General features: G+C 45.6%; 3 protein-coding genes across 3 annotated transcripts; 1 reads left to right on the forward strand and 2 right to left on the reverse strand.

The window, feature by feature from the left end:
* The first annotated feature begins 28,894 nt into the window (after positions 1-28,894).
* LOC147971575 (uncharacterized) lies at positions 28,895-91,243 on the forward strand. Its single transcript, XM_087524024.1, has 2 exons — positions 28,895-29,113; positions 90,515-91,243. The coding sequence occupies exons 1-2, from the start codon at positions 28,895-28,897 to the stop codon at positions 91,241-91,243; spliced, it is 948 nt and encodes a 315-aa protein (XP_087380150.1).
* A 7,421-nt stretch (positions 91,244-98,664) lies between these two features.
* LOC147971576 (protein FAR1-RELATED SEQUENCE 5-like) lies at positions 98,665-102,036 on the reverse strand. The gene is made up of 4 exons (XM_087524025.1): positions 101,919-102,036; positions 100,919-101,373; positions 100,103-100,784; positions 98,665-99,794 (listed from the first exon to the last, which is right to left on the reverse strand). Exons 1-4 carry the CDS (start codon positions 102,034-102,036, stop codon positions 98,665-98,667), a joined length of 2,385 nt encoding a protein of 794 aa, XP_087380151.1.
* Positions 102,037-104,261: 2,225 nt separating this feature from the next.
* Positions 104,262-104,933, reverse strand: LOC125556063 (transcription factor bHLH150). Its single transcript, XM_048718865.2, has one exon. The coding sequence runs from the start codon at positions 104,794-104,796 to the stop codon at positions 104,560-104,562; it is 237 nt and encodes a 78-aa protein (XP_048574822.1). The 5' UTR covers positions 104,797-104,933; the 3' UTR covers positions 104,262-104,559.
* Positions 104,934-144,179: the final 39,246 nt, after the last annotated feature.

Raw genomic sequence — 144,179 nt, forward strand, 5'->3', positions numbered from 1 at the left:
ATTTAAACATTTTTAACATGGCTGAAAGTTACATATTATTAATCTACACAAAATTCTAAGCAAGTTTCATATATTAAGTTTTTACATGTGATGCACGGTTGTTGAGTTTTAATATGCATGGAGCTTGGGGGGTTTTCTGTAAAACTGTAGTTTCCGGATAAACACTAAAATGTTCAGAACTGGAAAAAATGATGCGGGCCGAATCTGGCTGGCCCAATAGGAGCGTGGGCGCTGGAGGCTCACCCAGTGGGCCTGGCCCAGTTGATAGGAGAGGAGGCCGGCTGAGGCAGCGGCTGGGCCGGCTTGCCTGAGGCCCACGCGGGCGCTGGATCTGGGCCGCGAGGATCCATCCCACACGGACGCGGTCAACGCGAGCGACAACGACGAAGTCCGAGCGCGGCCATGGCGATGGCGAGACCTTCGGCGTGGTGGCGTCGCGGGGAGCCACCGGATCCGAAGAGGAGGTGGCTGGGACGAGCAGCTCCGGTCGCCGGGGCGCCGGATCCGACCTGGACGGTGTGCTCCAGCGCCAAGCGGGTGGCGACGGAGGTGGAACGAGGCGTCGTGGGTCGGCGCGATGTCGAGCAGGTGAGGTCGCCGGCGGAGAGGCGCTAGGTAGAGGAGGCAGGCGCTCGTGGGGGGAGACTCCGGCGGGGAGGCGCAGCACCGGCGAGAGGCGCGAGGAGCGGGGTTCAGTGCGGCGGCGGGGAAGGAGCTGGAGCACGGGTTCAGTGCGGCCGGCCTCGGGCCCAGACCGGCCCTGGGTGGGCTCACGATGGGCCTCTAGGGCCGCGGTGGCGGGGAACGGTAGGGGGGACGCGTGGCATCGCGGGAGTGGGCGAGGCTAGTGGCTTTGGCGGCGCAGGGGCAATCGGGAGGTGCCAAGTGGCGGGAGTGAGGTGGCGGCGCCGAATCCGAGGAAGGGGAGGGTTTGGCTGCGGCTATGAGGTAGGGGAAGGGCTAGGGATGCCCAAAAATGGCAAGGGGGCTGCTTAAATAGGGTAGGGGGTCTAGGGTTAGGGGAACTAGTCCGTTTTCGAACCATTAGATCTTGATCAGACGACTTTGGACATGAGGAGGGGTAGGTGGGCTGTGCAGAAGGGAAATGGCTGAGAAGAGAGGAGAGAGAGAGGCCCGACAAGGTTTCCGGAGACCGAAAACGTCCGATGATAGACCGACTATAATGCCGCTATATGTTTAATGGTTGGGCTATCAAACGAGCTCCGAATGCGACGAAAATTGATAGGCGGCCTACTGACAACATAACAACCCCGCATGCCAACTTTCAACCCATTCCGAGAACATTTTCTGGCCACTAATAAAATAATATTTCGGACGTGCCGCGGGCGCGTGCAAGTGAGTCTGGGCTCAGAACGGACAACGGAAAGAACTGGGAGATCCGGACGGATGCAAGTTTCAAAAACATGCAGATGCAATGCAGATGATGACATGGCAAGATGCAGCACACAAGCAAATGACAAGACAACAACAGCGAATAACTGGAAGACACCTGGTGCATCGGTCTCGGGGCGTCACAACACTCCACCACTACGAGAGGATCTCGTCCCGAGATCTAGAATGGCACCGGAGAGAAACAGAAGAGGAAGAGAAGAGGTAAAACTAAGTTGCTTCTTTGACAAATGAGTGAAACCAAAGAACCTTGAGAGGTTGAAAACTCGAAAGAAAGAATACAACGGAGATGAACGAAGTTGAAAACACTCCGTTAGAAAAGAGGAACAAGGAACATTACTAGAACCTTGTAGGTTGAAAGACATAAGAAAAAGGGTTGCAATGGACAAGAAATACATGCAAGCACTCCGGATCAAACATGATGTACAAGGAACGATAAAGATAAATTACGACAACACTCCGGTTGGAAATGGAAGGTGAAGAATATGAGCTTGGCAAAATAAAAGCACTTGGATGAGACTCCGGTTAGAAGAGGAATGATGGCCACAACACTCCGGTTAAACAAGATAGAGAAGGAATAAGAATGATAAAATTTGGACAGCACTCTGACTGTACATGGAAGGAATTAGAATCATGAACTTGACAAAATGAGAAGATACTTGATGAAATCAACAACACACTACCTCCGGAACTATTGAAAGAATGGCACAAGGGGTAAGAACGATTTCAAACAGCACTCCGGTTGAGAAGGGATGGAAAACTTGATAAGATGAGAGGACTCGAATGAAAACACAACACTCCGGTTAAATGGATAAGAAAAGGAAAAAACATGATCCTCACAATTCGAGATGTAGAGTGAACAGAGCAACATCACAATGTTTCCGGAACAAAAGAATAGAAGCTAGATTGTTGGAATAAAGGGACGGAGAAGAAAATGACAACTTCTGCCACAAATGATCTTGAAAAAGCATCTTTAGGAGAAGGGTCGAAGGGAGTTGTTGGAAAACCAATCAATGAAAATAGTAAGCTTGTTGTGGGCTTATGGAGAACATCTCAAAATAATGAGGTGACAACCTGCCACTCACGGGAATTTTTTTTTGATTGAGAGCTAGAAAGGATAGAAAGCTTCTTCCACCGAGGTGATAGAGATAACTTGGATCATTGATAAGCACCACAATAGAAACATTCCTTAGGGAAGGCTTTAGGTGAAATATAACCCAAGATAACTCCAATGAAAAGATTGATGGGTTGCAAAAATTCTCATGACCGAATTGAAAATGATGGGTTTAAAATATGTCATTCCGGACAACTTTTGAATCATAAAAACAAGAAGGAAATTGCCACAAATGACATAACACCACCTCAAAAGATAAGGTAGAAAGAATTGCACTTCGGAATGCAAGATGAAGAAAGCTTGAAATATAGCTTGGCGGATCTTAGCTCCGAGAGAAAACCTGAAGAACAAAAGAAGAATGAAAAGAATCCTTGACGAACCACGATGTAGAGCCTCCATGAAGAACTCTTGTAACAAAAGAATGATAGAAAGAAAGAGAAGTTGAAAACACAAGGTGAAACCTTGCAATGATTTAGATAAATCTTCGTGGTGATATAATTGAGAGATCTTGGAACTCCGAGAAAGTATGAAGCACTTGAACCGAGAATTTACTCATCATGAACAAACTCCGGAAGAAAGAATCCATCATTTGGATGAAGAAAGAATAAGAATTATGTTATGCGTATCCTTCCCCAATTTAAATTGATGACAAGCAATGTATTTGGCATACTACTTATTCTCGTAGGAAGGTTTAAGAGAGATATAGCGTAAACTTGAGAAGGACTTCAACGAACCACCGGTAGGATTTGGAAAGAACGAATGAATTGATACAATAACAACAGAGTAGAATTCTTGAACGAACCACCATAAGAATTGAAAATGAAAGTAGCAAAGGCACAATTCACCGGGAAGAATTAGCAAAAAAAATGATGATGCTTGAGAGAATTTAGATACAAGTGAACGAAGAGATCATGAACTTATTAGAGGATGTTTGAGCGATGCACCAGTAAGATTTGAGAACGAGAGCTGGAATGAATAATCCCACAATGATGGTCTTCAGAGAATCAAACTGAAAAGACTCTTGAAATGCTCCGGATGGATGAAAAGAATTCACACAATCGAACACAATAATGAGAGGATGGCATCAAGCTAGAACCATGAATCTTCAGGAGAACAGATATGATTGAAGAGAAACTCTTCTTCCGTCTTCAAAATCCGAGAATGACGACGAGAAACACCACCATGAATTGTTGAGATACTCCAGGAGAATGAAAAGAGAAGAGGTTGAGCCAACAATGAAAAGAATTTGAAAGATCTTGGATAAAGACATTTGACTGATGATAATTCATTCTCACGTCAAACTTGGAAAATAATTTGAGAGTAACTCTGGGAAGATTAGAAGAGTCAGGTAAGATCCTGGGAAAAGACCTGTGGGTTAGGGCCCACTCAAAAGATACACCGTTAAACGATTTAAAGGAAGATTGCGCCAGTTGAATTAAATGGCTTGAATGAGATAACAACCTCGAAATAGGTTGAACGGATCTTGAATGACAAGACGAGCCTTCTGAGACATCTTCAGCACTCCCGAACAAATGACTAGCGAGAGGTGAAAGATTAAAAGGTGCAATGGCATGGGAAAACATTTGAAACGAGGAAAGGATAAGATCAACACCGAAAGCTTAATTTGAATCCACCAGAGAAGATAAAAGAAATGAAGAATGTTGAACTTGAAGCTCCGTTAGTACCTTCATGAGAATCACCAGATAAGAACATTGACGGAAAAGAATGGAGAGGCTTCCCATAAATAAAAGAATACTTGATTAAGAAATCTGAGTCCTTGAAGAAAAAGGGTGGGAGGGCGGGAAAAAAATGACAACTTGGGACGAATGACACAAACACCGATGAGAATACTTAGAGTTGAACTTGCTGATGTTGAAAATGATCGGATCCACTTGAAGAGGAGCACACTGGTTGAGAAGAAATTGAAATGACAAATTCGATGATCAAGAAGGATTAGTATCCACATAGAAATATGAGAACACCACTTAGGAAAGGTATGAAATCAACATTTGACTTCGAAGCAACTCGAATACCACAAACCAAAACAAAACAAAGGATTGGCTTACAGAATAAGCCGAAAACAAACATATGATAGATCCCATATCGTATCATGTGTCTATTGGAAAGATATCCTATGATATACTTGAATTCCCACTTATAAACTCCCGAACTTTCTGGTTATGCAATCAGATGTTGGGGGTACAGGGGAATGCTACGTCTTGAGCTTGCGTTGGTTTTCCCAGAAGAGGAAGGGATGATGCAGCAGAGTAGCGTAAGTATTTCCCTCAGTTTTTGAGAACCAAGGTATCAATCCAGTAGGAGGCCACGCTCAAGTCCCTCGTACCTGCACAAAACGATAGCTACTCGCAACCAACGTGATTAGGGGTTGTCAATCCCTTCACGGTCACTTACGAGAGTGAGATCTGATAGATATAATATTTTTGGTATTTTTGATATAAAGATGCAAAGTAGAAAGTAAAGGCAAAGTAAAAAAGCAGAACAATATTAAAGTGATGGAGATTGATATGATGAGAATAGACCCGGGGGCCATAGGTTTCACTAGTGGCTTCTCTGAAGAGCATAAGTATTCTACGGTGGGTGAACAAATTACTGTTGAGCAATTGACAGAATTGAGCATTATTATGAGAATATCTAGGCATGATCATGTATATAGGCATCACGTCCGTGACAAGTAGACCAAAATGATTCTGCATCTACTACTATTACTCCACTCATCGACTGCTATCCAGCATGCATCTAGAGTATTAAGTTAAAAACAGAGTAACGCCTTAAGCAAGATGACATGATGTAGAGAGATAAATTCATGCAATATGAAATAAACCCCATCTTGTTATCCTCGATGGCAACGATGCAATACGTGCCTTGCTGCCCCTTCGGTCACTGGGAAAGGACACCGCAAGATCGAACCCAAAGCTAAGCACTTCTCCCATGGCAAGAACTACCAATCTAGTTGGCCAAACCAAACGGATAATTCAAAGAGACTTGCAAAGATAACAAACCATACATAAAAGAATTCAGAGAAGATTCAAATATTATTCATAGATAGACTTGATCATAAACCCACAATTCATCGGTCTCAACAAACACACTGCAAAAAGAAGATTACATCGAATAGATCTCCACGAGAGAGGGGGAGAACTTTGTATTGAGATTCAAAGAGATAGAAGAAGCCATCTAGCTACTAACTATGGAACCGAAGGTCTGAGGTAAACTACTCACACTTCATCGGAGGGGCTAGGATGATGTAGAAGCCCTCCATGATGACGGCCCTCTTCCGGCAGAGCTCCGGAACAGGCCCCAAGATGGGATCTCGTGGATACAGAAAGTTGCGGCGGTGGAATTAGGTTTTTGGCTCTTGTTCTGATCGCTTGGGGGTACGTGTGTATATATAGGAGGAAGGAGTACGTCGGTGGAGCACCGAGGGGCCCACGAGGCAGGGGGCGCGCCCTAGGGGGGACCCCCCCCACCCTCGCGACCACCTCTTTGATCCCTTGCAGTAGGGTCCAAGTCTCCTAGATCACGTTCGGTGAGAAAATCACGTTCCCAAAGATTTTATTCCGTATGGACTCTGTTTGATATTCTGTTTCTCCGAAACACTGAAATAGGCAAAAAACAACAATTCTGGGCTCGGCCTCCGGTTAATAGGTTAGTCCCAAAAATAATATAAAAGTGGAAAATAAAGCCCAATATAGTCCAAAACAGTAGATAATATAGCATGGAGCAATCAAAAATTATAGATACGTTGGAGACGTATCAGGCATCCCCAAGCTTAATTCCCGCTCGTCCTCGAGTAGGTAAATGATAAAAAGAGAATTTTTGATGCGGAGTGCTACTTGGCATAATTTCAATGCAAATCTTCTTAATTGTGGTATGAATATTCAAATTAGAAAGATTCAAGAAAAAAGTTTATATTGACATAAAAAATAATAATACTTCAAGCATACTAACAAAGCAATTATGTCTTCTCAAAATAACATGGCCAAAGAAAGTTATCCCTACAAAATCATATAGTCTAGCTATGCTCCATCTTCACCACACAAAGTATTTAAATCATGCACAACCCCGATGACAAGCCAAGCAATTGTTTCATACTCTAACTTTTTCAAAACTTTTTCAATCTTCACGCAATGCATGAGCGTGAGCCATGGACATAGCACTATAGGTGGAATAGAATGGTGGTTGTGGAGAAGACAAAAAGGAGAAGATAGTCTCATATCAACTAGGCGTATCAACGGGCTATGGAGATGCCCATCAATAGATATCAATGTGATTGAGTAGGGATTGCCATGCAACGGATGCACTAGAGCTATAAATGTATGAAAGCTCAACAAAAGATACTAGTGGGCGTGCATCCAACTTGCTTGCTCACGAAGACCTAGGGCAATTTGAGGAAGCCCATCATTGAAATATACAAGCCAAGTTCTATAATGTAAAATTCCCACTAGTATATGAAAGTGACAACATATGAGACTCTCTATATGAAGAACATGGTGCTACTTTGAAGCACAATATATGAGACTCGCTATATCAAGGTGCTACTTTGAAGCACAAGTGTGGAAAAAAGATAGTAGCATTTCCCCTTTTTATTTTTTATTTTTTTGGGCCTTCTTTTTTTTCTTTGGCCTTTCTCTCTCTTTTTTATTTTATTTTATTGGGACAATGCTCTATTGAATTATGCTCATCACACTTCTATTTATTTACAACTCAATGATTACAACTCGATACTTAGAACAAAGTATGACTCTATATGGATGCCTCCGGCGGTGCACCGGGATATGCAATGAATCAAGAGTGACAAGTATGAAAATTATGAACGGTGGCTTTGCCACAAATACTATGTCAACTACATGATCATGCTAAGCAATATGACAATGATGGATGTGTCATGATGAACTAGATGGTGGAAAGTTGCATGGCAATATATCTCGGAATGGCTATGGAAATGCCATAATAGGTAGGTATGGTGGCTGTTTTGAGGAAGGTATATGGTAGGTGTATGATACCGGTGAAAGTTGCGCGGTATTAGAGAGGCTAGCAAAGGTGGAAGGGTGAGAGTGTGTATGATCCATGGACTCAACATTAGTCATAAAGAACTCATATACTTATTGCAAAAATCTAGAAGTTGTCAAAGCAAAGTACTACGCACATGCTCCTAGGGGGATAGATTGGTAGGAAAAGACCATCGCTCGTCCCCGACCGCCACTCATAAGGAAGACAATCAATAAATAAATCATGCTCCGACTTCATCACATAACGGTTCACCATACGTGCATGATACGGGAATCACAAACTTCAACACAAGTATTCTTTAAATTCACAACTACTCAACTAGCATGACTTTAATATTATCACCTCCATATCTCAAAACAATTATCATGCTTCAATATTTTCTTAGTATTCAACACACTCAAAAGAAAGTTTCACAAATCTTGAATACCAAGCATATTATTATTAAGCAAATTACCATGCTATTAAGAGACTCTCAAAATAATTTAAGTGAAGCATGAGAGATCAATAGTTTCTTTAAAACAAATCCACCACCGTGCTCTAAAATATCTAAGTGAAGAACATAGAGCAAAATTATAATGCTCAAAAGATATAAGTGAAGCACATAGAGCAAAACTACTTAGCTCAAAAGATATAAGTGAAGCACATAGAGCAAAACTACTTAGCTCAAAAGATATAAGTGAAGCACATAGAGTATTCTATCAAATTTTAATTCATGTATGGCTCTATAAAAAGGTGTGTACAGAAAGGATGATTGTGGCATACTAACAAACAAAGACGCAAATAATACAAGACGCTCCAAGCAAAACACATATCATGTTGGTGAATAAAAATATAGCTCCAAGTAAATTACCGATGGAAGTGGACGAAAAGAGGGGATGCCTTCCGGGGCATCCCCAAGCTTTGACTTTTTGGTGTCCTTGGATTATCTTGGGGGTGCCATGGGCATCCCCAAGCTTAGGCTCTTGCCACTCCTTGTTCCATAATCCATCACAAGAATTCACCCAAAACTTGAAAACTTCACAACACAAAACTCAAAATAGAAAACTCGTGAGCTCCGTTAGCGAAAGAAAACAAAAGACCACTTCAAGGTACTGTAATGAACTCATTCTTTATTTATATTGGTGTTAAACCTAATGTATTCCAACTTCTCTATGGATTATAAACTATTTTACTAACCATAGATTCATCAAAATAAGCAAACAACACACGAAAAACAGAATCTGTCAAAAACAGAATAGTCTGTAGTAATCTGTAGCTAGTGCAAGATCTGGAACCCCCAAAATTCTAAAATAAATTGCTGGACGTGAGGAATTTATCTATTAATCATCTGAAAAAATAATTAACTAAATATCACTCTTTAAATAAAAATAACAGCAGTTCTCATGAGCGCTAAAGTTTCTGTTTTTTACAGCAAGTTCAACAAGACTTTCCCCAAGTCTTCCCAACGGTTCTACTTGGCACAAACACTAATTAAACACAAAATACACAACCAAAACAAAGGCTAGATAATTTATTTATTGAATAACATCAAGGAAAAATATTGGTTTGTCTCCCAACAAGCGCTTTTCTTTAAATCCTTAAAGCTAGGCATTTGATAATTTTAATGATGCTCACATGAAAGACAAGAATTGAAGCACAAAGAGAGCATCACAAAACACGTGACAAACACATCTAAGTCTAACATACTTCCTATGCATAGGCATCTTATAGGCAAACAAATTATAAAGATAAGCAAAAACTAGCATATGCAAGGAAACGGAAAGAAACAATAGCAATCTCAACATAACGAGAGGTAATTTAGTAACATGAAAATTTCTACAACCATATTTTCCTCTCTCATAGTAATTACATGTAGGATCATAAGAAAATTCAACAATATAGCTATCACATAAAATATTTTCAACATGATCCACATGCATGCAAAGTTGGCACTTTTCCAAAATAGTGGGATTAACATTAACTAAGGTCATGACCTTTCCAAACACACTTATCAAAAACTTCATAAGATTGAAAGTTCTCCAAATATGCGGGATCTAAAGTTGACATTCTTCCAAACCCACTTTCAATATTATTGCAAACATTATAATCAATCTCATATTCATCATGGGGCTTGAATAAATTTTCAAGATCATAAGAAGAATCACCCCAATCATGATCATTGCAACAAGTAGAGGACATAGCAAAACTAGCATCCCCAAGCTTAGGGTTTTGCATATTATTAGCACAATTTACATTAATACTATCATCATTGCAATCATGCTTTTTATTCAAAGATCTATCGTGAATCACTTCATAAAGTACTTCATCACACTTTTCAGATTCATGAATTTCAAGCAAAACCTCATAAAGATAATCTAGTGCACAAAACTCACTAGCAATTGACTCAACATAACTGGATCTCTTAAAAAGATTAGCAAGAGGGTGAGGATCCATAGATCTTTAGGTTCTCTGTTTAGTAATAAATAAATGACTATTCCAACCATACAAGCAAACAAAAGGCAAGCGGGCAAGAAGGCAAACAGAAAAGAGAGGCGGAGAAGGAGAAGGAGATTGGGAAAGAGAGGGCGAATAAAACGGCAAGGGTGAAGTGGGGGAGAGGAAAACGAGAGGCAAATGGCAAATAATGTAATGCGAGATATAGGGATTGCGATGGGTACTTGGTATGTTGACTTTTTGCGTAGACTCCCCGGCAACGGCGCCAGAAATCCTTCTTGCTACGTCTTGAGCTTGCGTTAGTTTTCCCCGAAGAGGAAGGGATGATGCAGCAGAGTAGTGTAAGTATTTGCCTCAGTTTTTGAGAACCAAGGTATCAATCCAGTAGGAGGCCACGCTCAAGTCCCTCGTACCTGCACAAAACGATAGCTACTCGCAACCAACGCGATTAGGGGTTGTCAATCCCTTCACGGTCACTTACGAGAGTGAGATCTGATAGATATAATATTTTTGGTATTTTTGATATAAAGATGCAAAGTAAAAAGTAAAGGCAAAGTAAAAAGCAAAACAATATTAAAGTGATGGAGATTGATATGATGAGAATAGACCCGGGGGCCATAGGTTTCACTAGTGGCTTCTCTGAAGAGCATAAGCATTCTACGGTGGGTGAACAAATTACTGTTGAGCAATTGACAGAATTGAGCATAATTATGAGAATATCTAGGCATGATCATGTATATAGGCATCACGTCCGTGACAAGTAGACCGAAACGATTCTTCATCTACTACTATTACTCCACTCATCGACCGCTATCCAGCATGCATCTAGAGTATTAAGTTAAAAACAGAGTAACGCCTTAAGCAAGATGACATGATGTAGAGAGATAAATTCATGCAATATGAAATAAACCCCATCTTGTTATCCTCGATGGCAACGATGCAATACGTGCCTTGCTGCCCCTTTTGTCACTGGGAAAGGACACCGCAAGATCGAACCCAAAGCTAAGCACTTCTCCCATGGCAAGAACTACCAATCTAGTTGGCCAAACCAAACGGATAATTCGAAGAGACTTGCAAAGATAACCAATCATACATAAAAGAATTCAGAGAAGATTCAAATATTATTCATAGATAGACTTGATCATAAACCCACAATTCATCGGTCTCAACAAACACACCGCAAAAGAAGATTACATCGAATAGATCTCCACGAGAGAGGGGGAGAACTTTGTATTGAGATTCAAAGAGAGAGAAGAAGCCATCTAGCTACTAACTATGGACCCGAAGTTCTGAGGTAAACTACTCACACTTCATCGGAGGGGCTAGGATGATGTAGAAGCCCTCCGTGATAACGGCCCTCTTCCGGCGGAGCTCCCGAACAGGCCCCAAGATGGGATCTCGTGGATACAGAAAGTTGCGGTGGTGGAATTAGCTTTTTGGCTCCTGTTCTGATCGTTTGGGGGTACGTGTGTATATATAGGAGGAAGGAGTACGTCGGCGGAGCACCGAGGGGCCCACAAGGCAGGGGGCGCGCCCTAGGGGGAGCGCCCCCACCCTCATGACCTCCTCTTTGATCCCTTGCAGTAGGGTCCAAGTCTCCTGGATCACGTTCGGTGAGAAAATCATGTTCCCGAAGATTTTATTCTGTTTGGACTCCGTTTGATATTCTGTTTCTCCGAAACACTGAAATAGGCAAAAAACAACAATTCTGGGCTGGGCCTCCGGTTAATAGGTTAGTTCCTAAAATAATATAGAAGTGGAAAATAAAGCCCAATATAGTCCAAAATAGTAGATAATATAGCATGGAGCAATAAAAAATTATAGATACGTTGGAGACGTATCAGGGAAGCATAATATCTCACCCAAACTAACAATTCCTACATCCAGCTGTATCCATCCTTCAACACATAACCAAGAAACCTTCGGAAATCATTTACCTCAACCTTCGAAAAGCATCTGTTATACGAGTTATGGCAATACCCCCGAACTCCCGCCCTAGTACTGGGTGGCGTCGAGGTTATCTCACCAACAACTGCATAAAAGAGATTTTCGATGTCGGCGAACTCAGGTATTCCAGAACTGCAACGATAAAATTGTGACGACAACACCTCGGAGCTGAACTCCCCGGGACACTGCCACAACTCCTAAATGTCAGGAGGCACCAAGAACAATGTTCTCGTCACAAAACCATCGGAACAATTCCAAGATACCCGCGTGATCCTAAAAAAAATTCGTGAAATTTGAGGAGAGAAGAGTCAAAACTCTACGTCAGGAGGCCTCACCAGAGCGACGAAGGGACCGAGGAGTAAAAAGAATCCTACTCTCCGATATATATAATCCTAAGACTCAAAACATTTTGTTCTAGACTCAACAACGTCAGCGATTTGATCAAGCAGGGGGCTCCTAAGTCGGGGATGGCTCTAATTACCAACTTGTAACACCCACGATGCGGCTATATCTCCCAAGTGTCGGGGCACGACTTAGAGGCATAACCGCATGGTAGGCATGTCGCAAGAGGGGTAATCTTTACACATCCCATGTACTGAAAAAGAAAGGGATAAAGAGTTGGCTTAAAATCGCCACTTCACACAATACAAATATATATCATACATCATCCAGAATACAATCAAGGTCCGACTACGGAACCAAAAGAAAGACAACCCCAAATGCTAGATCCCCGATCGTCCCAACTGGGCTCCACTACTGATCAACGGGAAACGAAACAACACAACGAACAAGATCTTCATCGAGCTCCCACTTGAGCTCGGTTGCGTCATCTGCACTGGTATCATCGGCACCTGCAACTGTTTGGAAGTTTCTGTGAGCCACGAGGACTCAGCAATCTCATACCCGTGAGATCAAGACTATTTAAGCTTATGGGTAGGAAAAAGGTAGTGAGGTGGAGCTGCAGCAAGCACTAGCATATATGGTGGCTAACATACGCAAAATAGAGCGAGAAGAGAAGCAAAGCACGGGCGTGAAGCTAGAAGTGATTAAGAAGTGATCCTGAAGCTACTTACATTCAAGCATAACACAAGAACCGTGTTCACTTCCCAGACTCCGCCGGAAAGAGACCATCACGGCTACACACACGGTTGATTCATTTTAAATTAAGTTAAGTGTCAAGTTCTCTACAACCGGATATTAACAAATTCCCATCTTCCCATAACCGTAGGCACGGCTTTCGAAAGTTCAAAACCCTGCAGGGGTGTCCCAACTTAGCCCATCACAAGCTCTCATGGTCAATGAAGGATATTCCTTCTCCCGGAAAGACCCGATCAGACTCGGAATCCCGGTTACAAGACATTTCGACAATGGTAAAACAAGACCAGCAAAGCCGCCCGATGTGCCGACAATCCCGATAGGAGCTGCACATATCTCATTCTCAGGGCAACACCGGATAGGTCAAGCTACGAGTAAAACCAGCACTCGAGTTGCCCCGAGGTGGCCCCGCAGGCTGCCCGATTCGAGCCAACACTTAGCACTGGCCCGGGGGGGGGTTAAAATAAAGATGACCCTTGGGTTGGCCGACCCAAGGGAAGGGTAATTGGTTGTTAGGCAAATGTAATAACAAGGTTGGGCCTTGCTGGAGGAGTTTTATTCAAAGCGAACTGTCAAGGGGCTCCCATAACACCCAACCGCATAAGGAACGCAAAATCAAGGAACATAACACTGGTATGACGTAAACTAGGGCGGCAAGAGTGGAACAAAACACCAGGCATAAGGCCGAGCCTTCCACCCTTTACCAAGTGTATAGATGCATTAATTAAAATAATAGATATTGTGATATCCCAACATATCCATGTTCCAACATGGAACAAACTTCATCTTCACCTTCAACTAGCAACGCTATAAGAGGGGCTGAGCAAAAGCGGTAACATAGCCAACCAATGGTTTGCTAGGAAAAGGTGGGTTAGAGGCTTGACATGGCAATATGGGAGGCATGATATAGCAAGTGGTAGGTACCGCGGCATAGCAAAAGAGCGAACAACTAGCAAGCAAAGATAGAAGTGATTTCGAGGGTATGGTCATCTTGCCTGAGATCCCGCAAGGAAGAAGAACGATTCCATGAAGAAGACAAACGGACGTAGTCGAACAGATCCTCACAAACGCGACGTTATCGGAACTAACCCAAAGAAGCAACACCGGAAAGAAGCAAACAACATGGTAAACAACCACCACATGAACATGGCATGATGCACAATCAAGTATGATGCATGTCCGGTTTAATGAGGCATGGCATGGCAAAGTGCACAAACAACACTACAAGTTAAGTGGAGCTCAATATGCATCGGGATTCATATTCACAAAACACCACATTCCATTATTTAGTTCGATCTCGTTATGTACCCAACAACATTAAATGTTCTTAACATGGCAAGGGGTGAAGCAAATGAAAACTACCTATCTAGGCAAGTTTAAATGAGGCCGGAACAACAAGCAACAAGTCCGAAAAAATCCTCATGAGCATATTATAGATTTGGTACTGTTCTGCCCTAAACCCAATTTTAGAGTTATTAAACATGCAAAGTAAAGCCACCATGTTAAACTAGGCATTTTTCTACCCCATTTACATATAAAGTTTGTTAAGTTTGGAGCTACGGTTGTTTAGTTATGAAATAAATCATTTTAGCATGGCATTTAAACAAAATAAAGCAAACAACAATTTAAACAGTTTTAACATGGTTGAAAATTGCACATTATTAATCTACACAAAATTCTAAGCAAGTTTCATATATTAAGTTTTTACATGTGATGCACGATTGTTGATTTTTAATATGCATGGAGCTTGGGGGGTTTTCTGTAAAAGTGCTACCTCTGGATAAATACTAAAACATTCAGAACTGGAAAAAAATGACGCGGGCCGAATTTGGCTGGCCCGATAGGAGCGTGGGCGCTGGAGGCTCACCCAGCGGGCCTGGCCCAGTTGAAAGCAGAGGTGACCGGCTGAGGCAGCGGCTGGGCCGGCCTGCCTGAGGCCCACGCGGGCGCTGGATCTGGGCCGCGGGGATCCAGCCCACGTGGACGCGGTCAACGCGAGTGCCAACGATGAAGGCCGAGTGCGGCCATGGCGACGGCGAGACCTCCGGCACGGTGGCGTCGCGGGGAGCCACCGGATCCGAAGAGGAGGTGGCTGGGATGAGCAGGTCCGGTCGTCGGGGCGCCGGATCCGGCCTGGGCGGCGTGCTCCAGCGCTAGGCGGGCGGCGACGGAGGTGGAACGAGGCGGCATGGATCGGCGCGACGTCGAGCAGGCGAGGTCGCCGGCGGAGAGGCGCTAGGCGGAGGAGGCAGGTGCTCGCGGGGGGAGACTTCGGCCGGGAGGCGCGGCACCGGCGAGAGGCGCGAGGAGCGGGTTTCAGTGCGGCGGCGAGGAAGGAGCTGGAGCGCGGGTTCAGTGCGGGCGGCCTCAGGCCCAGACCGGCCCTGGGCGGGCTCGCGATGGACCTCTAGGTCCGCGGCGGTGGGGAGCGGCAGGGGGGACGCGTGGCATCGCGGGAGTGGGCGAGGCTGGCGGGTGCGGCAGCGCAGGGGCAATCGGGAGGCGCCAAGTGGCGGGAGCGAGGTGGCGGCGCCGGATCCGAGGAAGGGGAGGGTTTGGTTGCGGCTATGAGGTAGGGGAAGGGCTGGGGATGCCCAAAAATGGCAAGGGGGGCTGCTTAAATAGGGTAGGGGGTCTAGGGTTAGGGGAACAAGTCCGTTTTCGGACCATTAGATCTCGATCGGACGACTTCGGACACGAGGAGGGGTAGGTGGGCTGTGCAGAAGGGAAATGGCTGAGAAGGGAGGAGAGAGAGAGAGGCCCGACAAGGTTTCCGGAGACCGAAAACGTCCGACGATAGACCGGCTATAATGCCTCTATATGTTTAACGGTTGGGCTATCAAACGAGCTCCAAATGCGACGAAAATTGACAGGCGGCCTACTGACAACATAACAACACCGCATGCCAACTTTCAACCCATTCTGAGAACATTTTCCAGCCACTAATAAAATAATATTTCGGACATGCTGCGGGCGCGTGCAAGTGAGTCTGTGCTTAGAACAGACAACGGAAAGAACTAGGAGATCCGGACGAATGCAAGTTTCGAAAACATGCAGATGCAATGCGGATGATGACATGGCAAGATGCAGCATGCAAGCAAATGACAAGACAACAACACCGAATAATTGGAAGACACCTGGCGCATCAGTCTCGGGGCGTCACAGCCTCCCACTGCCTTAAGAACAATCCCCATCACTTGGCCTTTCACAGTCTGGGGGCTAGATATAACACCCTCGATGTGGCTATATCTCCTATGTGTCGAAGCATGACTTAGAGGCATAACCGCATTGAAAGCAATGTCGCAAGTAAGGTAATCTTCACAATAACCCATGTAAATAAATAAAAGAGGAAAAGATGCATAGTTGGCTTACACTCTCCACGTCACACAAATACATGAATAGCATTACAATTATCCAATACACTCATGGTCCGACTACGGTACCAAAATAAAGATCAACCCCCACATGCGACAAAGTCCCTGATCGCCCCAACTGGGCACCACTACTGATCATCTGGGAAAGACACATAGTAACGGCGAGAGTCTTCGTCGAACTCCAACTTGAGCTCGGTCATGTCATCTGGAACGTTATTGTCGGTCCCTGCATCTGGTTTTGGAAGTAAACTGTGAGTCACGGGGACTCAGCAATCTCGCACCCTCACGATCAAGACTATTTAAGCTTATAGGTAAGACAAGGTATGATGTGGAGCTGCAGCAAGCGACTAGCATATATGGTGGCTAACCTATTCGCAAAAGAGAGCGAGAAGAGAAGGCAAAAGCACGGTCGAACAACTATGATCAAGAAGTGATCCTAGAACAACCTACGTCAAGCATTACTCCAACACCGTGTTCACTTACCGGACTCCGCCGAGAAGAGACCATCACGGTTACACACGCGTTTGATTCATTTTAATGAAGTTAAGTTTGGGTTATCTACAACCGGACATTAACAAATTCCCATCTGCCCATAACCGCGGGCACGACTTTCGAAAGTTCAAATCCCTGCAGGGGAGTCCCAACTTAGCCCATCACAAGCTCTCACGGTCAAAGAATGATATTCCTTCTCCCAAGACAATCCGATCAGACTCGGCATCCTGGTTACAAGACATCCTCGACAATGGTAAAACAAGTCCAGCAACACCGGCCGAATGTGCCGACAAATCCCGATAGGAGCATCACATATCTCGTTCTCAGGGCACACTCAGATGAGACATCCTACGAGTAAAACCAACCCTCAAGTTGCCCCGAGGTGGCCCCGCAGTCTACTCGGTCGGACCAACACTCAGAGGAGCACTGGCCCGGGGGGGGGGGGGGTGGTTAAATAAAGATGACCCTTGGGCTCCGGAAACCCAAGGGAAAAAGAGGCTAGGTGGCAAATGGTAAAACCAAGGTTGGGCATTGCTGGAGGAGTTTTATTCAAGGCGAACTTTCAAGGGGTTCCCATTATAACCCAACCGTGTAAGGAACGCAAAATCCGGGAACATAACACCGATATAACGGAAACTAGGGCAGCAAGAGTGGAACAAAACACTAGGAAAAAGGCCGAGCCTTCCACCCTTCACCAAGTATATAGATGCATTAATATAAACAAGATAATATTGTGATATCCCAACAATAAACAATGTTCCAACAAGGAACGATCTCCAATCTTCACCTGCAACTACCAACGCTACAAGAGGGGCTGAGCAAAGCGGTAACATAGCCAAACACCGGTTTGCTAGGACATGGTGGGTTAGAGGTTTGACATGGCAATATGGGAGGCATGATAAGCAAGTGGTAGGTATCGTAGCATAGGCATAGCAAAAGAGCGAGCATCTAGCAAGCAAAGATAGAAGTGATTTCGAGGGTATGGTCATCTTGCCTACAAAGTTGTCAGAGTTGACTTGATCCTCGTAAGCGAACTCAACGGGCTCCTCGTTCACGAACTCGTCTCCCGGCTATACCCAAACAAGAACAACAAGCAAACGGAACACAATCAACCACGTGCAATGCTCAAACAACATGATGCAAACATGGTATGATATTCGGGATGCGGTATGGGATGCATATGCAAGATTTGACAATGAATGATTGAACCTGGCCACAACTTGGAAATCCAAGAGTTCCACTAGAAAGGTGAGGTGATTTCGGTTGAAATCGATATAAAGATCACCGGAATCGGATGCACGGTTTGGAAATGGCAAGCAAAACAAATATGGCACCTGTCCGCGATAATCAGCAAGTGACCAACTAAATACATCAAGATAAATATGCTACAACACTCAATCATGCCAACAAAATACATGGCAGGGATCCACTCATGAAGCTTGACAAAAGATGAACACTGAGCTACGACTAATTCATCCATTAACAGGTTCAAACAAGCATGGCAAAAGAGCAAATGATAACAGGTTTCAGACTTGGTGAAATCAACACAAGTCTGGAATTTATCATCAGGAAGCACACTATAGAGCATGAAAACTACATGCTACAGGAACTTAACATGGCAACTCAAGGAATGGCATGAAGCTACTCAAAGCACTTAACAAAAGTCCTTTAGTGACCTTGAGCCAAAAGGGATCAGAAAATACAATTGCAAGCATGTGAACATGGCAAAATCATAAACAGATTCAGACTTAGTGAAAAACTGGAGAGTGCAAAACAGTTAACGAGTAGGCATGTTTACGAGCTCGATGCACTCACTACATAGCATTGCATGACAAACTAAGCATACACCCATCAAGAAGACATGGCATAGGAGCTAGACATGGCAAGAAAAACATCATAGCATGCATGGATCAATAGCAACATCCTCGATAAAATCGCTAAACATGTCAACAATCTGCCAGGATCATTTTATAGCAAAAGTAGAGCTCGATTGACTCAAGCTAGGGTGATCCATAAATGCAAACAAATACATGGATGGATAGAGCACCACATTGTTAACAAAACATCCTTACTGATCATCCTCAAAAGAGGCACGGATCACTAGGAAACAACATGAACATATGGCATAACAACAAAATCAGGACAAGGACTTGGTGAAATTCTAAGTCCCTGAAATCGGCCGAAGATGGGGGCGACGGCGGCCGGAGCTCGGGGACGCGGTGGCCGTCCGGGAGGAGCTCGTCGGCGCGAGGGGGGCGACCGGATCCGGCCAGACGAGGGACTCTAGCGACGCGGGATGGAGCCGGACGACGAGGCGGCGGTGGTGAGGGGCTTGCCACGGCGGAGCTTGCTCCGGCCGGCAATGGCGTGGCAGTGGCGTTCCGGCGAGAGGAGGCGAGCGTGGTCGCTGTCGGCGGCGGCGCGGTGGAAGATGGCGGCGGGGCGCGCGGTAGGTGGCGGCGCCCGACGTGGGCCGCGGGGGCCGGCGCTGGGCCTGGCGGCGGAGGAGGGCGGTGGTGCCATGTGGCAGCTTGCCACTGGCGCGGAGCGGCGGCGCGGTGTGTCCGTTGCGCCCAGACACGTCCGGCGCGGCGAGGAGCGGGGAGCTAGGGTTTCGGGGGAAGAAGACCCGGGATTTTCGGGAGGGGATCTATTTATAGGCGTAGATGGAGCTAGGAAGCTCCAAATGGAGTGCGGTTTTGGGCCACGCGATCGTGATCGAACGCTCTAGATGATAGGAGAGGTTTAGGTGGGTTTTGGGCCAAAATGGAAGGGTGTTGGGCTGCAACACACATGAGGCCTTTTTGGTCCCTCGGTTAACCGTTGGAGTATCAAACAAAGTCCAAATGGCACGAAACTTGACAGGCGGTCTACCGGTAGTAAACCAAGGCTGTATGGCAAGTCTCGGTCCAATCCGGAAACATTTAACACCCACGCACGAAAAGAGGTAGAAAGGACCACCGGAGGACATAGGAGCGCCGGAATGCAAAACGGACAACGGGGAAAATGCTCGAATGCATGAGACGAACACGTATGCGAATGCAATGCACGTGATGACATGATATGAGATGCATGACAAAGACAACAACACACGGAGACAAAAACCCGATAGCGGAGAAATAAATAACTTAGCGCCGGAAACGGCAAGAGTTGGAATACATATAAGGTCAATTACATCCGGGGTGTTACAACACTCCACCACTACGAAAGGATCTTGTCCTGAGATCTAGGACTGGAAAAACTCTGGGTACTCAAAACGGAGGTGATCCTCGCGTTCCCAGGTGGCTTCACGGTCGGAATGGTGTGGCCACTTGACTTTGAGGAATTTGATTGACTTGTTGCGAGTCTTGCGCTCAGTTTCTTCAAGAATAGCAACTAGGTGCGCACGATAAGAAAGGTCTTCTGGGAGTTCAATGTCTTCGAAGTTGACGGTGCGGTCAGGGGTCTTGAAGCACTTGCGGAGCTGAGAGACATGGAACACGTCGTGCACGTTTGCAAAGTTGGAGGGAAGCTCGAGTTGATAGGCGAGATCACCTCTCTTGCTGACGATCTTGAAAGGACCCACGTATCTAGGGGCAAGCTTCCCTTTGATACCGAAGCGACGAGTACCTTTCATTGGAGAGACGCGGAGGTAAACATGGTCTCTGATCTCGAAAGCCAAATCACGATGCTTACTATCGTAGTAGCTCTTCTGGCGCGATTGCGCTGCTTTGAGGTTATCACGAATGACTTTGCACATCTCTTCTGCCTCTGTGATCAAGTCATTTCCAAGAAGTTGATGTTCACCAGTCTCTGACCAGTTAAGAGGAGTACGCCACTTCCTGCCATAGAGAATTTCAAATGGGGCCTTCCCGAACTCGCTTGAAAGCTGTTGTTGTAGGAAAACTCGGCATATGGAAGACAATCTTCCCATTTCATACCGAAAGAGATAACACAAGCCCTGAGCATATCTTCAGGAATCTGATTGACACGCTCGACTTGGCCGCTAGTTTGGGGATGAAAAGCTGTGCTGAAATGGATGTTGGTGCCCATGGCCTTCTGAAAAGAATCCCAAAACTTTGAGGTGAAGATGCTGCCACGATCTGAAGATATCAACTGTGGAATGCCGTGCAGAGAGACAATCCAAGAGGTATATAGCTCCGCCAATTGAGCTGCTGTGATAGACTCTTTGATAGGAAGGAAATGAGCCACTTTAGTGAGTTTGTCGATGACAACGTATATAGCATCATTACCACGCTTAGACTTTGGAAATCCCGTCACGAAGTCCATCTCAATGTGGTCAAACTTCCATTCTGGAATGGCAAGAGGTTGGAGGAGACCAGCTGGTCGTTGGTGTTCTGCCGTCACTCTTCTGCAGACATCACATTCATTCACGAACTGAGCAATCTCACGCTTCATTCGAGTCCACCAATATGCCTGCTTGAGGTCATGGTACATTTTTGTACTTCTAGGGTGGATGGAGAGGAGTGAATTGTGAGCCTCGTTCATAATGATTTTACGAAGGTCACCTTTAGGCACAACAATGCGATCCTCGAAGAATAGAGTATCCTTGTCATCAAGGCGATAGCACTTGTACTTGGGTAGACTCTTGGCAATCCCAATCTTCACCTTCTTCACCATAGCATCAAGAAGTTGAGCCTCACGAATCTGATCTTCCAGAGTAGGAGAGACTTGGAGGTTTGCGAGAAATCCTAGAGGAACAACTTGCAGTTTGAGTTTGCGGAAAGCTTCACAAGCTCAGGTTGGTAAGGCTTGATAATCAAACTGTTGAAGTAAGCCTTCCTGCTCAATGCGTCAGCAATTACATTGGCCTTGCCTGGAGTATATTCGATACTCGGATTATACTCTTGAATCATTTAGACCCAACGAGTATTCTTGAGGTTGAGATTACGCTGAGTGAAGATGTACTTGAGACTCTTGCGGTCAGTGAAGATGTCCACTTTTCTTCCCAATAAGAGATGTCTCCAAGTCAAAAGAGCATGCACAACTGCCGCCAACTCGAGGTCGTGAGTGGGGTAGTTCTTTTCATTGGGCTTCAACTGGCGAGAAGTATATGCCACAACTTTCTTCTCTTGCATCAACACTGCACCAAGACCTTGAAGAGAGGCATCGCAGAAGACCTCGAACGGTTTGGATTCATCAGGAGGAGTCAGAACTGGAGCAGTGACTAACTTCTCTTTCAAGGTGTTGAAAGCGATGTCACATTCAGGAGACCAAACATACTTCACGTGCTTCTGGAGAAGGTTGGAAAGAGGCTTCGTGATCTTTGAAAAGTTCTCAACGAACCTTCGACAATAGCTTGCGAGATCAAGGAAGCTGCAGAGTTGCTTTATGTTCTGAGGTGGTTCCCAATTCACAATTGCAGACACCTTCTCAGGATTCATCGCTATGCCCTTGGCAGAGATGATATGCCCACGGTAGAGAACCTCATCGAGCCAAAACTTGCACTTTGAAAACTTGGCATAGAACTAATGTTCTCTAAGCTTATCCAGCACCAAACGCAAGTGCTTGGCATGATCCTCCTTGTTCTTGGAAAAGACCAAAATGTCATCGAGGTATACCAAGACGAAGTCATTTGTGTAGGGGTTGAAGATGAAGTTCATCATGCGAGAGAAAGTTGGAGGAGCGTTGACGAGGCCAAAAGACATGACAGTGTATTCATATGAACCATAGCTTGTTCTGAATGCTGTCTTGGGAACATCTTGCTCACGAATTCGAATCTTGTGATAGCCCATACGAAGATCAAGCTTGGAGAATACTTGAGCACCTTTGAGTTGTTCAAACAGCTCGTTGATGTTGGGAAGTGGGTACTTGTTCTTTATAGTCTTCTTGTTCAATGGACGGTAGTTGACACAAAGTCGGCCCGTTCCATCCTTCTTCACAAAAAGAACTCCACAACCCCACGGAGAAGAACTAGGTCGGATGAGACCCATTCGCTCTTGAATATCGAGTTGCTTCTTCAGCTCCTTCAACTCTTCAGGTCCAAGCTTGTAAGGACGTTTGCAAACAGGTTCCGTGCCAGGCTCAAGATCAATGACGAATTCAACTGGCCGGTGCGGAGGCATTCCTGGAAGTTCTTCTGGAAAGACGTCTTGATATTCGCAAACGACTAGAATTTGAGAGATGGCATCCATTTCATCCTTCTCATTGAGAGAAAACAGATGGATGGTATCATCACGAGCGGCAAAGACAATTACATCCTCAGATGAATGAGTCAATTGAATCTTCCTGGCAGCACAATCAAGATGAGCCTTGTGCTTAGAAAGCCAATCCATTCCGAGAATAAGATCAATATCCGAGTTACCAAGGACCACTGGAGAGGACAAAAACTTGTAGTCGCCCAACGTGATAGAGACCTCGGGAGCAACCAAACTAGAAGTCAAAAGCTTGCTGGGAGAAAAAACTTGCATGACTTTGGGCATAACCTCAGTATCAACATTGTGCTTTGATGCAAATGGGAATGACAAGAAAGAATGCGATGCACCAGTGTCAAAAAGTACTTTTGCAGGAACATCGTTAACAGGAAGGTTACCCATGATGACATCTGACGAGTCCTCTACCTGAGCTGCATTCATCAAATTGACCTTGGCGTGCTTGGGGTTATGCTTGACCACTGCGGTACTTGCCGATCTCACAGGAGGAGGAGGAGTGAGACGCCTCTGATTGAAGCATTTGTTGGCATAGTGACCCTTCTGTTGGCACTTGTTGCACGTGACCTCTGAGAGCGGACGGTGATAGGGAGCACTTGATCTTGGAGCTTGAGACGAAGTCTTGTTCTGAAATCCTGGGTTGGGTGGGTGGGAAGATCCACTGCCACCTTTGCTCTTCTGCTGATAAGGCTGACGAAACAGAGGAGGAGGCAGCCAATACTTTTGCTGCTTAGCCACTTGAGTTGAGGAAGAAGGAGTTGCATCTCTGACTCGCTTCTTGGAAGCATCGCACTTCAGTTGAGCAGTCCCTTGCTTCATTGCCATATTTAGAACTCATCGTACTTCTTGGGCTCAAAGAGGACGAGAGCTAGCTGGAGTTCTTCTCTGAGACCACCCCTAAACTGGTATATCATGCTCTTCTCGTCAGGGACGTCTTTCTTAGCAAAAAGGGCGAGCTTCTGAAACATGATGTTGTACTGGTAAACAGACATAGTGCCTTGCTCCAGGTTGCGGAATTCCTCATGCTTTCTCTCAACCACACTGTGAGGAATATGATGAGCTTTGAAGTCTTGACGGAATTCATCCCAGGTAACCACACGGCCTCCTCTGGAATCTTTGTACTGCTGAAACCATTCTGCAGCTTGGTCTTTGAGTTGGAAGGAGGCGAACTTGACAAAGTCCTCAGGCCTGACGTTACTGCACTTGAAATGCTTGCATATGTCCACGAGCCAATCATCAGCGTCTGTTGCCTCAACACAATTGCTGAAGGTCTTTGGCTGGTTAGCAAGGAACTGGTTGAGTCTAGCAAATTGATTCTGATTGTTGCCATGGCCATGGTTCCCTTGGTTGCACTCTTGAAGAAGTTGCATGATCAGCTGCGTGTTTGCATTGGTAGCGGCCATCACAGCTTGCCATGCCTCCGGAGGTGGAGGTGGTGGTGGCGGATCAGGATTCGGAGTCGTGCGCGTTGGAGGAGCCATCCTGAATAGGGTGACATCCGTTAGCATCTTGACAGGCAAATATTTAAGCTGAATCAAACGGGTTGAAATTGCAACATAAAGTCTTCACATCCGAACAAAATGAACGAATGCATTCCAATTGAAATGGTCACATTTCCATAAATTGAGAAGCCACTTAGAATTGAGGTAGAAGAATAAAACCAACAAGGTACGGACAAGAATGAATACTTGGTGAGGATTACCCAATCCCAATCCAAATATCCGCGGAAGAAGAACTAGAGCTACAAGAATTCCCACCTATGAAACTCCAGAACCTTTCCGGTTATGCAATCAGGTGTTGGGGATACAGGGGAAGCATAATATCTCACCCAAATCTAGCAAATCCTACATCCAGCTGTATCCATCCTTCAACACATAACCGAGAAACCTTCGGAAATCATTTACCTCAACCTTCGAAAAGCATCCTTTATACAAGTTATGGCAATACTCCCGAACTCCCGCCCCAGTACTGGGTGGCGTCGAGGTTATCTCACCAACAACTGCATAAAAGAGATTTTCGATGTCGGCGAAACTCAGGTATTCCAGAATCTCAATGATAAAATTGTGACGACAACACCTCGGAGCTCAACTCCCCGGGACACTGCCACAACCCCTAAATGACAGGAGGCACCAAGAACAATGTTCTCGTCACAAAACCATCGGAACGATTCCAAGATACCCGCATGATCCTAATTTTTTTAGTGAAATTTGAGAAGAGAAGAGTCAAAACTCTACGGCAGGATGCCTTACCAGAGCGATGAAGGGACTGGGAAGTAAAAAGAATTCCTAGCTCTCCGATATATAATTCCTAAATGACTCAAAACATTTTTCTAGACTCAACAACGCCAACGATTCGATCAAGCAGGGTGCTCCTAAGGTCGGGGAAGGCTCTGATTACCAACTTATAATGCCCTCGATGTGGCTATATCTCCTACGTGTCGAAGCATGACTTAGAGGCATAACCGCATTGAAAGCAATGTCGCAAGTAAGGTAATCTTCACAACAACCCATGTAAATAAATAAAAGGGGAAAAGATACATAGTTGGCTTACACTCGCCACGTCACACAAATACATGAATAGCACTACAATCATCCAATACACTCATGGTCCGACTACGGTACCAAAATAAAGATCAACCCCCACATGCGACAAAGTCCCCGATCGCCCCAACTGGGCACCACTACTGATCATCTGGGAAAGACACATAGTAACGGCGAGAGTCTTCGTCAAACTCCCACTTGAGCTCGGTCATGTCATCTGGAACGTTATCGTCGGTCCCTGCATCTGGTTTTGGAAGTAAACTGTGAGTCACGGGGACTCAGCAATCTCGCACCCTCGCGATCAAGACTATTTAAGCTTATAGGTAAGACAAGGTATGATGTGGAGCTGCAGCAAGCGACTAGCATATATGGTGGCTAACCAATTCGCAAAGGAGAGCGAGAAGAGAAGGCAAAAGCACGGTCGAACAACTATGATCAAGAAGTGATCCTAGAACAACCTACGTCAAGCATTACTCCAACACCGTGTTCACTTACCGGACTCCGCCGAGAATAGACCATCACGGTTACACACGCGGTTGATTCATTTTAATTAGTTAAGTTCGGGTTATCTACAACCGGACATTAACAAATTCCCGTCTGCCCATAACCGCGGGCATGGCTTTCGAAAGTTCAAATCCCTGCAGGGGAGTCCCAACTTAGCCCATCACAAGCTCTCACGGTCAACCAAGGATATTCCTTCTCCCAAGACAACCCGATCAGACTCGGCATCCCGGTTAGAAGACATCCTCGACAATGGTAAAACAAGTCCAGCAACACCGCCCGAATGTGCCGACAAATCCTGATAGGAGCTGCACATATCTCATTCTCAGGGAACACTCAGATGAGACATCCTACGAGTAAAACCAACCCTCAAGTTACCCCGAGGTGGCCCCGCAGTCTACTCGGTCGGACCAACACTCAGAGGAGCACTGGCCCGGGGGGGGGGGGGGGGTTAAATAAAGATGACCCTTGGGCTCCGGAAACCCAAGGGAAAAAGAGGCTAGGTGGAAAATGGTAAAACCAAGGTTGGGCATTGCTGGAGGAGTTTTATTCAAGGCGAACTGACAAGGGGTTCCCATTATAACCCAAACGTGTAAGGAACGCAAAATCCGGGAACATAACACCGATATGACGGAAACTAGGGCTGCAAGAGTGGAACAAAACACTAGGCAAAAGACCGAGCCTTCCACCCTTCACCAAGTATATAGGTGCATTAAGATAAACAAGATAATATTGTGATATCCCAACAATAAACAATGTTCCAACAAGGAACGATCTCCAATCTTCACCTGCAACTAGCAACGCTATAAGAGGGGCTGAGCAAAGCGGTAACATAGCCAAACAACGGTTTGCTAGGACATGGTGGGTTAGAGGTTTGACATGGCAATATGGGAGGCATGATAAGCAAGTGGTAGGTATCGTAGCATAGGCATAGCAAAAGAGCGAGCATCTAGCAAGCAAAGATAGAAGTGATTTCGAGGGTATGGTCATCTTGCCTGCAAAGTTGTCAGAGTTGACTTGATCCTCGTAAGCGAACTCAACGGGCTCCTCGTTCGCGAACTCGTCTCCCGACTCTACCCAAACAAGAACAACAAGCAAACGGAACACAATCAACCACGTGCAATGCTCAAGCAACATGATGCAAACATGGTATGATATTCGGGATGCCGTATGGGATGCATATGCAAGATTTGACAAGGAATGATTGAACCTGGCCTCAACTTGGAAATCCAAGAGTGCCACTGGAAAGGTGAGGTGATTTTGGTTGAAATTGATATAAAGATCACCGGAATCGGATGCATGGTTTGGAAATGGCAAGCAAAACAAATATGGCACCGATCTGCGATAATCAACAAGTGACCAACTAAATGCATCAAGATAAATATGCGACAGCACTCAAACATGCCAAAAAAATACATGGCAGGGATCCACTCATGAAGCTTGACAAAATATGAACACTGAGCTACGGCTAATTCATCCATTAACAGGTTCAAACAAGCATGGCAAAAGAGCAAATGATAACAGGTTTCAGCCTTGGTGAAATCAACACAAGTCTGGAATTTATCATCAGGAAGCACACTATAGAGCATGAAAACTACATGCTATAGGAACTTAACATGGCAAAGAAAGGCATGGCATGAAGCTACTCAAAGCACTTAACAAAAGTCCCTTAGTGACCTTGAGCCAAAAGGGATCAGAAAATACAATTGCAAGCATGTGAACATGGCAAAATCATAAACAGATTCAGACTTAGTGAAAAACTAGAGAATGCAAAACAGGTAACGAGTAGGCATGTTTACGAGCTCAATGCACTCACTACAGAGCATTTCATGACAAACTAAGCATACACCCATCAAGAAGACATGGCATAGGAGCTAGACATGGCAAGAACAACATCATAGCATGTACGGATCAATAGCAACATCCTCGGCAAAATCGCTAAACATGTCAACAATCTGCCAGGATCATTTTATAGCAAAAGTAGAGCTCGATTGACTCAGGATAGGGTGCTACATAAATGCAAACAAAGACATGGATGGATAGAGCACCACAATGTTAACAAAACATCCTTACTGATCATCCTCAAAAGAGCCACGGATCACTAGGAAACAACATGAACATATGGCATAACAACAAAATCAGGACAAGGACTTGGTGAAATTCTAAGTCCCTGAAATCAGCATTACCGATTACGCTACTTTGCAAGCTTGTGCTAGTCACCACAAATATCACAAAAATACATGGCAAGCACGTCTGTAAAGATGACATGGCATATAACAAAACACATGTAGAGCTCAGGATCATAACATGCACACATTAATCATAGCAAAAATGACAAAATGCCATTTGTTGAAACAGATCTGACAAATGCATCACATATCCCTTTTCCAACAGCATTTCGGGCATCAAGATGAGCCCAAATGAAAATGATGCAATGATATGAAATGATGTACTCGTCGAGGCGAACATTTTGATATGCTACACGCATGAATCGGAGCTACGGATGCAGAGTTATGGCATGTCAAAGATTGCATAAAAATAGTGAGAGAGGGGGAGAAAGTCAACCCAGATCTAGGGTTTACTGTAGCGGGTACTGTAGCAGCGGCGGGATCTCGAGGTTCGTCGGTCGGAGATGGGGGCGACGGCGGCCGGAGCTCGGGGACGCGGTGGCCGTCCGGGAGGAGCTCGTCGGCGCGAGGGGGCGACCGGATCCGGCCAGACGAGGGACTCTGGCGACGCGGGATGGAACCGGACGGCGAGGAGGCGGTGGTGAGGGGCTTGCCGTGGCGGAGCTTGCTCCAGCCGGCAATGGCGCGGCGGCGGCGTTCCGACGAGAGGAGGCGAGCGCGGTCGCTGTCGGCGGCGGCGCGGAGGAAGATGGCGGCGGGGCGCGCGGTAGGTGGCGGCGCCCGACGTGGGCCGCGGGGGCTGGCGCTGGGCCTGGCAGCGGAGGAGGGCGGCGGTGCCATGTGGCAGCTCGCCACTGGCGCGGAGCGGCGGCGCGGTGTGTCCGTCGCGCCCGGACACGTCCGGCGCGGCGAGGAGCGGGGAGCTAGGGTTTCGGGGAAGAAGACCCGGGATTTTCGGGAGGGGATCTATTTATAGGCGTAGAGGGAGCTAGGAAGCTCCAAATGGAGTGCGGTTTTTGGCCACACGATCGTGATCGAACGCTCTAGACGATAGGAGAGGTTTAGGTGGGTTTTGGGCCAAAATGGAAGGGTGTTGGGCCGCAACACACACGAGGCCTTTTCGGTCCCTCGGTTAACCGTTGGAGTATCAAACGAAGTCCAAATGGCACGAAACTTGACAGGCGGTCTACCGGTAGTAAACCAAGGCCGCATGGCAAGTCTCGGTCCAATTCGGAAACGTTTAACACCCGTGCACGAAAAGAGGTAGAAAGGACCAGCGGAGGACATAGGAGCGCCGGAATGCAAAACGGACAACGGGGAAAATGCTCGAATGCATGAGACGAACACATATGGGAATGCAATGCACGTGATGACATGATATCAGATGCATGACAAAGACAACAACACACGGAGACAAAAACCCGACAGCGGAGAAATGAAATAACTTAGCGCTGGAAACGACAAGAGTTGGAATACATATAAGGCAAATTACATCCGGGGTGTTACACTAGACACGGTCGGACCCCTTAAAGGAGGAAGCCACAAAAAGAAATACTTACTGGTCATGGTGGACAAATTCACTAAATGGGTAGAGGCCAAACCAGTAAAAATGACTGAAGCAGGGCCAGTGATCGACTTTATATCCAGCTTGGTACACCGTTATGGTATCCCGCACAGCATCATCACTGATAATGGCTCCAATTTTACAATTGATGAAGTGAAAAACTGGTGTGCTAACTTGGGCATTGAGCTCAACTATGCATCCCTCTACCACCCTCAAACTAACGGTCAGGTTAAACGGGCCAATGGCCTGATAATGAGCGGCATTAAACCTAGACTAGTGCGCTCCCTATGGGAGTCAGATACGCACTAGGTGGAGGAACTCGATTCCGTGCTCTGGGGGCTGCGGACTATGCCTAATTGAATGACCGGATGCACACCTTTCTTCATGGTGTACGGTGTAGAATCAGTCCTGCCCTATGACATTATTCATGACTCACGTCGAGTGCGCATGTACGAAGAGCGAGAAGCTGAGCTCGATCGGTAGGATGACCTAGACGACCTTGAAGAGGAGCGTGACATTGCACAAGCCCGTTCCGCATTTTATCAGCAACAGGCCAGGCGATACCAAAGCAGAGAAGTGCAGGCCAAGACATACAACGTCGGCCACCTCGTCTTGCATCTCCCAGAGAAGAAGAAGGATAAGCTCAAACCAAAATGGGAGGGGCCCTTCATCATAGATGAAGTTCTCACAGGAGAAGCCTATCACCTTCGTAATGCATCGGATAATCGCCTTGAGCCGAATCCATGGAATGTTGCTCGGCTCCGACGATTCTACGGATAGTTCGGCCGCACCCTTTTCTATTTTTCTTTGACTAGGCTCCTTTTTTCTCTTCTCTTTTATTTTTCCTTTTTATATCCCAGGTTATGTTTGGATCTACCGAACTGGTAGGGGTACACATCTTTAAATGTATACACCCCATTATAAAATGGGGCTTCTTTGACGAAGCTTATTACTAAAATCTTGTTGCTCCCATTGCTTGCGTCGTTCGCTATATACATTTTTTTGCCATTATATGAACCTCCATGACTTAAGTTTTTGCCAAGATGGGTTGCGTTGCTCCTGTGTTTATACCCTATGTTCCCGACTGTTCGGCTAGGGTGTAAAGGGAGTACCTCTGCGATTGTTACAACTGGGTAATCCGGATCTGTACCTCAGATGGGTGAAGCCAAAGGCTAGCGTTCTTAAGACAAGAATTGGTTGACAAGCAACGACGGATTGTTTACGTTTTTGTAACTCTTCTACCAAATACGGGATAGGCTCCCCCTAATTCAGATCAAAACCTAAGCATGCCAACCCAAGGAAAGGAACCCTTAACGGAACTATTTTCCTCGGAAGATGTTTCTTACATTAAATAGTAATATAACATAACTCCCCGAACAATTTTTTGTCTGTTCAAGCAATATGACTGGATTGCCTGGTTTCTGGACATAATGAATGTTTATTACATTCCAACATGGTATCCGGAAACACTCCACCTTCTTGGTTTGGAGGTTGAAGCCGAAGGCCTGCGATGAATTTTTTTGACATGTTTGGTTGGAGATAAGTTCGATGATAAAGTAAATTGATACATTGAATCAAACAACTACTCTTTATCTATGCCATCTATAAGACTATCTAAGCTACAATCTTTTTGTGAATATTTTACAGCTATCATCACTTGGTCATATACCAAGTTCACGAGAATATCTTTTCCGTCTGGTCCCTGAGGTCCAACTCGGGCCATATGATTCGGATCAAGTCCGGTGTAGCGCGTTTTCACCATTGCCCACGCCTCCCGTGCACCTTCCTAGCATGAAGACGCCTTCCATAGCTCCAAACGGCGCCGGGCACCTTTGAACAGGTTCGCCAACCCCTCCATACATTCTGGAGGGGCGTCGGATGGCCATAAGGCTTTGTGAAGGAAATATGCCCTAGAGGCAATAATGAAGTTGTTATTTATATTTCCTTATATCATGATAAATTTTTATTATTCATGCTATAATTGTATTAACCGGAAACTTAGTACATGTGTGAATACATAGACAAACAGAGTGTCCCTAGTATGCCTCTACTTGACTAGCTCGTTAATCAAAGACGGTTAAGTTTCCTAGCCATAGACATGTGTTGTCATTTGATGAATGGGATCACATCATTAGAGAATGATGTGATGGACAAGACCCATCCGTTAGCTTAGCACTATGATCGTTTAGTTTATTGCTATTGCTTTCTTCATAACTTATACATGTTCCTGTGACTATGAGATTATGCAACTCCCGAATACCGGAGGAACATTTGTGTTCTATCAAATGTCACAATGTAAGTGGGTGATTATAAAGATGCTCTACAGGTGTCTCCGATAGTGTTTGCTGAGTTGGCATAGATCGAGAATAGGATTTGTCACTCAGTGTTTTGGAGAGGTATCTCTGGGCCCTCTCGGTAATGCTCATCACTATAAGCCTTGCAAGCAAAGTGACTAATGAGTTAGTTGCGGGATGATGCATTACAGAACGAGTAAAGAGACTTGCCGTTAACGAGATTGAACTAGGTATGATGATACCGGCGATCGAATCTCGGGTAAGTAACATACCGATGACAAAGGGAACAACGTATGTTGTTATGCGGGTTGACCGATAAAGATCTTCATAGAATATGTAGGAACCAATATGAGCATCCAGGTTCCGCTATTGGTTATTGATCGGAGATGTGTCTCGGTCATGTCTACATAGTTCTCGAACCCGTAGGGTCCGCACGCTTAACGTTCGATGACGATTTGTATTATGAGTTATGTGATTTGATGTACCGAAGGTTGTTCGGAGTCCCTGATGAGATCACGGACATGACGAGGAGTCTCGAAATGGTCGAGACATAAAGGTTGATATATTGGACCATGTTATTCGGATACCGAAAGTGTTCCGGATAGTTTCGGATAAAACCGGAGTGCTGGAAGGGTTACCGGAACCCCCCGGGGAAGTAGTGGGCCTTAGTGGGCCTTAGGGGAGAGAGAGGGCAGTAGCCAGGAGGTCGCGCCCCCCCAAGGGGAGTCTGAATAGGACTAGGGGAAGGGGGCGCGGCCCCTCTTTCCCTCTCCCTCTCCCTCTCCTTCCTTCTTGTCCTACTTGGACTAGGAAAGGGGGAGCCGATTCCTACTTGGAGTAGGACTCCCCCCTTGGGCGTGCCCTCTAGGGCCGGCCGGCCTCCTCCTCCCCTCCTTTATATACGGGGAGGGGGCACTCCATAGACACACAAGTTGATCTTTAGCCGTGTGTCGTGCCCCCCTCCACAGTTTTACACCTCGGTCATATTGTCGTAGTGCTTAGGCGAAGCCCTGTGTCGGTAACTTCATCATCACCGTCACCACGCCGTCGTGCTAACGAAACTCTCACTTGGCCTCAACTTCACGAGGATTTTTTATATCAATAATAAGAATTTCTGGAGCCAAGACCCACCAGAGAGGGGCCCCTGGGTGGGCACAACCCACTAGGGCGTGCCCCCTGCTACCTCTTGAGCATGCGTTGGTTTTCCCTTGAAGAGGAAAGGGTGATGCAGCAAGGTAGCCTAAGTATTTCCCTCATTTTTTGAGAACCAAGGTATCAATCTAGTAGGAGACTACATGCAAATTGACTAGTACCTGCACAAACAAATAAGAACCTTGCAACCAACGTGATAAAAGGGGTGTCAATCCATTCACGGCCACTTGCAAAAGTGAGATCTGATAAAGATAATAAGATAAATATTTTTGGTATTTTTTTATAGATTGGAAAGTAAAGATTGCAAAATAAATAGTAAACTAGAATTGTAGATTGAAAACTTATATGATGTAAAGTAGACCCGGGGCCATAGGTTTCACAAGTGGCTTCTCTCAAGATAGCATATACTACGATGGGTGAACAAATTACTGCCGAGAAATTGATAGAAAATTGCATAGTTATGAGAATATCTAGGCATGATCATAAACATAGGCATCACGTCCGCGTCAAGTAGACCGAAACGATTCTGCATCTACTACTATTACTCCACACATCGACCGCTATCCAACATACATATATAGTATTAAGTTCATAAGAAAAGAATAACGCATTAGGCAAGATGACATGATGTAGAGGGACAAACTCAAGCAATGTGATATAAACCCCATCTTTTTATCCTCGATGGCAACAATACAATACGTGCCTTGCTGCCCCTGCTGTCATTGGGAAAGGACACCGCAAGATTGAACCCAAAGCTAAGCACTTCTCCCATTGCAAGAAAGATCAATCGAGTAGGCCAAACCAAACTGATAATTCAAAGAGACTTGCAAAGATATCAAATCATGCATATAAGAATTCAGAGAAGAATCAAATATTGTTCATAGATAAACATGATCATAAACCACAATTCATCGGATCTCGGCAAACACATCGCAAAAAGTATTACATCGAATAGATCTCCAAGAACATCGAGGAGAACTTTGTATTGAGAACCAAAGAGAGAGAAGAAGCCATGTAGCTAATAACTATGGACCCAAAGGTCTATGGTAAAGTACTCACACATCATCGAAGAGGCTATGGTGTTGATGTAGAAGCCCTCCATGATCGAATCCCCCTCCGGCAGATCACCGGAAAAGGTCCCCAGATGGGATCTCACGGGTATAGAAGGTTGCGGTGGTGTTAAAGTGGTTTCGTGGCTCCCCTGGATGTTTTCAGGGTATAAGAGTATATATAGGGAAGTAGGTCGGTGGAGCTACGAGGGGCCCATGAGGGTGGGGGCGCGCCGCCTACCTCGTGGCCGCCCCGTGACTTCCTTGACCTCCACTCCAAGTCTCCTGGATTGCGTTTGTTCCAAAAAGATCCTCGTGAAGGTTTCATTCCATTTGGATTCCGTTTGATATTCCTTTTCTACGAAACACTGAAATAGGCAAAAAAACAACAATTTGCACTAGGCCTTCAGTTAATAGGTTAGTCCCAAAAATAATATAAAAGTGCATAATAAAGCTCATTAAACATCCAAAATAGATAATATAATAGCATGGAACAATCAAAAATTATAGATACGTTGGAGACGTATCAAGCATCCCCAAGCTTAATTCCTGCTCGTCCTCGAGTAGGTAAATGATAAAAATAGAATTTTTGATGTGGAATGCCACCTAACATAATTTTCAATGTAATTTTCTTTATTGTGGCATGAATATTCAGATCCGAAAGTTTCAATACAAAAGTTTAATATTGACATAAAAACAATAATACTTCAATCATACTAACCAAGCAATTATGTATTCTCAAAATAACATGGCCAAAGAAAGCTATACCTACAAAATCGTATAGTCTGGCTATGCTCTATCTTCATCACACAAAATATTTAAATCATGCACAACCCCTATGACAAGCCAAGCAATTGTTTCATACTTTTGATGTTCTCAAACTTTTTCAATCTTCACGCAATACATGAGCGTGAGCCATGGATATAGCACTATAGGTGGAATGGAATGGTGGTTGTGGAGAAGACAAAAAGGAGAAGATAGTCTCACATCAACTAGGCGTATCAACGGGCTATGGAGATGCCCATCTATAGATATTAATGTGAGTGAGTAGGGATTGCCATGCAATGGATGCACTATAGCTATAAGTATATGAAAGCTCAACAAAAGAAACTAAGTGGGTGTGCATCCAACTTGCTTGCTCACGAAGACCTAGGGCATTTTGAGGAAGCCCATCATTGGAATATACAAGCCAAGTTCTATAATGAAAAATTCCCACTAGTATATGAAAGTGACAACATAAGAGACTCTCTATCATGAAGATCATGGTGCTACTTTGAAGCACAAGTGTGGAAAAGGATAGTAGCATTGCCCCTTCTCTCTTTTTCTCTCATTTTTTTATTTGGGCCTTTTCTCTTTTTTATGGACTTTTTTTCGTCCCTAGTCTCATCCCGACTTGTGGGGGAATCATAGTCTCCATCATCCTTTCCTCACCGGGGCAATGCTCTAATAATGATGATCATCACACCTCTATTTACTTACAACTCAAGAATTACAACTTGATACTTAGAACAAAATATGACTATGTGAATGCCTCCGGCGGTGTACCGGGATGTGCAATGAATCAAGAGTGACATGTATGAAAAATTATGAATGGTGGCTTTGCCACAAATACAATGTCAACTACATGATCATGCAAAGCAATATGACAATGATGGAGCGTGTCATAATAAACGAAATGGTGGAAAGTTGCATGGCAATATATCTCGGAATGGCTATGGAAATGCCATAATAGGTAGGTATGGTGGCTGTTTTGAGGAAGGTAAATGGTGGATTTATGGTACCGGCGAAAGTTGCGTGGTACTAGAGAGGCTAGAAATGGTGGAAGGGTGAGAGTACGTATATTCCATGGACTCAACATTAGTCATAAAGAACTCACATACTTATTGCAAAAATCTATTAGTTATCGAAACAAAGTATTACGTGCATGCTCCTAGTGTTGGGGAACGTAGTAATTTCAAAATTTTCCTACGCACACACAGGATCATGGTGATGCATAGCAACGAGAGGGGAGAGTGTTGTCCACGTACCCTCGTAGACCGAAAGTGGAAGCGTTAGCACAACGCGGTTGATGTAGTCGTACGTCTTCACGATCCGACCGATCCAAGTACCGAACGTACGGCACCTCCGAGTTCAGCATTCGTTCAGCTCGATGATGTCCCGCGAACTCCGATCCAGCAGAGCTTCACGGGAGAGTTCTGTCAGCACGACAGTGTGATGACGGTAATGATGTTGCTACCGACGCAGGGCTTCGCCTAAGCACCGCTACGATATGATCGAGGTGGTATATGGTGGAGGGGAGCACGGCACATGGCTAAGAGATCAAGAGATCAATTGTTGTGTCTAGAGGTGCCCCCTTGCCCCTGTATATAAAGGAACAGGGGGAGGAGGCGGCCGGCCAGGAGGAGGGCATGCCAGGGAGGAGTCCTACTCCCACCGGGAGTAGGACTCCCTCTTTTCCTAGTTGGAGTAGGAGGGGAAAGGAAGGGAAGGAGAGAGGAGGAAGGAAAGCGGGGCGCCGCCCCCCTCCTTGTCCAATTCGGACTAGAGGGGGAGGGGGCGCGTGGCCTGCCCTAGCCGCCCCTCCTCTTCTCCACTAAGGCCCATCTTGGCCCATTAAACTCCCCGGTGGGTTCCGGTAACCCCCCGGTACTCCGGTATATGTCCGAAACTCCCCGAAACTATTCCGGTGTCCGAACTTAGTCGCCCAATATATCGATTTTTATGTCTTGACCATTTCGAGACTCCTCGTCATATCCGTGATCACATCCGGGACTCCGAACTACCTTCGGTACATCAAAACACAAAAACTCATAATACAATCGTCACCGAAACTTTAAGCGTGCGGACTCTACGGGTTCGAGAACTATGTAGACATGACCGAGACATGTCTCCGGTCAATAACCAATAGCGGAACCTGGATGCTCATACTGGCTCCTACATATTCTACGAAGATCTTTATCAGTCAAACCGCATAACAACATACGTCATTCCCTTTGTCATCGGTATGTTCCTTGCCCGAGATTCGATCGTCGGTATCTCAATACCTAGTTCAATCTCGTTACCGGCAAGTCTCTTTACTCGTTCTGTAATACATTATCCCGCAACTAACTCATTAGTTACAATGCTTGCAAGGCTTATAGTGATGTGCATTACCGAGTGGGCCCAGAGATACCTCTCCGACAATCGGAGTGACAAATCCTAATCTTGAAATACGCCAGCCCAACAAGTACCTTCGGAGACACCTGTAGAGCACCTTTATAATCACCCAGTTACGTTGTGACATTTTGTAGCAGACAAAGTGTTCCTCCGGTAAACGGGAGTTGCATAATCTCATAGTCATAGGAACATGTATAAGTCATGAAGAAAGCAATAGCAACATACTAAACGATCAAGTGCTAAGATAACGGAATGGGTCAAGTCAATCACATCATTCTCCTAATGATGTGATCCCGTTAATCAAATGACAATTCATGTCTATGGCTAGGAAACATAACCATATTTGATTAACGAGCTAGTCTAGTAGAGGCATACTAGTGACACTCTGTTTGTCTATGTATTCACACATGTATCATGTTTCCGGTTAATACAATTCTAGCATGAATAATAAACATTTATGATATAAGGAAATAAATAATAACTTTATTATTGCCTCTAGGGCATATTTCCTTCAGTCTCCCACTTGCACTAGAGTCAATAATCTAGATTACACAGTAATGATTCTAACACCCATGGAGTCTTGGTGTTGATCATGTTTTGCTCGTGAGAGAGGCTTAGTCAACGGGTCTACAACATTCAGATCCGTATATATCTTGCAAATCTCTATGTCTCCCACCTGGACTTGATCCCAGATGGAGTTGAAGCGTCTCTTGATGTGCTTGGTTCTCTTGTGAAATCTGGATTCTTTTGCCAAGGCAATTGCACCAGTATTGTCACAAAAGATTTTCATTGGACCCGATGCACTAGGTATGACACCTAGATCGGATATGAACTCCTTCATCCAGACTCCTTCATTTGCTGCTTCCGAAGCAGGAATGTACTCTGCTTCACACGTAGATCCCGCCACGACGCTTTGTTTAGAACTGCTCCAACTGACAGCTCCACCGTTTAATATAAACACGTATCCGGTTTGCGATTTAGAATCGTCCAGATCAGTGTCAAAGCTTGCATCAACGTAACCATTTACGATGAGCTCTTTTTCACCTCCATAAACACGAAACATATCCTTAGTCCTCTTCAGGTATTTCAGGATGTTCTTGACCGTTGTCCAGTGATCCACTCCTGGATTACTTTGGTACCTCCCTGCTAAACTAATAGCAAGGCACACATTAGGTCCGGTACACAACATTGCATACATGATAGAGCCTATGGCTGAAGCATAGGGAACACCTTTCATTTTCTCTCTATCTTCTTTGCTTGATCCATTTTGAATTTCTTCAAAATTTTGTCAAGGTATGTGCTTTGTGAAAGTCCAATTAAGCGTCTTGATCTATCTCTATAGATCTTGATGCCCAATATGTAAGCAGCTTCACCGAGGTCCTTCATTGAAAAACTCTTATTCAAATATCCTTTTATGCTATCCAGAAATTCTATATCATTTCCAATAAAAAATATGTCATCCACATATAAGATTAGAAATGCTACAGAACTCCCACTCACTTTCTTGTAAATACAGGCTTCTCCAAAGGTCTGTATAAAACCATATGCTTTGATCACACTATCAAAGCGTTTATTCCAACTCCAAGAGGCTTGCACTAGTCCATAAATGGATCGCTGGAGCTCGCACCCTTTGTTAGCACCCTTTGGATCGATAAAACCTTTAGGTTGCATCATATACAACTCTTCTTCCAGAAATCTATTCAGGAATGCAGTCTTTACATCCATTTACCAAATTTCATAATCATAAAATGTGGCAATTGCTAACATGATTCGGACGGACTTAAGCATCGCTACGGGTGAGAAGGTCTCATCGTAGTCAACTCCTTGAACTTGTCAAAAACCTTTTGCGACAAGTCAAGCTTTGTAGACAATAACATTACCGTCAGCGTCTGTCTTCTTCTTGAAGATCCATTTATTCTCGATGGCTTGCCGATCATCAGGCAAGTCAACCAAAGTCCACACTTTGTTCTCATACATGGATCCCATCTCAGATTTCATGGCCGCAAGCCATTTTGCGGAATCTGGGCTCATCATCGCTTCTTCATAGTTCGTAGGTTCGTCATGGTCTAGTAACATGACCTCCGGAACAGGATTACCATACCACTCTGGTGCAGATCTCACTCTGGTTGACCTAAGAGGTTCGGTAGTAACTTGATCTGAAGTTTCATGATCATCATCATTAGCTTCCTCACTAATCGGTGTAGGTGTCACAGGAACCGGTTTCTGTGATGAACTACTTTCCAATAAGGGAGCAGGTACAATTACCTCATCAAGTTCTACTTTCCTCCCACTCACTTCTTTCGAGAGAAACTCCTTCTCTAGAAAGGATCCAAATTTAGCAACAAAAGTCTTGCCTTCAGATCTGTGATAGAAGGTGTACCCAACATTTTCCTTTGGTTATCCTATGAAGACACATTTCTCCGATTTGGGTTCGAGCTTATCAGGTTGAAGCTTTTTCACATAAGCATCACAACACCAAACTTTAAGAGACGACAACTTTGGTTTCTTGCTAAACCACAGTTCATAAGGCATCGTCTCAACGGATTTCGATGCTGCCCTATTTAATGTGAATGCAGCCGTCTCTAAAGCATAACCCCAAAATGATAGCGGTAAATCAGTAAGAGACATCATAGATCGCACCATATCTAGTAAAGTACGATTACGATGTTCGGACACACCATTACGCTGTGGTGTTCCGGGTGGCGTGAGTTGCGAAACTATTCCGCATTGTTTCAAATGTAGACCAAACTCGTAACTCATATATTCTCCTCCATGATCAGATTGTAGAAACTTTATTTTCCTGTTACGATGATTTTCCACTTCACTCTGAAATTCTTTGAACTTTTCAAATGTTTCATACTTATGTTTCATTAAGAAGATATACCCATATCTGCTCAAATCATCTGTGAAGGTGAGAAAATAACGATACCCGCCGCGAGCCTCAATATTCATCGAACCACATACATCAGTATGTATGATCTCCAACAAATCTGTTGCTCGCTCCATTGTTCCGGGGAACGGCGTTTTAGTCATCTTGCCCATGAGGCATGGTTCACAAGTACCAAGTGATTCATAATCAAGTGATTCCAAAAGTCCATCAGTATGGAGTTTCTTCATGCGCTTTATACCAATACGACCTAAACGGCAGTGCCACAAATAAGTTGCACTATCATTATCAACTCTGCATCTTTTGGCTTCAATATTATGAATATGTGTATTACTACTATTGAGATTTAATATAAATAGACCACTCTTCAAGGGTGCATGACCACAAAAGATATTACTCATATAAATAGAACAACCATTATTCTCTGATTTAAATGAATAACCGTCTCACATCAAACAAGATCCAGATATAATGTTCATGCTCAACGCTGGCACCAAATAACAATTATTTAGGTCTAAAACTAATCCCGAAGATAGATGTAGAGGTAGCGTGCCGACAACGATCACATCGACTTTGGAACCATTTCCCACGCGCATCGTCACCTCATCCTTAGCCAATCTTCGCTTAATCCGTAGCCCCTGTTTCAAGTTGCAAATATTAGCAACAGTACCAGTATCAAATACCCAGGTGCTACTGCGAGCATTAGTAAGGTACACATCAATAACATGTATATCACATATACCTTTGTTCACCTTGCCATCCTTCTTATTCACCAAATACTTGGGGCAGTTCCGCTTCCAATGACCAGTCTGCTTGCAGTAGAAGCACTTAGTCTCAGGCTTAGGTCCAGACTTGGGTTTCTTCTCTTGAGCAGCAACTTGTTTATTGTTCTTCTTGAAGTTCCCCTTCTTCTCTTTACCCTTTTTCTTGAAACTAGTGGTCTTGTTGACCATCAACACTTGATGCTCCTTCTTGGTTTCTACCTCCACAGCCTTTAGCATTGCGAAGAGCTCGGGAATTGTCTTATCCATCCCTTCCATATTATAGTTCATCACGAAGCTGTTGTAGCTTGGTGGCAGTGATTGAAGAATTCTGTCAATAACACTATCATCCAGAAGATTAACTCCCAGTTGAATCAAGTGATTGTTTTACCCAGACATTCTGAGTATATGTTCACTGACATTACTATTCTCCTCCATTTTGCAGCTGTAGAACTTATTGGAGACTTCATATCTCTCAATCCGGGCATTTGCTTGAAATAGTAACTTCAACTCCTGGAACATCTCATATGCTCCATGACGTTCAAAATGTCGTTGAAGTCCCGGTTCTAAGCCATAAAGCATGGCACACTGAACTATCGAGTAGTCATCAGCTTTGCTCTGCCAGACGTTCATAACATCTGGTGTTGCTCCTGTAGCAGGTTTGGCACCTAGCGGTGCTTCCAGGACGTATTTCTTCTATGCAGCAATGAGGATAATCCTCAAGTTACGGACCTAGTCCGTGTAATTGCTACCATCATCTTTCAACTTTGCTTTCTCAAGGAACGCATTAAAATTCAACGGAACAACAGCACGAGCCATCTATCTACAATCAAGCATAAACAAGCAAGATACTTATCAGGTACTAAGTTTCATGATAAATTTAAGTTCAGTTAATTTACTTAAAGAACTCCCACTTAGATAGACATCCCTCTAATCCTCTAAGTGATTACGTGATCCAAATCAACTAAACCATGTCCGATCATCACGTGAGATGGAGTAGTTTCATTGGTGAACATCACTATGTTGATCATATCTACTATATGATTCACGCTCGACCTTTCGGTCTCCGTGTTCCGAGGCCATATCTGTATATGCTTGGCTCGTCAAGTATAACCTGAGTATTCCGCGTGTGCAACTGTTTTGCACCCGTTGTATTTGAACGTAGAGCCTATCACACCCGATCATCACGTGGTGTCTCAGCACGAAGAACTTTCGCAATGGTGCATACTCAGGGAGACCACTTATACCTTGAAATTTAGTGAGAGATCATCTTATAATGCTTCCATTGATCTAAGCAAAATAAGATGCGTAAAAGATAAACGTCACATGCAATCAATATAAGTGATATGATATGGCCATCATCATGTTGTGCTTGTGATATCCATCTCCGAAGCACCGTCATGATCACCATCGTCACCGGCGCGACACCTTGATCTCCATCGAAGCATCGTTGTCGTCTCGCCAACTATTGCTTCTACAGCTATCGCTATCGCCTAGTGACAAAGTAAAGTAATTACAGGGCGATTGCATTGCATACAATAAAGCGACAACCATATGGATCCTGCCAGTTGCCGATAACTCGGTTACAAAACATGATCATCTCATACAATAAATTTAGCATCATGCCTTGACCATATCACATCACAACATGCCCTGCAAAACACAAGTTAGACGTCCTCTACTTTGTTGTTGCAAGTTTTACGTGGCTGCTACGGGCTGAGCAAGAACCGTTCTTACCTACGCATCAAAACCACAACGATAGTTCGTTAAGCTAGTGCTGTTTTAACCTTCTCAAGGACCGGGCGTAGCCACACTCAGTTCAACTAAAGTTGGAGAAACTGACACCCGCCAGCCACCTGTGTGCAAAGCACGTCGGTAGAACCAGTCTCGCCTAAGCGTACGCATAATGTCGGTCCGGGCCGCTTCATCCAACAATACCGTCGAACCAAAGTATGACATGCTGGTAAGCAGTACAACTTGTATCGCCCACAACTCACTTGTGTTCTACTCGTGCATATAACATCTACGCATAAAACCTAGCTCGGATGCCACTGTTGGGGAACGTAGTAATTTCAAAATTTTCCTACGCACACATAGGATCATGGTGATGCATAGCAACGAGAGGGGAGAGTGTTGTCCACGTACCCTCGTAGACCGAAAGCGGAAGCGTTAGCACAACACGGTTGATGTAGTCGTACGTCTTCACGATCCGACCGATCCAAGTACCGAACGTACGGCACCTCCGACTTCAGCACACGTTCAGCTCGATGACGTCCCGCGAACTCCGATCCAGCAGATCTTCACGGGAGAGTTCTGTCAGCATGACGGCGTGATGACGGTATGCTACCGACGCAGGGCTTCGCCTAAGCACCGCTACGATATGATCGAGGTGGTATATGGTGGAGGGGGGCACCGCACACGGCTAAGAGATCAAGAGATCAATTGTTGTGTCTAGAGGTGCCCCTTGCCCCCGTATATAAAGGACCAGGGGGAGGAGGCGGGCGGCCAGGAGGAGGGAGCGCCAGGGAGGAGTCCGACTCCCACCGGGAGTAGGACTCCCTCTTTTCCTAGTTGGAGTAGGAGGGGGAAAGGAATGGAAGGAGAGAGGAGGAAGGAAAGGGGGCGCCGCCCCCCTCCTTGTACAATTCGGACTAGAGGGGGAGGGGCGCGCAGCCTGCCCTAGCCGCCCCTCCCCTTCTCAACTAAGGCCCATCTTGGCCCATTAAACTCCCCGGGGGGTCCCGGTAACCCCCGGTACTCCGGTGTATGTCCGAAACTCCCCGAAACCATTCCGGTGTCCGAACATAGTCGTCCAATATATCGATCTTTATGTCTAGACCATTTCGAGACTCCTCATCATATCCGTGATCACATCTGGGACTCCGAACTACCTTCGGTACATCAAAACACAAAAACTCATAATACAATCATCACCGAAACTTTAAGCATGCGGGCCCTATGGGTTAGAGAACTATGTAGACATGACCGAGACATGTCTCCAGTCAATAACCAATAGCGGAACCTAGATGCTCATATTGGCTCCTACATATTCTACGAAGATCTTTATCGGTCAAACCGCATAACAACATACATTGTTCCCTTTGTCATCGGTATATTACTTGCCCGAGATTCGATCGTCGGTATCTCAATACCTAGTTCAATCTCGTTACCGGCAAGTCTCTTTACTCGTTCCGTAATACATCATCCCAAAACTAACTCATTAGTTACAATGCTTGCAAGGCTTATAGTGATGTGCATTACCGAGTGGGCCCAGAGATACCTCTCCGACAATCGGAGTGACAAATCCTAATCTCGAAATACGCCAACCCAACAAGTACCTTCGGAGACACCTGTAGAGCACCTTTATAATCACCCAGTTACATTGTGACGTTTGGTAGCACACAAAGTGTTCCTCCTGTAAACAGGAGTTGCATAATCTCATAGTCATAGGAACATGTATAAGTCATGAAGAAAGCAATAGCAACATACTAAGCGATCAAGTGCTAAGCTAACGGAATGGGTCAAGTCAATCACATCATTCTCCTAATGATGTGACCCCGTTAATCAAATGGCAACTCATGTCTAAGGCTAAGAAACATAACCATCTTTGATTAACGAGCTACTCTAGTAGAGGCATACTAGTGACACTCTGTTTGTCTATGTATTCACACATGTATCATGTTTCCGGTTAATACAATTCTAGCATGAATAATAAACATTTATGATGATATAAGGAAATAAATAATAACTTTATTATTTCCTATAGGGCATATTTCCTTCACCTAGGGGGATAGATTAGTAGGAAAAGACCATCGCTCGTCCCCGACCGCCACTCATAAGGAAGACAATCAAAAAATAAATCATGCTCCAACTTCATCACATAACGGTTCACCATACGTGCATGCTACGTGAATCACAAACTTTAACAAAAGTATCTCTCAAATTCACAACTACTCAACTAGCATGACTCTAATATCACCATCTTCATATCTCAAAACAATCATCAAGCATCAAACTTCTCATAGTATTCAATCCACTTTATATGAAAGTTTTTATTATACCCATCTTGGATGCCTATCATATTAGGACTAATTTCTTAACCAAAGAAAATTACCATGCTGTTCTAAAATACTCTCAAAATAATATAAGTGAAGCATGAGAGATCAATAATTTCTATAAAATAAAACCACCACCGTGCTCTAAAAAGATATAAGTGAAGCAATAGAGCAAAATTATCTAGCTCAAAAGATATAAGTGAAGCACATAGAGTATTCTAATAAATTCCGATTCATGTGTGTCTCTCCAAAAGGTGTGTACAGCAAGGATGATTGTGGTAAACTAAAAATCAAAGACTAAAATCATACAAGACGCTCCAAGCAAAACACATATCATGTGGTGAATAAAAATATAGCCTCAAGTAAAGTTAATGATAGACGAAGACGAAAGAGGGGATGCCTTCCGGGGCATCCACAAGCTTAGGATTTTGGTTGTCCTTGAATTTTACCTTGGGGTGCCTTGGGAATCCCCAAGGCATGGCTTTGGCCACTCCTTGTTCCAAAATCCATCAAATCTTTACCGAAAAACTTGAAAACTTCACAACACAAAACTCAACAGAAAATCTCATGAGCTCCGTTAGTATAAGAAAAGAAACAACCACTTTAAGGTACTGTAATGAACTCATTATTTATTTATATTGGTGTTAAACCTACTGTATTCCAACTTATCTACGGTTCATACCCCCCGATACTAGCCATAGATTCATCAAAATAAGCAAACAACACACAAAAACAGAATCTGTCAAAAACAGAACAGTTTGTAGCAATCTGGAGGTTTCGAATACTTCTGTAACTCAAAAAATTCTGAAAATTAGGAAGACCTAAATAATTTGTATATTGATCTACTGCAGTTGGAATTGCTATTTTATCGCTCTCTAGTAGAAAATGGAAATTATTCTCGTGAGCACATACTTTCTGTTTTTTTCAGCAAGATCAAATAACAATCATCCAAGAAGATCCTAAAGGCTTTACTTGGCAGAAACACTAATTAAAACATAAAAACACAAGAGGATAGATGAATTATGTATTACTAAACAGGAACAAAAATAAAATTGGGTTGCCTCCCAACAAGCGCTATCGTTTAACGCCCCTAGCTAGGCATAAAAACAAGAATAGATCTAGATATTGTCATCTTTCGTATGCAATCCATATGTGGCTCTCATAATAGATTCATAAGGTAATTTAATTTTATTTCTAGGAAAGTGTTCCATGCCTTTAATTAAAGGAAATTGGAATCTAATATTTCCTTCTTTCATGTCAATAATTGCACCAATCATTCTAAGGAAAGGTCTACCAAGAATAATAGGACATGTAGGATTGCAATCTATATCAAGAACAATGAAATCTATGGGCACATAATTCCTATTTGCAACAATAAGAACATCATTAATCCTTCCCATAGGTTTCTTAATGGTGGAATCCACAAGATGCAAATTTAAAGAACAATCATCAAATTCACGGAAACCTAACACATCACACAAAGTTTTTGGAATCGTGGAAACACTAGCACCCAAATCACATAAAGAATAGCATTCATGATCTTTAATCTTGATTTTAATAGTGGGTTCCCACTCACCATAAAGTTTTCTAGGGATAGAAACTTCTAATTGAAGCTTTTCTTCATGGGATTGCATTAAAGTATCAACGATATGTTTGGTAAAAGCTTTGTTTTGATCATAAGCATGAGGAGAATTTAACACGGATTGCAACAAGGAAATACAATCTATTAAAGAGCAATTATCATAATTAAATTCCTTAAAATCCAAAATAGTGGGTTCATTGCTATGTAAAGTTTTGACCTCTTCAACCCCACTTTTACCAATTTTTGCATCAAGATCTAAAAACTCCAAATCATTGGGACGCCTTCTAACTAAAGTTGACTCATCTCCAGTCCCATCTTTATAAAGATTCATATTGGAAAACAAAGATTTAATAGGAGACACACCAATCACTTTTAGATCTTTGTCGGTGTCAAAACCGGCGGATCTCGGGTAGGGGGTCCCGAACTGTGCGTCTAGGCCGGATGGTAACAGGAGGCAGGGGACATCATGTTTTACCCACGTTCGGGCCCTCTTGATGGAGGTAAAACCCTACGTCCTGCTTGATTGATATTGATGATATGGGTAGTACAAGAGTAGATCTACCACGAGATCAGAGAGGCTAAACCCTAGAAGCTAGCCTATGGTATGATTGTATGTTGTGGTTGTTGTCCTACGGGCTAAAACCCTTCGGTTTATATAGACACCGGAGAGGGTTAGGGTTACACAAGGTCGGCTACAAAGGAGGAGATATCCATATCCGTATTGCCTAGCTTGCCTTCCACGCCAAGTAGAGTCCCATCCGGACACGAGACGAAGTCTTCAATCTTGCATCTTCATAGTCTAATAGTCCGGCCAATGGAGATAGTCCGGCTGTCCGGAGATCCCCTAATCCAGGACTCCCTCAGTAGCCCTTGAACCAGGCTTCAATGACGATGAGTCTGGCGCGCAGTATTGTCTTTGACATTGCAAGGCGGGTTCCTTCTCCGAATACATCACAGAAGAATTTGAATACGAGGATAGTGTCCGACCCTCCAAAATAAGTTCCACATTCCACCGTAGAGAGAATAATATTTTCGCAGATCTAATTTGCTGGCTTGTTTTGGCAGCATGACGTTACGTCATGGCCCAGTGATTATTCGAACCGTTTCTTTTAACCAGCTCCACACATAACGCGAGGCGGTTTCTTGACACGTCTTGTCGAAGCGGAGATCGTGTTCCCCCAATTACGAGATTCTCATTAATGCGGTCGTGGGTAACCCAACCGTGTCTAGGACTCCTAGATTATAGGCAAGTCCTAAACGGCTATGGAGAGGACGCTTGATATTCACCCTCTTTATAAAGGGACAAGGTTTTCACTTTTTCCCTCTCGTGCTCAATCGAACCCTTCCCCGCCTCGAGTTCTAACACCCAAATCCTAGGTTAGGTGCTCCGGATCTTCAATCATGTCCGGATCCAGCCTTCAAGGCTGATGGATGCCCTCCTACGTTATGGAAGAGGACATTAAGAAGTTGAGGGAGGCCAGATACCTGACCGCCGAGGTTTCGCATCGGCTGCCTGCTCGAGGGCAGATCGTCCCTACTCCCGAACCCAACGAGAACGTCGTGTTCGTCTCCCACTTCCTCTGAGGTCTAGGCCTCACTCTGGATCCCTTCGTTAGGGGTTTGATGTACTATTACGGGCTAGATTTCCACAATCTAGCTCCGGACTCCTTTCTCCACATCTCGACATTTATTGTCGTGTGTGAGGCCTTCCTCCGCGTTACCCCTCACTTCGGCCTGTGGCTCAAGACCTTTGAAGTAAAGCCAAAGATGATCGAGGGGCAACATGCAGCGTGCGGAGGTGCATCAATAGGCAAGATGGCAGGAGCTCCATGGCCGAAAGGTTCCTTTTCAGAGGTGTCCGAATTATGGCAACGGGAGTGGTTTTACGTCACGGCTCCCAGAGGTGCCAAGTGGGTGGCTGCCCCCGCTTTCCGCTCGGGCCCCCCACCATAACTGATGTCATGGATTAGAAGAGGTCTGAGCTGGGGTCCAGCCAAGGACATGCCTATACTACAAAGCCGCATCCGAGATCTCTTCGAGGGAGATTTTAATTTGGTTGTGGTAATACAAGTTATGCTGGTTCGTCAAGTCCAGCCTTGCAAACGCCGGCCCCTTCGCTTGTGGGAGTTCAACCCAGAGGGACCGTGTGCCATTCAAAGTTTCCTCGGCCTGATGCACGAGGAGATGTACAAGTCATTCTTCGGACCTCAAGTAGAGTGTCCGGATATTACCGAGGACGTGGGCCTGAGCAGTAACCGCGCCGCCGAACAAGTAAGAAATCCTCTGGCCGAACACACTATCTTTTATTCGTCATGAAGTTATTTCTGAGAGTTCTCTTTTTGACCAGGACTGGCTAACAAAGACGAAGATGATTCGGTGTTTGGCCCCCCTCCCCGAGGGTTTGGAAAATCTGGTATTGGAAAAGATCTCGAGGTTGCACCTTGCCCGGAGCCCTCGAAGGAAGATACGGGGGGGGGGGGGGGGGGTAATACGGGCGGACGCGGGCCCCCATCACTACCCATTCCAACCGAGGGAATGAGCGTCTCCATGAAGGAGGATAATCGGGGGAGGAAAAGGACTGCTTCCGAGGATCCGGAAGCCAAAGCCTCCAAACGGGAGAAGAAGTCTCCCACAGAGGGTCCTGCCTTAGGGGGTGCTTTTGCCGCACAAAGTCCACGGGGGGATCAGCCCTCCAACGAGTTGTAAGTGACCCAAAATACTTTAATAATAAAGGTATGCTATCTTTTTCTGAGAAAATAACCACCGCATATATCTTGCAGTTCGGGCCTTAGCCCCTCTCAGCTAAGCTCGTCTTCGGGGGATCTTCTTCCAGAGATGATGGAGAGCGAAACGCCTCCCCCGGACTCCTCCACTCAAGAAGCGGGCGATCCCGAAGTGTCGTCACGGAGGGCCTCTCCAGATCCGGTGAGGCCAGAAGATAATCCCATAGACCCCCGAAGTTCCCAGCGTCCGGCTCCTGAAGAGAGCAGACAAAAGAGTCCGGCACCGTCTGGTATGCGGTCAGACGTTCAGAGGGAGTTGGTGGGGCGAGCGGCCATCTCAGAAGAACACCGTACGCTGATGGGTACAGTGATGGAGAGAATTTCGTCCCCCGAAAGCGGATTACATGAAGCCTTTATGAGTCTACTGACAGGCTTTGAGGTATGTGAGATAATATGTGATAGTACTGCACATGTTAGGTGTGCCCTGTGAAGATAGTAGCCCCTGAGACTCTGGTTGTCGTCGAGAACGGCGGCGAACAGAGGATCAAATTGCCAGGCTTCATGTAACCAGACTGCCCCTATGTGCAGGTGGTGGAAGCTCCGGTGGCTAGCCGGACTAGTGAGTTTGCCAAATTAAAATGGCAACTGGATGCGGCAGACGCCGACATCGAGCTTGTTAACAAAAGGCTTGACAAGGCACAGGGTATGTGTTATTATCTGGTGAACGTCACATAGTAAGAGCAGCATGATGTCAGTATCTTTAATATGTTGTGACTGCAGATGGAGCTGCCATCGTGGAAACCTTGCGAGCAGAACTTGCCCGAGCCAAGGAACAAGCGAGGATTAGTAATGCGGCTGCTTTGAAGGCGACCAAAGAGTTGAAAGCCGAGAAGGCCGCACATTGCGAGAGCCAAGAGAAGATGGCCAAGATGGCCATAGAATTAAAAGACACTGCCGACCATTGCCGGGTCCTTGAAAAAGAAAACCGAGCGAAGGCAACGGACCTTGAGAAGGCCATGATGGCGGACAAAGACACCCGTTCTGCTATGAGAGCGAAGGAGGAGCTGCGGGAAGCCAGGGATATTGCGGCTGGGAAACCCTTCATGTTACGGAGGAAGTTCGGAGATCCACGGTATGCCCCTCTGGATCGGCTGTGGAGTTCGGCAGATGCGTATATGGATTTGGCGGCGAGTGCTGCCGATGCGGCCAAGTACTTCCAAGGTCAAACAGATCGTGAAGTGGACAAGCTGTTCTGGTCGCAATTCAACGTTCCAGAGCGTCCGCTTTCATTGACTGACCAGCTAGCCGAATGGGCCGAACTGAATAGGTTGTCCAGACTCGCCATGAGGTCTGTTGTGGATCAGCTATGGCCGGAAAAGCCAAAGCCGAACAGCTATTTCAGCTTAGTGCAGCAGTTCCTTGGTGCGGTGCCGCGCATTAATGCGATGAAGAGGTCGGCATGCATAGAAGGCTCGCGGATGGCCCTTGCCCGTGTTAAAGCATACTGGGCGGAGATGGACGCTACCACTGTTGCGGCGCAGGGTTCGGCCATAGGCCGAGTGGTTGCCAAGCACTATTTCGAGGAGGTTCTCGAGGGTGCTCGTTTGATAGAGGCCCAGTGCTCGAAGAATATTATGTTTGAGTGATATGTATTCTCATTGTAAACACAATGCTTTTATGAAGTTTTATAAGGCTATGTTTATACTTTTGCCTGAAAGTAGTATGATGCCTCCTGTGCGGCCGTTTATGTATACATGTGTATAACCTGAAAGATTGCAGCCGTCGGCTTCAACCCCCACGCATATAATGCGGAGGTGCTCACGAAAAACGCGTGTTCACACTTAACCCAACGTCTTGGTCCTATTAAGGAGGTGATAGCGTAGCGAACGAGGCAACTGGACTATAATGCTTTAACACTTTCACTTAGCCATAGGAGTTTGACAATGGGGCTACTAGATAGCCCCTGGTGGCTCCGCACTCTCCCGATCGCGGGGTGCGTACATGCCTGGCCGGAAAATGGCCCTTCGTTAAGGCGGAGGAATTCTAACATTCCGATAGGTCATCGAGTGGTTGACCAGTCTCACGCTATATCATGACAGTCAGTTTTTGGCTTTCTCTACTAAGGTGCTCGTCTGGATGAACCAGGGCACAATCGCAGTAGTTCTCCTAGTGCTACCTTAGCCGATAAAGCGGAACGTAAGGCACCAAAACACAGGAGCCGGGCAAACCCAACATTTGACCAAAGATAATGATTCGGAGCTGATGCATATAAGGCCAAACTCGCGACGCCGAACACTCCCTAAGGTATTCGGTCTTTATGGTATAAACCGGGCCTAAATAGTTCCCTTTGTAAGAAGCCCCTTGTGTCCAGGCACGTGCATTATTCTGACGTGGCCACATGCCAAGACGTCAGCATCCTTCTCAACTGTGCCGAGAATTCGGTGGATGTGTATCAACAAGAGACAGTAAAACAGGTTTACGCAGGGTCTTAATCTAAAAAGAATCCTTGGAGCGGGTCCCTGCTGCACGTCTGCGCCTGTGTCTCTATTGTGCCGTATCCTGGACGGGTGTAGCACGATGATCATCTGTAAAAGAGAGGAACTTAGGTGAAAAAGTTGTCGTGCAAACAGATAGTTTTTAAAGAAACCATGTATAATTCAAGATGAGTAAAAATTTCCACTTGTCTGCGCGCGTTGAGCCCCTTGTATTTGTAATAGGGGTGTGACCATTGATCCGGTATGAATTACATATAGCTGCGCCGGACTCGTCTAACCATGTCCGAGGTCTTGACGACCTGTTAAATGCTTAGTTGGTCAGGCCGTTTTTAGTGTGCGGCTGCCAAGGCAGCCGCACTCTCTTCGGTGCGCAAAGATTGCTTAATACTTTCGTTCACTGTAATGATGCCACATGGGCCGGGCATCTTGAGTGTGAGGGAAGCGTAGTGCGGTATTGCATTAAATAAAACGAAAGCTTCGCGTCCGAGTAGTGCTTGATAGCCACTTTGGAACGGAGCGATGTGGAAGGTTAAATGTTCGCTATGGAAGTTATCGGGGAAGCCGAATATAACCTTTAGTAGCAGGGAGCCCGTGCAATGAGCCCCTGGGCCTGGCGTTACTCCTTTAAAGGTAGTATTGCTTTGGCAAAATTTTGTTGGGTCTATCCCCATTTCGCGGATTGTATCCTGGTATATTAGGTTTAGACTGCTGCCACCGTCCATCAGGACTCATGTCAAGTGGTATCCGTCAATTATTGGGTCTAATACCAGGGCAGCCCATCCTGCACGCCGGATACTTGCTGAGTAATCACGATGGTCGAAAGTGATCTGTTGAGACGACCAGTGGCAGGACTCTGCGGTGATAGGCCCTTGGGCATATTTTTCTGGGAGTGTTGTTTTGTTTCTTCCCTTGATCACGTGTAAGACATTTACTGTTTTGACTTCTGGTGCAAATTTCTTTTGTTCCCCAGTGTCTTGCTTGAGAGGCTCATCCTCGTCTTCGCTTGGTGTATCCTCCCCCTTGTGTACGGCGTTGAGCTTGCCGGACTGCTTGAAGACCCAACATTCTCTATGGGTATGATTAGCGGGTTTACCAGGGGTGCTATGGATCTAACATATTTGGTCCAGAATTTTGTTTAGGCTGGACAGTTCGTCTCTGGCGCCTTTAGAGGGCGGCTTTTGCTGACCTGGCCGAGAGCTTTTGAATCCGACGTTTACTGTCGTGCTCTTCATGCTGTCTTCTTTATTCCGGCGTTTGTTATTGCTGTTGCGCCGTGATTTCCCATTTCCATCTCTAACTTCGGATGTACTAGGGTCGCTGGTGCTGCATCTGGCTAGCCATCTATCCTCGCCCGCGCAAAAGCGGGTCATGAGGCTTGTTAATGCTGACATTGTTCTCGGCTTTTCTTGGCCGAGGTGTCTGGCAAGCCATTCGTCACGGACGCTATGCTTAAACGCTGCCAAGGCTTCAGCGTCCGGACAGTCGACAATTTGGTTCTTTTTAGTAAGAAACCTGTTCCAAAGCTTTCGGGCTGACTCTCCGGGCTGTTGAGTTATATGACTCACATCATCCGCGTCCGGAGGTCGGACATTAGTCCCTTGAAAATTTGCCCGGAAGGCGTCTTCGAGCTCTTCCCAACTTCCAATGGAGCTTTCGGGGAGGCTCTTAAGCCAGTGCCGAGCTGGCCCTTTGAGTTTGAGGGGTAAATACTTAATGGCGTGGAGATCATCTCCCCGAGCGATGTGGATAAGGAGGATATAGTCCTCAATCCAGACCCCAGGGTCTGTTGTTCCATCGTATGCTTCTATGTTTACGGGTTTGAATCCCTCTAGAAATTCATGGTCCAGCACCTCATCGGTGAAACATAGGGGGTGTGCGGCACCCAGATATCTGGGTGTACCGCGTTGTTCGGATGTTTGTTGTGTTGCATCGTATGCTGGAGCACGCTTGCGTGGTCCATAGATGGATCTGGTTTCACCCTCCTTTTGATGTGAGCCCTCGCGTAGACCGTGTATTGGCTTATGTGCGGCGTTGCTTGCCGCTTTATGTTGGCCGTGAGGTCGTCTATCCAGCCAGATGGCTGTTTTAATTTTTGGTTGTGGGGGGTCTGAGGCCTCCTCATCGAATTCAGGTAGCAACTTCCGCTTTGGGTAGCAATTGGTGGGGCGATTACCGCCGTACTTCGCTGCTGTGTTGAGTACTTTGCTTCATCTGATTTGGAGTGTGTCCTGCGCAGCCTTGAGCCTTTGCTTCTGCTTTTTCAGACTCCTCGTGGTGGCAACAAGCCTTTGGCGGGCATTCTGCTGCTCCGGGTGCTTGTCCGGCGTTATGTCGTCCGGACTATCATCTTTGACAGAATTGGTTTGTCCGGTTTGATTCTCCGTATTGCCGTGGTCCGGCGGTGGTTCGCCCTGCTCCAACACTGGGTCTGTATGATCGTTATTTCTACCGAGGCGGGATTTGGGGTGGCGCTTGCGCCGCCGCTTTGACTGCTTCTCGAGGGAGAAAGCGTCCTTCTGTTCCTCGTCGTCGTCTTCTTTTGGTGTGTCGAACATTTATACGTCATATGATGAGGTGGACGTCCAGCGCCCTGTGGGCGGTGGTTCCTCTTCGCCTCCCGCATCGTCGCCCATACCGTCGATGTATTCGGAGTCGAAGTCGAGCATGTCGGTTGAGTCATCGACAGTGGCTATTAAGTGGGTGGTGGGTGGGCGTCGAATTTCTTCGTCGTCCGCATCCCAATCCTGTTGGCCATAATCCGGCCAGGGCTCTCCTGACAAAGAGAGAGACCTTAGTGAATTCAGAATGTCGCCGAAGGGCGAGTGCTGAAAGATATCTGCGGCGGTGAATTCCATGATCGGCGCCCAATCGGATTCGACTGGCCGGGGCGCGGGCGGTTCGGAGTCAGAAAAAGAGTCCGGCACCTTGGGGTCACGGTCTGCGCAGAGGATTAGGCTGGTGTTCGGCTCGATCGTCATTGAGACTACGACCCCTGAGGTGGTGTCTAACCACCCGTCCTCGATTGGCGCAGTTGGCTCCGAGCTAAGGGTCGGAGCTGATGCGGGTGCGGCCGCTGGGGTACTGTTCGGCGGCAGAGCTAGGTCATACCCATCGTGACAGTGCGGCGCGCCCGGCTGTGGCTCGAATCTGTCGAAGATCAAGTCTCCGCGGATGTCGGCCGTGTAGTTCAAACTTCCGAACCTGACCTGATGGCCAGGGGCGTAGCTTTCAATCTGCTCCAGATGGCCAAGTGAATTAGCCCGCAGTGCAAAGCCGCCGAATACGAAGATCTGTCCGGGGAGAAAAGTCTCACCCTGGACCGCATCGCTATCGATGATAGTAGGAGCCATCAAGCCTAACGGCGACGACACAGAGGAACTCTCAATGAAAGCACCAATGTCGGTGTCAAAACCGGCGGATCTCGGGTAGGGGGTCCCGAACAGTTCGTCTAGGCCGGATGGTAACAGGAGGCAGGGGACACGATGTTTTACCCAGGTTCGGGCCCTCTTGATGGAGGTAAAACCCTACGTCATGCTTGATTGATATTGATGATATGGGTAGTACAAGAGTAGATCTACCACGAGATCAGAGAGGCTAAACCCTAGAAGCTAGCCTATGGTATGATTTATGTTGTGGTTGTTGTCCTACGGGCTAAAACCCTTCGGTTTATTTAGACACCGGAGAGGGTTAAGGTTACACAAGGTCGGTTACAAAGGAGGAGATATCCATATCCGTATTGCCTAGCTTGCCTTCCACGCCAAGTAGAGTCCCATCCGGACACGAGACGAAGTCTTCAATCTTGTATCTTCATAGTCTAACAGTCCGGCCAATGGAGATAGTCCGGCTGTCCGGAGATCCCCTAATCCAGGACTCCCTCAATCTTCTTCATTATTATCATGAAAACTAGAAGAACACGCTTTCACAAAGCGATCTTTTTTAGCACGCATCCTAGTGGTTCTTTCTTTGCACTCATCAATGGAAATTCTCATGGCTTTGAGAGACTCATTGATATCATGCTTTGGTGGAATAGATATCAATTTCAAAGAATCAACATCAAGAGAAATTCTATCCACGTTCCTAGCCAACTCATCAATCTTAAGCATTTTTTCTTCAAGCAAAGCATTGAAATACTTTTGCGAATTCATAAATTCTTTAACACCAGTCTCAAAATCAGAGGGCATCTTATTAAAATTTCCATAAGAGTTGTTGTAGGAATTACCGTAATTGTTAGAGGAATTACTAGGGAACAGCTTAGAATTAAAATTTCCTCTATACGCGTTGTTACCAAAATTGTTCCTACCAACAAAATTCACATCCATAGATTCATTATTATTCTCAATCAAAGTGGACAAAGTCATATCATTAGGATTAGAAGAAACACTCTTATTAGCAAACAATTTCATAAGTTCATCCATCTTTCCACTCAAAACATTAATCTCTTCAATAGCATGAACTTTTTTACTAGTGGATCTTTCAGTGTGCCATTGAGTATAATTAACCATAATATTGTCTAGGAGTTTAGTAGCTTCTCCTAAAGTGATTTCCATAAAAGTGCCTCCCGAGGCCGAATCTAAAATATTTCTAGAAGCAAAATTCAATCTAGCATAATTTTTTTGTATAATCATCCATAAATTAAAACCATGTGTAGGGCAATTACGTATCATTAATTTCATCCTCTCCCAAGCTTGTGCAACATGCTCATGCTCAAGTTGATTAAAATTCACAATATCATTTCCTAGAGAGAAGATCTTAGCGGGAGGAAAATACTTAGAGATAAAAGCATCTTTGCACTTATTCCATGAATCAAAACTATTTTTAGGCAAAGAAGAGAACCAAGTTTTAGCACGATCTCTAAGCGAAAACGGAAATATCTTCAATTTAACAATATTGTTATCCACATCTTTCTTCTTTTGCATATCACACAAATCAACGAAGCTGTTTAGATGGGTAGCGGCATCTTCACTAGGAAGGCCAGAAAATTGATCTTTCATAACAAGATTCAACAAAGGGGTATTGATTTCACAAGATTCAACATCGGTAGTAGGAGCAATCGCAGTGCTAATAAAATCATTATTGTTGCTATAGGAAAAGTCACATAATTTGGTATTATCTTGAGCCATCGTGACAAACAATCAATCCAACACACGAGCAAACAAGAGGCAAGCGAAAAGAGACGAACGGAAAAAGGGCGAATAAAATGGCAAAGGTGAAGTGGGGGAGAGGAAAATGAGAGGCAAATGGCAAATAATGTAATGCGAGGGATAAGAGTTTGTGATGGGTAGTTGGTATGTCTTGACTTGAGCAAAGATCTCCCCGGCAACGGCGCGAGAAATCCTTCTTGCTACCTCTTGAGCATGCATTAGTTTTTCCTTGAATAGGAAAGGGTGATGCAGCAAAGTAGCGTAAGTATTTCCCTCAGTTTTTGAGAACCAAGGTATCAATCCAGTAGGAGACTACACGCAAATCGCCTAGTACCTGCACAAACAAATAAGAACCTTGCAACCAATGCGATAAAGGGGTTGTCAATCCCTTCACGGCCACTTGCAAAAGTGAGATCTAATAAAGATAATAAGATAAATATGTTTGGTATTTTTGTATAGATTGGAAAGTAAAGATTGCAAAATAAATAGTAAACAAGAATTATAGATTGGAAACTTATAAGATGTAAAGTAGACCCGGGGGCCATAGGTTTCACTAGTCGCTTCTCTCAAGATAGCATATATTACGGTGGGTGAACAAATTACTGTCGAGCAATTGATAGAAAAGCGCATAGTTATAAGAATATCTAGGCATGATCATAAACATAGGCATCACGTCCTTGTCAAGTAGACCGAAATGATTCTGCATCTACTACTATTACTCCACACATCGACCGCTATCCAGCATGCATCTAGAGTATTAAGTTCATAAGAATAGAGTAACGCATTAGGCAAGATGACATGATGTAGAGGGATAAACTCAAGCAATATGATATAAACCCCATCTTTTTATCCTCGATGGAAACAATACAATACGTGCCTTGCTGCCCCTGCTGTCACTGGGAAAGGACACCGCAAGATTGAACCCAAAGCTAAGCACTTCTCCCATTGCAAGAAAGATCAATCTAGTAGGCCAAACCAAACTAATAATTTGAAGATACTTGCAAAGATATCAAATCATGCATATAAGAATTCAGAGAAGAATAAAATATTGTTCATAGATAAACTTGATCATAAACCCACAATTCATCGGATCTCGGCAAACACACCGCAAAAAGTACTACATCGAATAGATCTCCAAGAATATCGAGGAGAACTTTTTATTGACAACCAAAGAGAGAGAAGAAGCCATCTAGCTAATAACTATGGACCCGAAGGTCTGTGGTAAACTACTCACACATCATCGGAGAGGCTATGGTGTTGATGTATAAGCCCTTCATGATCAAATCCCCCTCTGGCAGATCGCCAGAAAAGGTCCCTAGATGGGATCTCATGGGTACAGAAGGTTGCGACAGTGGAAAATTGGTTCCGTGGCTCCCCTGGATGTTTTTAGGGTATAAGAGTATATATAGGCGAAAGAAGTAGGTCGGTGGAGCTACGAGGGGCCCACGAGGGTGGGGGGCGCGCCGCCCTACCTTGTGGCCGCCTCGTGCTTCCTTGACCTCCACTCCAAGTCTCCTAGATTGCGTTTGTTTCAAAAAAGTTCCTCGCAAAGGTTTCATTCCGTTTGGATTCCGTTTGATATTCCTTTTCTACGAAACACTGAAATAGGCAAAAAAACAGCAATTTGCACTGGGCCTTTGGTTAATAGGTTAGTCCCAAAAATAATATAAAAGTGCATAATAAAGCCCATTAAACATCCAAAACAGATAATATAATACCATGGAACAATCAAAAATTATAGATACATTGGAGACGTATCACCCCCTCTCCTGGCGCGCCCAGGTGGGTTGTACTCACCCGATGGCCCCGCTGACGACCCCCCTGATACTATAAATTCACATATTTCTAGAAAAAAATCAAGGAGAAAGAATTATCACGATCCACGAGATGGAGCGGCTGCCAAGCCCTATTCTTCCTCGGGAGGGCAGATCTGGAGTCCGTTTGGGGCTCCGGAGAGGGGGATCTTCGTTCTTCGTCATCGCCAATTCCATGATGCTCCCCATCGGGAGTGAGTAATTCCTTCGTAGGCTCGCTGGTCAGTGAGGATTTGGATGAGATTCATCATGTAATCGAGTTAGTTTTGTTTGGGTTTGATCCCTAGTATCCACTATGTTCTTAGATTGATGTTGCTATGACTTTGCCATGCTTAATGCTTGTCACTTTGGGCCGGGTGCCATGATTTCAGATCTGAACCGTTTATGAATTCATCATTATATCCATGTTTTAGATCCGATCTTGCAAGTTATAGTCACCTACTATGGTTATGATCCGACAACCCCAGAGTGACAACAACCGGGCCCACTCTCGGTGATGATCGTAGTTTGAGGAGTTCATGTATTCACTATGTGTTAATGCTTTGTTCCGGTTCTCTATTAAAAGGAGGCCTTAATATCCCTTAGTTTCCAATATGGACCCCGCAGCCACGGGAGGGTAGGACAAAAGATGTCATGCAAGTTCTTTTAATAAAGCACGTATGACTATTTACGGAATACATGCCTACATTATATCGATGAACTGGAGCTAGTGCCATATCGCCCTAGGTTATAACTATCTCATGATGAATATCATCAAACAAGTCACCAATCCAATACCTATGAATTTATCCTTATTGATCTTGCTGCGTTACTATTGCTATCATCACTGTTACACTTGCTACAAACTACTACTATCACTATTACTGTTACCGTTGATGCTGTCACTATTATCAAAACTATCAAACTACTTTGCTACTGATCACTTTGCTGTAGATAATTAATCTCCGGGTATGGTTGAATTTACAACTCAGCTGCTAATACCTTCAAATATTCTTTGGCTCCCCTTGTGTCGAATCTATAAATTTGGGTTGAATACTCTACCCTCGAAAACTGTTGCGATCCCCTATACTTGTGGGTTATCAAGACCTTTTTCTGGCGCATTTGCCGGGGAGCATAGCTATATTTGTTCAGTCACTTGGGATTATTATCATATTATCACTATGAAGAATCTGAAGGATCCAAAGACTAAGATATTTCCCTCAAGGACGAGGGGGGTAAGGAACTGCCATCCAGTTCTGCTTTAGATTCACCTTCTGTTATGAATAAACTTGCAACACCACCACATGCTATTAATTCTGATATGTCGCAAGTTATTGATGATGCTACTTCTACTATGAATGATGCTTACGATGATGCTAGTACCTTGCTTGATAATGATGATGTGCCACTTGGTGAATTTCTTGATAAACAAATTGCTAGAGTAATACAACATGATGTTGTTGAATCTGATGATGAGCTTGAAACTAAAACTCTGTAAATACCTGCTAGAATTAGCCTTCCTAGATATGAATTTCCTAAGGTACCGGAAGGTTATGTTAGGAGTGAAGAAGCAACTAGAGATATTCTTGCTTGCAATGATAGAGATGATCTAGAGAAATTATTACACAAGTATAAAGAAAAATCTCTGAATGCTAGAATGAAATGTGATCCCAAGTTTGCAACTTCACCTATCTTTATTGATGATAAGGATTATGAATTCTCTGTTGACCCAGAGTTAATTACTTTGGTTGAATCTGATCCCTTCCATGGTTATGAAACTGAAACTGTTGTGGCACATCTTACTAAGTTGAATGACATAGCCACCCTTTTTACTCATGATGAGAAAACTCGCTATTACTTTATTCTCAAATTATTTCCTTTCTCATTAAAGGGTGATGCTAATGCTTGGTACAATACTCTTGCTCCTGGTTGTGTGCGTAGTCCCCAGGATATGAATTATCACTTCTCTGAAAAATATTTTCCTACTCACATGAAACAAGTTGCCTTACAGGTAATATTTAACTTTGCTCAAACTAAAGACGAGAGTCTCCCACAAGCTTGGGGGAGGCTTTGCCAGTTACTTAATGCTTTGCCTGATCATCCTCTTAATAAAAATGAAATACTTGATATCTTCTATAATGGACTAACCGATGCTTCTAGGGACTTCCTAGATAGTTGTGCTGGTTGTGTTTTCAGTGAACGAACTATTCCTCAAGCTGAAGAATTATTGAATAACATATTGAAAGATTATGACAACTGGACTATTCCTGAACCACCGCCTAAACTCACTAAGAAGAGGGGTAAATTATATCTTAGTCCCGAAGATATGCAAGAGGAAAAGAAATCTATGCAGGAAAAAGGTATTAAAGCTGAGGATGTTAAAAATTTACCTCCTATTGAAGAAATACACGGGCTTAATACACCACCAATGCATAAGGTGGTAGAGGTAAATTCTCTTATGAAGTTTAATGATAATGACAATCCTCACAATATGCATCCTAGTCAATGCCTTTATGAGTTTGAAAACTACATTAGGAAACACGATCACTTCAATGCAAATGTTATGAAACAATTGAAATATAATTCTGATATGATTGCTTGCTTGAGTGACTTGTTATTTAGAATATCAAATGATGTTAGAGGTGTTGGAAAACATGCTTCTATGGTTCAAACTCAACTAGAACAAGTTTCTAAATCACAAAGAGAATTGCTTGATGGAATGAATCATAATATGTATGACTTTGCTGTTAGAGTTGCAACTAGAGGAGGCAAAATGACTCAGGAACCACTTTATCCTGAGGGACACCCTAAAAGAATTGAACAAGATACATAAACATCTAACACTAGTGCACCTAGTCCTTCTACAAAGAAAAATAAAAAGAAAAATGATAGGACTTTGCACACTTCTAGTGAACCTGAAATAGAAAAACCTCCTGATAATGATAATGAAGTTTCTATCTCTGATGCTGCAACTCAATCTGGTAATGAACACTCACCTAATGATAATGAAAAAGATAATGATGAAGTTCATGAAGAATCTCAACCAAAAAATGAAAAAGAACCAGACAATGATGTTGAGATAGAACCACCTGTTGATCTTGATAACCCATAAGCTAAGAATAAAAGATATGACAAAAGAGACTTCATTTCTAGAAAACACGGTAAAGAAAGAGAACCATGGGTTCAAAACCTATGCCTTTTCCACCTAAGTCAACTAAAAATAATGATGATGAAGAATTTGAATGCTTTGTTGAAATGCTGAGGCCAGTCTTTTTGCATACTCGCTTGACTGATATCTTGAAAATGCCTCCTTATGCAAAGTATATGAAAGACATCATCAAAAATAAGAGGAAAATACCAAAAGCTGAAATATCCACTATGCTTGCTAATTATACTTTTAAAGATGGAGTACCTAAGAAACTTGGAGATCCGGGAATTCCAACTATACCTTGCTCTATCAAAAACAATTATGCGAAAACTGCTTTGTGTGATTTAGGAGTTGGTGTTAGTGTTATGCCTTCCTCTTTATATAAAATACTTGACTTGAATAAACTCACACATACTAAAATATCTTTGCAAATGGCCGATAAATCAATTGCCATACCTATCGGTATCTGTGAGGATGTGCCCGTTGTTGTTGCTAATGTTACTATTTTGACTGACTTTGTTATACTTGAGATGCCCGAGGACGACAACATGTCGATTATCCTTGGTAGATCCTTCTTGAATACTGCAGGGGCTGTTATTGATTGCAATAAAAGCAAGGTCACTTTTCATATTAATGGCAATGAGCATACGGTGCACTTTCCGAAGAAACAATTCCAAGTGAATGGTATTAATGTTATTGAAAAATCTCCGACAATCACTATTGGAAGTTTTCAAATACCTCTACCTACTGTCAAAAAGAAATATGAAATGCTTATTGTTGGGGAAATGCATATCCCCATTGAGGTAACTTAGTGATTTACGAAAGTTCTTCGGTTTCATGCTAATCGAAAGTGGTTGTTAATAAGACTTGATCAACCTTATTAATGGATCATTTTTGACCGGTATGAAGTTGATGAGTTTAGTAAGCACTACTTTCTGTCCCCACTTTCCATTCTCTATTTTTATTAGTTAAGTAAAATAAAATGCCATGTTTTGTCTGTTTTCTGAATTTCCCGTGCAATAAAAAATGACCCAAAAATAAAAGTTCTCAAAATGTCATAAAAATTTAATACGATTTTTCTGAATATTTGAGAATTTTTGGTGCAATAAACATCAGAGGGAGGTGCACCAGGTGGGCACAACCCACCTGGGCGCGCCAGCACCCCCAGGCGCGCCCTGGTGGGTTGTGGTCCCCTCGTGGGCCCCCTCACTTACCTCTTCATACCACATCATCACTTACCTCCAGAAAAAATCCCCATTGCTCTCTCTCCCGTGTTCTTGAGCTCAAACCCGCGGATTTCGATCTCTTTGCTCGAAGCTCCGTTTCCGAAACTGTTTCGGGGGATTGTTGCTTGGTATGTGACTCCATCATTTGTCCAATTAGTTTTTGTTTTAGTTGCTTATACTTTGAATAATTAGCTACTCTTGGTGTTGTTGTAGACGTGCTTGCATGTTGAATTCTTAGTGTTCTAAGTTTTTTGAATGCTTGTTATGGCCTCTATGTATCCCTATGAGTAGTTTCTATCAATCTTACAAAGTTTTGTTGACAAATTTTTGTCACTCCAAAATGTTTATTTTCAGAAAATTGTACGCGGACATGATGAACCTATTTGGAAGGAGTTCTTCGAGGAGACGATCCTCGGGGGCATCTTCTAGTGACAGTTCCGCCCGTCGGTCTTACGTTGAACCAAGTGAAAGTTCCACATGAGATGCCGCCACCAAGACATGTTTATGGCCTAGCGATGAATATATGGTGCGTGTGGGCATTAAGGAGGAATTTGAGCAAAACGTTCACAATGCCGGCCTCGGTCCCTACCTATCAAATAAGTGTGTACAACACAAACTTCTCACTGAATCATTTGTCAAAGGATTTAAATATTTTCCACGTGAGTCTAGGGTGTTGTTTATGCTTTATGATAATCCTTATACTATCCCACTGGAGAATTTTTCTTACCATTGCAAACTTCCATTTTGGGGTTCGCTTGATGAGCCACCAACAGTTGAGTACGAGTCTTTCTTGACTAGCTTGTGCTATGGTGAAAATAGGGGAGTGAGACAAGGAAGAACAAAGAGCATTCACTTTCCCGCAATTCAGTATTTTGCATTATTTAACGGGAAATGCATAGTGGGCAAGCAAGACTCTAGCATACTTTGTGCGCCAGACTTGAGCCTCCTTCACACCGCTCTCACTGGTGAAAGGAATTATAACCTTGGAGCGATTGTTGCACGCAGACTTCAGCACAATGCTAAAAGTGGTTGGTTCTATGGTGGAATTTATGCCACACGTCTAGCACGAGGGTTGGGTGTCTCACCTCTGCCCTTTGATCCTATCCTACCCACTCGGTATTTAGATTTTGATGCTTTGAAAGATCATAAAATTCTCAAGGGAAGGGCTGATAACTTCACTTATAATTTGTTGTTTAACCAATCACATGTTGTGGACACATATTTGCCTACGCCTGCTCTCTTTGATTATCATAGAAAGGAAAGATATTTTGTCCTTGAGAGCGAGGCCCGAGCTCATAACGCAGCAGTGGTGGTGGCACGGCGTGCTGAGGCATCCGCACCAAGAGCTCTGTGAGCTACCACGCCGACTACTACCCTCCAGGCTACTGATCGATTACCAACTTAGGCCAAAACCCTAAGCTTGGGGGAGTACGTGTTCTCACCGACATTATATTCATGTTCACACATCATTCTATTTGTCAGCGCTCACACTTTTTCATTATATCATCCATGCTTAAATTTATTTTCTTGCTTTCTCCTTGTGTGTTTGAAAAACTTTAGAAAAACCAAAAAATAGTTGTAGCTAGTTTACTTTCTATGCATGCTTAGTAGTAGTAGTAGTAAAAAGAAAATCCAAAAAGATTTCCTTGTTCTTCTTTTGCTTGTTGGGAGCTTTCCTGTGTAAATAGTTTTTCTCGTTTTTGTTTTTTCCTTATTTGCTTACTATATAAAACCAAAAACTCCAAAAACATTTCAGTGTGTCTCTCTGAATTTCTTTTCTTTTTTATTCGAGTTGTACTGAGGAGAAGACCACGATGAAAATGTTGAGTGGCTCTCATATGAATAATTATTGAACTAATAAAGAGCCCATTTTACCTTGTCTTCTCATGTTGAATAAAATGTTTGCAGATTCCAGCTTAGTCCATGGCACTCTTGCACTATTATTATTTTCATATCATTCGATCGTGCAAGTGAAAGGCAATAATGACGACATTCGATGAACTGGTCGTGGCAAAGAGAAACTGGTATGAACTTGACTTGTCCTGTGTGTGTAAATATGTTTAACCTAGTGCCCATGATTCAGCCCATTATGATTAAACATGTTTGCATTGACAATTAGATATTATAGTTTCTCATGCCATGCATAAGTAGATGAGAGTTAATAATGATTTATCTTGGATATCAACATAGCGTTAAAATGATTGTGATGTAGTATGATGATATGGTATCCTCCTCTGAATGTTCAAGTGGCTTGACTTGGTACATGTTCATGCATGTAGTTGAATCAAAACCAACATAGCCTCTATAATGTTTATGTTCATGGTGTTCATATCCTACTCATGCCAGTGTCCAATGTTACTTACGCAGAATGCATGGTTATGATCATTGTTGCTCTCTAGCTGGCCGCTACTCAATCTTAATTGCTAGCCTTCGCCTGTACTAAGTGGGGATTCTGCTTGTACATCAAAACCTTGAACCCAAAGTTATTCCAGATGAGTCCACCATACCTACCTATATACGGTATTACCCTACCGTCCTGAGTAAATTTGCATGTGCCACCTCTAAAAACTTCTAAAAAATTATCCGTTTTGTTTGCCTGGATCGTTCATGGAATGACAGGAGGTGGTCGATATCTTTCGTGCTAAGTGGGTTATTCTCAGGTCGAGTGTTTATTCACTCGCCAGCGCACGAGAAAATGGGCGTTTGTAGGGATGCCCAGTCCCAAACTGCAAAATACAAAAATAGTTCATCTCTTAAATAATCAAACAAAAACTCCCAATGGAGTCAAAACCTTTACTTTTACCGCTTGGGAACCACCACTAGCGTGCTTAGCATGGAACATGTTGATAACTGATGGTCGTGAAGTGAATAAGAAGGGTGCATGTCTCAAAATATCATTTATCTTTGTTTTAAAAACTGAGCTCTGGCACCTCTGCAAATCACTGCTTCCCTCTGCAAAGGGACTTTCTATTTACTTTTATGTTGTGTCATCACTTTCTAAAAAAACAAGTGCCAGAAACTAAGTAGAGCACAACGGCCATGATTTATGCATTGTGTGTAGCTAATGTTGGGTGCATCATGACTGGATCTTTTCTACCATGAATTACAATGTTTAGTCGCTGCTTGAACTTTGGAGGTGCTATGCATTTATGTTTTGCGGTCTCAGAAAGGGCTAGCGAGATACCACTATTGTCATATTATATCATGGTTGTTTTGACAACGTGTTGCCGTTTGAGATATCTTATTATTGCTCGCTAGCTGATTATGTCATTGATATGAATCATTATAATCTTTAATAGTTATTGTCGACATGGTTATTTATAATGTTGGCTAAAAACCTGGGTGTTGTTTAAGCTTATTTATGCAAACAAGAGCAAAAGAGTTGGTAAACGTTTTTCTTTTTCACTTTCAGTTTATCAACTGAATTGCTTGAGGACAAGAAAAGGTTTAAGCTTGGGGGAGTTGATACATCTCCAACGTATCTACTTTTTCTCATGCTTTTCCTCTTGTTTTGGACTCTAATTTGCATGATTTGAATGAAACTAACCCTGGACTGACGCTGTTTTCAGCAAAACTACCATGGTGTTGTTTTTGTGCAGAAATAAAAGTTCTCGGAATGGAACGACACTGTTTAAGGATTTTTATATCAATAATAAAAATTTCTGGAGCCAAGACCCACCAGAGAGGGGCCCCTAGGTGGGCACAACCCACCAGGGCGCGCCTCCTCTCCTGGCGCACCCAGGTGGGTTGTACCCACCTGATGGCCCCGTTGACGACCCCCTGATACTATAAATTCACATATTTCCAGAAAAAAATTAGGGAGAAAGAATTATCACGATCCACGAGAAAGAGCCGCCGCCAAGCCATGTTCTTCCTTGGGAGGGCACATCTGGAGTCCGTTTGGGGCTCCGGAGAGGGGGATCTTCGTTCTTCGTCATCGCCAATTCCATGATGCTCCCCACCGAGAGTGAGTAATTCCTTCGTAGGCTCGCTAGTTAATGAGGAGTTGGATGAGATTATCATGTAATCGAGTTAGTTTTGTTAGGGCTTGATCCCTAGTATCCACTATGTTCTTAGATTGATGTTGCTATGACTTTGCCATGCTTAATGCTTGTCACTTTGGGCCCGGGTGCCATGATTTCAGATCTGAACCATTTATGAATTCATCATTATATTCATGTTTTAGATCTGATCTTGCAAGTTGTAGTCACCTACTACGATTATGATCCGACAACCCCGAAGTGACAACAACCGGGCCCACTCCCGGTGATGACCGTAGTTTGAGGAGTTCATGTATTCACTATCTGTTAATGCTTTGTTCCGATTCTCTATTAAAAGGAGGCCTTAATATCCCTTAGTTTCCAATATGGACTCCGCTGCCACGGGAGGGTAGGACAAAAGATGTCATGCAAGTTCTTTTAATAAAGCACGTATGACTATTTACAGAATACATGCCTATATTATATCGATGAACTGGAGCTAGTGTTGTATCCCCTAGGTTATAACTGTCTCATGATGAATATCATCCAACAAGTCACCGATCCAATGCCTATGAATTTATACTTATTGATCTTGCTGCGTTACTATTGCTATCATCACTGTTACACTTGCTACAAACTACTGCTATCACTGTTACTGTTACCGTTGCTGCTGTCACTATTATCAAAACTATCAAACTACTTTGTTATTGATCACTTTGCTGTAGATAATTAATCTCCAAGTGTGGTTAATTGACAACTCAGCTGCTAATACCTTCAAATATTCTTTGGCTCCCCTTGTGTCAAATCTATAAATTTGGGTTGAATACTCTACCCTCGAAAATTGTTGCGATCCCCTATATTTGTGGGTTATTAGCTAGTGGGTGTTTGTTTCTCCAACTTTAGTTGAATCGAGTGTGACTATGCCCGGTCCTTGTTGAAGGTTAAAACATCACACTTGACGAAAAATCATTGTGGTTTTGATGCATAGGTAAGAACGGTTCTTGCTAGAAGCCCGTAGCAGCCACGTAAAACTTGCAACAACAAAGTAGAGGACGTCTAACTTGTTTTTGCTGGGCTTGCTATGATGTGATATGTCAAGCGTGATGATATATAATTTATTGTATGAGATGATCATGTTTTGTAACAGTTATCGGCAACTGACAGGAGCCATATGGTTGTCGCTTTATTGTACAAAATGCAATTGCCATGTAATTGCTTTACTTTATCACTAAGCGGTAGCGATAGTCGTAGAAGCAATAGTTGGCGAGACGACAACGATGCTTCGATGGAGATCAAGGTGTCAAGCCGGTGACAATGGTAATCTCGACGATGCTTTGGAGATGGAGACCAAAGGCACAAAATGATGATGGCCATATCATATCGCTTATTTGCTTGCATGTGATGTTTATCTTTTTATGCATCTTATTTTGCTTAGTTCGGCGGTAGCATTATAAGATGATCTCTCACTAAATTTCAAGGTCTAAGTGTTCTCCCTGAGTATGCACCGTTGCTACAGTTCGTCGTGCCGAGACACCACGTGATGATTGGGTGTGATAAGCTCTACGTTCACATACAATGGGTGCAAGCCAGTTTTGCACACGCAGAATACTCGGGTTAAACTTGATGAGCGTAGCATATGCAGATATGGCCTCGGAACACTGAGACCGAAAGGTCGAGCGTGAATCATATAGTTTATATGATCAACATAGTGATGTTCACCATTGAAAACTACTCCATCTCACGTGATGATCAGACATGGTTTAGTTGATATGGGTCACGTGATCATTTAGATGACTAGAGGGATGTCTATCTAAGTGGGAGTTCTTAAGTAATCATGAACTTAGTACCTTATAGTATTTTGCATGTCTATGTTGTTGTATATAAATGGACCGTGCTACTGTTCCTTTGAATTTTAATGCGTTCCTAGAGAAAGTAAAGTTGAAAGATGATGGTAGCAACTACACGGACTGGGTCCGTAACTTGAGGATTATCCTCATTGCTGCACAAAAGAATTACGTCCTGGAAGCACCACTAGGTCCAAAGCCCGTTGCAGGAGCTACTCTAGATGTTATGAGCGTTTGGCAGAGCAAAGCTAATGACTACTCGATAGTTCGGTGTGCCATGCTTTACGGCTTAGAATCGGGACTTCAATGACGTTTTGAACGTCATGGAGCATATGAGATGTTCCAGGAGTTGAAGTTAATATTTCAAGAAAATGCCCGGATTGAGAGATATGAAATCTCCAATAAGTTCTACAACTACAAGATGGAGAATAGTTCTGTCAGTGAAAATATACTCAGAATGTCTGGGTACCACAACCACTTGACTCAACTGGGAGTTAATCTTCCTAATGATAGTGTCATTGACAGAGTTCTTCAATCACTGCCACCAAGCTACAAAAGCTTCGTGATGAACTATAATATGCAAGGGATGGATAAGAAAATTCCCGAGCTCTTGGCAATGCTAAAGGTTGCGGAGGTAGAAATCAAGAAGGAGCATCAAGTGTTGATGGTCAACAAGACCACTAGTTTCAAGAAGAAGGGCAAAGGGAAGAAGGGGAACTTCAAGAAGAACGGCGAGCAAGTTGCTGCTCCAGTGAAGAAGCCCAAGTTTGGACCTAAGCCTGAGACTGAGTGCTTCTACTGCAAAGGGACTGGTCACTGGAAGCGGAACTATCCCAAGTATTTGGCAGATAAGAAGGATGACAAAGTGAAAGGTATATTCGATATACATGTTATTGATGTGTACCTTACTAATGCTCGCAGTAGCGCCTGGGTATTTGATACTGGTTCTGTTGCTAATATTTGCAACTCGAAACAAGGGCTATGGATTAAGCGAAGATTGGCTAAGGACAAGGTGACGATGCGCGTGGGAAATGGTTCCAAAGTCGATGTGATCGCGGTCGGCACGCTACCTCTACATCTAACTTCGGGATTAGTTTTAGACCTTAATAATTGTTATTTGGTGTCAATGTTAACCATGAACATTATATCTGGATCTTGTTTGATGCGAGATGGTTATTCATTTAAATCAGAGAATAATGGTTGTTCTATTTATATGAGTAATATCTTTTATGGTCATGCACCCTTGATGAGTGGTCTATTTTTATTGAATCTCGATAGTAGTGATACATGTATTCATAGTATTGAAGCCAAAAGATATAAGTTTAATAATGATAGTGCAACTTATTTGTGGCACTGCCATTTAGGTCATATTGGTGTAAAGCGCATGAAGAAACTCCATGCTGATGGGCTTTTGGAATCACTTGATTATGAATCACTTGATGCTTGCGAACCATGCCTCATGGGCAAGATGACTAAGACTCCGTCTCCGGAACAATGGAGCGAGCAATAGATTTATTGGAAATAAGACATACTGATGTATGCGGTCCGATGAGTGTTGATGCTCGCGGCAGGTATCGTTATTTTCTGACCTCAAGAAGATATGGGTATATCTACTTGATGAAGCATAAGTCTGAAACATTTGAAAAGTTCAAAGAATTTCAAAGTGAAGTGGAAAATCATCATAACAAGAAAATTAAGTTTCTACGATGTGATCGTGGAGGTGAATATTTGAGTTATGAGTTTGGTCTTCATTGAAACAAAACGGAATAGTTTCACAACTCATGCCACCTGGAACACCACAACGTAATTGTGTGTCTGAATGTCGTAACCGCACTTTATTAGATATGGTGTGATCTATGATGTCTCTTACTGATTTACCGCTATCGTTTTGGGCTTTTGCTTTAGAGATGGCTGCATTCACGTTAAATAGGGCACCATTGAAATCCGTTGAGACGACACCATATGAATTGTGGTTTGGCAAGAAACCCAATTTGTTGTTTCTTAAAGTTTGGGGTTGCGATGCTTATGTGAAAAAGCTTCAACTGGATAAGCTCGAACCCAAATCAGAGAAATGTGTCTTCATAGGATACCCAAAGGAGACTGTTGGGTACACCTTCTATCACAGATCCAAAGGCAAGATATTCGTTGCTAAGAATGGATCCTTTCTAGAGAAGGAGTTTCTCTCAAAAGAAGTGAGTGTGAGGAAAGTAGAACTTGATGAGGTAATTGTACCTTCTCCCTTATTGGAAAGTAGTTCATCACAGAAATCAGTTCTAGTGATTCCTTCACCAATTAGTGAGGAAGCTAATGATGATGATCATGAAACTTCTGATCAAGTTACTACCGAACCTCATAGGTCAACTAGAGTAAGATACGCACCAGAGTGGTACGGCAATCCTATTTTGGAAGTCATGTTACTTGACCATGACAAACCTACGAACTATGAGGAAGCGATGATGAGCCTAGATTCCGCGAAATGGCTTGAGGCCATGAAATTTGAGATGGGATCCATGTATGAGAACAAAGTGTGGACTTTGGTTGACTTGCCCGATGATCGGCAAGCCATAGAGAATAAATGGATCTTCAAGAAGAAGACTGACGCTGACGATAATATTACTGTCTACAAAGCTCGACTTGTTGCGAAAGGTTTTCGACAAGTTCAAGGAGTTGACTACGATGAGACCTTCTCATCCGTAGCGATGCTTAAGTCTATCTGAATCATGTTAGCAATTGCCACATTTTATGATTATGAAATTTGGCAAATGGATGTCAAAACTGCATTCCTTAATGGATATCTCAAAGAAGAGTTGTATATGATGCAACCAGAAGGTTTTGTCGATCCTAAAGGTGCTAACAAAGTGTGCAAGCTCCAACGATCCATTTATGGACTGGTGCAAGCCTCTCGGAGTTGGAATATACGTTTTGATAGTGTGATCAAAGCATATGGTTTTATACAGACTTTTGGAGAAGCCTGTATTTACAAGAAAGTTAGTGGGAGCTCCGTAGCATTTCTGATATTATATGTGGATGACATATTGTTGATTGGAAATGATACTGAATTTCTGAATAGCATAAAGGATACTTGAATAAAAAAAATTTCAATGAAAGACCTCGGTGAAGCTACTTATATATTGGGCATCAAGATCTGTAGAGATAGATTAAGACGCTTAATTGGACTTTCACAGAGCACATACCTTGACAAAGTTTTGAAGAAGTTCAAAATGGACCAGTCAAAGAAAGGGTTCTTGCCTGTGTTACAAGGTGTGAAGTTGAGTCGGACTCAATGCCCGACCACTGCAGAAGATAGAGAGAAAATGAAAGTCATTCCCTATGCCTCAGCCATAGGTTCTATCATGTATGCAATGTTGTGTACCAGACCTGATGTGTGCCTTGCTATTAGTTTGGCAGGGAGGTACTAAAGTAATGAGGGAGTGGATCACTGTACAACGGTCAAGAACATCTTGAAATACCTGAGAAGGACTATGAATATGTTTCTCGTCTATGGAGGTGACAAAGAGCTCGTCGTAAACGGTTACGTCAATGCAAGCTTTGACACTGACCCGGATGACTCTAAGTCACAAACCGGATACGTATTTTTATTGAATGGTGGAGCTGTTAGTTGGTGCAGCTCTAAGCAGGCGTCGTGGCGGGATCTACGTGTGAAGCGGAATACATAGCTGCTTCGGAAGTAGCAAATGAAGTAGTCTAGATGAAGGAGTTCACATCTGATCTAGGTGTAATACGTAGTGCATCGGGTCCAATGAAAATCTTTCGTGACAATACTAGTGCAATTGCCGTGGCAAAGGAATCCAGATTTCACAAGAGAACCAAGCACATCAAGAGACACTTCAATTCCATCCGTGATCAAGTCAAGGAGGGAGACATAGATATTTGCAAGATACATACGGATCTAAATGTTGCAGACCCGTTGACTAAGACTCTCTCACGAGCAAAACATGATCAGCACCAAGACTCCATGGGTGTTAGAATCATTACTCTGTAATCTAGATTATTGACTCTAGTGCAAGTGGGAGACTGAAGGAAACATATATGCCCTAGATGCAATAATAAAGTTGTTATTTATATTTTCTTATATCATGATAAATGTTTATTATTCGTGCTAGAATTGTATTAACCGGAAACTTAGTACATGTGTGAATACATAGACAAACATAGTGTCCCTAGTATGCCTCTACTTGACTAGCTCGTTAATCAAAGATGGTTAAGTTTCCTAGCCATAGACATGGGTTGTCATTTGATGAATGGGATCACATCATTAGAGAATGATGTGATGGACAAGACCCATCCATTAGCTTAGCACTATGATCGTTTAGTTTATTGCTTTTGCTTTCTTCATAACTTATACATGTTCCTGTGACTATGAGATTATGCAACTCCTGAATACCGGAGGAACATTTCTGTGCTATCAAACGTCACAATGTAACTGGGTGATTATAAATATGCTCTACAGGTGTCTCCAATAGTGTTTGCTGAGTTGGCATAGATCGAGAATAGGATTTGTCACTCCGTATTTCGGAGAGGTATCTCTGGGCCCTCTCGGTAATGCTCATCACTATAAGCCTTGCAAGCAAAGTGACTAATGAGTTAGTTGTGGGATGATGCATTACAGAACGAGTAAAGAGACTTGCCGGTAACGAGATTGAACTAGGTATGATGATACCGACGATCGAATCTCGGGCAAGTAACATACCGATCACAAAGGGAACAACGTATGTTGTTATGCGGTTGTCAGGACCCCGATTCCAAGTCACATCGATCTAGCCGGTAACACCTCATATCACTTTGCGGCCTCACGCACGGTATCCCATGGGTGTCGCCTTACCATGGCCTGGGACCGTTTGCGCCTTTTGGCTCACGTATATGATAGTGTCGCTAGCATCCATATGACAGAGAACCCGGTCCGACATGGCTAGTCGTGAACCCAAAATGGCACAGACCTATGGAGACAGGCATACATGAATCACATCGAGCATGTCAGTCATCAGCGAGTGATTTCGGGCTATAGCACTGGGCTAACAGGACTCCGGGGAACCCGGGCTGTAGCAGGCTAGGCAGGACTCCGGATATCACCGCATGACATTTCCCCGAAGGAACAGACATAGGAACGAAGTGAAACACATGCCGGCCAGTCAAGTGTCCTGAGCAGTAGTGCTGGGCTAGCAGGACTCCGGTGAACCGGGCTGTAGCGGACTACTATGGCTCGAGGAACACTAGACTACATTTCCCCATAAGAAAGGCTGCCAAGGATAAACAACTAGATTGTCGGATCCCACTCATACCAAGCATTTCAATCATACACACAATATGCCCGATATGAGTACATACAACATGGCATCACAACAAAACTCTACAACTCAAGTACTTTATTTAAAGGCTCCAGAGAGCCATACATAACAAGTTCATACAAATAGGGGTCACATGACCCGACACTCAAGTCATACAATCATACAAGCACAAGCGGAAGCGACTAGTCTGAGTACAGACTCTAGAAAGAAAGAAGGCTTCTCGAAGCCTGTCTATCTACTTAGGGCCCTCCATGGCCAGGATCACCACCTGGGTGGCTAGTCACTCGTCGACGTCAAGGTCTACGTAGAACCCATCGGAGGGGGCGGTGTTGTCGTCTGAAAACAGTAATTAAGCAAACATGAGTACAAAGGTACTCAGCAAGTCTTACATCAGAACCTACTATACATGCTTATTCTCAAGAAGGTGGTGGGGTTAATGCAGCAAGCCAGCTTTGACTCTTGGCTAAGATATCCTACGGAACTCCACCAGTAATATAGTTTTCGCACATGAGTCCACTACTCACCAACACAATACTCCACCGGGGATCCTCCCTCGTCATCCTACGAGAGGGCCATCCTCGGTACTCACACTTATCTTGAGTCTTTTATTAGTACCCATTAACTTGTCTATGAACAGTATAGGCAACCAAGTAGTCCTTTACCGCGGACGCGGCTATTCGAATAGTTTTATACCCTGCAGGGGTGTACTTCTTCATACACGCTTTCACCACTTACCGCCGCTTACACGACATGTACTCGGCAACCTTCAAGCGGAAGCCCAGCGAGGGTGTCGGCCACGGCCTACCTAAACACTTAAGTCTCTAGTCCAGGTTTATCGCCTATCCAGGTTCCATCCGCAGGGAGTCCGGCCGAGGTTTCCACATACGGCCCCGAACGATGTGAACAGGGTCCCGAGACGCCTAACGGGCGCCCGGCATACCCGGCCACGGTGTATCTACCGCAACATAGCCCACCCCTAGGGTTAGCGCTACGCACGGCCGCCAACACATAACCTACAAACACCAAAAACTATTTGCAACTCCTGGACAGAGTACTAGGGTGATTAAGAAGCCGAGAGGGTCCATTGGTTTCGGGCCCAATGTACGGTAGTAACTGCATCTTAAATCACACATACAGATCTCAGTTCTTAGGGACGGCCTCAATGAAACAACCCACCATGTACTCCTACATGGCCTCTCATCGATACCTTTACCAAAACATGTTCAACACATCCCTCACATTACCGACATAAGCATTTCACTCTAGCCCATCACCCAGATGAACCAGACCTGACACAACTCTAAGCATAGCAGGCATAGCAAGGTAGGAATCACATACATGGCTCAATCAACTCCCACACATGCTAGTGGGTTTCATCTAGTTACTGTGGTAATGACAGGTCATGCAGAGGATAAGGGTTCAACTATCGTAGCACACAGCAGATTGAAACGCGTTGTCTTAATGCAGTAATCAAGAGCAGAAGCGAGAACATGGGTTGTATCGGAATGATCAATGGTTGCTTGCCTGATGGATTGGTAGTGGGATACTGCCCTTCAGTTGGATACTCGTGAATATCCTTGGAGGCAGAACCTACCACGAAGAACACATCGGAACACAATCAACACATGACGATATGCAACAATATGATGCATGCTATGATATGGCAATATGAATGTGTCTTGGTCTAATGCAAGCTATAACAGAAAGGATTGAACTTATTTGAATCAAAGGTTCAATTATTAGCTCATTAAACATGGCCTTAATAGTGCATTTCCTTATTCTGCTTAAACAGCAAGGTAAACTTGTTTTGTCATGCATGAAACCATTACAGATGGATAGATTGAATTTTTCTGATCATTTTTCATATATAAATCTTTGCATTTGGAGCTATGGTTGATTTTCTATGATTTTTAGAAGTTTTAACTATTTTTTGGAAATTCTTGAATAAAAATAAATCCAGAAAATGCATTACCGCGTCAGCATTGCGTCATGCTGACCTCAGCGGGTCAAAGGTGCGAGCCCAGGTCAAACCTGACTGGTGGGCCCCTTCTGTCAGCCTCTCAGCTAATTAACAGGATTAGATTAACACTAATTAGCTGTCAGTGGAGCCTGGGCCCACATGTCAGTGACTGATTTAATTAAAATTAATTAAAACTAATCCTAAATTAGTTAGCAGACCGGCCCCACCTGTCATAGACTCAGGGGGGGTCTACCTGGGCCCACCCAGGAGTCAAACTGGATCAAACTCGCCGGCGACTCGACACCGACGAGACCCGAGACGGTGGCGCGGCTCGGAAAACGCCACAGGGCACGGGCGAGGCCGTTCTTGGGCTCGTTGGAGAGCTCTTGCACTCGCGCATCTACTGGTGGTGGAGGCCGGGCTTACGATGGCCGGAGACGACGGCGGCGAGCTCCAAGGCGGCAGCCGGAGTTCGGCCATGTGCGGGGAGTGGGCTGCGGCGTGCAAACACGGAAACTGAAGCGCTAGCGAGGCACTACGCGATGTGGCAAGCACGTTGCATAGCACGGGAGGATCAAATGGTCGCCGGAGCGACGCCGGCGACGAGATCAAGCAGAGACGAGCTTCGGCCATGGTGGAACTATGGCCTAGAGGGTGCAAACGCGTGGGAAAGAAGAGGGGAAAGGCGGCGGAGCTCACAGGGAGGTCGATGAGCAGCTCAGTGGGCTCGGGGGCGACCGGAGCGAGGCGAATCGATGAACGGCGTCCGGCGGGTACCGAGGTTGAAGACGATCCGATGGCGGTGATGTAGGGCCTCCGGCGATGCGTGGCTCGGTGGGGAGGGCGAGGGCGTCGCGGCGGAGCTTCTGGACAGGTCAGAGAGGCGAGGGGGTGACGGAGAGCGCGACTACGGCGGTGAGACGGCGACAAGCTCGTCGGCCATGGTGCGGGAGAGGGTGAGGGAGACGAGGGGAGAGTGATCGAGGATGAGAGGGGGACGTGGGGGTCGCGTGGCACCCCTAGGCGTCTCCAGGCGTCGGCGGAAGCAGGAGGTGGCCGGCGTGTGGCCATGGGCGCCGGCCACGCGCTCCGCGTCCTTCTGGTGTGAGGAGGACGACGACTGGCAGAGCCACTAGGCTGGGCCGAGCCAGGTGGGCTGGGCCAGCACAGGTAAGGCCCGGGTGGGCTTCCCTCTCTCTCTCTCTCTCTCTCTCTCTCTTTTTATTTGTTTCTGTTTTTCTAATTAACTGCAACTGTTGGGCTTTAAATAAAATACTAAAACGTTTCCAAAAATCCTGAAAATAATTGTGGGCTCTGTTTAGATTATTTCCAACAGCAAACATTTATTTCCAGGATTATTTGAGCATTTAAATTATTTTATAGCATTTAAATGCCCAAATTCAAATACTTATGATTTAATTCAATGACCTTCTGTTGACCTAGAAAAATGTGCACCAATTTTGCCAGAGGTTTTAACCCAAGACAAGGAGGGTGAACTTTTTAGAAGGGCATTTCAGGTTCATTGAAAATAATTTTAGTAAACCCTAGTTGTTTCCAGGGGGGTGTTGGGGGTTTCTGCTTTCCCCATTTCAAATTTAAGAGAAATTTAAACATGATGCACACTCTAATGCTTGAACTAGCTAGGGTGTGACAGCGGTTTAACTGATAAAGATCTTCGCAGAATATGTAGGAACCAATATGAGCATCCAGTTTACGCTATTGGTTATTGACCGGAGATGTGTCTCGGTCATGTCTACATAGTTCTCGAACCCGTAGGGTCCGCACGCTTAACGTTCAATGACGATTTGTATTATGAGTTATGTGATTTGACGTACCGAAGGTTGTTCGGAGTCTCGGATGAGATCACGGACATGACGAGGAGTCTCGAAATGGTCGAGACATAAAGATTAATATATTGGACCATGTTATTCGGACACCGAAAGTGTTTCGGATAGTTTCGGATAAAACCGGAGTGCCGGAAGGGTTACCGGAACCCCCCGGGGAAGTAATGAGCCTTAGTGGGCCTTAGGGGAGAGAGAGGGCAGCATCCAGGAGATGCCCCCCCAAGGGGAGTCCGAATAGGACTAGGGGAAGGGGGAACGGCCCCTCTTTCTCTCTCCCTCTCCCTCTCCTTCCTTCTTCTCCTACTTGGACTAGGAAAGGGGGGAGCCGATTCCTACTTGGAGTAGGACTCCCCTTGGGCGCGCGCCTAGGACCGGCAGGCCTCCTCCTCCCCTCCTTTATATACGGGGGAGGGGGGCACCCCATAGATACACAAGTTGATCTTTAGCCGTGTGCGGTGCCCCCCTCCACAGTTTTACACCTCTGTCATATTGTCGTAGTGCTTAGGCGAAGCCCTGCATCGGTAACTTCATCATCACCATCACCACGCCGCCATGCTAACGAAACTCTCCGTCGGCCTCAACTGGATCAAGAGTTCGAGGGACGTCACCGAGCTGAACGTGTGCATATCGCGGAGGTGCCGTACGTTCGGTACTTGGATCGGTTGGATCGCGAAGACGTTCGACTACATCAACCGCGTTACTAAACGCTTCCGCTTTCGGTCTACGAGGGTACGTAGACACACTCTCCCCTCTCGTTGCTATGCATCTCCTAGATAGATCTTGCGTGATCGTAGGTAATTTTTTGTGAAATACCGCGTTCCCCAACAGTGGCATCCGAGTCAGGTCTATGCATAGATGTTATATGCACGAGTAGAACACAAAGAGTTGTGGGTGATAATAGTCATACTGCTTACCAACATGTCATACTTTCATTCGGCGGTATTGTTGGATGAAGCGGCCCAGACCGACATTACAAGACCGTGTTTAAGAGACTAGTTCTACCGCCGTGCTTCGCACACAGGTGGCTAGTGATACGTCTCCAGTGTATCTACTTTTTCTCACGCTTTTCCTCTTGTTTTGGACTCTAATTTGCATGATTTGAATGAAACTAACCCCGGACTGATGATGTTTTCAGCAGAACTACCATGGTATTGTTTTTGTGCAAAAATAAAAGTTCTCGGAATGGAACGAAACTTTGCGAGGATTTTTTATATCAATAATAAGAATTTCTGGAGCAAAGACCCACCAGAGAGGGGCCCCTGGGTGGGCACAACCCACCAGGGCGCGCCCCCTGCTACCTCTTGAGCATGCGTTGGATTTCCTTGAAGAGGAAAGGGTGATGCAGCAAAGTAGCCTAAGTATTTCCCTCAGTTTTTGAGAACCAAGGTATCAATCCAGTAGGAGACTACACGCAAATCGCCTAGTACCTACACAAACAAATGAGAACCTTGCAACCAACGCGATAAAGGGGTTGTCAATCCTTTCACGGCCACTTGCAAAAGTGAGATCTGATAAAGATCATAAGATAAATATTTGTATCTCACCGTTGAAGTCAACCACCAGTTCAATAGAGATGAACTCCCAAAGACCTTTCTATGACCATCGCCGCGTAGAGACGTAGGAAGTCGATGTAGTACCGTTTGCACTCAGCACCATTCGGCCTATCGTATCTGGATCACCACCACCAAGCCGTGAATCTTAGCGCCAGCGGCCAGCCACCACACACGTGGAAGGTCAGCACACTGTTGCGGTCCACATCCAGTAGAGAGCCCAACTCACACCCGACCCCTACGCCATATCCGATTGGATCTGACCAGAGACCGACCCACACATGGAGGTCCACGCACATCGTTACCTGGCCCTCCATGGCTCCATATCCATGCCTCCACACCCACCCATCTGTTCCACTCGTCTGCCCTAAGCCGCTGCAAGGAGAAGCAGCCATGATGTCATGGATCAGATCAGGGGCCCACCCCCGCGAGCTTGAGTGCCCCGCACCACCCGAGCGCCACGAGAGGGAGGTGATCCCCCACCACCGCCATTGGCAACCCAGGCTTAGCTTGGCGGATTCCTCTGAGGACTACGGAGGAAGGAGGAAAGAAGGAGCAGCGGGTACCAACAACTAGGCTTTGTGTGTCCTCCCGAGTCGCCCAACGGGGGACACTACACAACATAGGGGCCTCGCTCGTCGATCGTGTTTCCTTTCCTATTTGGTTTGTAGGATTCGTACAATGTAGGTGTTGGGGAACGTAGTAATTTCAAAAAATTTCCTACGCACACGTAAGATCATGGTGATGCATAGCAACGAGGGGAGAGTGTGATCTACGTACTCGGTAGATCGACAACGGAAGCGTTTGGTTGATGTAGTCGTACGTCTTCACGGCCCGACCGATCAAGCACCGAAACTACGGCACCTCCGAGTTTTAGGACACGTTCAGCTCGATGAAGATCCCTGGACTCCGATCCAGCAAAGTGTCGGGGAAGAGTTCCGTCAGCACGATAGCGTGGTGACGATCTTGATGTACTACTGCTGCAGGGCTTCGCCTAAGCACCGCTACAATATTATCGAGGACTATGGTGGCTGGGGGCGCCGCACACGGCTAAGAATAAGATCACGTGGATCAACTTGTGTGTTTCTGGGGTGCCCCTGCCTCCGTATATAAAGGACTAAGGGGGGGGTGCGGCCGGCCTAGGAGAGGCGCGCCAGGAGAGTCCTACTCCCTCTGGGAGTAGGATTCCCCCCCAATCCTAGTTGGAATAGGATTCGCGGAGGGGGGAAAAGAGAGAGAGGGGCCGGCCCCCTCTCCTTGTCCTATTCGGACCAAGGGAGGGGAGGGGCGCGCGGCCCATGTTGGGCTGCCTCTTCTCTTTTCCACTAAGGCCCACTATGGCCCATATAGCTCCCGGGGGGTTCCGGTAACCTCCCGGTACTCCGGTAAAATCCCGATTTCACCCGGAACACTTCCGATATCCAAACATAGGCTTCCAATATATCAATCTTTATGTCTCGACCATTTCGAGACTCCTTGTCATGTCCGTGATCACATCCGGGACTCCGAACAACCTTCGGTACATCAAAATGCATAAACTCATAATATAACTGTCATTGTAACCTTAAGCGTGCGGACCCTACGGATTCGAGAACAATGTAGACATGACCGAGACATGTCTCCGGTCAATAACCAATAGCGGGACCTGGATGCCCATATTGGCTCCTACATATTCTACGAAGATCTTTATCGGTCAGACCGCATAACAAAATACGTTGTTCCCTTTGTCATCGGTATGTTACTTGCCCGAGATTCGATCGTCGGTATTCCAATACCTAGTTCAATCTCGTTACCGGCAAGTCTCTTTACTCGTTCTGTAATACATCATCCCGCAACTAACTCATTAGTTGCAATGCTTGCAAGGCTTAAGTGATGTGCATTACCGAGAGGGCCCAGAGATACCTCTCCGACAATCGGAGTGACAAATCCTAATCTCGAAATACGCCAACCCAACATGTACCTTTGGAGACACCTGTAGAGCTCCTTTATAATCACCCAGTTATGTTGTGACGTTTGGTAGCACACAAAGTGTTCCTCCGGCAAACGGGATTTGCATAATCTCATAGTCATAGGAACATGTATAAGTCATGAAGAAAGCAATAGCAACATACTAAACGATCGGGTGCTAAGCTAATGGAATGGGTCATGTCAATCAGATCATTCACTTAATGATGTGATCCCGTTAATCAAATAACAACTCATTGTTCATGGTTAGGAAACATAACCATCTTTGATTAACAAGCTAGTCAAGTAGAGGCATACTAGTGACACTTTGTTTGTCTATGTATTCACACATGTATTATGTTTCCGGTTAATACAATTCTAGCATGAATAATAAACATTTATCATGATATAAGGAAATAAATAATAACTTTATTATCGCCTCTAGGGCATATTTCCTTCAGTCTCCCACTTGCACTAGAGTCAATAATGTAGATTACACGGTAATGATTCTAACACCCATGGAGCCTTGGTGCTGATCATGTTTTGCTCGTGGAAGAGGCTTAGTCAACGGATCTGCAACATTCAGATCCGTATGTATGTTGCAAATCTCTATGTCTCCCACCTGGACTAAATCCCGGATGGAATTGAAGCGTCTCTTGATGTGCTTGGTTCTCTTGTGAAATCTGGATTCCTTTGCCAAGGCAATTGCACTAGTATTGTCACAAAAGATTTTCATTGGACCCGATGCACTAGGTATGACACCTAGATCGGATACGAACTCCTTCATCCAGACTCCTTCATTTGCTGCTTCCGAAGCAGCTATGTACTCCGCTTCACATGTAGATCCCGCTACAACGCTTTGTTTAGAACTGCACCAACTGACAGCTCCACCGTTTAATGTAAACACGTATCCGGTTTGCGATTTAGAATCGTCCGGATCAGTGTCAAAGCTTGCATCAACGTAACCTTTTACGATGAGCTCTTTGTCACCTCCATATACGAGAAACATATCCTTAGTCCTTTTCAGGTACTTCAGGATGTTCTTGACCGCTGTCCAGTGATCCACTCCTGGATTACTTTGGTACCTCCCTGCTAGACTTATAGCAAGGCACACATCAGGTCTGGTACACAGCATTGCATACCTGATAGAGCCTATGGCTGAAGCATAGGGAACATCTTTCATATTCTCTCTATCTTCTGCAGTGGTCGGGCATTGAGTCTTACTCAACTTCACACCTTGTAACACAGGCAAGAACCCTTTCTTTGCTTGATCCATTTTGAACTTCTTCAAAACTTTGTCAAGGTATGTGCTTTGTGAAAGTCCAATTAAGCGTCTTGATCTATCTCTATAGATCTTAATGCCTAATATGTAAGCAGCTTCACCGAGGTCTTTCATTGAAAAACTCTTATTCAAGTATCCCTTTATGCTATCCAGAAATTCTATATCATTCCCAATTAGTAATATGTCATCTACATATAATATCAGAAATGCTATAGAGCTCCCACTCACTTTCTTGTAAATACAGGCTTCTCCAAAAGTCTGTATAAAACCAAATGCTTTGATCACACTATCAAAACGTTTATTCCAACTCCGAGAGGCTTGCACCAATCCATAAATGGATCGCTGGAGCTTGCACACTTTGTTAGCTCCCTTTGGATCGACAAAACCTTCTAGTTGCATCATATACAACTGTTCTTCCAGAAATCCATTCAGGAATGCAGTTTTGACATCCATCTGCCAAATTTCATAATCTTAAAATGCGGCAATTGCTAACATGATTCGGACAGACTTAAGCATCGCTACGGGTGAGAAGGTCTCATCGTAGTCAATCCCTTGAACTTGTCGAAAACCTTTTGCGACAAGTCGAGCTTTGTAGACAGTAATATTACCGTCAGCGTCAGTCTTCTTCTTGAAGATCCATTTATTCTCAATTGCTTGCCGATCATCGGGCAAGTCAACCAAAGTCCATACTTTGTTCTCATACATGGATCCCATCTCAGATTTCATGGCTTCAAGCCACTTTGCGGAATCTGGGCTCACCATCGCTTCTTCATAGTTCGTAGGTTCATCATGATCTAGTATCATGACTTCCAGAACGGGATTACCGTACCACTCTGGCGCGGATCTTACTCTGGTTGATCTACGAGGTTCAGTAGTATCTTGTTCTGAAGTTTCATGATCATCATCATTAGCTTCCTCACTAACTGGTGTAGGTGTCACAGAAATAGTTTTCTGTGATGTACTACTTTCCAATAAGGGAGCAGGTACAGTTACCTCATCAATTTCTACTTTCCTCCCACTCACTTCTTTTGAGAGAAACTCCTTCTCCAGAAAGTTTCCAAATTTAGCAACAAAAGTCTTGCCTTCGGATCTGTGATAGAAGGTGTATCCAATAGTCTCCTTTGGATATCCTATGAAGACACATTTCTCCGATTTGGGTTCGAGCTTATCAGGTTGAAGCTTTTTCACATAAGCATCGCAGCCCCAAACTTTCAGAAACGACAACTTTGGTTTCTTGCCAAACCACAGTTCATAAGGCGTCATCTCAACGGATTTTGATGGTGCCCTATTTAACGTGAATGCGGCCGTCTCTAGAGCGTATCCCCAAAACGATAGCGGTAAATCAGTAAGAGACATCATAGATCGCACCATATCTAGTAAAGTATGATTACGACGTTCGGACACACCATTACGCTGTGGTGTTCCGAGTGGCGTGAGTTGCGAAACTATTCCACAATTTTTCAAATGTACACCAAACTCGTAACTCAAATATTCTCCTCCACGATCAGATCATAGAAACTTTATTTTCTTGTTACGATGATTTTCAACTTCACTCTGAAATTCTTTGAACTTTTCAAACGTTTCAGACTTATGTTTCATTAAGTAGATATACCCATATCTGCTTAAGTCATCTGTGAAGGTGAGAAAATAACGATATCCGCCACGAGCCTCAATATTCATCGGGCCACATACATCTGTATGTATGATTTCCAACAAATCTGTTGCTCTCTCCATAGTACCGAAGAACGGTGTTTTGTTCATCTTGCCCATGAGGCACGGTTCGCAAGTACCAAGTGATTCATAATCAAGTGGTTCCAAAAGTCCATCATTATGGAGTTTCTTCATGCGCTGTACACCGATATGACCTAAACGGCAGTGCCACAAATATGTTGCACTATCATTATCAACTCTGCATCTTTTGGCTTCAACATTATGAATATGTGTGTTACTACTATCGAGATTCAACAAGAATAGACCACTCTTCAAGGGTGCATGACCATAAAAGATATTAGTCATATAAATAGAACAACCATTATTCTCAGATTTAAATGAATAACCGTCTCGCATCAAACAAGATCCAGATATAATGTTCATGCTTAACGCTGGCACCAAATAACAATTATTTAGGTCTTATATTAATCCCGAAGGTAGATGTAGAGGTAGCATGCCGACTGCGATCACATCGACTTTGGAACCGTTTCCCACGCGCATCGTCACCTCGTCCTTAGCCAATCTTCGCTTAATCCGTAGTCCCTGTTTCGAGTTGCAAATATTAGCAACAGAACCAGTATCAAATACCCAGGTGCTACTGCAAGCATTAGTAAGGTACACATCAATAACATGTATATCACATATACCTTTGTTCACCTTGCCATCCTTCTTATCCGCCAAATACTTGGGGCAGTTCCGCTTCCAGTGACCAGTCTGCTTGCAATAGAAGCACTCAGTTTCAGGCTTAGGTCCAGGTTTGGGTTTCTTCTCTTGAGTAGCAACTTGCTTGCAGTTCTTTTTGAAGTTTCCCTTCTTCTTCCCTTTGCCCTTTTTCTTGAAACTAGTGGTTTTGTTGACCATCAACACTTGATGCTCCTTGATTTCTACCTCCGCAGCTTTCAGCATCGCGAAGAGCTCGGGAATAGTCTTATTCATCCCTTGCATATTATAGTTCATCACGAAGCTCTTGTAGCTTGGTGGCAGTGATTGGAGAATTCTGTCAATGACGCAATCATCTGGAAGATTAACTCCCAATTGAATCAAGTGATTATTATACCCAGACATTTTGAGTATATGCTCACTCACAGAACTGTTCTCCTCCATCTTACAACTATAGAACTTATTGGAGACTTCATATCTCTCAATCCGGGCATTTGCTTGAAATATTAACTTCAACTCCTGGAACATCTCATATGCTCCATGACGTTCAAAAACGTCGTTGAAGTCCTGATTCTAAACCGTAAAGCATGGCACACTGAACTATTGAGTAGTCATCAGCTTTGCTCTGCCAGACGTTCATAACATCCAGCGTTGCTCCAGCAGCAGGCCTGGCACCCAGCGGTGCTTCCAGGACGTAATTCTTCTATGCAGCAATGAGGATAATCCTCAAGTTACGGACCCAGTCTGTGTAATTGCTACCATCATCTTTCAACTTTGCTTTCTCAAGGAACGCATTAAAATTCAACGGAACAACAGCACGAGCCATCTATCTACAATCAAGCATAAACAAGCAAGATACTTATCAGGTACTAAGTTTCATGATAAATTCAAGTTCAGTTAATTTACTTAAAGAACTCCCACTTAGATAGACATCCCTCTAATCCTCTAAGTGATTACGTGATCCAAATCAACTAAACCATGTCCGATCATCACGTGAGATGGAGTAGTTTCATTGGTGAACATCACTATGTTGATCATATCTACTATATGATTCACGCTCGACCTTTCGGTCTCCGTGTTCCGAGGCCATATCTGTATATGCTTGGCTCGTCAAGTATAACCTGAGTATTCTGCGTGTGCAACTGTTTTGCACCCGTTGTATTTGAACGTAGAGCCTATCACACCCGATCATCACGTGGTGTCTCAGCACAAAGAACTTTCGCAACGGTGCATACTCAGGGAGAACACTTCTTGATAATTAGTGAGAGATCATCTTATAATGCTACCGTCAATCAAAGCAAGATAAGATGCATAAAAGATAAACATCACATGCAATCAATATAAGTGATATGATATGGCCATCATCATCTTGTGCTTGTGATCTCCATCTCCGAAGCACCGTCGTGATCACCATCGTCACCGGCATGACACCTTGATCTCCATCGTAGCATCGTTGTCGTCTCGCCAAGCTTGTGCTTCCACGACTATCGCTACCGCTTAGTGATAAAGTAAAGCATTACATCGCGATTGCATTGCATACAATAAAGCGACAACCATATGGCTCTTGCCAGTTGCCGATAACTCGGTTACAAAACATGATCATCTCATACAATAAAATTCAGCATCATGTCTTGACCATATCACATCACAACATGCCCTGCAAAAACAAGTTAGACGTCTTCTACTTTGTTGTTGCAAGTTTTACGTGGCTGCTACGGGCTTAAGCAAGAACTAATCTTACCTACGCATCAAAACCACAACGATAGTTTGTCAAGTTGGTGCTGTTTTAACCTTCGCAAGGACCGGGCGTAGCCACACTTGGTTCAACTAAAGTTGGAGAAACTGTCACCCGCAAGCCACCTCTGTGCAAAGCACGTCGGGAGAACCGGTCTCGTGTAAGCGTACGCGTAATGTCGGTCTGGGCCGCTTCATCCAACAATACTGCCAAACCAAAGTATGACATGCTGGTAAGCAGTATGACTTATATCGCCCACAACTCACTTGTGTTCTAATCGTGCATATAACATCAACATATAAAACCTAGGCTCGGATGCCACTGTTGGGGAACGTAGTAATTTCAAAAAATTTCCTACGCACACGCAAGATCATGGTGATGCATAGCAACGAGGGGAGAGTGTGATCTACGTACCCGGTAGATCGACAACGGAAGCGTTTGGTTGATGTAGTCGTACGTCTTCACGGCCCGACCGATCAAGCACCGAAACTACGGCACCTCCGAGTTTTAGCACACGTTCAGCTCGATGACGATCCCTGGACTCTGATCCAGCAAAGTGTCGGGGAAGAGTTCCGTCAGCACGACGGGGTGGTGACGATCTTGATGTACTACTGCTGCAGGGCTTCGCCTAAGCACCGCTACAATATTATCGAGGACTATGGTGGCTGGGGGCGCCGCACACGGCTAAGAATAAGATCACGTGGATCAACTTGTGTGTTTCTGGGGTGCCCCTGCCTCCGTATATAAAGGACTAAGGGGGGGGGTGCGGCCGGCCTAGGAGAGGCGCGCCAGGAGAGTCCTACTCCCTCTGGGAGTAGGATTCCCCCCCCCCCCCAATCCTAGTTGGAATAGGATTCGCGGAGGGGGGAAAAGAGAGAGAGGGGCCGGCCCCCTCTCCTTGTCCTATTTGGACCAAGGGAGGGGAGGGGCGCGCGGCCCATTTTGGGCTGCCTCTTCTCTTTTCCACTAAGGCCCACTATGGCCCATATAGCTCCCGGGGGGTTCCGGTAACCTCCCGGTACTCCGGTAAAATCCCGATTTCACCCGGAACACTTCCGATATCCAAACATAGGCTTCCAATATATCAATCTTTATGTCTCGACCATTTCGAGACTCCTTGTCATGTCCGTGATCACATCCGGGACTCCGAACAACCTTCGGTACATCAAAATGCATAAACTCATAATATAACTGTCATCGTAACCTTAAGCGTGCGGACCCTACGGGTTCGAGAACAATGTAGACATGACCGAGACATGTCTCCGGTCAATAACCAATAGCGGGACCTGGATGCCCATATTGGCTCCTACATATTCTATGAAGATCTTTATCGGTCAGACTGCATAACAACATACGTTGTTCCTTTGTCATCGGTATGTTACTTGCCCGAGATTCGATCGTCGGTATTCCAATACCTAGTTCAATCTCGTTACCGGCAAGTCTCTTTACTCGTTCTGTAATACATCATCCCGCAACTAACTCATTAGTTGCAGTGCTTGCAAGGCTTAAGTGATGTGCATTACCGAGAGGGCCCAGAGATACCTCTCCGACAATCGGAGTGACAAATCCTAATCTCGAAATACGCCAACCCAACATGTACCTTTGGAGACACCTGTAGAGCTCCTTTATAATCACCCAGTTATGTTGTGACGTTTGGTAGCACACAAAGTGTTCCTTCGGCAAACGGGAGTTGCATAATCTCATAGTCATAGGAACATGTATAAGTCATGAAGAAAGCAATAGCAACATACTAAACGATCGGGTGCTAAGCTAATGGAATGGGTCATGTCAATCAGATCATTCACTTAATGATGTGATCCCGTTAATCAAATAACAACTCATTGTTCATGGTTAGGAAACATAACCATCTTTGATTAACGAGCTAGTCAAGTAGAGGCATACTAGTGACACTTTGTTTGTCTATGTATTCACACATGTATTATGTTTCCGGTTAATACAATTCTAGCATGAATAATAAACATTTATCATGATATAAGGAAATAAATAATAACTTTATTATTGCCTCTAGGGCATATTTCCTTCAGTAGGAACAAATAACACAATAAGAGAACGAAAAATGTATTTGGCACACCTGTGACAGATTGCAAAAACGCCACACCACCTGGATGCTGTCCAATTTAATCCAACGCGCGCTACGCGTTCCAGCGAGCCGTTTCTTTTTTTCTGTCAATGCTGTGTGGGCCATCGCTCCACGCCCGCGTCGCTCGAACCGTCCCCCCCCCCCCGATGCGCTGACTTAACTCCTCCCTCCCCCACCACTCCCTCAATTCATTCGGCAACCGCGCTCTGCTCCGCTCTTTGGTTCTCGGCCGCTCCGCCCGCGCTCTCTCTCTGTCGACGGCGAGCGGCGACTCCTTCTCCGGCCGATTCTCGACGCCAGTGTTCTTTTCCACTGGTTAGTCTCGACTCAATCCCCCCTCCCCCACATCCGCGCGAGTAGTTCGTGCTCTGTTTCTCGACGCCATTAGTGGCGGGATGTTCGTCGTGTTGGTCGCAGGTTAGAACAGACGAGGAATGCGCCCAATACGTTCAATTCGTGGTGCATTTGCTATTTGTTAGTCCCTGTTTCGCATGCACATCGTTTTAATGCTTAATTTGCCGTTTTCGATTTCGTGGGTAGTTGCCGTAATTTTTGAACTGATCCCCTTTGCTACGCGGCTCGATTCTGATTTCTAGGGTTTTCTCTAGATGCATAACCATTATGTCTCCGTTCATGATTCGACGGCGTTATCCTATGATGATTTCTGCCGTTATTTTGGTCACCGGTAGGGTTTGGTGCGGGGATTTTACAACGACTCTCCTCACTCTGTATCTATGTTGGGCTCTGTTTTATCATGCTCTTATGGTTGCAGTGAAGGCATTGAATTACCACCAGTATAATTAGGTTGCTGATGAGAATCCCATACTGTTTGTGTGTTTTATATGTAGTTCATCTCGTTGTGTTTAGATTGTCATGATGGATTGTTTGTTCTAGCACTACCAGTGGTGTCTCGTTTCATGATGCATTTTGTGTTTCTAATTGATGGATGTGCCATCATTTAACTTACCTGAACTTTAATTGTGAATATTACCATCAGTGGTGTGAATAATTTATCAGGAGTCCACTGTAAAATTTATCATGTCATTGATTTTTTAATACTTAGTGATGTGATGTCCAATATATGTGTTTGTGTGTAAGTTGTTGCCATCCCTATTTTGCATAAGTTATCTTGCCTGATACATACATTTTATCGGTGTATCGTAAGCAAAAAAATCAGGTATTCAATATCTAGTAGAAGCAGACATGTCCTTTTTTCGTCCTTCTCTGTTGTGGATGAGTTATCTTGTTGTATGTTCACAAGTTACCAATGTATCATAAGAATAGGTGTGTGACTATTAATTCAACAGCTATGCATCCTTTATGCTCACTTTTCCTCTTTGTTATTCTTGTGTGTCAGGTCAAGATGCCAAGGAAGCGCAAATTAGATGATGACTTTGAGGAGGTGAACCCCTTAAAGAAGCATAAGCCTCCCGAAGATCGGAATAGGACTTCTCCTAGTGCTCTTGTGACTGCCTGTAAGGATATGTCAGATGAGAGAATGGCCATGATCGATGACATGGATTTCACTAGTCTGCGGAATATCAAGTGTGATAATTTGTTCAATCGGCTTTCTCAATGGCTTGGTGGTCTATACGACCCTGATTCCTGTGAGGTTGTTGTACCCGGTCGCGGAAGGTTACCGGTCAGTGAAGAGTCTGTGCATCGTATAATGGGTGTGCCCCGAGGTGATATTGCGGTGGATTTCAAGGTTCCTACAGATGCACAGCTTGAGCTTGCGGGAGATCTTTTTGGTGATCTTGGACATGCTCCTAAAACTGTGGATGTATTAAACCTTATCTTGAGCACTAACCGTCATGACAATAATTTCAAGCGCTTGTGGCTTGTGCTTGCTGCCACCACCGTGATGGCGCCGACGACTTCGAACAAGATCAGCACCAGATGGTATCCTGTGTTGGTAAGAACATCTGGCTATCTTTCTAGTTCATGCTTTTTCTCGCTTTTCTTTTCTGTTTTTCTACCTGGTAATTTTTTGCTTCTTAGTCTGATGATTATGCACATATGCACTTTGATAACTTTCCCTGATTTTTGGAGTGTGGTAACTTTTGTCCCTTTGATTTTCCTGTGATCTGAAGTGTGGTATTTATGTAGTAATGCACCTGATAACTTTATATGAAGGTGTAGTAATTATATAGTAATGCACCGGATAACTTTTTATGAAGGTGTAGTAAGTACATAGTGATGCACGTGATAACTTTTTTCTGATGGTGTGGTAATTATGTAGTAATGCGCCTGATAACTTTTTCTGAAAGTATGGTAATTATTTAGTAATGCACCTGATAATTTATTTATGCCTTGCAATATGATAATTTTGACTTACTTCTCAATAATGTGGTAATTGTGTGCTTATGTACTTGGTGATTCAATGCTTTAACAGTGTTATAAGTATCTACTTATGTCCCCTGCTAACTTGTGTGCATACATTCCTCTAGGTTTCATGTGCTTTCTTTTTTTTCGCAGCAAAATATTGGCAATGTAAAAAACCTCAACTGGTGCAAATTTACTATGGATCAGCTTCACAAGGCCCTTTCAAAAGGAAAGCCTACGACGGGTTGCCTCCTATTCTACAATGTTAGTCCCCCTATTCTTTTTTTGTTCCCATGATATTTGGATTGTACGTCTTATTCGGCCAAACAGCTAGATTGTAATGACCTTTTCTGTTTTTCCAGCTTCTGTATATAGATGTTATTGACTTAACTGGCCTTGATATCATATTGCCTAATGGTCCTTTTGCAATTAATGTGTGGATGAATGAGTTGGCACCGAAAGTTCTCTGGATGGATGTCCAGAGGGACAAGCTTTCTTATGGGAAATTACCGGTGATTTCCCATTCGTCATTTTTCTTACCTTCTATGTATTGCCATCTTTTTTTATCAAGATCTTAATTTGTTTTTCTCATATTTTTTTCAGCTTAAGCCCCAATATGGTCAAGACTATTGCTTGTTTGGTGGTTTACAAGGTCTAGATAAATTCATGCGTGTTCATGCGCCGCAAAACTATTCTGAACAGGTATTTTTAATCTTTTTAGTGCGTTTGGCTATTTTTGTTTTCCTTTTCCTAGTAAATATTGCTATAAAGACCTGGTAACTTGTTCTGTTTTTAGGATGGTAACATTTTTTATTCTTTTAGATTCTCACTTTGGAATAACTTCATTTTAACTTATCTTTGTGTGGTATTTTTAGTTGTTTTTGCATGGTACTTAATGTCTCTCACAACCTGATTATTTGTTTTTTCATTCGTGGTTTTCTATCAGAAACTTGCTAAAGCTTCTACTATTGTGGGCCGCTTTTCGTCTGGCATGGTTGGCCTCCTGGGTGGTATTGTTAATGAGTTCATGTCCTTGGATGATGAAGACAGCTCATCGATGTCCCGTGTGTTAGAGAACCAACTAAAGGGTTTATCTTCTGCTGCTGGGAAGACTTCCGGGAAGACTGCAAGCACCCGTCCTGCATCCCGCTCGCGTGAAGTAAAAGATATCGGCAAGCAAGCTGTCGAAGTTTCAGATTCTGATCATGAGGATAGTGATGGTGGCGGTGATGGTCACTTTGTCGAAGATCTAGATTTTCACGTTCATTACCATGGTTCTTTAGGTGGGCCGAACGCCCATGAGGCTTCAGGTAGTGAGGGTAGTGCTGGACCGAATGCCCATGATGCTTCAGGTAGTGGCGCAGCGAATGCAGATGTGGGTGCAACCATGTTTGCAACTGCCAATGTGTCGGTAAGGTCACCCGTGATGCAACTGCTACTGCAGGAACCGATCAGCCTCTCGAGTCTTAGATTATGCTTACTGCACGTTCCGGGAATGTATCTAGTGATGGATTGCATAACCGGCCAGATATGACGGATACTCAAAACAAGGCTGTTGTTGATGCTTCCGTGAAGAGGTGCGGTTCTTCTCTCGTCCGTAACTTGGAAAAGCAATATTCCAGGCGTCGCAAGAAATTACGCCTACCTTCTCTGCCCATGGCCACTGGTACAACTGTTTCTGACCAGCCATCGTTGGATGATACACATCGTTCTATCAAGGCAATAGTCATCAATGAGCTTGGCATTGTAGGTCCTGATAAGGGCACTAACTCAGTAATTGCCAATCCCATGCGGAAGAAGCAACATCCTCGCAAGTGAGTTTCTTATCATCTGCTAGTTGATTTCTTTTTATTTTCATTTGTTATATTGCATTTCTTAGCTGGTAACTTTTGTCAATATAAGCTGGTAACTAATGTTATTTTTTAGCTATTGTGTGCAAATATAATCTGATAACTAATGTTAATATAAGCTGGTAACTAATGTTTTTTATAAGCTGGTGATGTCCATGTTTATTTTTCTTTGTGTACATACTTACTTGTTGTTACTCTTTTGTGTTATCACTTTTCCTAGCACCTAGCTTCTGGTAATTAGAAGTAAATATGTCTGCATAGTTTCTATTCCTTATCAAGCTTGTGTTTTTTTCTAGAAAGGATAGTAATTATATCATGGTAAGGCTGATAACTTTCAGTAGCTATTTTCACGATAATAACTTCAGTTTTTTATTTGAACAATATGTAGTTTAACTTTGTTTGCATGATAATTTTAGTAGTTATATGCTGGTAAGCATGTGTTATTTGTCTACGGTAACTTTTTTCTCATGTGCACTATATCCTTTTTCAAATAATAACTTGTCAGGTGTTCGAATGCTCCATCTATTAGTGTTGTCGACCTTCAGCAAACGCGGTCTAGCAGTGTGGGTGTCACGTCTGAGGAGATACCTAGTAATCCTGCACGTTCTTCGGTAGATGTTGACTCGTCTGACATGTCACGCAGGTGATTATGAATGTTATTTTTCCTCGCTATATGATATCTAAATGATTTTCTCTATTTGTTTATTTTTCATTTGTAAATTAGGTGAATATATACCGGTAATTTAACTCTTTTATGCGTGGCATCATAATCTGTACGGGAATGACTGGTAGTTTTTATAGTCAAAGCTCTTACAATATTTACTGTTTTTTTAGCGTGATAAATTTGTTGGTAACTTTGTTATCTTCATAGTTACCATCTTCATTAATGATTCGTGACGATGTTGATTTTTTGCATTATGTGGATAACCAAGTTGGCCCTAAGCTGTCAAATAATTTGAATACAAGCTGGTAACTAAAGTTATTTTTTAGCTGTTAACTTCTGTCAATATAAGCTGGTAACTAATGTTATTTTTAGCTGTTGTATGCAAATATAATCTGATAACTAATGTTAATATAAGCTGGTAACTACTGTTTTTATAAGCTGTTGATGTCCATGTTTATTTTTCTTTGTGTGCAGCAAGAAGACCAAGATTACTGTGAGGAAGGTTAAGAAGTCTTCTACAGTTGCAGTTGCAACTAGGTCTTCTCCTCGTTTTGCTCCCAAGGACGCGAAAGATGATTTTGAAGACTCCCCCGTGGTCAGTTCTCCAATAGCTGTTGTGCAAGATAATGCCCCTGTGAGGAATTCACCAGATGCTGGTTTTGGAGCTGTGGATGAGCTCGCGGCAGCAGCCACTATTACTCAAGTGGTAGAAGAAATTGCCAATGTTGTTATTGGCACTGAAGCTGAAACTTCTGTTGATCAACCTAAAGGAATTGCTCCTCCAATGAGCGTTGTTGTTGCTGAAACTTCTGCTGATCAACCTCAAGGAATTGCTCCTTCAACAAGCGCTGCCGTAGCTGAAACTTCTGCTGATCAAGTTCAAGGAATTGCTCCTCCAATGACCGCTACTGTAGCTGAAGATGACCAAGCTCCTGTCAAAATACCATGTGTTGTTCAAGCTCAAGTTGAATCTTCCCAATCCAATGTGGTAGAACCAGTTGAAACTGAAGATGCAGTGTTTGTTGAAGCTCAATCTGGGGATGACCAAGTCGCCGCCCAAGAATTCAGCATTATTGCAGATGTAGAAGATGTTGTTGCTGATAGGGCCTACTGGGATTTAACCCCACCATATTGCTCTCTTGGCCTAGATTTTGGCCCCACACCGCCTGGACCAGATATTATTACGACGACCGCAGTTCCAGCTGCAGTACCAACACCGCCCCCAGCGGTTGTTTCGACAACTCAAGCACCAGCAGTGGCCCCAACGGTTAACAATGCTCCCCAAGACCGAGCAGCGGCACCCCCAATTGATCATATGGCGGCAGCACCATGAGATTTAAAGAATGCAGAAGATAATCCTATTGACTCCAATCCGTTTTCAGGATCTGAGCCTGCTGACCTTGGTAAGTGAAGGCATATACGTGTCTTCGCTTTATCACAAAAGAGTGATGGGATGGATGTCTGCTTTTCGAAGACCATTTTTATGCTTTTAGTTTGATCCTTGTGTGTATATTCATGCTCTTTTTATCCTATGTATGGACAACCTCCCCCCCCCTCTCACATGTAATGACTTATGCTTTTGCGTGTGTGTGCTATGTAATGAACTATGTGTTTTCGTTTCACATTTGCGCTCTTTTACTTTTTATGTTGCCTGGTGTGTGGATGTATTATACGTGATTATTATTGTTCATTTTTCCTGGTAACTTTTACTAACATCCGACTGATAATTATTTGCTAACTATTTAATTAAATGGTAACATTTGTGATCATACCCTGATAACTTCTGCCATCACCATGCTGATAACTTCAACCTTTTGTGTGGTAACTTATGCTATCACCATGCTAACATATGACTGATAATTGTATCACTCTACTTTTAACTGATAAATACATCGCCCTACATGAAAGATATTTGTACCTTGTTTTCCAGCTTACCATTTTTATCGTATGGGAACTTTCACCATGATAACTTTTTGCGAATTTTGTGCTAGTATTTTTTTTGTTCTAAGTAGATACCTACATGTTCTCATTTTTTTTGCTAACTAGTTACTAAGATGGTAACTTTTGTGATCATACCCTGATAACTTCTGCTATCACCATCCTGATAACTCCAACCATTTTTGTTTCCTTTATTGATGCTGTAAATACACCCCCCCCCTTCCTTTCCCTGCATGCACAGACAAACCATTCTAATACATTTTATGTTGCCTCTTTAACTATCCTGACCCCCCTCATTTCCTTCCCTTTTTCTCTCTACAGTAATTCTATCATCATTCTGTACTATCTATCACTTTATTCTTTAGCTGTTTTTCCACATATTTGACATTCCTTTTGTCAGTTCACAAACTAACCTGATCGCAACTTTTTGAAGAGCGTCGATTTCGAGTTTATGATGCGGATGTTGAAGACGACGATGTAATTATGTGGGTTGAAGAAGTCGGATGTGCCACTGTTAGAGCAAAAGCAAATTACGGTTCTGTAAAAGGTACTGATAGGAAGATTTTATTTAACAAACTCTTTCCTACTACCAACCTTGATAACATCATTATCTCCATGTTGATAATTTACTGTTCTAAACTCTGATAACTTCTTTTCTTTTTGTTTCCCATAATATTTCTTTCCACCATTCCCAACTCTGATAACTCCCCTCACTTTTCTTCTAGACCACCCCACCAGCCCTGAATTTGCTACACCAGTTATTCAACCTCCCTATGGTAATCATTCAGCCAGTGTGACTCCTAAATCTTACATTCGGAAAGTTAGGGTAAGCCACCCATCGCAGTTCCTTTTGCCTCCATATTGTGGCCTCACGGCATCTGCACTCGAAGAGGTTATTTACGCAGAAGTTATCAAGCACACCACTGATTCAGTTGACTCCAAGATAAAACAGTAATGACATTTACTGTTTTCCTTTTCTCTAGTATTTTAACCCCTCACCGGCAAAACATTTTCTTATATACTATTTATTTTCTTTGTTTGCTTTTCAGTATTAGGGTTATTGACATCGATGGGCGGTGGGTCACATTGGAGGAGCTCGCTAATAGTGTGATAGAAGGTGGTCAAGTTTCGAATAATATTGCAGAGCTCCACATCTGAACTCTTTCTGATTCTGTACCCCCAGGGAAGATCATTTTTCCATGGTTGCTGTCAGTATATCTTCTCATACATGATATGACGAGCAAGTTCCTAATCAAACATTTCCATCGTGATGCAAACTACATACTTAGTCACCAAAATCTGGTACAATTTTTTACGTAAACTACATATTTTTCTTCTTTTAAATCGTACAAGCTGTTTTTTAGTTGGTCTAATAGGCAATTTTATCAGGCTCTTATTTTGGTTTTGTCAGACATTCTACCATTAAAGAATTTTAGCTGGTACCTAGTTATGTTACTTTTCTGTGGTAACTTTCATCTATGCCTACTGGTAACGTATGTTGTCAGTGTCCTGATAACTTTGCCTTTTTAACTATAAATGCATTGATAACTTCTTGTGTTCATGTGTTCACATTTTTCCTTTCTGTGGTAACTTTCATGTATGCCTACTGGTAACATATGTTGTCAGTGTCCTGATAACTTTGCCTTTTTAACTGTAAATGCATTGATAACTTCTTGTGTTCATGTGTTCACATTTTTTTAACAGCTACTGTTTCCAACACTGCAAAAGTTGGGACCTCTACCAAAGGACGGCATTGGTATGTCTTGTGCCTTAATCTCAAGGCAAAACGATTTGAAGTTCTTGATTCTCTTCGTCCACAAGATAGCCCTTCGCTCATCACACATGCGATGAACCTTATGAATGGCATTAAAAAAGCCTGGTTGATTGCGTACAAGGACTCGAGTAAGCAGATCCAAGACTATGATCTTGTGTACATCGATGTGTTCAAACAGGACAATGGGTTAGTTTTTTTGGCTAGTACTCCATCATTTTTTTTCAACTAAATACCCAGTAACTTAGTAGTGTAGCATTTTAAAAGTTTGTCCAGCTTGTTGCTTATCTTATTTTGCTTTTTAACACATTTTTTATTTTTTTTCCTTACAGCACTGATTGCGGTTTCTTCGCGTTCAAGATCTTGGAGTTCTGGGATGGTAAAAATATCCCGACAATAACTAAGGAGCAGATCCCGGCGCTGAGGAAGATATTGACAAGCATGTGGATGGACCATCCTCTTAACAAATGCACGCAATGGCGCTATCACTTGTTCAATAAGGAGTAATTGATGTGAGAAATTTGCACCAATATAAGTTTTATGTTTAAGAACGATGATAGTTTTATACATTTTTTTCTGGGCTGATTACTATCTTTTTTTATACATTTTTTGCTGATAATTATGATAGTCAATGCTGATAACATACTATAACAGGTGCTGATAACTTTTTTTCATTGTGTCATAACATTTTGCTCACAAACAAAGAACGATAACTAATCTCATTCTCATTTCTGAAAATCCCCATTACATTCTAGACGATAACTTACATGTTTCAGTGTTGATAACTTTTCATTAAATGGTGTCTCGACACCGTTTTACACAATAAAATGGGTAAAATTGATAAGTAAAATCTCTAACTTGCATTTCAATGCCCATCTAACTTGCATTTCTCAGTGCGGGATGGGTGAGCTACATTTGCGTTTATCATGTTCTATCGACCCGCAAACTCTACACTTCCTCTATTTTTTTGGCTTTGCAATGTCAAATGGGTGCTGGAATCTTTTCTCTCTTGGACGCCCTTTCGTAGTAAACTTTGGTGGGTCTAGTATCACTCTTGTGTTTGATGATTGGGATCCCTCGGCATGTGAGCCCTGGAACTGGAAAATATTGCCAGACACATGCGTGACAGGAATGCTTCCTTGATGCGCTACCGGGACACCTTCAGTGGCACTAGTCCCTGGTGGTGAAGAAAACATTTGTGCTTCTTTTCCCTCATCTTTTTGCTTTCTTGCTTTCTTTAGCTGCCTCTTTTTTAGTGCATCCATGTTGTCTCTGAAAGCATTAACATGTTTCCTTGCCAATGCCATCCCTTCATCAGTAGTGAAAGCGTCTTTTGCTTGTTCCTTGAAATCATTCAGAATAGATGTATATCTCATGATATTTTTTCCTTCCTCTGTCATACCCTTCTTAACTGTTGGATGTTGGTAATCAGGCTGAACAAGATCCTCTTCTGGATCCCATGTCCACCTATCCAGGATATACCTCCTTGGTATCTCGTAGACTCTAATCTGTTCCATTACTCGTAGTATGTGTGCGCATAATAGCCCATCGCGATCAAACTTGCAGCAAGTGCATGAGTATACCCCTTCATCCTTGTTCTCCTGCACATAGTAGTCCCTATCCCCATACGTTGGTAGTATGCCTCGGAGCGACCACATCTTGAAGGTTCCATCTTGCAAAGTATCGCATCCGTAAGTAGTCTTTAGCTTCATCTCTACCTGGAACTTGGAGAACAGATTTTGTGTGTATATCTCTCGCATATGTAACTCGATTGGGTTCAACGAATACATGTCTGCCTGTTTGTAAATTGTGTCCACTTGCTCTTTCGCCACAGCCACCATTACTTTCTCCTGGATTGCAGTGTATTGAGTTGCGAATTCAATCAATGAGTTGTTGGGGTTCACGTACTTCTTGAGCACAGCATTGAATCCCTCGCTCCTTGCAGTTGTCTGCAAGAATGGAAAGAAATGCTTCATGTAGTACACTGGGGTCCAACATTTCCTATTTTCCCACAACCATTGAAAATGTTCGTTGTCGATCTGGCCATGTTCATCCATCATTGCCCACCATTTGTTTTCAAACTCTTTCTCTGTGATACACAAAACATTAGACAATTACAACATCATACACAATCATTGGTAATTAAAGTACAAGTATGCTGGTAACTTTTCTTAATTGTTAGATGGTAACTTTATTGAACAGTTTTTTCAGATCTGGTAACTTTCCTAAACCACAAGTTGGTATCAACATATGTGACTGCCCCCTGGTAATATAGCCAACTACATCATGGTAACTTGTGTAGACCCACACATGGTAACTTGTGCATCACATATATTTATATGGCTTCTCAAGTTTGCTGCATGGTAATTAAAATGGGTCAACAGATTAGGTACGTACCAGTCAAGCTGTTGTCGACACAGTCTTTGAACGCTCTGTTTAGTGGTTTATCATCAGTCATAAGTTTTCCAAGTTTCTCCCGCGCCTTCTTCATTATATGCCAGCGGCAATTTCTGTGTATTATGTTCAAGAAGACCTCGTCGATCGCACTCCTCATTGCAAAGTCCTGGTCTGTGATGATGTTTTTAGGGGCAACACCACCCATTGCATGGAGAAATGTGTTAAACAGCCACACAAAGTTTTCCTTTAGTTCGTTTCGAACGAAGCCACACCCAAACTGGATGGATTGACCATGGTTATTAATTCCAATGAATGGTGCACACGGCATCTTGTACATGTTTCTCATGTATGTCGTGTCAAACGACAAATAGTCATTATACTTTGCATATGCCCTACGTGATGCGCCATCTATCCAGAACAAGTTCTCAACCCTGTCCTCATCATCAAGTTTGATTCTCCAGTAGAAATATGAATCTTTGGCCCTCATCTCTTGGAAGTATGCAATTGTGCTCCGAACGTCCTTGTGGCGGTGCTCTAAGCGGAACTTAGCTCGTTGATTAGCAATGTCTTGTGTCGTGTAGGGTACGTCTTTAGCGCTCCCGTAGAACCATGACATCAGCTGCATCTGCCTCGCAGTCTCAACGTTGCATCCGTGCAGAACCCTCAAGAAGTCCTGCTCCTCCTTCAGAATGTACCGATGTGATGATAAGAATTTTGTTAGGGAAGGCTTTTTGATCAGGGGGTGATTGTGGGTGTCCTCGAAACGGTCAACAGTCCACCATGCATCATCGTGGGATAGGTACATGTGCGCTTCACATTCAGTCCTAACAACTTTCTTTTTTTCCTCTTCTTGACAATGCTGTCTGGGTTTTCCACATCTTGCAGCTCATCCCTGTCCTTGCGTCGTTTGCCATATTTTCTACAAACTAGTAGCACCCTGCTTATAGTTCCATTAACCCTCTCTTTCTTGAATTGCTGCCTAATTGCAAAGCCAGTTCTGCGCGCATAGGTGCTGTAGTGGTCACGTGCGCTCTCCATGGTGTCAAATTTTGTCCCTTGCAAAGGTGGCTTAGGTGTGGAATATGCCTCCATGTTGCTGCCTTTCATATCAGCATCGATCCCAGCAGATTCTGGAGTTGCTGGTTCACTTATTGTCTGCTCTCCAAGGCTCCCAGCTCCTGTGCTTGCATTTGTTCCAGCACTATGTGCACTTGTTCCACCACTGGGCAAGCTGTTGTTTGCGTTGATTGCCCGAGCACCTACATTTTGGCCTGGTAGATTAGTGGAATATTACATGATAAATAATAGTTTTCCATCATGGTAGTTTTCTGAAGATTCAGTGAATGTATGTTTCTTTTTCATGCCTAAACAACCCTGGTAATTTGCATACTCTGAACCTGGTATTATGAGTGCACCAATGTTGGTAATTTACAAACCAACTTCAATAGTAAAGCATTCTTTTCTGCCTAAAAAACCCTAGTAATTTGCATCCTATGGACATGGTAATATGTGTGCACCAATGCTGCTAAGTTTCAAACCCACTTCAATAGTAAACTATTCTTTATGCCTAAAAAACCTTGGTAATTTGCATTTTCTGGACCTGGTAATATGTGTGCACCAATGCTGATAAGTTTCAAACCCACTTCAATAGTAAACTATTCTTTATGCCTAAAAAACCCTGGTAATTTGCATTTTCTGGATCTGGTAATATGTGTGCACCAATGCTGGTAAGTTTCAAACCCACTTCAATAGTAAAGTATAAGACTGGGTTTTTCATTCCATGATGATATGTAAACAGTAATGTTGGTAATTTTACCTGTCCCCATGATGTTTGGGTATGCTGAATTGCTGCTTGGTGTGCGCGCTGCATCGCCTTCTTCATGCATTCTACCCCCTCCTCCATCCTCTGCATTATATCCTCTGCTAGCATCCATTTATCTACTCCTGCTTGATTTGTTTTCACGTTTGCACGTTAGTACACATTTACACGTGTTCATTCTTTTTTTTGAAACTCATTGTTTTGTTTTACTCTTTACATAGGTGTTTGAAGGCAAGAATCGCAGGGGTGATTGGGAAGAACACTAAACAGGACAATTTACAGTACAACATGAGCATCTCCATTAAAAGGCAGCACTTTTCTTTATCCAATGTTAGTACTTAGCTAAAGTGGATGATAACTTTTACTATGTACAGATTGATAACTTGATTACTTCATGCAGTATAACATTCTTGTAGACTGAAAAATGAACCTTTTTTGCAATGCATCTTTCATTGTATGAGAGAATGATTTTTGTGGTCAATAAAGGTTCCTCTCTCCTTTATTTTGTCTTTATTTTTCCATGGTAGAACACAAAATCTATGTTTAGTGTAGCAGGGGAATGGGGTATTTTTTTGGGTACTCTGTTTTGTTGCATGAAGTTGGTAACAAAAACTACGGGGGGCTGGTAATTTTGCACTTAGTTGATTGGTAACTCACTGCAATAGGCAAAATTATGAGAGAAGTCTGCTTATTCTGTTTTCTAGTGGTGAAAGGATGGTAATTTTTGCACAGATTGGGAGGGGGTCTGGTGGGGGTGGGGTAAGTCTTTGTATTAAGCAGAATTTTTTGGAGATTTTTGGATGAGTCTTTGATTCTTACCAGGGTGAGGTGATGTTGGTGATTTCTTCGCCGTATCCCTGGTAATTTCCACCGCTCCCCTGATGATCTGCTCTTGTTTGATCCAGATCTGGAGGAGGGGTAGGTCTTTGGTGTTGATTTTGAGCAGCTGTGTAGGGGGGAGGGGCGGGTGGCTGGTGGGGAGGGTGAGAGAGGGTATACTTGCGTGGAAGGTAAGGGGGTGGGGGAAAGTTGCGATCTGAAAAGTGTGTATGGGGGGATGGCATTTTCTGTTGGGCCTTGTACAGCGATCGGCCTGGTTAGCTGGCGGGGTGGTCGGCCTGGTTAGCTGGCGGGGTGATTGCCCTAGTTAGCTGGCGGGTGATCGACAGGTAAGGTAAATTTTCTATCGGGCACACTGTTGCCAAATATCGCTGTCCATAAGAGAATGATAGGAATGCAGGTGGAATTCCATAAACTTGCTCGTTTGGTTCACATGAACACAAAAACAGAGAAATGCTACTAAACAAAGTCAAATTGAAGTCGGACCACGTGAAAAAAGTATAATAGAATGTTATTACGCCACTAAATGCTCATGTCTCGTGCTTCTTGCGCATGAGCTTTTAAAAGAGGTCCGAGTGTAGGCATGTACTCTCTCCGTTCCAAATTACTCGTAATTTAAACTAAAACCACGACGAGTAATTTGGAACGGAGGGAGTAAATGACAAATAAACGATGCCCGCAAATTCCGTTTAGTCAGGTTTAGCTAGCTCGATATTTCATTTTCACTGAAAAAAAACTTCATTGAACTTCTGGATCATAAGTGGGCTTAAACGGACCCGGTTTACATGCCCGACCTAGTGGATTGGATCAAAGTTCTTTTTTTCTTCCATTTTTCCTTTACTCTATTACTTTGAACCAAACAAACAAATACGGACCCTAAAGCATCATGTTCCATCAAAGCTTTTGTCTTCTTTGTTGGTTAGATTATCTGTAGGGAGCAAGCCAAACAGTAGCAATGGTTTCCATTCAATTAACAATGATATCCATTGACCACTGTCGACGCAAAGCTTAATCATCAGCACGCCCTTCTTATTAGGAGTAGTAACTACGGCCAACTAATTTAAGCAGACTAGTCACCTCGTGTTGGATCCAGCCAACTTCCAGCTCATACCTCATCATGCATGCCGATACTGTGCATGCCATCCATTACACGTATGCGCTTTACAAGCCTAAAACGGATAGACAGCATATGGAACAGCTAGCAATGGCGCAACAACCAAGGCAAGAATCGGCTCACGAGGAGCTTGGCGCCATGAAGAACACGGCAGTGCTTGAATATTATTAAAGTACTACTGTCTACTGCTCATCAGCCGTCTGAGATTTGTTTTGAGATCAAAGATGAGACATATGGGACAGGATCTGAGAGTGGTGAAAATCGATCGAAAACAAGATAAACTCTTATATCCAGTTAACAATGCATACTGTGCATACCTATGTACTGTGTATTTCTTTCTTTGCCACAAAGGGATGTTATAAAGGGATTATATAGGTGCGACAAAACTTATATTTTTCATGATTTTTATCATAACACCGCAAGATTGATCGACGATCACAAGTACATGAATACACAAAGAATATGAATCGGCCGCGAACATTATTACAAGAAATAATGGACAGAAAAACAAAACAAAACTCCTATATACTTCTAGAACACATACGATTGGTATGTATATTCGCACCTAGGTACTCAATTATACGCTACTTGATCAACCCATAATCGTTCAATATATACCTCCCATTTATACGTGCGATATATGCACGTATATATACGGCATACCACACAAGCAGAGGCAGCCAGCTAGCTAGGGGAATCGCCACGGCCATGGCCTTCGCAGAGCTCCGAGAGCGCCCTGAGGAGCTCCACCCTGGCCCGGAGCTGCGCGATGTAGTCGGCCGTGCGGACGAGCAGCCGGTCGGTGGGCATGACCGCCGCCCCGGGCACCAGCCGCCGCAGCTCCCGCACCTTCCGCCCCACCGCCGCCGACCTCCGGCGACGGCTCGAGCACAGCGACCTCCTCCTCCTGGCGACCTCCATGCCGAACGGATCAGCAGGGCAATCAATGAAATGTGCTAGCTAGCTAGCTCTCTAGTAGCTACGCTACGCGCGGTACGTGTAGGCGTAGCGTGGCCCTGTGGTCGACGTGACGACGGTGATGGGGAGGGAGGGAGAGCTGGGCTCGGGATAAATAGGGGAGGGGGAGGGGCCGATTTGGGAGCGAACGTTTTAACGAGGGGTTTGCGCGTGAAAGTGCGCGTGAGCTGTGGCGCGTCGCGTAGCGCGGCGGAAGGGGGCCCGCGCGTGGACGCCACGTCTTGTCCTGCACACGTGTCTGACAGCTTTCTGACCGCCCAAGGACCCGGGGAATTTATGGGCGTGGATTTTGTTTTGCCCGTTCTGCCCTTCGCTTTGTCTCGCGTGTGTTCAGAACCTTCTGACTACAAATTCATGCGAATTGCGAAGCGAGTCTAGTTTAAATGGTTTGGTTCCTTGTGAAGGAACTAGCCCACCAGGAAAAGTCCTAGAGTTAATGTTGGTGCTTGCATTTTTCTGAATTTAACTCGGACCTTTTGTTGATGTTTGTTTACTGTGAAGGGACGTTTCTGTCCACTACGAAAGCGTCTATGGTGACTTCGTCACTCTCATGCGTGTATCCGGGTTTGTAATGTGTTAAAGTGGAAGATACCAAAAAAATTCACAGGGATTCAATAACTTTTTCTAAAACAGATTTCATTGATTTTGTTTTTCAGAAAAGATTTCATTTCTTATAAGGGTTCATCGAGACAAGACACGAACCAAACCATGGTTCTACCTGTGATGAGAAGCCATAACACGATTCTACTACCTATCACGAGAACTTGTAGTTTTAGCACCTTTAATCTCTCAATCTTCATTAAGGACGTCAGCATGGTAGGACAAAGCACATATCTCCACTCCAAATATTCCCAACGCTTCTGCTCAATTGATTGTACCAAAGCATGAGCCTGACCAATAAAACCCTAGCAGGCTTTCATCCCAGCTCCCGTCAAGCCTCAAATTCAACAGGTAATGCACTTGCATAGGAACACATCGATCTATAGGACGAAAAGATGATATCACCTGAACTGTTCCATAACACCCTGCCAATCTTACTGTACCAATCTGATTCCACGAACGATCTTTCCACATTTAAGTTGGTCGAGAACATTTCGTACGGTTCGCAGGTTTGCTGAACCAGACATTCTGTTGTAGACACAATTAAGCTACGACATTCTTTGTGGGAACACTGAACAACCTACTTACCCTTTGCTAAGTCAATAGTTTAGTATTTCTTTATAAGTAGTAGCAAGTTGAGATAGCTAATTGCATAAATATCTCCTTGATCTTTCTATTCCCGACGTCAACTTGTGAAGTGTCAATTCATTATGCACATGCCACACCATTAGAGAAGCATAAAAAACACCACACCTTTTGTTTGCGAAAACTTGTCAAGGATCCACTATGTTCCTACAAACCAACAAGCTCTCACCCCATATGTCTAAGTACTCTCATTGCTTGCCACAGAGCTTGAGCACGAGGATATCGGCATATCATGTGAAAAGTGCTCTCGCCATCCACTCCACAGATGGTGCATACCCCTTGTGTAATCATATGCCTTTGATGAATAATATATTTGGTAGATAGAGCGCTTCTTAAGACATTCTTTTTCAATCTTAATGTGCTCACACATACCTTGTTCATCGAATTAATGTTGCAAGGCAAGATAATATGCACTAGGAAACAAGAACATGCCTCAACTGTCTTGGTAAGAGATCTACAAAATTCCTTCTTGAAGGCTTAATCTATAGAATCATTTCTGTAAGGGACAAATGATTCAAAACCTCAACGCAAGGTTATGTCATTTCAAATTTCACATAAGTAAAGATAGGATTCATTGAACCCTAGAAATATATCAACATTCTCAAAAATACCATGTAAATATTTTTGCTATTACATATAATTTGTTAGATATGCAAAGCCTAGGGATTAAATAGCGCATGCAATAGCAACCCCTCTGAATTGCTATTTTTCAAAAATATTTGAACAAAAAAGCTAAGATTGTTGTAGAGAGAAAGTGTGACATCCAACATGTGTGTGTGTGGTCTTACCATCAAACGACATCAAGTCATCTTCATCATCAACCTATTTCATTATACACAACCTCATGCACTTTCTCGCGAGTACTTTCTCCTAACTCATGAAGTTACATATTGTTCATGGGGTAGGAAGTTCCCCGGTGCTGCTTTTGGGCTCACATGGATGGCCTGAAATGTGAAGTAGTGTTTCATGAAACATCAACGAGGTAACATCGGTGGTAGATAGTGGCGGTGGAGAACTAATGTTGCAGAAAATTACACCAAGAAGAAAGCAACAACCGAACCGCATGTCTCCCGATGTATATTGGGTCGCTCTAGCCTCATATGCACGACGATTGTGACATTAGAATGGAAAAACACTGCACTCACATGTCACATTCATCGCCAGAGTATTTGATGCTAACCATTCCAATTTGGAGTAGGAGTTTGGACCACATTTTGGTGTAAACGCTTTAACTAAATATGGGCAACATATGGGATTTAGATGGAAATTATTGAAAATAGTTTGAGGGAAGTCGGAAGCACCATGACCAATTACAAAATAAGATAATATGATTAATCTTCCATGTCTTGGAAATTAACATGAAAATTCGAACATCGTCCAGAAGTAGTTCTAACATCAAGCTCTTAAATCTTGTCATCTTGATAAAGTCCACCACATCTATCTATACCGGTGTTGCACACGTATGGTAGTTGGAAAATACTTATCTACCGAATTTATTTCACAAGTCATATGAATGTGTATCATATAGCACACAAATTATCTAGGTGCACCACTTTACCGTACGTCAAGACAGCATACGGTCAAGAAATTGATTGCGTGACAAGGTTTGTGTACTGCTACCATCAAAACCGTACGTACGTAGCCACGCCAGCCAGCCAGCTGCAACCCTCTGAGCGTCAAATTAGACCGCGAAAAGCAAAGCGTTCATCAGCATAACCGTCTGAGAACGTGTTTGCACGTGCCGGTGGGCGTGGCATGATAGCTGGCCTCTTTTATCCTGTAATGGACGAGCCGTGAGGTGGATGGGAAGGGGACCATGAGGCCATGGGGGCACTCTAGGTGTGCACGTAACATGGCTACATATGCAGAGGTTTTCTCTTGGCGGGAACGACACATGAGAGAGAGGGAGAGAGGGAGAGAGAAACGGAGAGCCGGCCGGGTTGGCCCGTTGTGGTTGGTGTACTCAATAACGGGAAACGGTGCACATGCATGCACATGATGCTACGGCCCCTGAACAATCCAGTCTTGGCGTATTATCGATCCATCCGTCTAATTAAGCCGTACGTCTGGCCGTCCGATTAATGCATTGCTAGCTTGCACAGCCATGTATGTGCCGTTCATTCAACCAGTGGATGGATGAGAGAATCCCACGTACCTCTGTATGACTACTATATGTAATGTACGCCTGCCTCGACACCCAGTCTAGCTTATATAATTGTTATGGACTTGATCAAGTTAAGCCGTCCAATAAACACGAAAACAGACGTCGATCGTGATGGTGCTAGCAATGATAACGCCCCTGTTTTTCGATATAAAAAAATGATAGTGCCCCTGGTAAACGAAGACAAATATCTATGGATCTGATAGTTTAGCAAGCCTGAGTCGATCGTACGTACTTGCCTGGATTCGCTCCAGGGTTTGTGTCTTCCTTGTACTCATCTTGAGATGAAATGTGTTTTTCACCATGCGACAACGAACCAGTTGCTCACCCGGCGATTGAGATTTCAGCCATGCATGGACCTAGAAATTAAATATGCTATATAGATTACGGCGGAACTTTTGCTGCAAGCTTAGCATAGATGCATGCATGTCTCAGTTATCGAGTAGGCAGTCATCCTAATAATCCATCAAAGATCAAAAGGTTTTATATATGTAGGAGATGATTGTCTACACTGAATGAGAATAGTCAAAGGTGATCACCGTGGCCCAATTTTTCTAGACCGGCTTGCGATCGCGATTCTGCATACCGTATACGACAACATCAAAGTTGTCCTTGCTAAATGTATGTGCATGTGACCTGTGATCGTGAACATAAAGCCTAGCCTGGTGGGCGGTGTCTACTAACACCTTAATCATAATTTAGAGGAAAAGGAGGGGCTCTACGCCAAAATGCCTTCTTTTTAGGTTGCATTGCATCACAGCTCAGCGCTAGCCGCTAGGGCCCTGATCTACTCCCCTTTGCTTTCTTTACCAGACCAGCGGCGTACCACCATACTACCACGGTTTCATTTTTTACTTACTGTCGGGGTTGGGTGCGACATATGCCAATGAATGGCTTATCATAGTGGGGACGAGTAGAACGTCGCCGGTGCCTGGAAACGGGATGAGGCGTAGACACGAACGCCGGCGGACTTTACCCAGGTTCGGGGCTCTCCTAGAAGATAACACCCCTAGTTCTGCTCTGCAGGGTCTCCGCATGATCACTAAGGCAAAAGTGAATACAATGATGCTCCTCGAGCTGTATCTGTGGACCGGAGGAGACTAGGCCAGCTCTCCCCCTTCTCTAAGGTCAGGTCTAGTTCTAATGGATCGGAACCCCTTGCATGGGTGCCCTGGGGGGTTTATATAGGCCTACCCCCAGGGGTACAATGGTAAACCGACTGGGCGCAGGGCCCAGCCGTCAGTCTCTTCTCCTGCCGGCCTCTATGCCGACTGCTAGGGCCCGCCGGCTGGTGGGCCCCACCGACTGGTCTGGTACGGAGCCGACAGGCCGTACCCGCCGCTTGCGGGTCTTGCCGACTGCCGATTACTGTAGCCGTGCCTCTAATGATGCAGGCTTGGTCATGGGGTCATGGCTACAGGCCTGCTACCTGACGGGCGATTACTGTAGCCACTCCCCGTCTCGTCTGGTTAATGGCGTGTGGGACCCGTGGGAGGGGCAGGCCGACTCCCGGGGGCCGGCTCCCTTCGGGTCCGACTGGTGGCGCTCTTGCCGTCTTCTGGACTCTCGCTGACCGGTAGGGCCCATCATCCGTGGACCATACCGACAGGACGTCGTGGGTGCAGGACTCTACCCACTATTGCTGATGTTAGGGATGGCAAGACAATAGTGCTTCGCCGGACGGAGATCTCCACTAGTACAACGCACTGTGGCCTAGCCATCCCATGAAAAGGGGAGGGAGTGGGCTTTACTGTTGTCACTCCCGTCCCATCCCCCCTTATGAGGGCATGGGCTTTGTTGGTGTCGTGGGCCAACTCCCCGTGGCCGGCTTCTCTGGGAGCCGCCAAGCGGGAGTCGGCCCGTCATGACCTCGCCTCCAGGACTCGGCCGCATGCGGGCAGTTGGCTGTTCCTTTAGTCGGCCTCTGGAAGGCGGCTCTCCATCCTAGTGTCCTGAGGGGCGCAGTCAGCCCCGATGTCTTGAAAGGTTCTGGGCCTCGGGTTAGCCTACCCGTGGCCCATTACTCCGACAGTAGTCTCCGAAGCTGGTGAGGCATCGTGGACGATCAGCCGAGGAGCCTCAGCAGTTTCTTTCTCCGAGTGCTTGAGGTGAGACCTCGTTTGACTTCTGTCGGGCCGACTGGTAGGAGTCGGAGTCGCCTGACTTTGACTTGTCCAAAAATCCTTTCGAATCCCCCGGCAGGAACTCAGTAGCATGTGAGCTAAGCTTCCTGACCGCCACCCACTCCGTGCCTGCCATGTGGCAACCAGTGGCCGGGCCAGCCCGCCTACCCATCCGTGAGATGAGACATGTCTGCAGGCGGGGCCCGCCACTACCATGCCTCGGCGCGCGAGCGGATCTGCTGCGGCCGTGGGGGGCGGTTGAGGTTCCCACAGAATTACCGCGCGCAGTAACTTTGCGCGATAAACGTGGGGGGCGTGGAGTAGTGGGCGCAGTAAATCCCACAACTGCCCCCTCGGTTTCGCAGCCCACTGGGCTATAAGTAGGGGGAGGAGGGGAGACGGCGGAGCTCGCGCGTCCCACCTCCCCACTTCTTCTTCTTCTTCTTCTTCTTCTTCTTCTTCTTCTTCTTCTTCTCTCTCTCTCTCCACCGCACCTCAAGCTACGTCGAGCGCTGTGGCAGTCTGCTCACGATGAGCTCTTCCTCCGCCGTCACGCCCCCTATGGCGCATTCCGGCACCTGGGATGGTTCGGAGGTCCACGACGACCATGTCGATTTCCTCCGCAAGACGCGTCGGTTGCCGGGCGAGAACCTCGTTCGGGTTCGTCTCGCGCTGAGGGAGGAAATCTCGCCGGCGCCGCAGGAGGACGAGCGGTTCGTATTCCGCTCACACTGCTTGCGTAGCCTGGGCCTGCCGGCGAGCAACTTCTTCCGCTCCTTTCTTGAGTTCTACAGACTCCAGCCGCACCACCTCACCCCCAACACGGTGGTGATGCTGTCCGCCTTCGTCACCCTGTGCGAGGGCTTCATCGGCGTTCTCCCCACCCTGGAGCTCTGGGGGGGAGTTCTTCTACTCCAAGCTCGGCACCCAAGCCGCGGGCGTGCCGGCTAAGTGCGGCGCGTTCATCGCCGTGCGGAGGTCGGGGGCCGACAACCCATTTCCCTCCATCAAGCTGATCAAGTTGGTGAAGATGTGGCAGCGGTCATACTTCTACGTGAAGAACGTCTCCGCGGAGGGCGACTGGATCAACCTGCCGGCCTACGTAGCCGGCCCGCCGGCTCGGAGGCAGCCCAACTGGTCGCACCGGGCCCGGACGTTGACGCCTGCGGGAGCCGGCGCCGTTGCGCGGCTTCGAGTACTGGCACAGTCGGAGGGCCTGACCGGGCCAGACTTGCTGGCCGCCTTCGTGGCGCGCCGAGTGCTGCCCCTCCAAAGTCGCCCCCACATGATCTGCCAGATGAGCGGGCACCGAGACCTGAGCCGAATGTGCACTAAGGAGATGCCTCACGAGGAGGTAGCCTACATGGTGAACTACCTTGCGAGCTGCGACCTCAACGAAGAGTGGCAGTTCGGCAAGGAGCCGTATTGACGTGCCGCCCCTCCGCCTCTGGTGAGTCGTTTTCTTTTTCTCTTTCTCTCTGACTTCTTCGTTGCCGAGTCCATTTTGTTCGATCTGACCAACCGGCTTTGGTCAGAACCCCCTCCTCCAGCCAGCAGCCGGCACCGTGGGGCCGGACCACGAATTCCTCCCCGACCGGGCGAAGAGTGATGTTGATGACCCCGACCTGGGGGCGGCGGCCCTGGAGGACGACGCCGAGGGAGGAGGCGGTGCAGCGGGCAGCCCGAGACTTGGGGCCAGTCTCGAGGACTGGCCCGATGATGACGAGGAGGTCGTCCCACGCCACCAACCAGGAGCCGGCTAGTCGGGCGCGGGCTCGTCGGCTCCGCCGGACGCACAAGGCGGAGGCAAGAAGCGCAGGGCCGGGGCGAGCCTGTTTGGCAGCCGGCCGAAGAAGCCCAAGGGCTCAGCCGCGGCGACCAAGCGGGACGAGGCGGCCGCAAAGGCCAACCGCTTCCGCAAGGTGGTGAAGACGTCGCAGCTTATTTCAGCGTAAGCACCACCTCCCTTCGTATCTTCGTATTTCTTTATTGAGTCTGTCTGAAATTTCTTTACTTTGTTTTCCAGCTTTAGGGCCCCTCTCTCTTGAGAAGTCGGCCGTCGGCTCCGTCGTGAAGTCGGCGGAGACCTCCTCCACCACCCGGCGGGTTGACCCCGCCGCCGACCTCTGGGAGGCGACGGAGCGGAACGCACGGGAGGCGTGTGAGGAGCGGGAAGCCGCCCGTCTGAAGAAGGCGGAAGCCGACAAGGCAGAGGCCGCCGCCCTGAAGAAGCTGGCAGAGGCCGAGGTCGCCGATGCGGAGAAGAAGCGTGCAGAGGAAGCCGCACGCCGCCAGTCGGCGGTGTTTGTCGTCCCCTTGAACTCCGCACCGCCGCCACCGGAGTTCTCGGCGCAGACTGGGGAAGCCGGCGACGAGAACCCGGTCATGGAGAGGTACGCCGACGTCACCGCTACGCCGGAGGTCTTTGCGCCGCCACCGTCACCCTCCGGAGGCGCGCCAGGCGGACAACCGGCGGATCCGCCAGTGCCGCCAACCGGAGGCGCGGTGGTGACGGGCCTGGCCCTCGAGGTCAGTACGCCGACGCGCCGCCGTCTCGCGAAGGCGGCCTCAGCGCCGCGTCCTCTGGAGACCGGTGCTGCGAGCTACTCGATCCCGGACACCGAGGTGTCGAGCGCCGCGCCCACCGGGTGGGTACGGGGAGGCGGGATGGGCCCGTTGAACCGGGCGCTCTTGGACGTCCAAGCCAAGCTCCGGGCCGAGGGCGACGCCATCAAGGAGTGCACCAAGGCATACCTGGCGTCATGAACGGCCATCCGGGTACGCATCCTTTCTTTGCTTTGCTTCCTTGTTTTTTCTTTGTGGGGGCGCGTCAGCGCACCCACTGGGTGTAGTCCCTGAGTTTCGGGCCGGCTGCTGAGCAGGCGGCTCGGAACTCTAATCGGCGAGTTCCAAGTACCAACACTTTTTTCTGAAATTTTGATGCAGGATTACCACAATCTTCGCGTGACCTCCTTCAACACCAATGTTGAGGAGCTGGCCAAGCGGACTACCGACTTGTCGGACAGCCGAGGTGAGTTTTCTTCTTTCTCTGCGGGGCGCGCTGGCGCACCCGCGGGTTGTAGTCCCCGATATTCGGGCCGACTGCTGAGCAGTCGGGCCGGATCTGCCGGCGACCTTTCTTCTTTGCTGACGACTGACATCCCTCCCCCTCCTTTTTCAGAGGCCAACGCCGCCCCTCAGCAGCAGCTGGGCGAAGTCAAAACTGCGCCGCGCATCAGGGAGGAGGAGTGCGGCCGGCTGACGGAGGAGCGCGACCGGCTGGCTACGCAGCTGGCGGAGCAGAAGGAGCTGCTCCAGAGGGCCCAAAAGGAGGCGGAGGACAAGGAGACTGCCCTTCTCGCTGAATTTGCGTCCGAGCGCTCCTCCTCGACCGACAAGGAGGCGACGCTGGTCTCCAGCTTCCGAGCAATCGAAGATCTTGTCGATGGTGAGCTTCCACTTGTTTCCTTTTCTGGGCTGCCGACTGCTAGTTGAGTCGGCCTTAAATTTTTAACTTTGTTTCTTTGCTCTTCTTCCTTAGAAGACTTCTTCCCCGGCCATTCTGATGCCGCCAATCAAGCCATCGAAGCTGACCGCGAAGCACGGAGGGCGGACGGCGCACAGGTCGCCGCCGACGCCCCCCGAACTCTTAACGAGCAGATTCTAAGCATCGAGGCCCGTCTTCGGCCAGCCCACCGGATGCTGCGCCGGCTTCAACGTGTCGGCGCCCAGGCGATTGCCGCCCTGTGGCCGGACATGCAGGCGCCACGCACCCCCAGTCGGACTGCCGACTGGTTGGAGGTGGCAGCCGGCCGTCTTGAGGCCTGGAAGGGTTCTGGAGCCCGGGCTAGAGCCCGCCGGGCCTTGGAATTCGCGAAGGCGTGGTATCCTGGGCTGAGTTTATCCCAATTAGCCACGTTCCGGCTGGAAGCTCAGGCGGAGCTAGCAACGATGGAGGACGATCTCGTCAGGCACGCCGCATCGATCGCTGAGTACACCGACACCAGCGTCTTCGTCCCAGAGCGGGCTGAGAACGGCGAGGAGGCGCCGCCGGAGTGGTTTGGGCTGAACCTGGACGACGGCGAGGACTCGGCGGAGGTGATCGACTCCAGTGGCGAAGAGGAGGGCGAGGAGGAGGAAGGAGACGAGGAGGAGGCGCCAGAGGTCGAGGCAGACGGCCAGCCCCAGCCCGACTGCGCCTCTAGCAACGAGCTGCGATCAACTGAGCCAGCTGTTGCTAGGGGTGATCAGGCGGAGACCAACCATCCGACTGCCCCGCCAACTAGCACCGCCGACCCCTCTGGTCCTCCGAGTCCGTCCGCGGCTTTGTAGGCTGCCACTTTATCTTTGTTTTACCTGCTTAGTAGTCTCAATGAACTTGTTATTTTGCACAATTCCACCCACTGGGTGTGGGTGTATCCTGAACTCCTATTTGATGATTCGTCCAAGGGCCTTTCTATGTAAATTTTTATCCGCGTTCTATCTCTTCTTGCTTATTGCTCTTTGGCTTTTTCCTTTGCCGCCTTCCCTTGGTTGCTGTTTGGCTAGTCGGACAGCCGCTCTGTGGACTGCTGCTAGATCAAATACTTGGCTTCTTTGGGAGGCAAGTACTTAGCTATTTAGAGTTTTTAGCAAGTTAATTTAGAAAACGGCGAGCCGACTGCTCAAGAGTTGGTTGCAAAAAGGCTGGAAACCGGCTTGAGCTATGTGCATGCTTTGAGACCTTAGCCATTTTTCATATGGACACCCATTCTATCTTACTCCTGCTTGCCAGTCAGTCGCTCTGCGATCTGCGGCTTCTAACAGGAGACGGCTTGAGTGCCACACACTACTTGTCCGGCTGCTTGAATCATTTTATAGCTCAAGACAGCAAGTCCCCGAGCCGACTAGTCGAACCCGGTGCCAAGCGGTAAAGAATAACATACTCATATGCATAACTCCTTATCATATAGATAAAAGAAGGCAGTCCCCGAGATCTTCTCGAGGGGCCCGAAGTCTTCATACTTTAATACAAAAGGTAGCGTGATACACACTGCTTTAACTGTAAAATCTTCGGAGGAGATTTGCATTCCATGGCCGCTCCGTCTCTTTGCCGGAGTCGTCCCTTTTGCGCGCTCGGGCTTCTGAGCGTCGATCAGGTAGTAGGAGTCATTGCCCAACACCTTGCTGATGATGAAGGGGCCTTCCCAAGGTGCTAAGAGCTTGTGCTAGCCAGCTGTTCGCTGAATCAGCGGAAGCACAAGGTCTCCTTCTTGGTATGGGCTCTCTAGGTCCACCACCTCGAACCATATTGACTCACGGCGGAAATGATCTTTGTCTCCGAAGAGGACGTCGATCAAGATCTTGCCGATTGGCGAGCACGAAAGGCCAGGGACTATGCCGTGGAACACCGTTCGGCTAGACTGCAGTTGCCTCTGCCTGATTCCCAACTTCTCCATGGTGTCTTTGTACAAGATTTTGATGCTGCTGTCGCCGTCTATCAGGACTCTGGAAAAACGAGCAGCTCGCTTGTCCGTGGCAAAGGTGGCGTCCAAAACCAAAGCATAGGAGCCGGGTCTGGGCATTACTTCGGGGTGGTCAGCCCGACTCCAGCTGATGGGCTTCTCAGACCAGTGCATGAACTCCGGTGCGTCAGAAGCTACTGCATTCACCTCCTGCTGCTGCATCCGTCTGCTGCGTCGATCGTCAGCCACACTGGTGAACACGACGTATGCTCCCTGCTCTTCTGGGTACTCGTCTTGCACTGCGCCAACTGGTCTGACCGCCGGCTGCTTGGGCGGAGGGGGAGGCGGCTGCCCAGCAGGTGGGGGAGGCAAAAGGTCGTATCCCTTTGCGATCCTGGTGAGCCAGTGGCATTTCCGAGTGGTGTGGTTGGACGGCTTCGCGCCACTGTGGAACTTGCAGGGTCCATCCATTGTCTGCTCATATGAGAAAGCCGGCTGCCAGTTGGACTTGCCGCCCTTCTGACGTCTGAGCGGAGGCTGCCCTTTCGGCTGTTGGTCTTCAACTGTTGCCACCTGCCGACTGGTGGAAGTCAGCGGGGGGGGGGGGGGGGGGCTTTACGCTTGTGGTCGTTCTACTGTTGACGCCGACCGGTGTCTCCGGCTGGGGTTCGGGGAGCCTGAGGAGCCACTTTGCCGGTTGCGCTGACTTGAATCTCCGTCTTCATGGAGGAATCGGCCGTGGCATATTTGTCTGCTATGATCAGCAGCTCGTCGAGGGTTTCCGGCTCATCGCAGAGAAGCTTGTGCTTGAGGAGGGTGCCCTCTCGGCATCCTGCAGTGAAGTACTCAATAGCCTGCACCTCGTGCACGCCCTCGCAAGAGTTGCGAAGCTCGGCCCAGTGCGTGAGGTTGTCGCGAGTTGACTCGCTGGGGCCTTGCACGCACAAGGAGAGCTGGCGGGGTTTGGGAGGTCGCTTGTACGTACTGGTGAAGTTGCGGACGAAGGCGTTGGTGAAGTCGACCCAACTATTGATGCTGCGGGGCCTTAAGCTATTCAGCCACGTTCGGGCCGTGCCCTGGAGCATGAGTGGAACGTACTTCACAGCAACACGCTTGTTGCCGTTTGCTATGCTGACGGCCGTGGAGTAGTCGACCAGCCAGTCCTCCGGCTTCACGGAGCCGGTGTACTTGGGTGTGTCTCTAGGGAGCATGAACCCTTTGGGGAATGGCTCATCTCGGATGCAGGGGCCAAAACACGGCGGACCCAACTCATCTTCTTCCTCAAGCGCCAGGGATCGGTGGAGACGGTCGATCCGATGGCGGGCGTTGTTCTCACGGACTCCCTCTCGGCGGCCAAGGCGGTCGCCGAGCGTCGGGTGATCAGCAGGCAGCGGGGAGACTTGCCTTTCCCTCCAAGGGGGAGGAGGCGGACAGTCGTCCCGTCGTTCCACTGTTCTTGGGCGGCCGTCTCGGTCGCGCTCTATGGTGATGCGAGTCCGACTGCGGCTGGCAGCCGGCTCCTTGTCTTTTCTTCCGCGGTCGTCACTAGTCGGCGTCCGAGACTCTACGCCTTGATCTCGGCGCGGGAGCAGGTTGTCATTCCGTCGGCGCGGCGCATCAGTGTGGCAACCGGCCTCGTTCTGCTCAGCAGCCGCGTCAAGGAGTCGCTGGACGCGCTCTGTCATCAAGCGACGCTCTTCGCCCTCGAACTTGTCCAGCTCGTCCGCCGCCGCCTTGGCGGCTTGAATATTCTCCGCAGGTGTGGCATAGACGGGGCGATTCGCCCCGAACAGATCGGCGACAGCCGCACCGCGCTGTTGGACCGTGCCAAGGCAGCTAGGCCCAGCTGGAGCCAGCGTGCTTCCCACCGCGCGGTCCATCTTGCGCTGGTAGGCTTCTGACAGGCGTCTCATGCTGGCCAGCTTTTTGGCACCTTCAACTAGCTGAAGGCGGCGTGCCTCCAGCGTCTCGGCGTCGGCATCTTCAGGGATGGGCGCTGCCAGGTCTTGCAGCGCCGCGTGGAGCGGGTTGTAATCACCCCTGCCGGAGTGCTCTCCATGATCGATGACAAAGCACTTCCGTGACGGTGCTTCCGCCGCTCTCCGCGCGAGGAAGCGGCTCGTCGTAGACCACCACGTTGGTGGGTAACGTGTCAAGCGACACGGCGTCGGAGTCGACCAACATCGGATCAGTGGAGCCTATGGACTCCAAGTCCCCAGCTGGCTCGCTGGCGACGTGAAATTGATCGAGGAGGCCCGCGAGGAGGCTCTCGGGGCCGCCTGTGCCCGCGTCGGATGCGGGCTCGTCGGAGAGGCGGACCTCGCCTACAAGATCGGCGAGGCAACTGGCCGCGCAGGCGATTTCGGCGCCATGCAGCACGTCGGCGCAGACTCCGTCTGGCGTGCCGGGCTGGCTGTGCTCGCCAGGGAGGAAAAGGGTTCCCGTCCAGAACAGGTCTCCAGACGATGGTGCACCAGGCCCCAAGGTGGGCGCCAAATGTCGGGGGTTGGGTGCGACATATGCCAATGGATGGCTTATCATGGTGGGGGCGAGTAGAACATCGCCAGTGCCTGGAAACGGGATGAGGCGTAGACACGAACGCCGGTGGACTTTACCCAGGTTCAAGGCTCTCCTAGGAGATAACACCCCTAGTCTTGCTCTGCGGGGTCTCCGCATGATCACTAAGGCAAAAGTGAGTACAATGATGCTCCTTGAGCTGTATCTGTGGACCGGAGGAGACTAGGCCAGCTCTCCCCCTTCTCTAAGGTCAGGTCTAGTTCTAATGGATCGGAACCCCTTGCATGGGTGCCCTGGGGGGTTTATGTTGGGGAACGTAGCAGAATTTTAAAATTTTCTACGCATCACCAAGATCAATCTATGGAGTCATCTAGCAACGAGAGAGAGGAGTGCATCTACATACCCTTGTAGATCGCGAGCGGAAGCTTTCAAGAGAACGGGGTTGATGGAGTCGTACTCGTCGTGATCCAAATCACCGATGACCGAGCGCCGAACAGACGACACCTCCGCGTTCAACACACGTACGGTTGGGGAAGACGTCTCCTCCTTCTTGATCCAGCATGGGGGAAGGAGAGGTTGATGGAGATCCAGCAGCACGACGGCGTGGTGGTGGAAGCAGCGGGGATCTCGGCAGGGCTTCGCCAAGCTCAGCGAGAGGGAGAGGTGTTATGAGGGGAGAGGGAGGCGCCAGGGGCTAGGGTGCAGCTCCCATGCGCCTCCCCACTATATATAGGGGTGGAGGGGGCTGGTTTCTTGCCCTCCAAGACCATTGGGGCGTTGGCAAAGGTGGGGGAAAGAAATCCCATCATTTTCCTTCCCCACCGATTGTTATCCCCCCTTTTTAGGGATCTTGATCTTATCCCTTCGGGATATGATCTTATTCCTTCTAAGGGGGGATCTTGGTGCGCCTTGACCAGGGGTGTGGGGCCTTCACTACTAGGAAAAGGCCTACTAATGGCGCACCGGTTTTGCCTACTAATGGTGCACTACCGGTGCGCCATTAGTATCACGCCACTAGAATTTTTTACTAATGGCGCACCACTGGTGCGCCATTAGTATCTGGTATGCTAATGGCGCACCAGGAAGTGCGCCATTAGTATGTAACACCATGCGCCATTAGTATGCCTCCCGGGGGGCCATATGTAACCATCTACTTTGTCATACTAATGGCTCACTCTGTCTTGATGCGCCATTAGTATCCTTTGGCATACTAATGGCGCACCTTGTGGTGATGCGCCATTAGTATGAATATTTGGTTTTTTTACTTTTCTGATTTTTGCACAGGTTACAAAATATATTATTTGACAGAATATAGACAGTAGCACATAGCAACAGTAGATTCATCGAATACAATAGAAGATTAGTCTCCAAATACAATTCATCATATTAGTCTCCGAATTCAAAAGACCGAACAAAGATAAAACATTACAAGTCTCAAGACCGCGAGTATTGAGTTTGTCTTCACATTACAAGTCGATATCAATCATCTAAACTACCATCACATAGAAGAGAGCTGCGGTCATCACGATGAGCATCATCGCGATCAAACTGGTCTTCATCCGGTTCCTCCAACGCTCCCTCCTCTCTCCCGCTAGATAGCAGGCGTATCTAGATTTGGCCTCCGCCCTAGTGGTGTACCCTTTGTAACTGTTACCGCTGAAATGGTAAACCTGTCTCCGACACTCCTCCCAGTCGTCGTAGACTTCGGGAACATTACCCTTGTACACGACATACGACGGCATCTCTATGCACAAGCCAAACAACAGACAATACATACATAAGCAATATATAAGTATGCAACAAAAGGATCGAAAGAGAAAAGAAAGACATTAATAGCACGATTCATGGTCCTACTAATAAATAGCATCGATTACATCTAAGTTGAACGACTGTCCAAACCAAAGAGGCATACAATTCATTAAAGTTTTATTACAACATGAGCCAATCAATGTTTCAGAACTACACATCACTACTTTCGACTCGACTCATGGACAGGAGCGTGGATGAAGCCGCCGTCTGTCGTGATGGTCATGAAATCGTGGGCGTTGTCAGCCTGCATTTGTAGCATTCCGTCTATCTCAATGTTGGACGGTTGATATCTGAGGAAGAACTGCCCCGAGGTATGAAGGGCATCTTGATGGATGATGTCCGCAAACTCCGACTGGATGCGAAAGAATTCTTGTCTGATGTCCACGTCCTGGATTGCCGACAAGCTCGCGGCCCAATCTTTGAGATTATTTGGTAGCAGAAGGTGATGATGGTCCCTTACGGTCGCCCGCATGTGATGGAGGGCGTAGTAGGCATCCTTCTGACCGCCAGGCGGCTGCTTGATGCAGCAGAACGTCATATTGTGGGCGAACACGTGCTTGCCGTACTTACGAACTGCCCTGATGAAGGTGCCTCCAGATTTGGTGTAGCCAGGGAGAACATCATCAAGAACTTTCTTGATATTTGTGTAGTCTATCTTGGAGTTACAGTTCGGGTCAAAATACATGGCCATGGAATATTTCGGGCTTAAGAGGATGAGTGTGCAATGTGTGTCACTGCACAGAACACGGAATGTTAGAAAAAAAAGAATGATCGAAATCTAAGAAATCATATGTTACGGGGCGGTTAAGGGATGACTTACTCGGGAAAGTAAGGCACAAGGAAGTTATCCTTATCTGGGTTTGCCAGAATGACGTCTTCGAGGTGTGAACTCGTGACTTGGCGGTCCCCAGCACTGCTCAAGAGCTTGGCACGCATGTAGAAGGGGTCGACGATCACGATGTCCGGGGTCTTGTCTCTAATGATCCGCATCTCCATACTCAGCGAAAACAACCGAACGAAGGTGTAGTGCAGCGGATGAAGGTTGAACATAGCAAAGATGTCATCAAACCGTAGGACGATCGTACCCCCGATGGCACCATCCACAAAGCCCTTGCCCTCTGGCACCTTGGCCACGAAAATCGGGTATGCCACATCATTCTCTCTGAGACGCTGCTTCTCCAAAGAAAGAACACTGTCGTGCAGACTCCGCATAGCACCGGTTGCAGCATTGAGCATATTTGTCGGTAGCATCGCCCTACCCGCCACATGCACCCTCCTCGAGATATCCTTAGGTGAAGGTGGCCCGTCCTGAGCACGGATCGTACTCGGTGCCGGCTGGCTCGCACCGGCGGCCTTTTTAGTCAGCCGTTTCCGGCCCTTCTTCTTGATCTGCTGTAATGGGACCGAGTTCTGCTCACAGACCGCCTTCTTGAGCGTGTTGGGGCTGATAATATTTGGCACCTCCGCTATCTGAGGCTCGGTGAAGGCGACAGCTGGAGGCGTCTCCTGAGAACTGAACGCCAGATGACGCCTGTTGCAATTGGGTTTCTCCGCTGTACCAGCTAGATCGCGGTCGTCTTGTTTGGGTTCTTGAGAAGGAGGCCCGCAGAACTCGTCACCGTACCCATGTTCGGCAAAGTACTTATCGACGTTGGTAAATGTACCATCATCGTTGTCATCGTCGTCCGGATCCTGTGCCATATGCATGTCCGGATCCTGTGCCATAGGGATGTCCGGCATGTCCGGTAGCGTTGCGGCGTTCTTGCCATGGGTTGGCGCCGGCACGACTGGCAGTCTTGTCTGTGGGGTGGTGTCCCCCGTCCCCAAACGAATCTGGCTCTTTGGCCAAAGTAGGGGCCAGCTTACGCAGGCGCTGAGCGTCATCTCATCTTCTTCGTCGGCCCCAGCGGGTCGAATCGGAGGTAACAGTTCGTCGCAGCCTGGCAGCACCCGAACCACTTCAACCCTATAAATTGTGGGTGGCATCGGATTACCGTGGAACACGGGGTTGCCCGGTTGAACGATTCTGCCCTTGGCGACATCGACCAACTCGCCGCCCACGAAGTGCAGCAGAGTGCAAGGAACGTTGGCTGCGCCCTGCGAAAACATGTAGGGCGTCAGGGATGCCCAGTCAAAGGCAAGGAGATGAAGTCCTCGGCCGAGAGGCTTAGTTACCGTGATGCCGTCGAGCTCAGCTAATGTCGAGGCACCGCCAACGGCGGGCGTGCAACTGACGGAGGGGCCTCTTGCTGGCGAGGTGCCGGCCGGCGTACACCCGGGTGCATTAAGCTCCAATGCCGGCGTCGGAGACACCAATACCGCCGCCGCCGGAGACACCAATGGCGCCGCCGTCGTAGACACCAATACCGCCGCCGCCGGAGACACCAATGGCGCCGCCTGCGCGTTGTGTGAGTTGCTGGCCGTGAAGCTAGGAATCGGGGGCAGCCCCTATTGGCCACCCGCAATCCACGTCGTTATCCCATGAATCAAGGTAGGCATAATGCCGGTAAGCATCGATCCCAGTTGTTGTTGCACTTGCTCTTGGACCATCTCCGGAATCCACGCACTTGCACCTTGAGTGCTTCAACCTCGCGCGACTGGCTTTCCGAGCTGGTCTTTTTCTCCTTTGGCCCACCAGCGCCATAGTATGACGACCATTCTGTGGACAAGCCTTTGCCGGCCACACGACCAGCTAACGTCGGCTTATTGAGCTTATCCCTGTTTTTCATTACGTTCAATGCCCTATTCAAAGGCGTGTCGAAAGGGGAGCTCTAAGACGACCCCGCGCTACTGCTTTCTTTGTCTTGCAGAAGGAACGTGAACCATTTAGAAATATTGGGGATTAATTAGAATGCAACCATATGGAGCTAATTACGCGGGGGTCTATTCCTTACCAGAACAAGCTCAAGCTCCTTGGTCTTCGGATCCGTGGTAAGCTCCTTTGTTACTGGGTCCTCCTTGTACCGGGCCCTGAGAAAGTTCCTGGTCTGCTTGTCATTGTATTTCTCGAAGCGGGGCGGTAGGCCTTGCTCGGCACGCTCCGCGTCCTCCTTGTCCCATACAGGCTCCGCCACTCTGTAACCGCCGGGACCGAGTTGGTGGACCCCTATGTTCAAGTCCCGCATTTCTTTCCCCCACTGACTTGATTCGGAGGTTGCGGGGCTCTCTCACTTGATCTTGAACTCCTTGTAGTCATCTTCGCTCATCAAAGGATATTTCGCCTTGATCTTCTCATAACTATCACCTTTGCCAATCATTGCCTTCATCGTGATTTTCCAAGTAGACAGGGCCGTGCTCATCATCGTGAGGGCGGCACCATTCACTTTATTACCCGAGAGGCGTGTGTTTGCGAACTCAGTGGGGAACTTGTATCGTTCATGCAGCTTCGTGAAGAGGAGGCTGCGCAAATTCCCTCGGTCCTTATGCCTTAGGTTCTCGATGTTGATCGAGGCGGTGCTCCGGAGAATGCACCCGAGCTGAATTGAGTACCCCTTGACTATGTGTTTGGGCGCCGTCGGATGCCCGTCAGAGTTCACTTCAGTAAATTCCTCCCTGACGGTGCCAAGCATGTTCGGGCGCCGGTCCTTCCGTTGCCTCTTCGGTTGGCTGCCATCTGTGCGTCTGCCGCCATCATCAGTGGTGGCATCCGCGGCGCCATCATCAGTGGTGTCATCCCCGACGCCAGTAGGGGTTGTGTAGTCAGGATCGGTGTCTTCCTCGGCGTCCTCATAGCGGTGAGGTTCTTCCTCCAACTCCTGGGACAGCTCCCAGAATTGCTTGCCGCCTGAACCGCCGGCCTCATCATTGTGGGCCATGTTTCGCTCTAAATAGGAAAAAAGTTTGGTCAAAAAGTTGGTTATTGTCAAGGAGCAAGATCATGTTCTGATCATTTAGGGTTTGTCGACACCGAGGCATCCTAAAAGCTAAGCTTTTATCATTTAGGGTTTGTCGACGCCGAGGCACCCTAAAAGCCTAAGTGTACATCATTTAGGTTCTCATCAACACCGAGGCACCCTAAAAGCCAAGGTTTCATCATTTAGGGTTTGTCGACGCCGAGGCACCCTAAATGCTAAGTTTTCATCATTTAGGGTTTATCGATGCTGAGGAACCCTAGGTTGGGCCTAATCACTTGGCACTAATCAGTTGGCTCTATTGCCACCTATGTTGGGTTTATCATCTAGGGTTTATCGATGTTGAGGAGAATTTCTAAGTTGGGCCTAATCACTTGGCTCTATTGCCACCTATGGTTTAATGCAGCAAGAATAAAGGGGCAGTTGATCCTACTTAATAAAGTACTAAGATACCCCGGCCCATGCATTAGTAGCAAGTACCACATATGTTCGATTTTTAGCAAAGTCATGCTAAAATTCATGGAAAATTTCAGCATGACCTTTGCTAAAAATAGGACATATGGAGTACCTGAATTTGCTGGAACGGAAGTTAATCGACATTCTGGCAAACTCAAGGGCCTCTCGGGGTACCTGCAAAATCATCACGACACGAAGGGCCTCTCAAGGGCCTCAAGCAGCAGCGGCGTCTCCCAGGACCCCATTTTTTGCTAAATTTCTTTGAGCAACAATCAGAGCAGAAAATTCAGCATATTTCTATACAATTTTTTTGGTATATATCAGGTTTTGGCTGCATTTGCAAATGCATTCCATGTACTGCAACCCTCGAGAATTCCTAGCATGAGGTTTGTCCATCACTTTTGGCTCACTTATTAATCTACTCATCCTATGTCAATATCCACATGCTATGTCATCTGATGTTCCTGAATCATTGTAGTTTAGGCACCATACAAGATTGTTAGTTCAATGTGCTTTATATCCTAATTATACTACTGCAGGAAAGGAGGATCATCATACACATATATATATATATGTATAGCAATTGACAGGAGCTTCATCATTTTTAGTAACAACAATACATATATAGCAATTGAAAGCAAATAGATGTACACATAAGATAGAAATGTAGTGTTGAAAGTTTAATGCTTACAAAAGACTTGCTGAAATAGTGAAAAATATGGAGTCACCAAGCTGGCTAAGAAACTCCCAAAGTCCACTAGCAAATCCAAGATCTAATCCTGTTACACACATCATAACAATTTAAGATAATTAGGATAAGGATAGTAGGAAATGAAAAAGAAAGAGCTCAAAAAACAATCACAACAGAAAAATAATAAAAACCTAGTCCTAGAAGAAAATAAATCCTAAAAGAAAAGAAATCCTAAAATCTGGAGCAAGTCCTAGCAGTAGTAGTCCAACTAGATGGCCACCACTACTACTCCTATCTCTGTTTAGCATCATCCACACGATAGTCCTAACTCTGTGAATTTCAAAAATAAAATAGAAGTCATGTATATAGTTCAAAGTTTGAAACATAAGGCAAGATAGTCCCAATCTTTGAGACTTCTCTTATGGTATATATATACTGATTAATTACTGAATTTGAGCATGTTGTATCACCCGCGGACTATTACGTGGTCGCGATGACGGAGCTGGGAGTGCATGGCAAGCAAAGAGGAGAAGGTGATGTGAGATAAATAATAATCATGAGCAAATTGCAGGGCATTTGAGTTGGCCATTGGAATTTTGTTTGACACAGCTGAACAGCAAAGAAGGTGCCGTAGAAGCAGCTGCTACTGCTAGCTCCACTACATACATACTAGCCACTCTAAAACTACATCAAAATCAATGGGAGATGTATTCATAAGCAAGTTAAGCCCTGGAAGGGCGCAAATGTACAGACAAGAACAAGGCATAACACATCAAAATCTTCATAAACAAGTCATATATCATAGGAGATCTATTAAGCCTTGGAACGGCGGAGACAGGGGCATGGAGAAACGCACCTTAGTGGAGAAGAACCGGGAGGGCCAAGGGGAGCGGGACGCAGAGATCTTAGGAGCAGATACCTCCACAGACAGTGAGGCCGCGGTGGCCGGAGGTGGAAGAAGGCGCAGACGCCGTAGACGGTGGAGGCGTCGGTGTCGTAGAGGCGCCGGAGACCTTGCCCTGTGAGACAGAGAAGGGGCCGTCAGCTGCGCAGGCGGGGGGCAAGGGGAGGAGGAGGGTCGGGGGGCGTACGGTGCTGCGTCGCTGCTCGGCACCGACGGCGAGGAGGAGTCCGGCGAGGGTTGGGGCGGCGGGGGTGGGGGCGCGGGGGCGCGGGGGCGGAGGGGGTGGGGGCGCGGGGGCGGCGGGGTGTGGAGTCCGGCGAGGGTCGGGGCGGCGGGGGTGGAGTCCGGTGAGGGTCGGGGCGGCGGCGTCGTGGGTCGGGGCAGCGCGCGGGTGGATCTGGTGGCGAGGGAGAGAGGGTCAAAGGGGATCTGGCGAGGGAGAGGGAGGATAGCTAGGGGGAAGCTTACTAATGGCGCACCACATCTCGATGCGCCATTAGAAATCTTTTTTTTAGATAGCAATGGCGCACCCCGCAGCGGTGCGCCATTAGAATGTTTTTTATTACAGTTCGAGCACAGGTTATATTGCACCTAACCCAATCCACATCAGAACCCGCCCACTAGCCCGACTGGTTAGCACGCAACACACACACCGGGAGGTCCTCGGTTCGATTCCCAGGCTCCGCAATATTTTTTTTGCATTTTAAATGATGTTTGATATTTATTTGTGTTTAAATATGTTCAAACTTGTTTAAATCATAACAGTAATATTTTTTATAAAAACAGTAATAATTTTTTTAAAAATATGTTCAAATTTGTTACTTGAAAATATCATCTGCGGCGGCGGTGGAGCGGGGGAGGGTGCGGGGGGTGCCTGTTGGCGGCGGTGGAGCGGGGGAGGGTGCGGGGGGCCGGGTGCTCGTCGGCGGCGGTGGAGGGGGATCGAGATCGAGTGTCCTCATGAATTCAAAAAGTGCCCGTGAAATTTAAAAATATTCATGATATCAAAAAGTGCCCATGAAATACAATCGAGAAATGAAGACTACGATTTAAATACAATCGATCTTAGCTAGCTATCTGTTCACAATCTTCTTGCCCTTCTTTTTTGCAAATGGAGTTCTTCTGTGGAACGGACGTCCTTTAGGTAGGGTGGTCCTGCTTCTTCTTGTGGTGTGTGCTTCTACTTCATCGTCGTCGTCATGTTCGATCTTAGGGTCGCCGTACTTGTCGAAGTCTTGCTCATTGGCAACTCCATCCATTCCGATGATCTTCCTTTTGCCTCTCCTCACGACAACACGACTGGGCTTTGACGGGTCGGTAATGAAGAAGCATTGGTCCACTTGGGAAGCCAGTACCCATGGCTCATTTTTCGCGGTGACGTTTGCGCCCGCGGTCTTGGATTTGGCTTTGGGTATAACCATGGTGGTGAAATACCGGTCTTCTTTTAGGACGCTCTTGGCCCATCTGACACGGAACATCGGGACCTTCTCTCCAGCGTAGCTCAGCTCCCAGATCTCCTCGATCCTTCCGTAGTATCTATCCTTGTCGTTACCGGTGTAGGATTCCATCATTACCCTGGAGTTCTGATAACCATCGCTCTTCATGTCCTTGTTCTCGGTGTAGAATGTGTAGCTGTTGATATCGTACGCCTCATAGGTCATCAGGTTGTGCTCGGCGCCCTGTGACAAGGCGAATATGAGTTGTTCTTCCGCGGAAGAATCCTCATGTAAAGGGTACGACAGAAGCTTCTGCTTGAACCAACTCGTGAAACATGAGTTGTGCTCTTTGATTATATCTCCGTCCGTCCTCTGTTGGCCTCGGTCATTGTACGTCTTCTCAATAAAGGTTTTGTGCTCTACCACCCAAGGATCGACCACGTCTATGTGTTGTAGCGCGACTAGGTTTGCTCTTTCAAAGTCGGCGAGTCGACCCTCGAAGTCGACATGCATTTCGCGGCGACCCTCACGGTGACCCCATCCAGCGAGCCTACCGAGGTGCCTGTTGATGGGCAGACCAACGAGGTTCTCGATGCCTAGATAATTCGTGCAGTAGGAGATGCACTCTTCAGTCAGAAAGCCCCTGGCTATACTTCCCTCTGGACGTGACATGTTGCGAACGTATCCTTTGATGACACCATTCATCCTTTTGAACGGCATCATGCTGTGCAGGAACGTCGGCCCGAGTTGGATGATATCCTCCACGATATGGACCAGCAGATGCACCATAACGTCGAAGAATGCGGGCAGGAAGTACATCTCAAGCTCGCATAGTATCACCACAATCTCTTCCTGTAGCCTTCTGAGTTGCCTCACGCCAATCGACTTCCGAGAGATGACGTTGAAAAAGTTGCATAGGCCAAATAGCGTTTCACGGACGTGCGCGTCCATGATCCCACGGATTTCAACTGGAAGTATCTGCGTCATCAGCACGTGACAGTCGTGAGACTTCATCCCGCTGAACTTCTACTTCGCTGGGTCTAGGTATCTGCTTATCTTCCCCGCGTAACCGTAAGGAAGTTTTACTCCTACGAGGCAGGTGAAAAACTGCTCGTTCTCCTCCTGACTTAGAGTGAAGCACGCGGGAGGGTAGTCACTTCCGGTCTTCTTGGCCTTTTTGCCTTTGCGACGAGTTTCTGTGTCCTCCTTCACCTCATCATCATCATCATCATCATCATTAGCGTGAAGCTCCTGCCTGATGCCCATTGATTTCAAGTCTGCCCTTGCTTTCGGTCCATCTTTGGTCCTCTCTGGCATGTTGAGCAGGGTACCAAGCAGACTCTCGCACACGTTCTTCGTGATATGCATGGCATCAAGGCTGTGAGGCACATGGTGGATCTTCCAGTACGGCAAGTCCCAGAAAACAGACCTCGTTTTCCATACCTTCAGTAGCAGCTTTGGCGCCTTTCGCTTCTTTCCCGGCTCTGGCGCCTTTTGCTTCTTTCCCGGTAGTGGGCAATCTTTCCAATTTTTCAACAGCTCGTCTATTTCCTCGCTGCTCGTCGTACGCGGGCGTTTTCGGGGTTCGGTTTCACCATCGAACAGATCCTTGCGTTTCCTCCACGGGTCATCGTCGCGAAGCCACCTTCGATGTCCCATGAACACGGTTTTCGAAGACCCGGGATCTCTATCTAGCTGGCGATACGTTGTGTCATCCATGCACCTTACACATCCAGAAAATCCGTGGACTACCTGCCCCGCGAGATATCCGTAACCGAGATAGTCGTGCACCGTCGTGAGCAGTGCGGCTCTCATAGGGAAATATTCTTTCTCTGCGGCGTCCCACGTATTGGCTGGCATTTTCCACAGCGTGTCTAGCTCCTCTTTCAGCAGCCCCAGATACAGATTGATGTCGTTCCCTGGTTGTTTCGGCCCTTCAATTAGCATACTCATGTGAATGTACTTCCTCTTCATGCACAACCAGGGGGGAAGGTTGTACATCCACACAAACATAGGCCAGGTGCTATGTGTGCTTCTCTGGCTGCCAAACGGATTGAATCCATCGGTGCTCGTGCCCAGCACGATGTTCCTTGGATCCTTCCCAAATTCTAGGTATTCGAAGTTCAATGCTTGCCACTGGCTCGCATCCTTAGGGTGACTCAGCATCTTGTCTTTTTTATTTATCTCCAGATCATTTCCGTCATCTTCTCGCTTCTTCTCCTCCCTATCCGCGTGCCAACGCAGGAGCTTTGCTACCTTAGGGTCCGCGAAATACCGCTGCAGACGAGGAGTGATCGGAAAGTACCACACCGATTTTCGAGGAGCTTTCTTCCTCTTCTTGTATCGAGTGACGCCGCACACCGGACATATGGTAGACTCCGCGTGCTCGTCCCGATAAATGATGCAATTGTTCATGCACACATGGTATTTCACGTGCGGTAAATCCAGAGGACACACGATTTTCTTAGCCTCCTCGAAAATGGTCGGGCACTTGTTCCCCTTGGGAAGACGTTCGTGCCAGAATGACATGTTCTCGTCGAAGCATGCATCGGTCATTTTGTGTTTTACCTTCATCTCCAGAGCCATGAGCGTTACTTTCAGGCAGGTATCCTCGGGCCTGCATCCTTCATACAATGGAGTAACCGCGTCTATCTCCAGTTGATCCAGCTTGGCTTTCTCTTGGGCGGCAGCTCTTGCGTTATCCGTCTGCTTGAGAAGCAGCTCTTGAATATGAGGGTCCTGCACCCAGCCTCCATTGTCGTCTGCTCCGGCATCTTCATCTTCATGAACATGCCCTTCATCTTGCTCTTCCTCATCATCATGTACGACATCTTCTACATGATGACTGTGTACAGCATCACCGTTGTGATCATGTCCTGGAGATTCTTCGTCTTCTCGCCCGCCCTCGCCGTGGTGGTACTTATCTTGTTGCCCTTCCTTATTTCTTGCCCGGCCCCCATGGATGACTTCATAGTCATCTTCATCACCTTGCCACCGATAGCCATCCATGAAACCACGCAAGAGCAGGTGGTCCCGCACCTGCCCGGAATCCGGGTCCGCAATAAGGCTCTTCAGCTTGCATCTTCGACACGGACATCTTATCTCCGTCTCGTTCTTTTGAAGCATCTCGGCCTTCGCGGAGCTCAAAAACCTATTCACGATGCCTTCGGTCATCGTGCGGACCATGGTCGCCTGCGGGGTAGAGCAAAACGATATTTTAGAACCAAGAAAAAATTTGGCATGACCTTCCCTAAAAATAGGACCAAAAAGAATGCATAGTGCCAAAATTCTCGCCAAAACAGAAATGAATCAACATTCTGGCAAAAATATTGGCAACTATCGCATTTCAAATACCGGTACCTGCAAACACAAACATATATGCAACACCACAAACACATGCAACACCACAAACATACATAGATCTAGCTAGGCCACAAAAAGTGCATGTGCACGTTGTTGGAGCGAGCTAGGGAGAAAAAAAGTAGATCTACATCATGAAGATAGCTTTCCCCTTACTCACCTATCAAAAAAAGGTAATTTCACCACTTAATTTTGATGAATCTATGGTGGAAATGAGGTGAGGAGGAGGAGGCAGCCGAAAGCTTGGAGAAGGAGGGGGAGGGAATGAAGTGGGGAAAGTGAGTGGGTAGGTGCGGCTGTCCAAAATATCTTGTTGGGGTCCCAGGTTACTAATGGCGCACCACCTGCAAATGCGCCATTAGTAACCCTGGTTACTAATGGCGCACCTGCAGGTGGTGCGCCATTAGTAATTTTGCAGAAAAGTAATATATATATATATATATATATATATACTAATGGCGCACTTTTACAGGGTGCACCATTAGTAGTTTAAACTAGTAATGGCGCACTGTGAGGCGGTGCGCCATTAGTAGTTTTGCAAAAAAAAGAATTAAAAAAATCAGTACTGGCGCATTCCCTGTCTGGTGCGCCATTACTAGTTAGAACTAGTAATGGCGCACTTCGGTAGGATGCCCCATTAGTATGTATGTAAAAATGAAAAAAAAATTATCACTAGTGGCGCACCTATTTTCTGGTGCGCCATTAGTGTCTTCCACACTAATGGCGCATCACCAACTGGTGCACCATTAGTATATAGTAGTGGCGCACTATTTCCCTGGTGCGCCATTAGTGTCAATCCTATCTATAGACCTTTTCCTAGTAGTGCTTGCCCCCACTACCCACGTTCATGTGGGTCCCCCCATGCAGGTGGGCCCCACTCCAGAACCTTCTAGAACCTTCCCGATACAATACCGAAAAATCCCGAACATTTTCCAGTGGCCAAAATAGGACTTCCCATATATAAATCTTTACCTCCGGACCATTCCGGAACTCCTCGTTACGTCCGGGATCTCATCCCGGACTCCGAACAACTTTCGGGTTACCACATAATAATATCTCTACAACCCTAGCGTCACCGAACCTTAAGTCTGTAGACCCTACGGGTTCGGGAGACAAGCATACATGACCGAGACGACTCTCCGGTCAATAACCAACAGCAGGATCTGGATACCCATGTTGGCTCCCACATGTTCCACGATGATCTCATCGGATGAACCACGATGTCGAGGATTCAATCAATCCCGTATTCAATTCCCTTTGTCCAGCGGTATTGTACTTGCCTGAGATTCGATCGTCGGTATCCGATACCTTGTTCAATCTCGTTACCGGCAAGTCTCTTTACTCGTTCCGTAACACATCACCCCGTGATCAACTCCTTGGTCACATTGTGCACATTATGATGATATCCTACCGAGTGGGCCCAGAGATACCTCTCCGTCACATGGAGTGACAAATCCCAGTCTCGATTCGTGCCAACCCAACAGACAGTTTCGGAGATACCCGTAGTGCACCTTTATAGCCACCCAGTTACGTTGTGACATTTGGCACACCCAAAGCATTCCTACGGTATCCGGGAGTTGCACAATCTCATGGTCTAAGGAAATGATACTTGGCATTTAGAAAAGCTTTAGCATACGAACTACACGATCTTTGTGCTAGGCTTAGGATTGGGTCTTGTCCATCACATCATTCTCCTAATGATGTGATCCCGTTATCAACGACATCCAATGTCCATGGTCAGGAAACCGTAACCATCTATTGATCAACGAGCTAGTTAACTAGAGGCTTACTAGGGACATGGTGTTGTCTATGTATCCACACATGTATCTGAGTTTCCTATCAATACAATTCTAGCATGGATAATAAAAGATTATCATGAACAAGGAAATATAATAATAACCAATTTATTATTGCCTCTAGGGCATATTTCCAACAGTCTCCCACTTGCACTAGAGTCAATAATCTAGTTCACATCTCCATGTGATTAACACTCACAGGTCACATCGCCATGTGACCAACATCCAAATAGTTTACTAGAGTCAATAATCTAGTTCACATCACTATGTGATTAACACTCAATGAGTTCTGGGTTTGATCATGTTATGCTTGTGAGAGAGGTTTTAGTCAACGGGTCTGCAACATTCAGATCCGTATGTACTTCGCAAATCTCTACGCTATATTTGGAGCCATTTCAAATAAATGTTCTACTTGGAGCTATTCTAAATTGTTGCTCCATTATACGTATCCGGTATCTCTACTCAGAGCTATCCGGATAGGTGTTAAGCTTGCATCGATGTAACTCTTTACGTCGAACTCTTTATCACCTCCATAACCGAGAAACATATCCTTATTCCTCTAAGGATAATTTTGACCGCTATCTGGTGATCTACTCCTAGATCACCTTTGTACCCTCTTGCCAGACATGTGGCAAGGCACACATCAGGTGCGGTACTCAGCATGGCATACTGTATAGAGCCTATGACAAAAGCATAGGGGACGACCTTCGTCCTTCCTCTTTCTCCTGCCGTGGTCGAGCTTTAACTTCATAACTTCATACCTTACAACTCAGGCAAGAACTCCTTCTTTGACTGGTCCATCTTGAACACATTCAAGATCATGTCAAGGTATGTGCTCATTTGAAAGTACCATTAAGCGTTTTGATCTATCCTTATAGATCTTGATGCTCAATGTTCAAGTAGCTTAATCCAGGTTTTCCATTGAAAAACACTTTTCAAATAACCCTATATGCTTTCCAGAAATTCTACATCATTTCTGATCAACAATATGTCAACAACATATACTCATCAGAAATTCTATAGTGCTCCCACTCACTTCTTTGGAAATACAAGTTTCTCATAAACTTTGTATAAACCCAAAAGCTTTGATCATTTCATCAAAGCGTACATTCCAACTCCGAGATGCTTACTCCAGTCCTTAGAAGGATTGCTGGAGCTTTGCATACTTGTTAGCATTTTTCAGGACTGACAAAACCTTCTGGTTGTATCACATACAACCTTTCCTCAAGAAAATCGTCAAGGAAACAATATTTTGACATCGTATCTGCAAGATTTCATAAACAATGCAGTAACTGCTAACATAATTCCAACAGACTCTTAGCATCTCTACGAGTGAGAAAGTCTCATCGTAGTCAACTCCTTGAACTTGTCGGAAAACATCTTAACAACAAGTCGAGCTTTCTTAATGGTGATACTTACCACCATTGTCCGTCTTTCTTTTAAAATCCATATGTACCCAACAGCCTTATGACCATCAAGCAGTTCTTCCAAAGTCTACACTTTGTTTTCATACATGGATCCTCTCTCGGATTTTATGGCCTCGAGCCAATTTTCGGAATTCAGGCCCACCATCGCTTCTCCATAGCTCGTAGGTTCATTGTTGTCTAGCAACATGACTTCCAAGACAGGATTACGTACCACTCTGAAGTAGTACGCATCCTTGTCGTCCTACGAGGTTTGGTAGTGACTTGATCCGAAGTTTCATGATCACTATCATAAGCTTCCACTTCAATTGGTGTAGGTGCCACAGGAACAACTCCCTGTGCCCTGCTATACACTGGTTGAAGTGACGGTTCAATAACCTCATCAATTCTCCACCATCCTCCCACTCAATTCTTTCGAGAGAAACTTTTCCTCGAGAAAGGACCCGATTCTAGAAACAATCCCTATTGCTTTCAGATCTGAGACAGGAGGTACACCCAACTATTTTGGGTACTCTATGAAGATGCATTTATCTGCTTTGGGTTCGAGCTTATCAGTCTGAAACTTTTTCACACAAGCGTTGCAGCCCCAAACTTTTAAGAAATGACAGCTAAGGTTTCTCTTAAACCATAGTTCATACGGTGTCATCTCATCGGAATTACGTGGTGCCCTATTTAAAGTGAATGTGGTTGTCTCTAATGCCTAACCCATAAACTATCGTGGTAATTCGATAAGAGGCATCATGGTATGCATCATATCCAATAGGGTGCAGTTATGATGTTCAGACACACCATCACACTATGGTGTTCCAGGCTGTATTAGTTGTGAAACAATTTTCACAATGTCTTAATTCTGTGCCAAACTCGTAATTCAGATATTCATCTCTATGATCATATCATAGATATTTTATCCTCTTGTCACGACGATCTTCAACTTCACCCTGAAATTACTTGAACCTTTCAATAATTCAGACTCGTGATTCATCAAGTAAATATACTTAGCATCTACTCAAATCATCTGTGAATTAAGAATATAACGATATCCACTACATGCCTCAGCACTCATTGGACTGCACACATCAAGATGTATTACTTCCAACAAGTTGCTTTCTTGTTCCATCTTACTGAGAATGAGGCCTTTCAGTCATCTTGCTCATGTGGTATGAATTGCATGTCTCAAGTGATTCAAAATCAAGCGAGTCCAAAGATCCATCAACATGGAGCTTCTTCATGCATTTCATACCATTGTGACTAAAATTATAGTGCCACAAGTATGTGGTACTATCATTACTATCTTATATCTTTTGGCATGAACATGTGTATCACTACGATCGGGATTCGATAAACCATTCATTTTAGGTGCAAGACCATTGAAGGTATTATTCAAATAAACAGAGTAACCATTATTCTCCTTAAATGAATAACCGTATTGCGATAAACATAATCCAATCATGTCTATGCTCAACGCAAACACCAAATAACAATTATTTAGGTTTAACACCAATCCTGATGGTAAACGGAGCGTGCAATGCTTGATCACATCAACCTTGGAAACACTTCCAACACATATCATCGTCTCACCTTTGACTAGTCTCCGTTTATTCCGTAGCCTTTCATTTCGAGTTACCAACACTTAGCAATCGAACCGGTATCTAATACCCTACTGCTACTAGGAGTACTAGTAAAGTACACATTTAATATAATGTATGTCCAACACATACTTCTTTCAACCTTGCCAGCCTTCTCATCTACCAAGTATCTAGGGTGGTTCTGCTTCAGTGACCGTTCCCCTTATTACAGAAGCACTTAGTCTCGGGCTTGGGTTCAACTTTGGGTTTCTTCACTAGAGCAGCAACTGATTTGTCGTTTCATGAAGTATCCCTTTCTTGCCCTTGCCCTTCTTGAAACTAGTGGTTTTACTAACCATCAACAATTGATGCTGCTATTTGATTTCTACTTTCGCGGTGTCGCGAATAGCTCAAGGATCATCATATCTATCCCTGATATGTTATAGTTCATCACGAAGCTCTAGTAGCTTGGTGGCAGTGACTTTGGAGAACCATCACTATCTCATCTGGAAGATCAACTCCCACTCGATTCAAGCGATTGTAGTACTCATACAATCTGAGTACATGCTCAATGATTGAGCTTTTCTCCTTAGTGTGCAGGCTTAAGAAACTTGTCAAAGATCTCATACCTCTTGACGTGGGCACTAGCCTGAAATCCCAATTTCAGTCCTTGGAACATCTCATATGTTCTGCGATGTTTCAAAAACGTCTTTGGTGCCTCAATTCTAAACCATTTAGCATTACGCACTGAACTATCATGTAGTCATCAAAACATGTATGTCAGATGTTCGCAACATCCACAACCGACGTTCGAGGGTCAGCTCACTGAGCGGTGCATTAAGGACACAATCCTTTTGCACAGCAATGAGGACAATCCTCTGTTTACGGACCGAGTCCGCATAATTGCTACTATCAACTTTCAACTAAATTTTCTCTAGGAACATATCTAAAACAGTAGAACTAAAGCATAAGCTACGACATAATTTGCAAAGTCATTTTGACTATGTTCATGATAATTAAGTTCATCTGATTATTTAATGAACTCCCACTTAGATAGACATCCCTCTAGTCATCTAAGTGATACATGATCCGAGTCAACTAGGTCGTGTCCGATCATCACGTGAGACGGACTAGTCATCATCAGTGAACATCTTCATGTTGATCGTATCTTCTATACGACTCATGTTCGACCTTTCGGTCTTCCGCGTTCCGAGGCCATGTCTGTACATGCTAGGCTCGTCAAGTCAACCTAAGTGTATTGCGTGTGTAAATCTGGCTTACACTCGTTGTATTCGAACGTTAGAATCTATCACACCCGATCATCACGTGGTGCTTCGAAACAACAAACCTTCGCAACGGTGCACAGTTAGGGGGAACACTTTTCTTGAAATTATTGCGAGGGATCATCTTATTTTAGCTACCGTCGTTCTAAGCAAATAAGATGTAAAACATGATAAACATCACATGCAATCAAATAGTGACATGAGATGGCCAATATCATTTTGCTCCTTTTGATCTCCATCTTCGGGGTGCCATGATCATCATCGTCACCGGCATGACACCATGATCTCCATCATCATGATCTCCATCATCGTGTCTTCATGAAGTTGTCTCGTCATCTATTACTTCTACTACTATGGCTAACGGTTTAGCAATAAAGTAAAGTAAATACATGACGTTTATGTTGACACACATGTCATAAATAAATTAAGACAACTCCTATGGCTCCTGCCGATTGTCATACTCATCGACATGCAAGTCGTGATTCCTATTACAACAACATGATCAATCTCATACATCACATATATCATTCATCACATCCTTTTTGCCATATCACATCACACGGCATATGCTGCAAAAACAAGTTAGACGTCCTCTAATTGTTGTTGCAAATTTTTACGTGGCTGCTATAGGTTTCTTAGCAAGAACGTTTCTCACCTACGCAAAAACCACAACGTGATATGCCAATTTCTATTTACCCTTCATAAGGACCCTTTTCATCGAATCCGATCCGACTAAAGTGGGAGAGACAGACACCCGCTAGCCACCTTATGCAACTAGTGCATGTCAGTCGGTGGAACCTGTCTCACGTAAGTGTACGTGTAAGGTCGGTCCGGACTGCTTCATCCACGATGCCGCCAAATCAAGATAAGACTAGTAACGGCAAGTAAATTGACAAAATCGACGCCCACAACTACTTTGTGTTCTACTCGTGCATAGAAACTACGCATAGACCTAGCTCATGATGCCACTGTTGGGGAACGTAGCAGAATTTTAAAATTTTCTACGCATCACCAAGATCAATCTATGGAGTCATCTAGCAACGAGAGTGAGGAGTGCATCTACATACCCTTGTAGATCGCGAGCGGAAGCATTCAAGAGAACGGGGTTGATGAAGTCGTACTCATCGTGATCCAAATCACCGATGACCGAGCGCCGAACGGACGACACCTCCGCGTTCAACACACGTACGGTTGGGGAAGACGTCTCCTCCTTCTTGATCCAGCAAGGGGGAAGGAGAGGTTGATGGAGATCCAGCAGCACGACGGCGTGGTGGTGGAAGCAACGGGGATCTCGGCAGGGCTTCGCCAAGCTCAGCGAGAGGGAGAGGTGTTACGAGGGGAGAGGGAGGCGCCATAGGCTAGGGTGCAGCTCCCATGCGCCTCCCCACTATATATAGGGGTGGAGGTGCTGGTTTCTTGCCCTCCAAGTCCATTGGGGCGTTGGCAAAGGTGGGGGAAAGAAATCCCATCATTTCCCTTCCCCACCGATTGTTATCCCCCCTTTTTAGGGATCTTGATCTTATCCCTTCGGGATATGATCTTATTCCTTCTAAGGGGGGATCTTGGTGCGCCTTGACCAGGGGTGTGTGGCCTTGCCCCCACTACCCACGTTCATGTGGGTCCCGCCATGCAGGTGGGCCCCACTCCGGAACCTTCTACAACCTTCCCAGTACAATACCGAAAAATCCCAAACATTTTCCGGTGGCCAAAATAGGACTTCCCATATATAAATATTTACCTCTGGACCATTCCGGAACTCCTCGTGACGTCCGGGATCTCATCCGGGACTCCGAACAACTTTCGGGTTACCGCATAATAATATCTCTACAACCCTAGCGTCACCGAACCTTAAGTGTGTAGACCCTACGGGTTCGGGAGACATGCAGACATGACCGAGACGACTCTCCGGTCAATAACCAACAGTGGGATCTGGATACCCATGTTGGCTCCCACATGTTCCACGATGATCTCATCGGATGAACCATGATGTCGAGGATTCAATCAATCCCGTATTCAATTCCCTTTGTCCAGCGGTATTGTACTTGCCCGAGATTCGATCGTCGGTATCCGATACCTTGTTCAATCTTGTTACCGGCAAGTCTCTTTACTCGTTCCGTAACACATCATCCCGTGATCAACTCCTTGGTCACATTGTGCACATTATGATGATGTCCTACCGAGTGGGCCCAGAGATACCTCTCCGTCACACGAAGTGACAAATCCCAGTCTCGATTCGTGCCAACCCAACAGACACTTTCGGAGATACCCGTAGTGCACCTTTATAGCCACCCAGTTACGTTGTGACGTTTGGCACACCCAAAGCATTCCTATGGTATCCGGGAGTTGCACAATCTCATGGTCTAAGGAAATGATACTTAGCATTTAGAAAAGCTTTAGCATACGAACTACACGATCTTTATGCTAGGCTTAGGATTGGGTCTTGTCCATCACATCATTCTCCTAATGATGTGATCCCGTTATCAACGACATCCAATGTCCATGGTCAGGAAACCGTAACCATCTATTGATCAACGAGCTAGTTAACTAGAGGCTTACTAGGGACATGGTGTTGTCTATGTATCCACACATGTATCTGAGTTTCCTATCAATACAATTCTAGCATGGATAATAAACGATTATCATGAACAAGGTAATATAATAATAACCAATTTATTATTGCCTCTAGGGCATATTTCCAACAGTTTATATAGGCCTACCCCCCAGGGGTACAATGGTAAACCGACTGGGCGCACGGCCCAACCGCCAGTCTCTTCTCCTGCCGGCCTCTATGCCGACTGCTGGGGCCCGCCGGCTGGTGGGCCCCGCCGACTGGTCTGGTAGAGCCGACAGGCCGTACCCGCCGCTTGCGGGTCTTGCCGGCTGCCGATTACTATAGGCGTGCCTCTAATGACGCAGGCTTGGTCATGGGGTCGTGGCTACAGCCCTGCTACCTGGCAGGCGATTACTGTAGCCACTCCCCGTCTCGTCTGGTTAATGGCGTGTGGGACCCGTGGGAGGGGCAGGCCGACTTCCGGGGGCCGGCTCCCTTCGGGTCCAACTGGTGGCGCTCTTGCCGTCTTCTGGACTCCCGCTGACCAGTAGGGCCCATCATCCGTGGACCGTACCGATAGGCCATCGTGGGTGCAGGACTCTGCCCACTATTGCTGATGTTAGGGATGGCAAGACAACAGTGCTTCGCCGGACGGAGATCTCCACTGGTACGGCGCACTGTGGCCTAGCCATCCCATGAAAAGGGGAGGGGGTGGGCTTTACTGTTGTCACTCCCGTCCCATCCCCCTTATGAGGGCATGGGCTTTGTTGGTGTCGTGGGCCGACTCCCCGTGGCCGGCTTCTCTGGGAGCCGCCAGGTGGGAGTCGGCCCGTCTTGACCTCGCCTCCAGGACTCGGCCGCATGCGGGCAGTCGGCTATTCCTTTAGCCGACCTCTAGAAGGCGGCTCTCCATCCTGGTGTCCTCAGGGGCACAGTCAGCCCCGATGTCTTGGAAGGTTCTGGGCCTCGGGTTAGCCTACCCGTGGCCCATTACTCCGACACTTACCCTGTAACCCTTTCTTTTCTTAACATATGGCACACTTTATTTCAACAAAAAAACTAGTTAGATCCCCAAAAAGTTCCAGTTACGAGAAAAATTGGAACCCTCCAAAGAAATTACAAAATTTGAGTCGCACGAATTCCTAACTAAGCAATGTGCCAGTTTGTTCGCCTCTTTAGGGCAATGCATGAAAGAAAACGAGTGAATCTTGTGCGTAATTTGGAAACACCCGGCAAGGACTAAAGAAATAGTGTTATGGAAAAATCATATTGTCGTAGGCTTTCCGAATATCTACTTTGAGGTAGGTCTTGACAACACAATACCCGTGCTTGCTCTCAAACCAGCCAAGACAGCATCAAGTCCTTTATGAGTGAGTGATCGTTTAGGGGCCTTAGCTAGTGATCCGTGTTGTTTCTCTCTCGACGATGAAACCTATCCCCCAACATCTAGGGTTCCTCAAATAATATGACACCTCACACCGGATATTAACCTTTCCCCCTCTTACTAATACTACAGAATGGGTGGCTGGCCTTCATGGCGAGTCCTCCGCCGCCAACTCTTCGTCGTTCTAACTAAGGCTAACCAAAGATCCATTCTCACCGGTACTTTGAAGTCGCTATAGATAGATCTTTGTGGGTCTTGGGAAATACGACTTTGGTGAAGCCTACGACTCAATTAGTTTTCCAGTGATGGCAACTTTAAGATTTTACTTTAAAACTCAAATTACATGAATTTATATGCAAGGATGGATGTCAAATAAATCTTCTTAATTTCTTAATTAAATTTCATTCAAATACAAATCCATAAGCATGCAAGTTCTCTTATCTTGAAAAGTCAGTTCAGAAGAACGGTTTCAAAAGAAACGGAAGGTGGAGCTTCATGATGGAATCGACCAGAGAGAAAGGACAAGGGCTGAACCCTTCCCCATAAGGCCCACCTTCGAGGCATAAGCTCCCTCTTGCTACCCATATGCAAGGCAATGTCTTAGGCTTGCCGTCCCATGATTGTTTCCACACTTGTCACGTTCGTGACCGGCCTCCGGCTGAGAGCAGTGCATTGATACCATTCGTATTGAAGAGCTTATATAAGTCCTAATCGAAGATAATCCTTTGATACCCGTATTTCCTTCTCGGTCCTCCTTAGAATATCTTCATTCTGGATGTTCTAATATCTTCTCGTGGTCTGGAAGAGTGCCTTTTGGAAATCCACTACTGAAGCCCAACAAGTAGTTAAAGCTGGAATTATGGGGGAAGTCCTACATTATGGCTTTAGTGCATAGATTCTCAGGCATGCTCATCAATTATAGAGGAGGGACACTTTATTATTATCGTAATAGAAAATACATGTATGCACAATCTTATATCCGTCCAAAACCACTAATAAAGTTGAAGGGAGTTAGTAATGATGAAGTTTTTGTAGTATGCATTTCATACATAGAAATAGATGAGGTAGTGGAGTTGGATAACCTCGTTGCTAGTTAACCCAATTCGGTGAACTTAGAGGAAAAAACTAGGCCCAAGGGAAAAAGAGAGATAGGTGGGCTTGGCTCAATTTGGTCCAGGTAGTTAGAGAAGAGAAAGAATAGGATGGGCCAAAAGTGGAGAGATGACCCAATTCAAATCCTGTGGTTTTCTGAAGATTTTTCTATTTAAATAACTATAGGAAAAGATTATAGCCTTTTCATAATTTTCAAACCTATTCCTAAAATCCAAGAAAATGCACATACGCTCCATAAAACATATAGAGTCTAAGAAACATATTTCCTTATCCATATAAATTTATAAATAGTTTTGAAATTTAACATAAATCATTTAAGGTAATTATAAATTCCCTAAATTTTGTTTCATGGTTTCATAAATACACAAAATGATTTTACAACATCCAAATAGCACTATTAAATATTTTCCAACAATATTTATGGATAAGTGATATCATCGCGCTCTCATTTATTGTGTTGACCAAGACACAAGTCGACCCAGCTTGGCCAAGACAACCTTCTCATAACAGGTAAAACTTGGCAAAACAACTAAGGAAAAATTTAGGCCGCCCAGCGGCACAGATTAAATGTAGCGACCCGACACGAATGGATCGGTGTCTCTTAGCTTAAGTGTAATCCCTAGATAGGTATGCTGACACACACAATACTCGAGGATTTATAACAGAGTTCAATCACATGTATAAAGTAAGTAAATACTATCAATCCATACGGCGGAGGTAACAACACATGTTGTGGAGTCCCAATAACACCAACGACAAAGTTGAGTGTAGACATCGTAACCCTAACGTATCACTTACTCGTCGTATAATTTCTGCAACATGAGATGTTGTAGCCATGTAGGTCAGTACATGGAATATGCTAGCAATTTCACACCATAGAATAATAAGGAAAATGTCTATCACTATATGCATATTTGGCTGGTGAAGGCTCTAAGTTTAATTTTTGCATAAAGCTAACCTTTTCCCTACAAGAAAGGAATTAATTTATTTACTACAAAATTTATGCCAATATTGAGATGGTTCCTCCAATTCAACCCAAAAATTCCCAAATTATCAATAACCCAATTCATTAATTAAATAAAGTGATGAGATCAACCAATAATTTACTTCTAGATACTCAAATTTGACCATAACCGAGGACACGGCTAATCATGATTAGTTTATACACTCTGCAGAGGTTTGCGCACTTTTCCCTACAAGACTCGACCACCTCCATGATCAGAAGATCGAGACATAATTTTTCTAAAGAGGCCCCCTTAACCCTGGGTAGTACCCATCCCAACTATAAACCCCTACTTTTTTAGTACCACCCGGTAAGGTTTCCTAATGTACTCCACTATGCGAGAGCCCATAATGGCTTGTGGCTGCACACAAAAGCGTCTAGACATGAAGTATCGTATGATTCCTTTGAGCATGGGTGGCATTCCATAGGGTGATCTCACGGGTCCTTCGAGATCCCCTTGGGCAAGCACTAGTTTCTCCAGGTGCTCGAGCAAGCCACTGGTTTCTCCAGGGTGCCCCTACCATTCCACCCAGAGTTTCGTTAAGTTGTTGCCACCTTAGGGTTAACCCATAATTATTAATTCTCTCTCACAACTTGTCTGAATCACACATGCCACCCTGTCTACAAAAGCATGGCTAAGCAAAACCAACTTAACAAGAAACGATAATACCTGGGTTGTTGTTTCAAGGATCATTGGTTCCTACCTCAATGAACTACAGCCATAACCACAACCTCAAATCCTAGTCATGCAAATATTTGGGTGGAACTAATGCATAGTAAAACATAGGTAGTAAAAGTATGATCAAAGTGTGAACTTGCCTTCCTGACGATCATTGCACTATAGGGATTGGTAATACTCAAGTTCACACTCTGGACAATCTAGCATAATCAAACAATAACATACATAAGCAAACAATCAAAGATCCAAAAAGAAAACAAAGAAAACACGTGTGAAAAACTCTGGAACAACCAAATAAAGCTTCTGAACAGTAGCATATTTTTAATAGTACCAAAATTGTGTGATTTTGGTTTCTTCAGAAAGTACATGTCACGAGCTTCGATTTGCAAAAAGACTCAATTAAATCGGAGTTATAAAACTCAAGTTATGGCCTAACGAAGTTCAAATTAAAATTTGATCGAATTCGAAATTTAAAACTTCCAAAAAAAATTTAGTTGGGTCCTCCGGATAGATGAGATTTTTATGAACTAG

Source organism: Triticum urartu, chromosome 5A, assembly GCF_056163025.1.
Source record: "Triticum urartu cultivar PI428250 chromosome 5A, HENAU_Tu73, whole genome shotgun sequence".
In the NCBI taxonomy this organism is placed as follows: domain Eukaryota; kingdom Viridiplantae; phylum Streptophyta; class Magnoliopsida; order Poales; family Poaceae; genus Triticum; species Triticum urartu.

Bases quoted from the DNA above. Each gene is read 5' to 3' on its own strand.
- LOC147971575 (XM_087524024.1), top strand. From the start codon at position 28,895: ATGGCGCGGCGGCGGCGTTCCGACGAGAGGAGGCGAGCGCGGTCGCTG. The intron at 29,114-90,514 runs GTCCGGCGCGGC...CTTGTGTGTCAG, and splicing joins TGTCCGTCGCGCCCGGACAC to GTCAAGATGCCAAGGAAGCG.
- LOC147971576 (XM_087524025.1), bottom strand. From the start codon at position 102,036: ATGGATGCTAGCAGAGGATATAATGCAGAGGATGGAGGAGGGGGTAGA. The intron at 101,374-101,918 runs GTAAAATTACCA...CTAATCTACCAG, and splicing joins CCCAAACATCATGGGGACAG to GCCAAAATGTAGGTGCTCGG. The intron at 100,785-100,918 runs GTGAAGCGCACA...TACATTCTGAAG, and splicing joins GAAAGTTGTTAGGACTGAAT to GAGGAGCAGGACTTCTTGAG.
- LOC125556063 (XM_048718865.2), bottom strand. From the start codon at position 104,796: ATGGAGGTCGCCAGGAGGAGGAGGTCGCTGTGCTCGAGCCGTCGCCGG.